The 144179-nt window shown below is 38.4% G+C and overlaps 1 protein-coding gene across 2 annotated transcripts; it reads right to left on the bottom strand.

Moving 5' to 3' along the window:
- Nucleotides 1–2502: 2502 nt before the first annotated feature.
- On the bottom strand, nt 2503–109987 carry SLC13A1 (solute carrier family 13 member 1). Of its 2 annotated transcripts, XM_043873281.1 has the most exons (17): nt 109863–109973; nt 86399–86527; nt 83064–83200; nt 80684–80871; nt 80036–80093; nt 79910–79958; nt 63884–63928; nt 62511–62668; nt 48952–49071; nt 44049–44147; nt 43561–43662; nt 40351–40457; nt 37827–37936; nt 34052–34213; nt 32212–32349; nt 30392–30548; nt 2503–2879 (listed from the first exon to the last, which is right to left on the bottom strand). In XM_043873281.1, exons 1-16 carry the CDS (start codon nt 109959–109961, stop codon nt 30411–30413), a joined length of 1839 nt encoding a protein of 612 aa, XP_043729216.1. In that variant the 5' UTR covers nt 109962–109973; the 3' UTR covers nt 2503–2879; nt 30392–30410. The 2 variants fall into 2 exon arrangements, with proteins under 2 accessions (XP_043729216.1, XP_043729217.1); XM_043873282.1 differs by lacking the exon at nt 63884–63928 and having other exon boundaries at nt 109863–109987.
- Between the last annotated feature and the right edge of the window lie 34192 nt (nt 109988–144179).

The raw sequence follows: 144179 nt of genomic DNA on the forward strand, positions 1-144179 counted from the left end.
TGTCCTCCAATACTCTTCCATAATCTCACCTCATTGCTTAAAAACTCTCCTGCCCAGAGCACCAGCCCCGAGTACTTGTCTCATGCATTGAGGGATGGGATGGGGAGGGATGTGGGAGGGGGATTCAGGATGTGGAACACATGTAAATCCATGGCTGATTCATGTCAATGTATGGCAAAAACCACTACAATATTGTAAAGTAATTAGCCTCCAACTAATAAAAATAAATGGAAAACAAAAGCAAAAACAAACAAAAAAACCTCTCCTGCCTTTTGTTTCAGTAGCAGTGAATTCAGACTCAGGTCTGGCCTTGTGCAACTGTTTTAAGAGCTTTGAATAAAATCTTCCTTACGTGTTTAACTTTGACTGGCAGAATTTCTGCTTTGATGACCAAATGTGAATGTCCGTGTGGGCATGAAATCCTCTGTTGTTCCTATAAGCTGCCTCATAGAAGTAGTGTGGTTAACAGGTGTTTTCCTGGAGGATGGGGATAGGGTGAGTGAAGAGAAACTTGGGATGGAAATTTTCAAGACAATGTAGCTTCTCTGAGAGGAGAAGGTGAAAATCGCTCAGTCAAGTCCGACTCTTTGCAACCCCATGGACTACAGAGTCCATAGAATTCTCCAGGCCAGAATACTGGAGTGGGTAGCCTTTTACTTCTCCAGGGGTTTTTCCCAACCCAGGGATCAAACCCAGGTCTCCTCCATTGCAGACGAGTTCTTCACCAACTGAGCTATCATGGAAGCCTCTCTGAGAGGTGAGTGTGATACAAGGTTGAGGTTTATAGGCATCCTTCCTCTGGCTTCTCTCAAACTGCTTCTGAGTCATTACTTTTAAAAAGACCAACCTTCATCTTCCTAGTGCAGACACTCCATCTCCATCTCGAAGTTCAAATATGATGTTAACATGCATATCAAGGGATAGGCGGGGTGAGGCATGGGGCCCCTGTTGCTTAGGCTGCTACAGAAGGGAATTCCCCAACTTTTGAGTAATTCACTAAATGCTTACATGCTCCATAAGAATTCTTCTATGTTGATAACCTATTAGTGTTTAGAATCATATCTAACAAACATTAAAAATATTGTTTTCAAAACTATCTATTGATAATACCTTATATCTCTATAATACCTAATCAATTAGAAAATATTTTATATAAACATTATTTCAATCTTATTTCATAACTACTACCCACCCATATGTTTTTGTATTTATTCCATAAACATGTAATTTTGTGTAATTATTAAGTGCCAGATGAAACCATATAACTACATACTTATTAATGTATTTTTAGATTGAGGAAAATGAAAGTAAGGGAGACTAAATGACTAGTTCAGCACCACAAAATAAGAATTTTTAGATCTAGGGCTTGCACCCAGGGAGTAAAATGAATCCAGCACCCTTCTCGCTCCTTTTAGGTTTGGAAAGGTGTTTTATTCCAGCAGTGCAAATGACCAAGACCTTTTTTAGTTTGAGTTATAAAGTGTGAGGTTTTTCCCCCCTGAAAAATAAATCTCTGTCTTGTAGGTGGGAAGGCTAACTCAGGAACCAGAGAAATATTGTGATATCTGTGTTTTATCATTGCCAGAAGGAGAGGAAGTAGAAGAAAGAACTAAGTCAGTTTGTATATAATGTCAATTTGTATCACCTTATGATACATATATGTGTCTAAAATGATGTAACCACCACTTCCTTGTGCCTTGGAAGATCAGCTTCAGCTAAAACTTATGCTGTTATTTATTAAGTGCTTTCTTCTGAGAAGCTTACACTATCCAAAAACTAGTTAATTTTCTAATTTGTATACCATTGTGCTGCAAGGAGAGCCAACCAGTCCATCCTAAAGGAGATTCATTCTCCTAAGGTGTTTAGAACACCTAAAGGACTGATGCTGAAGCTGAAACTCCAATACTTTGGCCACCTCATGTGAAAAGTTGACTCATTGGAAAAGTCCCTGATGCTGGGAGGAATTGGGGGCAGGAGGAGAAGGGGACGACAGAGGATGAGATGGCTGGATGGCATCACCAAATCAATGGGCATGAGTTTGAGTAAACTCCAGGAGTTGGTGATAGACAGGGAGGCCTGGCATGCTGCGATTCATGGGGTCGCAAACAGTCAGACATGACTGAGCAACTGAACTGAACTGAAATGATGTTGTGAAAATAGTGGCACAGGGAATTAAAATTATTTGGACAATGTCAGAAAAAGTGTGAGACAGAAGAGATGTGTCTATACACAGAAACTAATTTAAATACATTTGAACTCAATTGTCAAGACAGCAAATAACAGTGGTAATATTAATATTAAAACTTACTATGTTAATTATTTATTATATTAATTATGTATTCAACTTGTTCTTTTAGAGAATCTTATCATGTTTCATTAGGATATAGTTGCAATTGAATTTCCTTGCAGTATTTATATAGTGTGAGCAAGGAAGCACTGGCAAACATGTTAGTCAGGATAAGGTAGGTTATACTGTGGTAAACCATTAGCCATGAACTCCAGTGGTTTAATACAATAAAAGTTTATTTCTGTACCATGTCACATGTTCAAAGCTGGACAGAGGCAGGCTCTGCTCCACAAAGTCACAACAAATCTCTGTTATGAGGGGCATTGAAATTTCAACATGAGGTTTCAGAGTTTGTTGCAGGAGAGGAAGAGGGAGACTGGAGAATTGCACAGAGAGGTTTTCACTCCTTCATCTTGCACATGACACAGTCCTTTCCACGCACATCTCTTTGGTCAAGACTAGTAATCTGATGCCCCTAACTGCAAGAACTCCTAGGAAGTTTAGTTTCCCATGTGTCCAGGAAGGAAGGAGAGCTGAGTATGTAGTATTTATCTCAGCATGTTTGTGAAACTCACAGCACATATGATGGGATCTGAAAATAGAGAAGATGGAAAAAGTGTGTAAAATAATAGTTTGAATAAAAGAAACCACAACTGGCTGCTCACCTCTGTGTCTAATTCTGCTTAGATCAAAGTATATGTTTATCCATCTATCTTTCTACATACTGCTTATACATCATAAATCACTTCTTTACATATTGTATTTTTCAGGGTTCTCCAGAGAAACAAAATAAATAGGATGTGTATATAACTTAGGAAGAAATTTATTTTAAGGAATTGGCTCATGTGTTTACTGAAGTTGGCAAATCTAAAATCCACAGGTGGGCTGGCAGGCCGGAGACCGAGAGAAGAGCTGATGCAGCAGGTCAGATGAACAAGTCATCTGCTGTAGAATTTTCTCTTGCTCAAAAGAGGTAAGTCTTTTATTCTATTTAGAACACACCTGATTGGATGAGGCCCACCCATACATTAGAAAGTGATCTTCTTTATTCAAAATTCCAATTTAAATGTTACTCTCATCCAAAAACACTCTTATAGGCATATCCAGAAAAAATATTTATCCACAGATTGGGACTCCATGGTCCAGCCAAGCTGACACATAAAATTAACTATGACCCATTCTCAAGTATACCTCCACCCACCAGCTATGAGAACAAGGATGATGGACTTGCCTTTACAACCAGTAACCTCAGCATGAAATTTTCTTTTATAGCCACATTCAGATATATGGTTCCTTAAGAATCATCAAACACTTTCATAATAATCCCTTCAGAATTCCTGCAAAATGTTTTGCTTTCAAACATCAAGTTTTGAAATGAAGTCTAGTGAAATCTAAAACCTAGTGGCATTGTTTTATCTTGATTAGTAAATTCCTTTACAATATCTACTTTCCTGGAGGATTCTAATTACTAAACTATTACAGTTTTTTATAAAAATTTTTCCTTAGAGTTTTACTGAAGCATGAAAATATTTCTACCCATCAAAATAAAAATTTAAAATGTGTGTTAAAACTAGATTCCTTTCTGTACTAAGAATTAGGGTCTTGGAATTCAATAGCATGCTGAAAAGTAGGAAGAAAAATTTTGCCTGAAAAACAGTCATCCAACTTTTATAAGCTGAAGAAAGGAAGAAAAGATCAACTACCACATAGAAAACTTCATGAGATACAGTTTTTCAATACTTTTTCTTTTGTAATGAATACTGGTAAAGCTCACTGAGTTAATAAAAGAAGCATAATCAAGTTATCACCTATTTCTAGAGCACTGGATCAGGATTAACAAAATAATGTTGGTAAATTGCTTTCAGAATCTCAGGGAAAGGGCATTGAGTAAGAAAGTAGTTGGCTAAGTACTGATTAAAATACATTCACACACATACACACACAACATACACAAACACTGATATGTATGTGTGTGTCATAATGGGTGCTACACGTCCTTATGTTATCTGAAATAAAGGTTCACAACCTTGGCAGTATTGACATTTTAGGTCAAACAGAGTGGTGTGGAGGCTGCTCTGTGCATTGTGGAAAGTTTACCAGCATCCCAGATCTCTATCCAATAGATTACAGGGACAATATTTACTCTAGTTGTGACAACCAAAACTGTCTCCAGACTTTGCCAAATGTCCCCTGGAGGGCAAAATCACCTCTAATCTAGAACCACTGACTTAGAGGCCAAGACAGAACTAACGTGAAGGAATTTCAATATGACACAATTCCTAAATCTGACTAAAAGGAAACTTTCACATTTAAAGGAGAATAAAATCATTGATTTTTAAAGTGATAGTTTAAAGAAGACTTCTTTTTTTTTTTAAACTCTGTAAGTTGGCTCCAAAAAAAAAAAAAAAGAGAGATACAAGAATGAGATAATTTCCAACAAAATTGGTGGAGGAATTGGTGTTTTGATTAGCTGTCATTTTGCTTAAGCCAGTGTGCTGTTAGAACAGGAGCAGACAAATAGACCAATGAAATAGGGTAGAAAGCCTAGAAACACACATGGACACAGAACATCCCTAACATTGGTGGGGCCTGAGACAAGGTTGCAAATGGAAGCCCATGCTGGTTATCTACCCACCAGATTGGTTTATTGGCTTATAGGCTTATAGGAAAGCTGTAAGTATTAACTGTTGCAAAGAATGAGAGGGAAATTATCAGTAATTTTGGTAGGAGTTGAAACTGATGTAACTACTTTCAAGGATCCTTGGCAACATGTAGTAAAGATGAAGGTGGTCATATAGCACTAAACATCTACAGAAAAGAAATTCTCACACAAGTGCACAAACATTGCAAATGTTCTCGATGTTGATCAGTGGAGGAAATACAAATACTTCATGGTATGGTCATACAAAGAAACCTACATTCATGAAAATGAATGAAATGCGTGTAACATCAGGTTATGCTTTGAATATATACATAATATTAAGGAAATATGTAAATTGAAGAAAAGTATATAATCATGAAAAAATGATGAGCCAATTTCAAATCATGTTTTTCTAGGCTTTAAAATTGATTTCTGAAACTTTGAGGTGGCAGATTTTTATTAGTTTGAATAACACTAGGAAATGAGAAAAGACTTATTAAATAATTTAAAAAAACTAAATAACAGCTTTTCCTTTGCTCAGTAAAATTAGTGAAATTTTACTGTTTATGGACACCTGCAAGGTACATAGCAGCTTGGCAAAAACTGAGAAATTGACAAAATGTAGAATTAAACTTTTATTCAATACTATGCTTACATTCTTTAAATTTATGAAGATTATATCTTTAGAAAAGCTACCTTTGAGAACAGCAGTTACTTGAAAAAAAGGACTGTTTTGCTTCATTTTCCTTGCTGGAATCTCTGTCCTCCACACAGTTTCTAGGGCAGGGGAATCACTCCACAGCTGCTGTGGGAAAGAATGAGCAGTGTGGGCTTCCTTGACGGCTCACTGGCAAAGAATCCGCTTGCCAGTGCAGGAGACACAGGTTCTATTCCTGATCCAGGAAGATCCCACATGCTGCAGAGCAGCTGAACCCACATGCCACAATTATTGAGCCTGTGCCCTAGAGGTTGGGAGCCACAACTACTGAGCCCACAGGCCCTCGAGCCCATGCCCTACAAGAGAAGTCACTGTAATGAGAATCCCGTGCACTGCGACTGGAGAGCAGCCCTTGTTCTCCACAACTAGAGCAAAGCCCCTGCAGCAAAAAAGACCCAGCACAACCAGTAAATAAATAAATAAAATCATTAAAAAAAAGAATGAGCAGTGTATTTCAGTTACTATTATACAAATGCCTAACAACTAGCTGTTATACCCACGTGGCTATAACGCAATGTTCTTTGTCATAAATTATTTTACCTTTTTGTCAGTATGATCAGTTAAAAATATTCTATTTGCTTTAAAGATAAAATTTCAAATCATATTTTGTTATAACAGCCACTCTGATTTCTGTAATTATTTATCTTCTATGCTACAGTCCATGGGGTGGCGAAAGAGTTGGACACGACTTAGCAACTAAACAACAACAAAATTAGGTTAATATTGTCTATAACTGCAATTACATGTATACATAATTAAATATATGGCAGCGGTTCTTAGCTGGGGGTAATTTTGCCTGTGTAGGGGCATTTCACAAAGTTCAGAGATATTTTTGGTTGCCACAAATGGAGGGCATTAGCTTCTGGGATCTAGAGGGTAGATCTAGAGGGTATGCCAGGCATACCACAACACACAGGACGGCTCCTCACTCACATGCACAAAACACTTAGCTGAACTAAAATGTCAACCGTGTAGTTTTTGAGAACCCTGATTTGAAGCTCTATACAGCCAGCAAAAACAAGACTGGGAATTGACTGTGGCTCAGATCATGAACTCCTTACTGCCAAATTCAGACTTAAATTGAAGAAAGGAGGAAAAATCACTAGATCATTCAGGTATGACCTAAATCAAATTCCTTACAGTTATACAGTGGAAGTGAGAAATAGATTCAAAGGATTAAATCTTATGGACAGAGTGCCTGAAGAACTACGGATGGAGGTTTGTGACATTGGAGAGGAGGCAGGGATCAACACCATCCCCAAGAAAAAGAAATGCACAAAGGCAAAATGGTTGTCTGAGGAGGCCTTACAAATAGCTGTGAAAAGAAGAGAAGTGAAAGGCAAAGGAAAAAAGGAAAGATGTACCTATTTGAATGCAGAGTTCCAAAGAAGAGCAAGGACAGATAAGAAAGCCTTCCTCAGTGATCAGTGCAAAGAAATAGAGGGAAAAAATAGAATGGAAAAGACTAGAGATCTCTTCAAGAAATTTAGAGATACCAAGGGAATGTTTCATGCAAAGATGGGCAGAAATGGTATGGACCTAACAAAATCAGAAGATATTAAAAAGAGGTGGCAAGAATACACAGAAGAACTATACAAAGAAGATCTTTACGACCAAGATAATCATGATGGTGTGATCACTCACCTAGAGCCAGAAATCCTGGAATGTAAAGTCAAGTGGGCCTTAGGAAGCATCACTACGAACAAAGCTAGTGGAGGTGATTCCAGTTGAGGTATCTCAAACCCAAAAGATGATGCTGTGAAAGTGTTGCACTCAATATGTCAGCAAATTTGAAAAAGTCAGCAGTGGCCACAGGACTGGAAAAGGTCAGTTTTCATTCCAATCCCAAAGAAAGGCAATGCCAAAGAATGCTCAAACTACTGCACAATTGCACTTATCTCACACACTACCAAAGTAATGCTCAAAATTCTCCAAGTTAGACTTCAACAGTACATGAACCAAGAACTTCCAGATGTTCAAGCTGCATTTAGAAAATGAAGAGGAACCAGAGATCAAACTGTCAACACCCATTAAATCATTGAAAATTCAAGAGAGTTCCAGAAAAACATCTATTTCTGCTTTATTGACTATGCCAAAGCCGTTGACTGTGTGGGTCACAATAAACTGTGGAAAATACTTAAAGAGAAGGGGATAACAGAGCACCTGAACTGCCTCTTGAGAAATCTGTATACAGTTCAAAAAGCAACAGTTAAAACTGGACATGGAACAATAGACTGGTTCCAAATCAGGAAAGGAGTATGTCAAGGCTGTATATTGTCACCCTGCTTATTTAACTTATATGCAGAGTACATCATGAGAAATGCTGGGCTGGATGAAGCACAAGCTGGAATCAAGTTTGCTGGGAGAAATATCAATAACCTCAGATATGCAGATTACACCACCCTTATGGCAGGAAGCAAAGAACTAAAGAGCCTCTTGATGAGAGTGAAAGAAGAGAGTGGAAAAGTTGACTTAAAACTCAACATTCAGAAAACTAAGATCATGGCATCTGGCCCCATCACTTCATGGCAAATAGATTGGGAAACAGTGGAAACAGTGACAGACTTTATTTTGGGGGGCTCCAAAATCACTGCAGATGGTGACTGCAACCATGAAATTAAAAGACACTTGCTCCTTGGAGAAGACTCTTGAGAGTTCCTTGGACTGCAAGGAGATCCAACCAGTCCATTCTAAAGGAGACCAGTCCTAGGTGTTCATTGGAAGGACTGATGTTGAAGCTGAAACTCCAATACTTTGGCCACCTGATACGAAGAGCTGACTCATTGGAAAAGACCTTGATGCTGGGAAAGATTGAGGGCAGGAGGAGAAGGGGATGACAGAGGATGAGATGGTTTGATGGCATCACTGACTCAATGGACATGGATTTGGGTAGACTGTGTGAGTTGGTGATGGACAGGGAGGCCTGGCATGCTGTGGTTCATGGGGTCACAAAGAGTCAGACACAACTGAGTGACTGAACTGCTGCTCCTTGGAAGAAAAGTTATGACCAACCTAGGGGCATATTAAAAAGCAGAGACATTACTTTGTCAACAAAGGTCAGTCTAATCAAAGCTATTGTTTTTCCAGTAGTCATGTATGGATGTGAGAGTTGGATTATAAAGAAAGCTGAGCACCAAAGAATTGATGCTTTTGGACTGTGGTGTTGGAGAAGACTCTTGGAAGTCCCTTGGACTCCAAGGAGATCCAACCAGTGCATTCTGAAGGAAATCAGTTCCTAATATTCCTTGGAAGGACTGATGCTGAAGCTGAAACTCCAATACTTTGGTCACCTGATGCAAAGAACTGACTTATTAGAAAAGACCCTGATGCTGGGAAAGATTGAAGGGTGGGAGGAGAAGGGGAAAACAGAGGATGAGATGGTTGGATGGCATCACCGACTCAATGGACATGAGTTTGAGTAAACTCTGGGAGTTGGTGATGCACAGGAAGGTCTGGCATGCTGCAGTCCATGGGGTCGCAAAGAGTCGGACACAACTTAACGACTGAACTGAACTGAACTGATTTATACTGAAGGGAGAGGAAGGCCATTCAAAGAGGATTTAGTAAACTAATTCTTCAAAGTGAGCAGATGTGTAACAAAGAACAGGGTCTCCTCAGAAAAGAAATTCTAAAGCATGTCACTGGCTGCATGTTTTATTTTACTTCTTTTCTTCATTAATGGTTGGTGGAGGGGCCCGTGCATCTTCACGAAGCTGTACAAGACCGGATGTGGGACAGATTCTGGCTGAAAGCAAACATTTATCTTTTCTTGCCCACAATAAAGAAGACGAAGAGTAAGCTGGAAAAATTGGACTCACCCTTCACTGTTCATGTGAAACTGTCACAACGTTGTTGAAAAGCTATACCCCAACACAAAATTAAAAGTTCAAAAGTACTAAAAAAGAAGAGAATTTGACTCAAAAGAGAGTTAAGGGACTTCCCTGGTGGTCTAGTGGTTAAGGCTTTGCCATCTCAAGTAGGGGATGTGGGTTCCATCCCTGGTTGGGGAACTAAGATCTCACATGCCTCATGGCCAAAAAAAAGCAAAATGTAAAACAGAAGCAATATTATAACAAATTTAATAAAGACTTTAAAAATGGCCCACATGAGGGGAAAAAAAGGGTTAAAACCCTGGACTTGGTGGTTCTGCAACTAATAGATACATCATGCAGTTTAAAAAGGAAAGGCAAGTACATGGTTACCACCATTAGGAAACAATCCCCAAATGGAGATCTCAGTTTTCAGGAAAGCACAATAAAGCCAGATCCTGTCTCCACAGAATGTATGAGGACTATGTACATAATTTGCTCTCATCTATTTGAACATGAACAAAAGCCATTAAGTAAGCACACAAAGGCAGTGGATATAGCATTAGTAAACAGCATCAAATGAATATAGAAGAAAATAATAAAAAATATCATGAGGACTATTTATAATCTTCTATAGTCAATAGGACAAGACTTTAAGTATATTAAAGGCCAAATAATTAAATTGTGCTTTATTGACTTTGAATTTTTTCATAGTCTATGCAAATAATAACTGAAACTATGTTAATCTAATACACTGTAGCGATCTTAACTTAATCTTAACCAAAAGGGCAAGAGGAAAATGATGAAAACTTTTTTATAACTAGCCCTGTGGACATTGAATCTGAACTAAATTAAATTTTCTACTTTTAACAAATTGGGAAGACAAACATCAGATGTGTCTCACCGTAGGGAGAAAGTGAAGTGTTGTTATGATTTATTGTGAAATAAAATATCCACATCTCATATATATGAGCAAGTATGAATATGTGTAAATCCCCTAGAAGCATGCCTGCTACACAATAAACACTCAGTAAGTATGAGATACTGTTTTTATTAATGCTAAATCCCAATCCGGCTTTAAATCTAATAAGTATTTTGTGACTAACCAAATAAAAAAAGCATAAGTGCAGTCTTCCCAGTCCAGAAGTATTCATGTTGTCAATTCTAAACATTAGGGGAAAATAAATATCTGGGGGAAAACCTATTTACCTATAAGAGGACTATGTTTTTCTGAGATACCAGTAAGAGCAATACACTACGGTTATTCTTCATGTCCAGCAAATGCTCTTCAAGCAACCTCTTTTTAGTCAGAAGAAGCATAGTCAATCTGAATATGAACAGAAATCTGAGTAAGAAAAATCAATGATACATGTCATCTCCCAGCAAGAACAGATGGAATGACGGTTTTTAGCCATGTTGAGATGAGCAAAGGGAGGTGTGTACTGGTTATGGTGAACTGGTGGAATGTTGTATGGAATTCCACAGAAAGAGTAGCTCAGCTGAAAAGTGTTTGTTCTGCTGATAATGACATCAATAACATAAAACCAGCATGGAACCTATAAGAATAAAACTATAGAGGCTGATTAAAGTGCATAAAATGAGATCTGAACAAATGTAGTACAAAAGAAAATGCATATTGAATATAATCACAGATCAGATGGGAGCAATAAATGCTGAGAGCATAAACCTGTTTCTGGCAAGTAACATATAAAACATATATAACACACACAACCACATAATATGCAATTGAAGTTGCATTAAAATTTATTAGAAGTGTTTTTAAAATTTCTAAATATGGAGTTATTTTGAATTACCTCTTTGTTGTTAGCTACTTATTTTATGGGCTTGTGGTTAGAATACATTGTCTAAAATTAATTTTTTGTAATTTGTTGAAACTTGTTTTGTGAACTAGCTTATGATCAATCAATTCATAAAAACAAAAAAGAGAGACAGGGCATAGGTACAAATACCATAGACAAAATAACAAGGATAATGTTAAAAACTTCATTCCAATAATTTTGAAAACTAAAGCAAAAGTCACTCATAACAAATTTTTAAAAAATTTTATTTGATTTATAACATTAAAGCAGAATCAGCATTTAAAATCAACTTACTAACTGGAAATCTTATTGGACAGGAGGGTGAACAGACATATGTGGTAAAGCAAGTAGACTAAAACATTAATGGTAGAATCTAGGTGGTAGGTACAGGGATGTTCACTAAAACTCCTTCAGCTTTGCTGTTTATTTGACAATTTTCATAATAAATTTTTGGGAGAAAATTCTAAATAGTAGTAATTTTTTCTCATTCTTAAAAGAATGACACTCTATGTCTAACATAAATGATTCCAGAGAATTGAAAAAGTAGAAAAGACACTCAACTCATGTAATAAGAGTAATATAACCTAATAAAATTGGACAAAGATAAAAAGAAAAAATTTATACACTAATTTTATGTTGCTTATGTGAGAATTCCTGCAAAAACATAACAGAGTAGCTCTATGGCATTGTGGGCAGGGACGTTTTTCTTAAGGAAGTTGCATAGAGTATATCCATAAGGATCAAAAAAGGCGAAAAAGCACCACTGCTGAAGGAAAAAGCACATTTTACTATATTAAAATTGACAATTTCATTCAGAGATAATACACCATGAAAAGCTTTCTAAAAGTTGCCAACCAGAAAGATTATTATTTAAATAATTATTAGAAATGCTAAAAAGAAATAGTAGGAAATTAAGGAAAATATAGCTACAGACAATTCAAAGAACACGAAATCCCAAGGGCTAAAAAGTATAAGAAAAAATGCTCAGTCTCACAACACATTAGGGAAATGTTAACGTAACATCAAGATAAAATTTCTATGTGAATGGCAAGCATTGAAATGTCTAACAATAAATGTTGACAAGGATGTGAGCGAATAGAAAATTTCATCCATGGCTGTTGGGAGAATAAATGACTATAGCCACTTCTGAAAGCAACTGGGTGATATCTAGTAAAACTGGACATGTTTACACTCTCAATTCAGTTCAGTTGCTCAGTCATGTCCGACTCTTTGCGACCCCATGAACCGCAGCACGCCAGGCCTCCCTGTCCATCACCAACTCCCGGAGTCCACCCAAACCCATGTCCATTGAGTCGGTGATGCCATCCAATCATCTCATCCTCTGTCGTCCCCTTCTCCTCCTGCCCTCAATCCTTCCCAGCATCAGGGTCTTTTCCAATGAGTCAGCTCTTTGCATCAGTATTGGAGTTTCCGGTTCAACATCAGTCCTTCCAATGACCACCCAGGACTGATCTCCTTTAGGATGGACTGGCTGGATCTCCTTACAGGCCAAGGGACTCCCAAGAGTCTTCTCCAACACCACAGTTCAAAAGCATCAACTCTTACACTCTGCTACTGCTGCTGCCAAGTCACTTCAGTTGTGTCTGACTCTGTGCGACCCCATAGACGGCAGCCCACCAGGCTCCCCCGTCCCTGGGATTCTCCAGGCAAGAACACTGGAGTGGGTTGCCATTTCCTTCTCCAGCGCATGAAAGTGAAAAGTGAAAGTGAAGTCGCTCTGTCGTGTCCGACTCTTAGCGACCTCATGGACTGCAGCCCACCAGGCTCCTCTGTCCGTGGGATTTTCCAGGCAAGAGTACTGGAGTGGGGTGCCATTGCCTTCTCCCTCTTACACTCTAGAACCGAGCAATTTCAATTATAGTGATCGTCTCTAGAAAAACGCATCTATGTGTACAACAAACCACATGAAAGGTTATTACTAGGAAAAAAAAATTGTCCATCATCAGAAGAATTGATAAAATTTTCCTTTAAAATAAAACCTAATGCTGTAGAAAATTCAAAAGAATAAACTAGAAAATAAGCTATTAATACAGTTACTAAAAATATATTGTATACCCAGAAAATAATTTTATAAAACTTTAAAAATTCTAAACACAATATTATAAATTGCTACATACATGTTGTTATTTAGTTACTAAGTCGTGTCTGACCTTTTGCAGCCCTATCAACTATAGCCTGCCAGGGGTTTTCTGTTCATGTGATTTCCCAGACAAGAATACTGGAGTGGATTGCTATTTCCTTCTCCAGGGGACCTTCCTGATCCAGGGATCAAACTTGCATCTCCTGCATTGGTGGGATGATTCTTTACTGCTGAGCAACCAGGGAAGGCTATCTATCTATCTATCTATATGTATTTATGTATATATATATGTATTTATGTATATATATACACACACATACAGATGTAGAGAAAGTCTGAAATCATACATAGATGGGGTGATACATATAAAATTGAGGTTAGTGATTACCTCTGGTGACAGTAATGAGTTAGGGGGCTTTATTTTCTAAGGCAGGTACCGTTCTTTAATTGAAGGATAATAGCTTAGCAATATTGTGTTGGTTTCTGCCATACATCAACATGAATCAGCCATAGTACATGTCCCTTCCTCTTGAACCTGCCTCCTCCCATCCCACCCCTCTAGGTTGTTACAGAGCCCCAGTTTGTGTTCCCTGGGTCATAACAGCAAATTCCCATTTGGCTATCTATTTTGCATATGGTAGTGCATATGTTTCCATATTACTCTCTCCATTCATCCCACTCTCTCCTTCCTCCCCCCACCTCCGTGTCCATAAGTCTGAGTGCTCTGCAAATAAGTTCATCAGTACAGTCTTTCTAGATTCCATATATATGCATTAATATATGATATTTGTTTTCTTCTTTCTGACTTACTTCACTCTGTATAATAGGCTCCAGGTTCATCCACTTCAGAACTGACTCAAATGAGTTCCTTTTTATGGCTGAGTGATAGTCCATTGTATATGTGCACCACAACTTCTTTATCCGTTCATCTGTGGATGGACATTTAGGTTGCTTCCATGTCCTAGTTATTATGAATAATGCTGCAATGAACATTGGGGCACATGTGTCTTTTTCACTTTTGGTTCCCTCAGGGTATATACTGAGTAGTGGGATTGCTGGGTCATGTGGTAGTTTTATTCCTAGTTTTTAAGGAATCTTCATACTGGCTTCCATAATGGCTATATCAGTTTATATTCCCACCAACAGAGAAGAGGATTCCCTTTTCTCCATACCCTCTCCAGCATTTATTGTTTGTAGATTTTTTGATGATAGCTATTCTGGAAAGTGGGAGGTAATATCTCATTGTAGATTTGATTTGCATTTCTCTATTAATGAGCGATGTAGTTAGGAGGCTTTAGTTGCTTATTTTTTTGGGAAAAAATATATGGAACAAATATTTAAAACAACCCAATTATTAATTAATTTGTTAAGTTCTTAAGCTTTAAAATTTGCACAATGGGTCCATGGGATGGTGGATACACTGTTGTTGTTAATAGTACTTTTCTATATGTTTGGAGTATTTCATAATTAAAAATTTTAAATAGATAAAATTGATATATATGGAATGTATAACACTACCATGAACATAAGGGTGCATATATCTTTTAGAATTTTGTTCTTTACTTTCCTAACCTTAAATTGGATAATCATACTAAGTACAGGAAAGCCTGGCATGCTGCAGTCCATGGGGTTGCAAAGAGTCGGACACTACTGAGGGACAGAATAACAACAACCTTGGCAATTAAAGCAAATGTAAAGAATTTTGATAATATTTAGATAAAACTGTGCAAAAATCTTACTGCACTTTTTACATAAGTCTCTCTTAATCTTACTTCCTCACCCAGGCTTCTACAACTCTACTCATATGATTATACCTGGTAATATCTTCAATAAAGTTAACTGATCAATGAATGAACTTTTCATATCAAAGATTTCCATGAGCTCATATTTTTCCCAAAAGTGAAAATGCAGACTAAATGGTCTTTTCCAGAATATCATTGTTAATTTTTAACATTTTTCCCTAAGAAAGACAGTAATATATATTACAGTGAGGCATTTTCATGAAGAAATCCTAGAACCTATCACAAGGTCTTGCTCTGGGTTTATGTTAAATGGGTTAAATCATCCCACAGCTAATTCCAACCTCTGAGAAACAGGAAACAACTAAGTAAAGGTCCACATAATCAAAGCTATGGTTTTTCCAGTAGTCATGTCCGGATGTGAGAGTTGGACCATAAAGAAATCTGCGCATTGAAGAATTGATGCTTTTGAACTGTGGTTGTTGAGAAGACTTGAGAGTCCCTTCGACAGCAGCGAGATCAAGCCAGTCAATGCAATAAGAAATCCACCCTGAATATTCATTGGAAAGACTGATGCTGAAGTTGAAGCTCCAATAGTTTGGCCACCTGATGAGAAGAGCTGGCTCATTGGAAAAGAACCTGATGCCGGGAAAGATTGAGAGTAGGAGGAGAAGGGGGCAACAGAGGACGAGTTGGTTGGATCTTGTTTGGACATAAGTTTGAGCAAACTCTAGGAGACAGTGAAGGACAGGGAAGCCTGGTGTGCTGCTGTCCATGAGGTCGGAACGAGTCATACATTACTGAGTGACTGAACAACAACAAAAGGGAAATAGCTGGTTTTCCAACTCTTCTGAGAATTTTTATACTTACCTTGCAGGAATTCAGAACAATACTTGGAGAGACAGAGGGTGTGATTAAATTGTCATTTATTATATATTTTTTTAAGGGAGCTGAAAAAAGGGATTATAAATTGTCAACAAGAAAGTATTGAATCTCCTGACTCACAAGCTGACATTTCTTCATGGTGAAGACTTAGAAGATATACTGGTGATGACTGCTTTGATAATTCTGATATTGTGGCTTTGTCTCTTAGGGGACACTTAATCAGACTCTAATAAAAGTTAATAATATGATATCCCTTGAGAACATGCAATTATAGTGTGATGCATCTTTCAATTCACACACTGACATTCTGAGTGCTTTAAAAGGGTACTCCATCAGCCATTCAGATAGTAGAAATGAAAAACAGATGGGTTGTAAAGAATAAAAACAGGAAGAGAAAAATGAGGCTCAGTATCACTCCTGCGTTTGCAGAGCGCTGCTTGCATCTCTTCAGTTCACCAAAGCTCAGGTGTAGATGGAAAGTGATGTCTGTACCTCTAGAAACAATCTGTCAACAGCACCTGCCATCCCAATCTCCATCTCCACATTTTTCGTGTTTTTTTTTAAACCATAATTTACTCTTATTAGAGAGAAGCTTTCAGAACACTGTAAGAAATATTTACAACTACTCCACAAAACTCTTAACACTTAGTTAATGCAAAACATCACCAATGCTGAAAGTGAAAGTGAAGTTGCTCAGTCGTGTCCAACTCTTTGCGACCCCCTGGACTGTAGCCCACCAGGCTCCTCCATCCATGGGATTCTCCAGGCAAGAATACTGGAGTGGGTTGCCATTTCCTTCTCCAGGGGATCTTCCCAAACCAGGGATCAAACCCAGGTCTCCCGCCTTGCAGGCAGACGCTTTAACCTCTGAGCCACCAGGGAAGGCCACCAGTGCTGAAGAGTTCCTCAAATTACACCTGACCAACTTGTGTTACTAGAGACACTAAGAATCCTACTGGAACTAAGATCTTTCTTCAAAAAATTGAGATATACCTTACTTAAAGTTTCCTTTGTTGTACAATAGCTTTTAAGTTTAATTAGGTCCCATTTGTTTATTTTTGGTTTTATTTCCAATATTCTGGGAGGTGGGTCATAGAGAATCTTGCTGTGATTTGCACAACAAAGGAAACTATAAGCAAGGTGAAAAGACAGCCTTCAGAATGGGAGAAAATAATAGCAAATGAAGAAAAAGAGAAAGGATTAATCTCAAAAATAGACAAGCAACTCCTGCAGCTCAATTCCAGAAAAATAAATGACCCAATAAAAAAATGGGCCAAAAATCGAAACAGACATTTCTCAAAAGAAGACATACAGATGGCTAACAAACATATGAAAAGATGCTCAACATCACTCATTATCAGAGAAATGCAAATCAAAACCACAATGAGGTACCATTACATGCCAGTCAGAATGGCTGCTATCCAAAAGTCAGTCTACAAGCAATAGATGCTGGAGAGGGTGTGGAGAAAAGGGAACCCTCTTACACTGTTGGTGGGAATGCAAACTAGTACAGCCACTATGGAGAACAGTGTGGAGATTCCTTAAAAAACTGGAAATAGAACTGCCATATGACCCAGCAATCCCACTCCTGGGCATATACACTGAGGAAACCAGATCTGAAAGAGACACGTGCACCCCAATGTTCATCGCAGCACTGTTTATAACAGCCAGGACATGGAAGCAACCTAGATGCCCATCAGCAGATGAATGGATAAGGAAGCTGTGGTACATATACACCATGGAATATTACTCAGCCATTAAAAAGAATTCATTTGAATCAGTTCTAATGAGATGGATGAAACTGGAGCCCATTATACAGAGTGAAGTAAGCCAGAAAGATAAAGACCAATACAGTATACTAACCCATATATATGGAATTTAGAAAGATGGTAATGATAACCCTATATGCAAAACAGAAAAAGAGACACAGATGTACAGAACAGAATTTTGGACTCTGTGGGAGAAGGCGAGGGTGGGATGTTCTGAGAGAACAGCATTGAAACAAGTATACTATCAAGGGTGAAACAGATCACCAGCCCAGGTTGGATGCATGAGACAAGTGCTCGGGGCTGGTGCACTGGGAAGACCCAAAGGGATGGGATGGGGAGGGAGGCGGGAGAGGGGATCGGGATGGGGAACACATGTAAATTCATGACTGATTCATGTCAATGTATGGCAAGACCCATTACAATATTGTAAAGTAATTAGCCTCCAATTAATAAAAATAAATGGAAAAAAATTGAGATATAATGCGTTTGGAACTGAGATATTAAAAGAACCCAGCTCAGGGAAATAAAGGATGGAAGGCTGTACTTTGTAATTAACAATTAATTAACAAGGCTGATCATCCAGGAAAACTTCTGCAAACCTTGAAACGTTCTACAGTCATCATTATGTTTTCTCCATTGATGTAGGCAAAGGACAGGGGTACACTAAATATTTGCAGCCTGAGTTGAGGAGGAGATTTTACAGACACTAGGCACCCTACTGTCTATGGATGTAACACTTTAAATACTCTTAATAGGTATGAGCTTTTCCTTTCTGTCTTGACTTTCAAAAATATATATTTTTATTATGTTTAAAAAGCATTCTCACCACACACATACACAACGGGCACACATACATGCACAAGCAAAGTTAACTACATGAGGTGATAAATGTGCTAATTATCTTGATCTTGGTAATCATTCCACAAAGTATATGAAAATCAAATCATCACATTCTACACTTTAAAAATGTATCTTTTTAAGTTAAGCTTTCTTACTTTGACATAATTACTTTGTCTATATAATGTGTCAAATTGGATAAACTATGCTGGCTCTGTCTTGTCACTAAAAAACATCTAAATTTGAAGTCTACTTTAAACTTCTTTGAATACTCTTCCTGTATCCACAGAACCACCTAATTTCAGATTCAGTATCCATGTTTGGCAAATAGATTTAGAGGAGACTTGCACAAGATGGAATACCATATTATACCAACCAGTACTTGATTGTTTAGTTATCATGCCTGCTTTCCATACATGTTCTTTTCAGAAGAAACATGAAGGATTGCTAGTTTAAAATACTCTTTCTTTAAAACTTGCTTTACATTTTGTAGAATACTATCAGATTTTAAAAGGTAAGCTACTAGAAATGCTCAGAAGTGTTTTAGGGAATTGTATAGAGTTTTTTTTTCCTTTGTTTAAATTATTTAGTCAAGTGAATATATGAAGATTAAAAAAAAAAAAACAGATAGGAGATAGAATGTAAATCATGGCCAATGAGATGTCTCTTCCTGTGGGAAGACCGAGGTTCTTTACAACCTCACAGTTCTGGCTTAAAAAAAAAAATAAATGGGGAAGGAAATATAAGTAACAGTAGCCTTCAGGAATATATTAACTGTAAAGCTGGCTTTAACATGAAGTATAAATTATCTAGCACGTTAAATCTCAAATACAGCCTCAACCACAGTCGCAGTAATAGAGACTGTCAAATTCCAGTTCTGAGGATGAATTCTGACCCTTTTCAAATTCTAAGGAGGACCCATGAGTAGGTTCTGTATGAAGGAAGTCTAGGGCATCCCAAAGCAACTTCCCAGATACCTGAGGACAGAGCTATTCATACCCAGTAGACCCCCAGCTCTGGAAAACAGCCAGTATATCCCAACTCTGACCGGAAGCAATTACTTTCCCAGTTGAGATGGAGAATAAAAGTTTATGGAGAGGAATGTCAAGGACTGTAGTAAAAATGACTTCCCCAAACCCTGAGGAATAACCTGCCATTATTTATTATTCATTTAACATTTGTTAGATGAACCACAAAAAGCCTTGTTACTGAGAAGATCAAGTATTCCTGTCAGACCATAGCTTCTGTCAGAGACTTGCCTCCTCAGGTTGAACAAACTTTGAGGTTGACTAATTTTTCTAAACAATTTTCCCAAGATTTAAATCTCTACATCCCCTAATTCTTTTTACATAAAACAAGAAACTATATTTGTCCTGAGGTGCTTTCAAATATGGCTGTGAAGTCTTGTGTTCTAAATTAAAATAAGAATTTAAAATTATATCATTCGTTCATCTGTCAATGGACATGTAGCTTGCTTGCATGTATCAACTATCATAAATAGCACTGCGATGAACATTGGGTTGTGTGTATCTTTTCAAATTATGATTTTCTCCAAATGGATAAAGAAGATGTGGTATATTTATACAATGGAATATTACTCAGACATAAAAAAGAATGCAAAGATACCATTTGCAGCAGCATCCATGGACCTACAGAATATCATACCAAGTGAAGTAAAACAAAGACAAGTATTATATATATCTTGTATATGGAATTTTTAAAAAATGATACAAATAAACTTACTTACAAAACAGAAATAGATTCATAGACATAGAAAACAATCTTATGGTTACCAGAGGAGAACAGTGGGGGAGAGATAAATTAGGATTTGGGGATTACCATGTACACTCTACTGGGGCTTCCCAGATGGCTCAGTGGTAAAGAATCTGCCTGCCAAATGCAGGAGATATGAGTTTGATTCCTGGGTTGGGAAAATTCCCTGGAGGAGGAAATGGCAACCCATTCCAGTATTCTTGCCTGGAAAATTCCATGGACAAAGGAATCTGATGAGCTACAGCCTATGTGATTGCAGAGCATGCATGCATATACACTACTATATATAAAATAGATAAACAAGGACCTACTATGTTTAAGCACTCCCTTAGCCTTAGAGCTTTGTCATACTTTAAACTCTGAGCCTTTACACAAGGCAAAATAATAACAGTTTAGTTATTAAACAGAATCAAGGACCGTTAGTTAGTCCTGAAGGACTATAGGTAGTATTCTGAGCCATACTCTGTGAGCTGTTTTGCAGATACTGAAGCCCCTTCCAGGTGGAGAAAGATGACTACATTGTAGCTATGACAGAAGCTTTTCTGTTTCATATAATTCTGAGAACTGGCCTCAAAAAATGGGAATTAATCCTAGAACTGAAGATTAACTGTACTTGAAACAGTCAAGGTGACACTGATCAGGCCACCATATTACTGATTTCGAGATGATTCTCAGAGCTGACTGTGCTTCTCTGCCCCCTCCCTCTGCCAATACACCCCTGAAGTTCCCCTTTAAAAGCTCTCGCCCTTGAGGTGGCACTAGTGGTAAAGAATCCATCTGCCAATGAAGGAGATGCAACAGATGCAGGTTTGATCCCTGGGTTGGGCAGATACCCTGGGAAGAGGAAATGGCAACCTACTCGAGTATTCTTGCCAGGAGAAACTCATGGACAGAGGAACCTGGGAGGCCACAGTCCAGGGTGTCACAAAGAGTCGGACATGACTAAACGTCTGAGCACACACATGCTGCCTGAGTGGCAATTGGGAGTTGGTTTTTGGACATGAGTCCACCTTATTCCTTGGTTGCTGGCCTCCAAAATAAAGTAACTTTTCCTTTCTAACACTTATCTCTCAAGTATTGGCTTTTGAGCAGTGAGCAGCTGGACCTGGGTTTAGTAATAGTATTGCACAGGGAACTATACTCAATATTTTGTAATAACGTATAAGGGAAAAGAATCTGAAAAAGACACATATGCATATATAACTGAATCACTTTGCTGTCTACCTGAAACTAACATTTTGTGAATCAAATACACTTCAGTTAAGATAAATATCAACAATTTAAGATATAAATATTAGGTAGCTATCATAGTATTGAAGTCAAAGAAAAAAGTTTCTTACATGTTGTTTTTGTATGTTCTAGACTCACTTCATCTTATAGAAACATTGATTTTAAGCTAAAAATAAAGGTCTGACCATAGTTCTCAGCTTCACATTTGGACTATTCGAGTGTGTTTAGTCAGTTTTTCTTGACTCTCTCATAAGTGCTGAATAAATCTCAAACTCAACAAATTCAAAATTGCACTCACAGAAGAACCTTTTCTACCTCCAAATACCACTATAGAGGCTCCTTATAGAGTAGTATTTACTCTCTTATTTAAGATTGCACTGTACACCAGTGATTAAAATTGGAGATTTCAGAACCAGCCAATTCACTTAGCTTGTCCTGATTCCAAGTTTACTGGGGGGAAAGGGATTATCATTTAAATTTGGCTCTTCTAGAGACCTCCACTCTTATCAAGATGCAACATTAGGAAAAGGATTTATTCTCCTGCCCAAAACAACTAAGAAAAAGAAAATTTTTATGAAATAACAGTTTTCAGACATTGGATATCAGGCAAAACAGGACAGTGATCTCTGAAAGGAAGGAAATAGTTGAGCCCTATAATTGCTTCAACTTATAGCACAGGGAGAGTTTCCAGGCAGCAGCTTAAAGAAGGGGGAATCCAGCCAGAACCTGGTGATAAGCTGAGTTAAATAGATGGAGTTGGGAGTCTGGGGAGGACAGGAGGCTATAGTGTGCAGAGCAGAGTATCAGAGAGGAGAGACGTGCAAAGACGGAAAGATCTCCAGAAATCCTGTCCACTATTCTGCTGAATACTAATCAAAGCATATTTGTCAGGAAACTACCTGAAGGTAGAGAAATAATCACTTAAAGTTATTAGATGAGGTGATCACGAGAGCTCACACAGTGCTGGGAATAATTCATGCTCCAACCAGAGTGTGTGTGTGTGTTAGTTGCTCAGTTGTGTCTGATGATTTGCTACCTCATGGATTGTAGCCCACCAGGCTCCTCTGTCCATGGAATTCTCCAGGCAAGAATACTGGAGTGGGTTGCCATTCCCTTCTCCAGGAGATCTTCCCAACCCAGGGACAGAACCCAGTTCTCCCATATTGCAGGCAAATTCTTTACTATCTGAGCTGCCAGGGAAGCCCTCCAATCAGAGTGGAAAACCTCAAAGGTAACAGAGCATCAAGTAAAACATTGAGAAAGATGTTGCCTCAGTAGTGAGGGAAAGGCAGTCCCAGTACCGGTTATCTTGAACTTACCCAATAAATCTTAAGAGCAAATTGTTTCCAAATGACTGTGCCCCAGAATAACACTCAATATTTATAGAACTAAAAATATACCTTAAATATACCTAGTATTTAGCAAAGTAAAATCAACAAGGTCTGGCTCTCAACTGAAAACAAAACAAAACAAAAACAGTACCAGGAAGAAAGAGAACAAAACTATGGCTCTTAAATGAGAGGAAAATCAAGCAATAAGAAGCAGCAAAAATGACAGAAATGACAAAATTAGTAGGCAAGAACAGCAAAAGTTATGAAACCTATATTACATATGCTCAAACTCACCTCATCCAGGGTGAGTTTAACATGTAAGTTTCACAGAATTTAGATAAAAACTGCAAGAAGAAAGGAATAAGATATGGGATCTAGTAAACAAAAACCTAAGTTGACTAAATTAAAAGCTGAAATAGAAAAAAAAAGAAAACCACTGAAATTACTAAATTGACTTGGATTTAGTTAAAGTAAGTGTTCTGCTCTAAAGAAAAAAATGGAAGGTTGAGAGCTATGTTAGAATACTTTGTCTTTGAACTTGCATTTTTTATGCTTTTTCAGTAATGCTTTCTAGCTTTTTTCTTAACCCATACATTTACCAATTTGGTTACTCACCATTTCTTATTGTGTCACACACCTTCAGTGTTGAATTATTTTTCTTTTCCCTTTGATATATGGCTTAGAAGTATCTTCATGACCCTTGCATGTGGTAAGCCCCCTCAGTTTTTGTTGGTTTGGAAATTTCTTAGTTGTTTTTCATTCTTGAAACATAGATATTTCTAGATATACCATTCTAGGTTGATAGCTCTTTGTTTTGGCACTTGGAGATTCTTAATTGTTTCCAATTGTTTGAGGATGTAGCCTTGGTTTAATTGTCTAATTATAGTTCCTTGGGTGTATTCTGTCTTCTTTCTCTCTTTATCATCTTTTCTTTCTTTTGGCTGTGCTGTGTGGCATATGGGATCTTAGTTACATTTGGGATCCTAGTTCCCGGATGAGGGATTGAACCTGCTCCCCTGCAGTGGAAGCATGAGTCTTAACCACTGGACCACCAAGGAAGTCCTTCTTTTCTCCCTTTTGTTGCTGTTGTTGTTCAGTCTCTAAGTCATGTCTGACTCTTTGTAACCCCATTTATTGCAGCACGCCAGGCTTCCCTGTCCTTCACTATCTCCTGGAGTTTGCTCAAAGTCAGACACTCTTTCTTTTGAGTGTTCTACTATTTCACTATCATGTAGGTGAGGGCATATTTCCTTTCTGAAAATCCTGCTTTGGATTCATTATGCTTTCTAAAAAAAAACCTGATTGGTTTCTTTCATTAATATTGGAAAATTGTCACCCACTGTGTCTTCAGTGACAGCATTTCTCATATTCTTTTTATTATCTACTCTTGGTGAAAGTGAAGTCGCTTAGTTGTGTCTGACTCTTTGTGATGGCATGGACTGTAGCCTACCAGGATCCTCCATCCATAGGATTTTCCAGGAAAGAGTACTGAAGTGGGTTGCTGTTTCCTTCTCCAGGGTATCTTCCCAACCCAGGGATCGAGCCCAGGTCTCCTGTATTGCAGGCAGATGCATTACCATCTGAGATCTACTCTTGGAATTATGATTAAATATATTTTACATTTCTCATTCTAGCTTGCATTTTTTAACTTCCCTTCAGAGTTCTGTATATCTCTGTGTTGCATTCTAAATAATTAAAAAAAAATATGTCTTCAATTCAATACTTCCTTTTCTGGTTTGTATAGTGCTATTTAACCTATTCATTAAGTTGTTAATTTAAATTGTTATACTTTTTCTGTCTAAAATTTCTATTTGACAACTTTTCATATCTATCTGGTTACTTTTCGCAGCCTCTTGTTCCTTATTGTATTTGTCTTTTATTGCTGCCAAAACAAACTACCACAATGTAGTGACTTAAAAAAATACTCATTATTATCTCAGTGCTCTATAGATTAGCAGATTTTTCCAATACAAGTCTCATTGGACTAAATCAAGGTGTTTGCGGGGCTGTGACCCTTACTGGAGGCTCTTAAAAGCAATTTATTTCCAAGCTTATCATGTTGGCTGAATTCAGTTCCATGCAACTGTAGGACAGAGGCTTCTGTTTCCTTGCTCTGTTTTAAACAAGGGTCATTCACAGTTTCTGAAGGCTACATGCATTCTCTGGCTTGTGACCCTTTTCATCATCAAAGCCAGCAACAGTGGGGGTGGGGGGAGGTGTCCAATTTTCATGTTTCAAATCTCTCTGACTTCCCATTCTGTCTCAACTTACCATCTGACTCTTCTGCCTTCCTTTTCTGTTTTTAGGAGGCTCATATAATCACACTGAGTCCTCCTGAATAAGATTAGGTGGAATGAGATGGTTGGATGGCTGACGGCATCACTGATTCAGTGTACATGAACTTGGGCAAACTCTGGGAGATGTTGAGGGACAGAAAAGCCCTGAGTGCTGCAGTCCTTGGGGTCACAAAGAATTGGACACAACTTGGTGACTGAACAACAACAATCTAAGATAATCTCCCTATTTTAAGGTCATCTGATTAATAAACTTAACTACATCTGCAAATGGCTCAGTGGTAAAGAATCTGCCTGACGAAGATGCAGGTTCCATTGCTGGGTTGGGAAGATCCCCTGGAGAAGGAAATGTCTACCCACTCCAATATTCTTGTCTAGAAATCCCATGGACAGAGGAACCTGGCAGGCTACAGTCTATGGGATCAGAAAGAGTCGGACACAATTTAGCGACTAAACCACCACCAACCACATCTGCAAAATCTCTTTATAGTAGTTCAGTTCAGTTCAGTTCAGTCATTCAGTCATGTCTGGCTCTTTACGACCCCATGAACCGCAGCACGCCAGGCCTCCCTGTCTATCACCAACTGCCGGAGTCCACCCAAACCCATGTCCATTGAGTTGGTGATGCCATCCAACTATCTCATCCTCTGTCGTCCCCTTCTCCTCCTGCCCTCAATCTTTCCCAGCATCAGGGTCTTTTCCAATGAGTCAGCTCTTCGCATCAGATGGCCAAAGTATTAGAGTTTCAGCTTCAACATCAGTCCTTCCAATGAACACCCAGGACTGATCTCCTTTAGGATGGACTGGTTGGATTTATAGTAGTACATAGATTAATATTTGACTGAATAATTAGGAGACAGAAATCTTAAGAGGACATTTTTAGAATTCTGCTTACCATACTTATAATATATATCCAAGACCCTCTTTTATATTTTCAAACATTATGTGTCTTCACTTTATATTCTTTATTTGGTAGAATATCTGCTGTCTTTGCACTTTGGATTCTATTTCTTTTGTTTATGTTGTTTATTGCACAAAACACTTTATGTCTTGGCAGAATTTATGAGTTTTGATGATAAACCAAAAAGTTCTTTGAGCCTCAAGTTGAAAAAAGTGTTCCTTTTAGTTTTTTTTGCCAGGTACCTGGGAATACTACCAACCTAGAATTGCTTTAAAATCCAATTTCAGATTGAAGTCTCCTATACAACACTGATACTGAGACTTTAGGCCCCTAACCGGTGCGGTTATACATTTTCAAAGAGATTTACTCCTCCCCACGAACAGGCCAAGACATTAAAATTTCCTTATGCTTCCCTCTATAAAGAAGGTTTTTTTCCTCATTTTCACTGAGATGATATCTTATCTCCATGAAATTTTCCATTTAACCCCTAACTTGCTTGGGTCTTAGTTTGGTCTCCCATCCCTTGTACCCTGTATACTTATCAAAGAAAATTTCAAGATCTCTAGGGATTAGCAGTTTCTGTCTTCAGTCCTAGCTTAAGTCTCTGGATTCTTGCTGGTTCCTTAAATCAAACTTTTCTCTTAAGGACTTCTATTATTATTTTGCTGACACAGTAATGCATATTATAAAATATTTACTATTATTTGCCCTTAAGAAGATCTTCCCCACCTTTGACCTCCAATATCCATACCACCATACTGTCACTAAGAAAAGTCCTTTTCTTTCTTTCTTTGTATAAAACCCCATGTCTTTTTCTTTCTAGACAAATGAAGGTCCTCATATTTGGAAAAAACGTTCAATCTCTACTTTATTTTTGTGCTGTTTTTAGTGTTTATTCCTGGACTGGTCTGATCTTGCTCTGTACTGGGGACCTTCATTTTTGACATTTGCATTCTTTAAAATTTACCTCGTATATTATTACTTTGCCTAAAGTACTTCATTTGGGAATAAGATAGCTGATGCTGCCCTGGGGTAACAATTTAAACTATTTTTATTTGTATATTATGTTACAGCAATAAAACTGACCATTTGTTTGAGTTTACTTTTTCATTGCTAGTACAATCCTCTCCCTTATAAAAATAAAAACACTTAACTGGGAAAAATCCACACATAAATAAAGATAATAGTCATGCATTAACTAAATCAAAAAAACTTTGGAGCAAAACTGTCATCACAAAGAATCATATACACAATGGAATATTATTTAACCATAAAAAAGAATGAATTTGAGTCAGTTCTAATGAAGCGGATAAAACTGGAGCCTATTATACAGAGTGAAGTAAGTCAGCAAGGAAAACACCAACACAGTATATTAACGCATATATATGGAATTTAGAAAGGTGGTAATGATGACCCTATATGCAAGACAGCGAGAGACACAGATGTAAAGAACAGACTTTTGAACTCTGTGGGAGAAGGTGAGGGTGGGCTGATTAGAGAGAATAGCATTGAAACATGTGTATTACCATTGTGAAATAGATGATTAGTCCAAGTTCAATGCATGAAACAGGGCACTCAAAGCCGGTGCACTGGGACATCCCAGAGGGATGGGATGGGGAGGGAAGAGGGTGGGGGGTTTGGGATGGGGGGACACATGTACACCCACGGCTGATTCATGTCACTGTATGGAAAAAACCACCACAATATTGTAAAGTAATTAGCCTCCAATTAAAATAAATAAATAAATTTTAAAACCTTATTAAATATTTAGCTATGGCAAAGATATAATAAAATATCTAATAATAATCTTTGATATGTAATAATATGTAGTACACATGTCCGGACACAATTAGTGTGCCATGATATTGTTTTATCAAGTTTTGCCAATAAATTCAGTTCATTATACTGGTTAAAAGTTACCTTCCCACCTCCTAGGCCCAAAAAGAAGATAACCAAGACTTGGAGACCTGGTAGGGTGGAAACAGTGCACACACTTGAAAGGAAGGAAATCTGAATTCTGAGTGCTGACATGTTACAGCGGCAGTTGAGGTAAGCAAAGGAAACTCGTGTGCCTGGGAGCCCTCCAAGCACCGGCAGAAGCAGACAGTAAATAGGCATTTAGTGAAATTGCCCCTATTATCTAGACAAGATCCAAACCCTGAGCAAGATACAGAGATTTAAAGTGACAAAGATTTCCAGTTAACCTCTAAGTAGAGCTCAAGATAATAACAAAAACGATATCTATTTTAGTGTGGGAGGACAAAGATTTGTTTGATCGTCTGTTTGGGCTGTCTGTTGGAAACTTTCAAAGACAGTGCATACCTCTCAAACTAAAAGAGTTTGAGAGCTTTGATGTAAATGGGGCAAATGTGAAATGGATGAGTTAAGTCATTTCTGATATATCAGCTAGACATAAAGATGTAACAAGAGAACCATATGGCTCACTTAAACAAATTTTGACTAAGTATCATTTTTCTTGTATTCAGCTGGCAGCTGTTGGAAGCAATTCATTAAAATGATTCAAGCTGAAATGTTTATATTATTTTCTTGAAAGCAAAATGTACTCATTATAATTTGAAAAGTCATTTCATTTTTTCATAATGAAAATATATTCGTCATATAATTCAACAGTGATAAATTGAATGACTAGAAAAAGGCAGAAGAGTGATAAATACTGTGGATCATAAATGTGCAACATATGATAGATGAGGGAACAAATAAATAAGGTGAACAGAGATGATCACACAAAGCATAATATTATATTGTAATGATTAAATGGACACATTTTTTATTGAAAAAATGATAAATTTTGCATTGACTAATAAATAATGAACATGAATTTTGAATTTTATATATGTATAAAATTACTTATAATTTTTAAAAAATGTATAACTTAAAAGATCCTATTTATCATATTTAATTTTCAAGAATAACTTTATAAATAATGTTATTTACACACAAAAAAACAAACCATCCCTGAGGACTTCTGTGAAAATTAAAGAAGCTATTAAAGGTGTGTTTTAACCTTGTCTTCTATTTTATTTTTAACATGAAAATTGCTCTGTTTTAATTTTTCCATGTTTTCCTAACTGTACACATTTCTTTTGCCTTTGTGAATTTTTTCCCTTTAGTTTAATTTTAGAATGCCAATAGACCTTGATCTTTCATATCCCGAATATTAGGAGACTATTTTCTTCTTACTTTTGTTTAAATGTTCAGTTCTTTTTCCTTTTAGGTTTCCCACAGATAACTTATTTTTCTCTTTTGTGAATATATCAACAGTTTCACCTTTTATTCTTTAATTTTCCTCTAGTATTTCTTTTCAATATTGATGTAATGGAGTTATATGACTTTTTTCTATAGTTGTATAAACAGTGATAATTCATGTAAATTTCTGAATCTTTTGTTTTTACGTATAGGGCAGACAGACTGAAACCCACAATCACAGAAAACTGTGAAATGAAATAAATGCTTAAGCAAAACTGCTACACAAATAGACAAATGTGTTAATAGTTTTATGCTGTGTAGCTTTCTTTTCTAATTATACTGTGCTAATGGTGGAAATCATAGCAAGCCTTAGCCATAGAGCAACAAAATGCATTTCTCAGTGCACTGAGATCATACAAGTATAAACCATAAGATCAAGTGGAAATTCTTATCTGTCTTCTGTTATTTAGTGGGTTCAGTTGTACATATATATATTTACTTTCAATTGTTATACTACATGGCTATATCAAGAGTAATCTGATTGGAATATTTTTTAGATGATGGGATGTACACCTTATTTAGATTGAACTTTTCTTTTGTACCACCAGATGACCACAGTTTTGATATTTTTCAGAAAATTCCCTTGGACAGCACTATAGAACACTACAGACATGATTTATACAAGTACCTAATTAACTTGCATATTTTATTTCCTATTTCTAGCTTCATGGAAAGGTTTTGAAATAATAAATGGACATCTGAAATGTTACACTGAACCCAAAGTGTAAGATGAAGCAAAGGACCTCATCTCTTTGAAGGTCAAGTTATAAATTATTCTTGTGATGAAGTAGGATACATATGGTCCTTAAGCAAAATCTCAACTGAGGGCTTCTTGATGAAGGCACATAGATACTCTTGGTTGTATTTTAAAACAGGTTTTTGGGTGTTCACTGGAACTACAGCAACTACACCAGGACTGATTTAAGAATCATCAATTTTCTAGAGCCAAAGTTTGCAGTGAAGGCTTTATAGTGGCTTCTGAAACTCACCACAGAATAGTCATGCTTGTCATGGCGTTGTCTCATTACTAATTGGAGGAGCCCAGGAAGGGTAAGTGTAGAGGTCAAACATAGGTACAATCCAGGTAAACATGCCAAGCATCACCACAGCGACACCCACAATATTAACGCCAAGTCCAGCTTTAACCTTGAATATGAAAGAGCTTGAATGTTAGTCTCAAACAAAACAAAATGAAACAAAACAAAAAAACCCAAATTGGGAGAATTGGAATACTGTTGCAGAAGGCATATGCAGATTTACATGCATCTTAAGTGATTGGTATCAATTATTTGTTTCATAAGACAAGTCCTTCCATTTATGCCAAAAAAGAATCTGTTCCCAACCAAATGTCATTTAGTTGGAGAGCATCAGAGAAGTTTCTCTTAGGAAAGTACTGAAGTCATTACAATTAGAGAAAAATCCCTTAAAAAATCTGCCAATTCAGGTCAAATCAAGTTTTGTGGTTTGGTATTTCAGTGAATATGTTTCAGGTCACTATATGAAAACTGAATCCTTCATATTCATTTCAGTATTCTCTTACCAGAGATCTAATATCTCTTCTACTCATCTTTCTCAAAGTTCCCATCCTTCTAGCTCTGATGTTATTATTCTGGTAGCCACTAAACCATCTCAGATTGCAGGGATTAGCCAACTCCTACCCATAAACTGCTTTGTAAACCAAGTTTTCCAGGATCACAATTTTGCCCGTTTGTGTACATATTTTTGTTGGCTACTTTTATGATGCAGTAGTTGTTACAGAGACCCCCTATGGCCCAGAGTCTCAGATATTTACTCTCTGGATCTTTACAGAGAAAGCTTGCCTATCTCAGCATTCTCTGTGTTAAAACATGAAGCCCCGAGGCAAAATGGGATGCCAAAGCAATGAATATTGTAGAGTTTCTGTCCATGCAAGCCACTCATTTATTTTAGAACCTTGTGGTTTTTTTTTTTTAAATTCACAAACCTAGCACATTGTTTATATTCTATATTATGCACATTTTTAAACCCAAAGTGAATTATGTGACTTCTTCATAGAGGCATTTACAGAATTTTTATGTTACAGGGGCTTAGGAACAGCAATCTGTGTAGAAGGAAGGAACTGGGGCTTAACTTGGAACTGCATTTGCACAGCAGGCTCACTGAATAGCCTGTAGTTATATTCTTGCTTGGTTTGGTTCAGAAGTGGGTGATCAAGGTTGAGAGAAGACCAGGATATTCTCAAACTAGTTCTTCACTACCACAACTTTTGTATTTGGCAAAATGTGCACATTTTGTCACTTACATTTTCTATTATTCCTTGCTGTGCTAATTTCACTTCATTTTATTTCAGGTGTCACCATTAGAATCAGAAAAAGAAAGCTGACTTTCCATCAGTCAGGCACTGAGCCCAACATCTTATTCAGAGCAAATGTCAGTTGTGTAAATACTTGTGATAGAAAACCACAGTGCTTGATTGCTAAATTTCATTAACCCTACTTCTTCTATCAGGCTAGGTCAAGTTGGATCCTGATCTTGACAAGCCCCAAGCTTAAACCATTGTGTTGAGTATATTCTCTGCTCTCTTCCTCTTTCTATGTACTACTGAGGCATTCAATATCTCTGTATTTGTGACTGTAAATATTAATGGCACATTTGCTCTAGGTTATCACTCTTAAAAACAATCCTAGGGCCAGTCACATGCACTCACATTCAAAGCAGGACTCAAACTATACATTTCCTAGCATTTGATTAGTTTATAAAAGGATAGAAAACCCAAGACATCACAAAATAATGTCCACTGGACCTGATCGCATTCTTTCAGTTCACTCACCATGTCCATAACTTTTAGATGGCCATATGAAAAAACAATAGCATTGGGTGGGTTTGCTACTGGTAGGAGGAATGCAAATGAGGTACACAGAGTAGACGGTAACAAAATATAAAGAGGGTTGACGTGAATGGCTTCAGCCTGTTGGAAAAGATAAAAAGGAGTCTAAGTAAAATTTTGAGATAGGCATCAAAATGAGCAAAATTATTATAACAAACTTCCCAGAAGCAGGTTGAAATATAAAGACAAAATTATACACATAAATAGTTTTTAAGATTTTTTAGAAAACATTATCTTCTTCTTTTGGTTGTTTGGATATTGGTGATTGGTATCCATTTAAGCATTATAACTCAGTTCATTCAGAAAGTAAAGTATCATTTATTTCAGAAACAAAATGAAAACAGCAACTGTTTATCTAGTGCTAAGTACCATGCTAAGTGTTTACATACATGTTACTATGTAATATGTAAGTATTTATACATGAAAGTGAAAGTTGTTCAGTCATATCCAACTGTTCATGACCCTCCATGAAATTCTGCAGGCCAGAATACCAGAATACTGGAGTGGGTAGCCTATCCCTTCTCCAGGGTATCTTCCCAACCCAGGAATTGAACAGGGGTCTCCTGCATTGTAGGCAGATTCTTCACCAACTGAGCTACCAGGGAATCTCAAATATATATATATATATATATATATATATAAAGTTATATTATATATTTTTATATGCATATAAAGTTTAACAGTATATAATGTATAGCATAATAGAATAACTTCATATGTTTGTATATACAACTTAATTTTCACTATGGCCTTAAGAGATGGTAATTATAGCCCCAAATAGCAGATGAAGAACCTGAGGTCCATAGAGGCTAAAGTAACTGATCCAAAAACATAGCTGGCAAGCAGTTAGAGCTTCGGAGGCTCTCAGGTTCCTTCGGCTCCAAAGCTTCTCATCATTCCATTAACTTACTGCCTCTGTGAGTTATATAATTTAAAATTTCCTTAGGGATCATCACAGAAGAGTTACTACCATTCTTAATTATTTAACTGCTCCCTGTTGAGAGATAAACCCCAGAAAAATTCCAAATTGTATTTCACTAATATCCACTTGCCTACATTTCTTTTCTAATTTGAAGCCACTCAAGAATGCTAACGTCTGCACCTTGAACTGGTAGCAGAACAATTCCAGAAGGGCAATCTTTCTGCATCTAAAGTGTTTTCCTTTCACCAAAATCATCTTCCCCGGGGAAGAAAAACATTTTACTTGAAGCTATTTCTCGTAATTGCCATCTAGTTGTGGAGAAGAGAGACAGTTTTCCCCTCTCTATCTTTGCAGATCTGCTTCTTACTTATCTTTTAAAATTCTTCTTAAACTGTACAGAGCTGTGTTGGAGACATTGAAGCTTGAAGCCCGAGGTGTAAACCTGGCTTTTTATTACCTTGCAAATCACTTATATGAAGTGCTTCTCAAAACATCAAGACATCTTCTAGAGGGAGAAGTTAGAGATCTAAATATGAAAGTTGTCAGGAAGCACTGAATCCCAAAATCTTCTAGAGCTGGAAAGGGTCTGAGTTGACCCTCCCATTTATCTGTAAAGGAAAACTATGGGCAGAAAGAAGGTAGATGGTTCTCTTAAGATCCTGCTGCTTGAACACGGAAGAAAAGAGTTCTCCTGTGTTGAGGTCTCCTAAGAAAATATGAATGCAAATAAGGACCACCTTGTAAGTTACCTACAGGGACCCATTCAAGCCCCAAATGATTCTACACCACAATATGAGAACACGCAAAGTAGAACACTATTCTTTCAATGAAGAGAATAAATAGGATAAATGAAATACTCACCAATGGAGATAGTATTGGAAGAAGGAGGGTAATGGTAGCTGGATTGCTGGCTACCTCTGTTAAAGACGTGACGAGCAGAGAAGATATCAGAATTATTAGCCAGACTGGTAATGAACCTAGAGGAGATAATTTATTTCCTATCCACTTAGATAGTCCTGACTCCTAAAAAACAAATTTGCAATATGTGTTATTCATTAATAATTCATTTAATCAGACAATTTAAATATATTAAAAAGCATTATTTGACCTAAGGACTCAGTTTCTAAATTAACATTTTAATCTCTCACATTTTTCTGTGGTTTGTTAGATCTAGGTGATTATGACATTGTGAAGTTCTTAGTTATTCTTATTTTAACACCACTAAAATGCTTTCGGAAGTTTGAATTGTCTTCCCCCATTTTTTCAGTTAAATATTAATTACATCTAATTACTATATATGGGTATAAAAAACCATGTAGTACTACAGGGCTTTAAGAAAGGGAGTATTCTTTCTGGTCTTCCTCTTCCCACATTTAAGCTGTGTTCCTCAGAGGCAACAATTTTATTCACATTAGCTATTTATTCCCACGTTTATGTTTGTGATAGCTATTTTACAAAATTCTACTTTTTCATATTTCTAAATTTTCAATTTTAGACATTATTTGGAACAAGCGTGCTTGCTCAGTTGTGTTTGACTCTTTGCAACTGGCTTGGACTATAGCCTGACAGGCTCCTCTGTCTGTGGAATTTTCCAGACAAGAATACTACAGCAGGTTGCCATTTCCTACTCCAAGGGATCTTCTTGACCCAGGGATGGAACACTGATGTTCTAATATGTACATGAAAATTCACTTTTCTAAAACCTTCCATCATACATATATTTCCCGCCCCTGCTCCCCATTCCCTTAAATTCATATATCAACATTTTAGGTTAAATCAGTATTTAAAGTTTGCCATTATGATCATATGAATACTTTTCACAACTGAGCCACTTAGTGTACTGTGATTGCTTTAGCTGTTTTGTTTTAGTTTTTGTTTGTTTTTCCAAGAAGTGATTTCCCTATTCTTTTGCTTGCTTAGTTTTTTAAGCAATCACTAATCCTCCAGTACACTTTCCAGTAAAAGAAGAAAGCTCCTCACAAGTAAATAGACATTTCAGGAAATTGTTCTTTTTCATTTTCCCTGATGGAGATGTTGATTTTGGAGTATATCCTCCTCTTGCTACACTGGGACTAGTTGCTCTTTAGATCTACTTTACTGTTATTCACTAGATTACTTATGGGTCCCCTTCACCTCTTTCTGCTGTGGGAATCCTGTCTTGTTAACTCCTTTGTGTTGATGGCCCACAGGACCACATCTTCTGTAACTTCCTGATAATTGGTGCCTGGAAAGTAAATTTCTTTAGTCTCTGCATGTCTGAAAACCTCTTTCTTTTCTTTTCACATTACTTTGATATATCATCCTTTTTAGAATTCTGAATGTACAAATAATTATTGCTCCATTTCCTGTGGCTTCCAGTGGGTTCTTTAGAAGCCTGATGTTCAGATCTTGGATACGCTGTACATAATACAGGAAAATCAATCACACTCAGATGAACAGATATGTTATTCTGTTTTTCTCCTACAAATGGAAGGGACAATCCTCCATTTGTGAGATTTCACTGAGCTCCTGCGTGTGTGAATTTGTACACACATGTTAAAGTAGTATGGACATCAGAAAGGCTCTAATGACAAGATCGGAAGCTGGCAAAAACATCCCCAGATCTGATAACTAGATGTTATGTATATTATTTCTAGTTTTGACATTTTTGTTTGGGGTTTTGATTTTTTCAATGAAAAAGACTGTTTACCATTTAAATCATATTAGCACAGATTCCTCTTTAAATATGTCAATATTTAAAGAATGGATTTTACCTATGTATTGGGTAAAATTAGACTACCTAATCTTATTAGGTAAGATTAGATGCAGTTGGAAAAGATTACATCACATACAGTCCTTCACCTCAGGAAGCCACTGAGATCATATCATCCTGCTCATGGCTTCAAGCTGACCACTCAGAGGTAGGGTGATTTTGGGCATCCCATAGAAATCTGAGGCTTTGTGCTAGGATTTCCACAGCCAAGTAGAACCCCTCCAAGGTTTTCCTACTTCTTCCAGAGAGAGAGTCTAGTGAATCAGACTAAGTCCACACCTTATCATTTCCTTCGATTCTGCAATTCTAGGGTCTGGCCAATGCTTTCAAAACCACTTTGAGTGACAGATATTCTGGGAAAGAGAGATGAACATATTGACATCAATACTAGAGTTGCTGATTCTGATTTCCTCACAATTCAAATTAACCAATACAGGAATGGAAGTTATTTATTCTGAGAAACCAGATCTCATTACTACTGAACTAGTAGAAAAGTGTCTTTGTCTTCTATTATCATCATTTGTACTTGAACAGTCTATGAAGCAAGTCAAATCTAGACTTGAAACAATATCATAAGTGGCACTCAGAGTTGAGACAATTTTTAAGACTTTCACGTGTTACCAAATTGCTGGAAGCTCAGTATCGAAATCTCATACAGAAAAACTGACAATAAAGTCAGAAGCAAAACACAGTCTTTCCTTAGACTGTCAAGAATAGAACAGAACGGGTAGTTATTTGTCTTGAAAAACAGAAAAATTTAACTTTTGGGAAACTGAAGGGCTAGACATGATATTTTTCTCACCATTGCTTTTACTTTGAAGGCTGAACAAGGAAATGGAATGTTCATGAGTTTTGAGTGTTTCACAGAAGGCTACTAAGTCCAGAATAAAACAGCAGAGAATTTTCATGGAATTTTGGGGGAAGATACTCTTCTTGTAGCAACCCTATAACCAGGGCAATTTCAAGGGACAAAGGTTTCCCCAGACTTTTACTTTATATCAGCTGCATAGATGATGGACCAAAGAAATAGCCAACTTTATTTCTCATGGTGATTTCATTTCTTTCTAAAATTATACTATACAGTCCATGGAATTCTTGAGGCCAGGATACTGGAGTAGGTAACCATTCCCTTCTCCAGGGGATCATCCCAACCCAGGGATCGAACCCAGGTCTCCTACACTGCAGGCGGATTCTTTACCAGCTGAGCCACCAGGGAAGCCCTCCTAAAATTAGACATAATAAATATTAAACATGGCTACATGAAATTCTTTCTGGACTTCATTGAATACTCATGTATGAAATAATTTTAATGTATTTAATATGTAACAAGTAATGTAATACAGTTCTATTGTTTCTCATTCTACTTTGGAAATATTAGGACCATGATATACATCAGTATTCTTGCCTAGAGAATCCCATGGACAGAGGAACCTGGCAGGCTACAGTCCATAGGGTCGCAAAAAGTCATGACTGAAGCAACTTAGCATAGTACATAATTGCAGAGAAATCTGACAGCTACTTAAATTCATCATGAGATAAGGGTATAAACAAAAAAAAATGTTTAACAAGCAGTCTTTGTATAAATGACTTTTATATGTTATTTTTCTTATTAAGCTTCTCTTTTAATCCTATTTCATGGATTAAGAATTCTATTTATTTTTCTTTTGATATGTTGGGACACCATAAAAATGATGACTTATGCTCACAGAAATTCTTGAACTCTGGACTCACCTCATCTGTGTGGTATAGTTACTGCTTGGCTACTGAAATCTGCATCATTACAATGATAGAATGAAGTTGAGCATTCCAAAAGCTTGACTGTCCTTGTGTCCTTCTTTTGAACAGCTTAGTTAACTGCTAAGTATCTTAGACACAGAGTATTACCTCACAGCCATCTGCCAAGGCAAACCCTCCACCAACAAGAATGGCTATATCCCAGGGCATGAATGACTGGAATTCTTTCCAAGTAATCAGTGGAGAGTAATCAAAAGCAACTGAAAAACAAAAGTCCTACAGTTAAACATTGCTTAAATATTACAATAGGACATGTCTTATTATCATAAATAGCCATCTCACATAAAGTTTTCAATATTTCTGTATTATTCTTATATAGGGAACTTGATCTGGACTTTATTTCCACCTGGCCTAGGTAGAACATTATATTATAAGAAAAGAAAAATGCCATAACTTGGAAAACTCCTTTGCATTTTATTAGAGAAAAAAATTAGATAAATGATAACATCATATATAATACCATTCATTCATTCATTACACTAACATCTTTGCCTACTATGAGTAACAAGTGCATTGGGCTATCTGCAATCCACCATTGATACAACAGCATCTGTGGAACATTATAATTATCATTCACTCATATTTATTTGAATATTTTTTTTTTTTTCAAATCATGAGGAGGGTCATGATAGAGTCACCAGAATTTCAGTTTAAAATAATTCAAAGTTCAGATTAAATAACTTTCTTATTATTCAGGAAACCCTTAAAATGCTCATAAAGCAATAATCACAAGGATTTCTCTTGATATTTGGGTTCTGATAACTCCACTGATTTGCTTAGAAATAATGTCATCCATGAACATGGGTTTTCTGCCCATTTAACTTTTGTGTATATCAGGCAACTTTCTACATGGTAAGCTTTTAAGATTACTAAGAAGTCCTCTTCCTGTTTCCTTCCCACAAACTTAATCCAAACCAACTCTCACTGTTGATGGAAACTTTGGTATTTCCTGCTTGAATTAAGACCATATATCCTGTTAAACACTAACATCTCTGACTGTTCCTCTCATGTAAAACTGAATGCTTTATGTCTTCTTGTTCTTTAGTTGCTAAGTCATGTCCAACTCTTTTGTGACCCTGTGGATTGGAGCCCACAAGGCTCCTCTGTCCATGGGATTTCCCTGGCAAGAATACTGGAGTGGATTGACATTTCCTCCTCCAGGGGATCTTCCTGTGTCTCCTGCACTGGGAGGTGGATTCTTTAGGCTGAGCCACCTGGGAAGTCTGTTTTATGTCTTATCTTGCATTTTTCAATCTGATGTGAATCAGTTTATCAGGGAGAAGAGAAGTTAAAGAATGAGGAGAGGATGTTGGAGAGGAGGAATCAGAAGCAGGGGTCAGAGAAGTTAAGCCATGCAGAACACTCTACTAGGCCTTAGGGCTTTGATTGCAATGGTCAGAGACCTTGGCATCTCATAGGAATCTCTGCTCTATATTATACAACCTTCTTATAACACATTTGAGATATGCTAGTCTCAAGTGGCGGAGAAGGCAATGGCACCCCACTCCAGTCCTCTTGCCTGGAAAATCCCATGGACGGAGGAGCCTGGGCTGCAGTCCATGGGATCGTGAAGAGTTGGACCTGACTGAGCGACTTCACTTTCACTTTTCACTTTTATGCATTGGAGAAGGAAACGGCAACCCACTCCAGTGTTCTTGCCTGGAGAATCCCAGGGACGGGGTCGCACAGAGTCGGACACGACTGACGTGACTTAGCAGCAGTAGCAGTCTCAAGTGAAGAACAAAGGCATTTATTTCTACGCTATACTGTTTACATATATCATGTCCTAGAAATCTGACTCAGCAGTCACTCATCTATTCTGACTCAATCAAATGGGCCAATCCAACAGCTTGGCAACCAGTTCCATCCCACCAGATAAATCAATCAATAATGAAGGAATAAACAACAAAACCCCACAATTCTACCAGCCTATTTCCAAACAATTTTACACCATCTTCCCATATTGACAACACTGGAATTTGACCACCCAAAACGTGCTGTGTTAGTATAAAGCGTAGGCATGGATGAGAAGTGTGTGTGTATTTATACTCAAATAAGCAGACACATTTTCTTGTCCATGTGTTGTGAAGACAATGAAATCTTCCATTGAATATGGTTTCTTTCTTCTGTGATACCAGGTTATGGCTAAGTGTGGGGTTTATTTGCATTTTCTCCAAGGCTACTATGAGGCTGTAAATACTCTTCCCTTGAAATTCCTCACATTTTTAGATCCTCAGCATTTATTACCAAAGGCTCATCTTAAAGTATAACTTCCAAGTTCTTGTTCCTGTATTTGTCAATAGTAAGATTAATTCTGATTATGACCAGGACAATGAACTTATGATAGACCAAATAGTGTCACCCATAGTAGAATTCTAACTAACCATGGTGTGTAAAGAAATCTACTTCTCGCTTCTACAAAGTAAGATGGTCTTTTGTATGAGGAGAGGAAGTGTGAAGTCTGAACAGGGGTTGCAGTGTATAAACAGGAGATGTAAACCAGCAGCTGTGTTCATGTCCATTCCTTCTGCTCTACTGTGTTAACTGAAACCAGGGGAATTTTGTACTTTTGCTCTTCTGTCAAATTCATTCAGAATTATAAATAATACTCAACCAGTTTCTCCTGTAGGTGTAGTTTTGGTCAATCTCTTAGCTGGGATAAGAAAGAACAGGAGTCCTATAAGTAAAGCAACAGTTGAATCTGTAGCAAAACCGGGATACCTAAAAGAGATAAGTGTGTGCATTAAAAAATGCCATCAAGGATTTGTATGAACTAAGCACCAATTGATTATGCTAACAGCATAGAAGTAGGAGTGGTGGTATTGGTTATTTATTCTGGATAATCTGCTCTAAAATCTATGGATTCACAACTAAAAATGAAACTTAGTGAAGATGAAAATCTCAGACCACATCCCCATTATTTTCACAGGTCTCCTTATTTTTAAAAATCAGGTTTACACATGCTGATATGCTAGGCCAAAAGTTCCCTTTCAGGTAAAGCTGACAGATCTGGTAAATAATTTCTTCTCTGGATTATTTCTTTTAATCATATTGACAAAGTATTGAGGTTGAAACAATAGGACAAGTCCTACATAATTGTCTATAAAAGGCTAATATTGAATTGTGGCAAGGCATGGATGTTTACAGAGTCTTTTAAAACTCTTCTGTAAATTGTGAAAAGGAATTGATCTGTTTTTCTAAGACAGAACATCTGCTTCTGTGTTTATAGGCCCTGGCGATATCATACCAATGAAACTGACTTATTTGAAGCTTTGTACCCTATGAAACTCAATCAAGAATATTAATTATCAGAATGGCTTTGAGATGCTCATAGATGATCACTATACAAATTAAGAGTTATTCAGGAACAGATGGGTCTTAGAAATACCAGGCCATTCCTGCAAGTAAGACAGGTTTCCAGAATCCCCAACAGTTAAGAAGCACCTGGAGACCAGATATGAATGAAACAGGAAGAAATAATTAAAAACCAGTTCTAAAAGTCAGCATATTAATTAGTGAATCTTTGAGTCTGAAAAGCAGAGTGTGTACCCTAAGATTATTCTACTACCTTGTAACTCAGCAGTGCACACATAGTAAAGAGGCTCTTTATTCCTGTAATTTACTTGAACAATCTAGATAATCAAAGAAATCCATTATTTTATTCAGTCTGACAATTTTATAAAGCAGTCTTTCCCCTTAAATATAGATTTTCTTTCATTGTGGAGTGAAATGCTGCCTTGGTATAATTTATTTTAAAAATGTAACCAATATTTATTATTTTATAGTTCCTTATTTCTTGTATTTCAGTTATAATTTTTGTTGGATTTTTGCCAAATTAGGTCAGGCATCATGTAATCTGATTTTGTTTTATATGAAAAGACATATTGAAATCTTTCCAGGTTCAAACAGATGGAATGAAAACATGAGGTGGTAGCAATAAATCTTGATTTATCATGCTAGCTTTGGAAACTCTAAATGTCTAAAATGTCTACACTACAAATATATTCTAGAGTATACATACTTCATATAAAATCAAACCATAAATACAGAAATAACTGCTCTTTAAAAGACTTTTTAAGCTATTATCAGTTTATATTTAGTTTATTATGAACTAAGGTTGTCTCAATATTACAAAATATTAAGCTTAGGTAAATTTTATTTGCTCTGGCAATTTAAAAACATAATTGCCAATTAGATGTATATATGCAAATTTCTTCCTCTTTCAAAGCTTTTTTTCTTTTCTTATTGTTTTCTCTCAGAATTTGAGACAACATGGGTGCCTCCTCAAAGCAAATACACTTTGTTTTCCTGCTACAGACAAAACATCTGAGTTACATTTTCCTCGCATAAGGAGGAGAATTAGAAGCTGATTATATTGAATTTCCTATTGGGGTTTCTGCCTGGTTTTTATTAGCCGTTGTCTGATTTCATTTGGTTTTTACACATTGGTGTTTAGGACTCTCCCCACCTAGAATGATGGGAGTGGCATTTTTAAAAGGGGAAAGAATTATTTTTCTGTTGGTCTAGGTCTTATTACAAAACCAAAAAGTTTAATCAAACTATTAAACAAGAGTTTGCTACGAACAGCTTGCTATAAGTGATTGGACTTTTGTTTACACTTCTTGAAATGAGAAGTTTTCATCCTAATGGAAAGAAAAAGCCTATGAAGCTGCAGCTGATCCTTGAAAACATGCGCCACGCTGCACTGGTGCACTTGTGTGCTCACCAGGAATTGGCAAGCACACTTGGCAGCTCTAAAAAGTGTTGGCAATACCTATGTAACCAGAAGGCTCTGATGCAAGAATTTCTTCAATCCAGTGTGGGCAGAATAGATTTGACTCAAACGTTTTTAGTTTCTACCCCCACTACATGGATTTTTGTGGGGGGATGTTGAGACAGGAAGTTCAAATCAGAGATCTGCTGAATTTAGGCTACAGAGGACTTCAGTGAAACACACATTTAGAAACGTGAATCTCAAACCAAGGTATTTATATGGACATGTAGGATGGTCCTCAATTTAGCAAATTATTCTACAATCTTCCCCCTCACTTCACATGACTCAGCAGTGTCTGCTGGGATATAAATCACTGACAGATAAACTTAACTCTGACCCAGCTTCTAACAGTAGCTTGTAAAGTCAGTCTTCTTGCTTATTCAGGAATTCCTTATTTATAAAATAGGGGCAGGGATAGATTTATAGGGAAATAATACAAAAACGGACATCAACAGAGGAAAAGACAAAATCTAAACTAAATAAATAACCCTTCATAGAAATAAAAACAGGTTGGCAAAAATCACAGAATATGAACTCATATCAGGTTATTAAGAGGCCCTGAGTGGTATTCAGTGCACATAATAGACACTTATTGCACTTCTTGTGGGAAGAATACAGCTCTATTCTAAGTGCTATTATTAGCCCCGGCTTACAGATGGAGAAACTGAGAGGTAAGCGACTTGCCCAAAGTAAGTGGAAGAGCCAAGAATAGAACCGAAGCAGTGTGACTCCAAGGTCTATACTCCTGACCATCTTAAAACATGGCTTTCCTGCAAATTATCCTTCTAATTTTGTAAGGAAGAAAATAGTCTTGTCTGAAGAAGCCTTATCTTTAGTTACAGGGCAGTCTGGTTCCTGGGCTTATTGCCTTACCCTAAATTTCATTCTTTATCACTGTTTTTTTTTCCTGAAAAGATTATAATTTTAAAAACCTTTTCAATGGAAAGGAAGAAAAGCAAATCTCATACAGTCTTTCAGAGTCATAGGAACCACTTAGGAGAAAAGCAGAGTGTAAAACAGGAGGTGACAAATATAACACGTAATGCTTACTCTGAAAAAAGTGCAGACCAACCAGAGACAAATCCAGGATCTCGGCTGAACCATAGCAGGGCCATTACAATGAAGAGGACTAAGGTCACAATTTCTTGATATCTGTGGGAAAATTCCAATCCTTTCATTTATTTTCTCAGTCGGAACATTTGTAGAAACTCCCTAAACTGTTGCCAGGGAGAACGCAAACACTGTAAAAACCGGATGTATCAATTATTTAAGAGAATCTGCAGTTCTAACTTCTAAGGGGGCTTTACTCCTCCGTGGGCCTTTCAGCTTCTTGTCCTTCTATCTGGTAAGTTTTAGTTAGACATGGTCTGTATTTTATCACGTGGAGTTATATTTATAAAGGTTAGAACACTTGGGGCCCTTGTCAAGTGTAATAAATGCACAATAGACAATTATGCACATATTTGTCTTTAAACAAATACTTGCAGTATAAGCTGCATCCCTTGGTGTGTTTGTGTCTACAGACATGTGTATCTTACCTTATTGGCCCAAGTTTTTGATATTCTTGTTTAATAAATGCAGCACAGGCTTTTTGTTTCGCTGTTGGGGGTTTGCCACATTGGAACATCTCCTTAAAGCTAAAAAGAAGAGTGTGGAATTATTTGAGAGAATAGCGTTGAAACGTATATATATTACCATGTGTAAAACAGATGACCAGTGCCAGTTTGCTGCATGAAGCAGGGTACCCAAAGCCAATGCTCTGGGACAATTCAGAGGGATATGGTGTGGAGGGAGGTGGAAAAAGGATTCAGGATTGGGGGCGCACATGGACACCTATGGCTGATTCATGTTGATGTATGGCAAAAACCATCACAATATTGTAAGGTCATTATCCTCCAATTAAAATAAATTAATTAATTTAAAAAGGATAATTAAGCTTGTTAAGCAAAGAATTTTCCCTTTATAGAAGATATGTGTGTGAAAGTGTCAGAAAATATCAAGCTCCCCACTAATAACAAAAACCTGTGCTTTTTGCCTATACCTCTGCCTCTTGCTCTGAATTTCCTCCCCTCTCTTTTCTGTTTTTTCCTGGTTTGTTTAATTTTTGATGCCTAACTGTCATTCCATACCTTCCATGACATCATCTGCTAAGCTCTTCCTTTTCCAAGTTCTTTTGCATCACTGGAGTTTTCCTACGTGCCACTCATCTCTAATTTAATACTTTATTACGTACCTGACTGGTTAAATATTTTAATATATTTCTTAAGTGTGATTGTTAATTTTCATACAAAAGTTTTATCTCACTAGTGAGAATTATTAGACAGTGGGGGGCTGTAGCATGTATTTTTTGGGGGACAGTAATTCTAAACACTGGCATACACAGTAAACACTTGACTCATTAACTGTATAGTAGCTTTTTGTCAGGCTTACGAGATGGTTGTTAGATCCATCAATTTTCACACAATATGCTAAACTCCAGTTATACTTTAGGCACACAAGTCACATATACTGATCATGAACAGAGTCCAAACTAGGTCTGTTTTCAGAAATAAAACCAATTCTATTACATTTTCCTTTGCATTTCTTTACTCCTTATGTCCTAATGGCATCAACCAGATCATCTTCTAATTTACTTCCAACAGTAACTGCCAGTCCCTATTTCTTTTAGCTGCTCACTTTTAGTGACCCTTTCTCCCGTGACTAATTCTTCTGTCCTGAAATCCAGGGTCTTCAAAACCTTGAACAGCATTTTGTGAAGTGTTGCTCTAAATCTTGATTTAAAAATATCCCTCCAGAGGAAGAAACAAATGGAAAACTGGCCAGATTCTTGTGGATTATCTTTTGGAATGTATGAGTAGCTCAGTTAGATTGTGTTATATGTAGGTATGGAAAGCATTTCTGGGTAAATATCCAAAGGGAACTGACATCTACATTTTTAAGAAATATCTGCATTCATATGTTCATTGCAGCATTATTCACAACAGCCAAGATATTTAAACAACTCAAATGTCCTTGGATGGACAAATGGATAAGAAAAAAGAATAAAAACTAGTCCACACATATATAGTGGAATATTATTTAGCTATGAAAAGGAATGAAGCACCGATACATGCTACAATATGGGTGGACCTGGAGAACATTATGCTAAATGAAATGTCAGACACAGAAAAGCAAATACTGCATGACTTTCCTTATATGTGGAATCTAAAATAGTTAAACACATAGAAGTAGAGAGTAAAATGGTGCATTCCAAGGGTTAGGATAAGAGGAAAATGAGGAGATGTTGGCTAAAGGGTACGAAGTTTCAGTTATGCAGAATAAGTAAGCTCTGGATGCCTCTGTGCTAAGTTGCTTCAGTAGTGTCCAACTCTTTGCAACCCTATGGACCATAGCCCTCCAAGTTCTTCTGTCCATGGGGTTCTCCAGGCAAGAATACTGGAGTGGGTTGCCATGCCCTCCTCCAAGCTCTGGATATCTCTGCACAAATAGAGACTACGATGAACAATAAGGCCTTATATACTTAAAATTTTGCTAAGAAGATTGATCTTACGTGAAGAGCTTTTATTACAAAAGGAGGGGGAAAAAAGCAAAAGGGGTAGGGAGAAACTTTTGGGAGTGATGGATAAGTTTATGGCATTGATAATGATGATGGGTTCATGGGTGTATGCCTATCTCCAAACACAGTAAGTTTGGTATACATTTAGTAGCTACGGTTTTTTTGTATATCAAGCATACCTCAATAAAGCAGTTTTTAAAAAAAGAAAGGAAGCAAGGACATATTCTTCTGTAAAATTGCTGAGGGTAAGCTTGGCTATTTATGAAAGAGTAGATGAGATGAGGACTGTGGTAGGAGGGCAGTTATCACATGAAGAGACGTTATATTTATTTTTCTGCAGTTCTGTTACTCAGATATGTTTGGACTGTTATTACCTTTGTAGGGGCAGAAATTCCTCAATTCTTAAGTCATCCATCCTACATATTCATTACCACCCACATGTACACCCCCCCCACCCAGTGAACATGATTAGATGATTATTGTTGCATTTAAGATCAAAAAAGTAATATTTAATTTTTATAGCCACATTAAATGATTGACTAATGCCAGTCTTGAAATTTTTCCTCTTGTCAGAATATAAATTCTACCATTAAAAGAAACTAATCTGTGGACCGCCTTGAGAGCCATCAATAGAATTAAAAAAAAAAAAGTAGAGTTAAAGAAAAGATGAGTCTCCTTAGAAACTGTTTTCTACCCAGTAGACTGCCTGTGTACTTTGTCACTTTGCTTGGGGACGATCAATAGTTAAGTCAAAATCCAAAGTGTCTTTGCTACAAATGAAGGTTAATGCCTTCGCAGTGCAACTGATGAAACATATGACAATGTATCAACCTCTCCATTGAAATAAATCCCGTGGCACTGACAGATGAGCTTCACTTCCCAAATAGGTTGGGGTCATTTATAATGGGTGAGTTAACTGTGTTAACACCCAACGTGCTCATCAGAATGTCTGGTGGCCTGCCAGGGGAGGGGCTGATCATTTCTGTTTGTTGATCTAAAACCTCTGGAGGTGAATACCAGACCTGTGGAGGTCTCTGGCAGACCGAAAAGGACATTGAAAAATTAGCTGGAGCATAAATCTGTGCCATGTGTAACCAACACTGGACAGCAAGGGGACCGTTTCAACATGCCACTGATCATGATTTATGGATTTGGCTAATATATGCACTTCACAGGATGTTTTTCCTCCCGGAGAAACACTTTCAGTGCCTCTGCCCATTATCTTCTTAATTTCTCCTTTTTAAGTGGTGGGCCACTTCAAAATGATGATAAGTTCGCCTACATATTTTATAAAGTCATTATATGTAGCAAAAAAAGAACGAAACAGCTGTGGGTCTGAGACCAGATGCTTTCTCCTTTGGTTTGGAATTCGAGTCCCCTGCATCCTGTGTTGTTACCTGCGCAATTGAATAGACCCCCAAAGGCTTGGATTTCCAGGAAGGGGCATTTAGTATGCAGCTGGCCTCTTCCCTCTGATGCCCACCTGCCGTAGGCAGTGACATTTCACACATTGGCTCCAGCGGGAGCGCGGCCTCACACTGCTCCCGCAATCTGGACAAATAGATTGTTCAAAAAACCATCAGTACTTTCTCCCCACTACTAACAAAACTAGCAGTTCTGGAGAAAAACCAGGAAGAGGAATGGAGAGGGAAGAATATGAGTCCTTACATGATGAAGCTTGGGAAATGTGGGCACGGGTATGGAACACGACTCCACAGAAGTGTTTGGCTATTCAGAGGAAGTACAGAAAGCTGACTTCAGATTCCCCTGCAGTGAATAACATGCTGTTTCATTCATAAGTCCTTGAAGTTATTTAAAGAAAACCTTATAAAGTTGAGTGACTTCCCTGGAGGTCCAGTGGTTAAGATTCCGCACGTCCACTGAAGGGAGTGTGGGTTCCATCCCTGGTTGCGGAAATGCCTCTCAGGGTAGCCAAAAAAAAAAAAAAATGAAGTTGAATTGGTTTATTTTTCCATGAAAAAATTCCTGAAGGTTTGATAAACAGTCCTTTCCCCTTTCTTTATGGGTATTATTATATGTGTTGACTCTCTGAAGCAGCATTTAAGATCTAGCTGTAGAATCCTGCATAATTTTAAATGCTGCCAGGCATTTGAGTCATGTAACTCATTGGTACTTATGAACCACTAATTTCAGTTGCAGTTAAGGTAACATCTGCAAATTCTCAGGCTCTTGATTGATCAGTGTTTCCTACTTTGACTTCTCTATATTCAACTAGGGCCCATCCATATTAGAATTACAGCATTGCAAGTGAGCTTGCCGATCTTCCAGTTAAATTCTACTGACTTAGTTGAAGATATTGAGACTGAGAAGGGGTCAAGTCTTGCAAAGATCACTAATCTGTCTTGTGAGAAGCCACAACTTTGTCCCTGGTCTCCTGATTCTCAATCCAATGTTCTTTCCACGGAGCATGCTCTCAGATTTTTGTTTTAGTTTTTCAAGGGCATGTCAATGTTAGTACAATGTTAGGATGAAACAGGAAGCTCTGAATGCTACAGTTTAAAGTTACTTGATAGCTTGAGGAAATCCACACATTAAACCAAAGATAAGAGCAAAATTTCTTAAAATTCTGCTTTAACAGGTGGGCTAAGTCCTCACCATAATGAGCTTCATATGTCCTTCTGGCTTATTAATGGTTTAGGATCAGAGGAGACCAAGATAGAGTTTCTGTCTACAAACTCTCTTCCATAGATGATATTCTAGAGTATCCATAATGCATGTGTTCACATGTATCAGTTTTGTGGGAAAGAGAAACGCAGAAATGCAGCATGCATGAAATAGGTGTAAAAGCCCTGGATGAGGGGCTGAGAACATGGAACCCAGACACCAATAAATAAAGATCTGATTAACATGGAATATGTACTCACTTGAATCCTAGGAAAAGCCACTGAAGCCAGATCCAAGACAAGAGGAGAATAATAATGGCAGCTGGGAAGGACATTACAAACCATGATCCAAAGTTGATGCAATCGCAGTCAGGATAGCGCCTGTGTGAGAATACAGAAAAGTGTTCACGGGAGGAGTACAAGTGGAATCGTTTCTGACGGTCTAGGAGAAGCAGCACTTCCCATCTTTCCTACGATAGCAGCCAGGAAAGAAGAAGTGTGTGTGGGGCGGGGGGCGGGGGGAGGGGGATTCCCTACTAAGTACAGGAGTTAGCTTTGCTTTTCATCTCTTGATTCTGTCACTGCATTGTTATTCATGCTTCTCACAAAAACGAGAGCAGATATGTTATGACTTTTGCTCCCTTTATTCGATCTTTAAGAAAGTGTTTACCCAAGAACCTAGCACAGTAACTGATACTCATGGAATTGCACAAGAAATGGGTATACATGGGTGTGTGTGTTTTGTTATTTGTATTCAAATCATCAGTACATGAGTGAAGAAAGACAAACAAGCAGACCTGGGAACAGGTGAAAATTAACTTACGAGAACAGCATGTGTCCATTACCATTTCACCTTGGGAGCTGACAACCCAGACTCTGAAGGGACTCTGATCCGACCCACACTGTCCCTCAAAGCTGTTTTCCCCTCTTGTTTCTTCTGCCCCAAAGCAACTACAACCATCTTATCAGACATATTCTAGACCTTTCTTCCTAGAATTAGACAGTACTTTGGGGCTCAAATGGAATAAATCAGGACCAGATAAAAATAATTAAAAGCCCTGTGAAAAATATCAACTTTTCCATTAACTCTTTTTGTTATTTTCAGCTTTCTAGCTCACATAATAAAACAGTAGCAACAAAAAACATCAGGTACAAGCACAGTTTCTTTGGTAACCTCACATTCATTGTTTTGAAATGTAGTCTAAATTCTCATATAGTTATCTATTTTATGACTGTGGGGAAAAGGAAATCTGAGAAATAGTTATCTTTAATTTTTCTTCTTGAAGCAGTAACACAGAGTCAGAAATGAGAAAAGTACAGAAAATAATACAGAATTAATAAAAAAACACCATTCACATATTTTTATTATGTTTGAAGTAACAAAATAGAATGTAATAGAAATGCTAGATTTTCAGTATTTTTTTCTACTTAGATCACATTTTGTATTTTGCCACTTAAAAAAGATCATGTAAATAAATGAGATGTTTCATGCTATACACATCAACATAAGCCAAATTTATTTATTTTAGAACACTGCTATTTTAGCCTGGTTCCTAAGAAATGCAACGCTGTTTAAAAAAAAAAAAAGCAAAATTAAGCTTTCAAAACTGCAGATTTCTCTTGTTGTCTGCAGTTTCTATGAGCTGATGTCCCTGGGTCCTAGAATTAGCACTGGCAACTTGAGGATGATTTTATCTACCTTGAAGAGATCCTATGATTAGCTTATATAGTTATGCCATTGTTACTGCTGTTGTTTAGTCACTAAGTCATGTCCACCTCTTAGCGACCCCATGGACTGGAGCCTGCCAGGTTCCTCTGTCCATGGGATTTCTCAGGCAAGAATACTAGAGCGAGTGGCCATTTCCTACTCTAGGGTATCTTATTCATCCGGGGATCGAACCCACGTCTCCTGAGTCTCCTGTATTGGCAGGTGGATTCTTTACCACTGAGTCACCTGGGAAGCTCAGTTGTGCCATTTGAAAGTGGCAAATGACAAGTAAAAATTGATAAAGAATGCATAAAATTGATGAATGTAAAAAAAAATGCTTTACCAACTCTATGAGGCTCTATAGAGAATTGTCTGCTTAAAAAAAAACAGTGTTTTCAGTTGGAAAATAAGTGAGAAAAGGCTTAAGCTTATCTTCCATCAATTTATTAGACTTGGATTACAGGTCAGTGGCCTGTGTTATTTTGTTCAGCCTAAAGACAATGAGAAATGCTGCATGGATTAGGCTCAAAACAATGCCCCAAACCCAGTTTCATTTTTCACCATCTGTAGCTCATACTTGGAAATTAGGGTGCACTGTTCTCCCCATCCATTGCAGAAAGTTCTGTGAGATTTGAGGGAAGTGGGGCTTTTCAGAATTTTTGCCTGGAGGGATAGGCCATTTAGAAAAATGAAAGTTTAAAAAAGCTAAACTCTGGGCTTTTTTTTTCTTTTTTCTTCCCTTTTTTGTTCAGTAGTAAGAAAGTAAACACTACGAGGTGTAAATATTTTGAATGAAAATGGAATGAGTGGCATCCTAGAAGGGATTAGCTTCACAGTGGCTGTTCTTTTCCCACTTCCTTCATATTCCGTAACGGGCTTCCCTGGTGGCTCAGAGGTAAAGAATCTGCCTGTTAATGCAGGAGATGCAGGAGATGCGGATTCAATCCCTGGATTAGGAAGATTCCCCTAGAGAATGAAATGGCAACCCACTCCTGTAACTTTGCTGGGAAATCCCACGGACAGAGGAGCCTGGAGGGCTCTAGTCTGTAGGGTAACAAGAGCTGAACATGACTGCACGACTGAGCATGCATGCATGTCTAGTCTGTAAATGAAGGGACTGCAAGTATCTGCCTAAAGCAAATAGAGATTTCCTCTATCATAAACCATGCTAACTACATTTAATTCTGATGGAATCCTTTTCTTTCACCTGACACTATGTTTTGTGTCTACCATGTGCTGGGTACTCTTGCAGCTACTGGGGATATAGCTGTGAATTAGATGGACATAGTTCAAGCTCTCACAGTTTACATTAAATGAAGAACACAGGCAGAAAAACAGGTAAGCATATAATGAATAGGAAAATAAAACAGAATAGTGTGACAAAAAGAGATTAGGTGGAGGCAGAAATTTTACACAGCATGACCAAGGAAAATGAAATTTGAGATGAGATCTAAATGGCAAGAAGGAGCCAGTCATGTAAATAACTGGGAAATAGTATTCCAGACAGAGGAAATATCAAGTGCAAAGGCCCTGGGATAGGAATGATTTTAGGATGTTTGAGGATTAGACAGAAGACCATTGTGGCTGTGTGTGGTGAGCTAAGTTCACAGTCACATGAAATAAAGTCCAAGAAGTAGCCACCAGGGGTCAGTTCATATATAGCCATGGAGGCCATCAGAAGGAATTTGGATTTTGATACTAAGGCAATTGGTCTTCCCTGGTGGCTCAGATGGTAAACAGACAGAACTTGTAAAGACGGTGATATTTTATTCCTGAGGCTAAGTTCTTTAATGGGTAGAGTGAAGAGAATTTGCAGAGGTTCCCATCAATGGACTGACTCTGAGTTAATCAAAAGAGAGATTATCTTGGGAGGGCCTGACTTACTCAAGGGAACCCTTAAAAGAGAGTTGTTCCTGCTGGCTTCCAGATGCCAAAGGAAGAGGGGCATCTAGCAAGGATCCTGGGGTATCCTCTAGTTACTGAGAGTGACCTTATGCCAACAGACTGCAATAACATGGGCACCTCAGTGATTCAAACACAATGAATTGAATTCCGTCAACAACCTGGATGACCCCGGACTAGGACTCTGAGCTTTTGTGGAGATTGCAGACCCCGTTGGCACCCTGACTTAGCTGAGAAAAGGACCTGGCTGAACTGTGCCTAGATGCCTGACCTACAGAAGTGATGAGGTCATAAATTCCTGCTGTTTTAAGTTGCTAAGTTTATGGTAATCTAACATAGCAATAGGAGACATACACACGGAATCTGTTAGAAGATCAAGGCAGGTTTGCAGAGGAGTAGGGAGATGAGTAGATTTTAGCTTCATTTAGATTGGTAGCAGCATAGATGAAGAGAAGGCAGTGGATTTTACAAATATTTTGCATACAGTGTAGGAAAAGGTGCTATTCACTGACATGAATCTGAGGGAAGAGCAGGCTGGCGGATTGAATGCCGCTGTGAGGGTGTTCATGTGAGGTGATCTTTAGCTTCCCTGGTGGCTGTGGGGGATAGTCAGTTAGATAGATAAGTCTGGAATTGAGAGAGCAGTTAGAGATGTGAAATTGATGGTTACCCACATACAGGTAGCTTTAGAAACCATGGAAATGGGTGTGTCAGTTTCAGGAATCAGTGGAGATGAGTGGAAAAGGAAATACACCCAGGGCACCTTAAGTCTTAGAGGTCAGGCAGAGGGGCAGGAATGAGTTAAGCACATTTAATTCTAACAAAATTCCTGCAGGCATGTATTATATTTTTATTTTACACAGAAAACGCAAAGTCTCAGAAGGTTAAGTGGATTGCTCAAGATCACAGAGTGTACAGTCAAGCTGGATATTTAAACTCAGGAGGACTGTTGAAAACACAACCCCTCTTCTTTAAAGCCCAGTGTCCTCAATGTCCTCCCAGGTGAAAAGAGAAGATTCCATATATATTTCAAAATATCCATAAACTAGGGTACAGACTTGATGTTTTAAGGACATTTTAGAATCCCACAGGAAAGACGGTATAGGAGAGACATGCTTTGACCTGAAGGACACAAATGTGTCAGTGTTGAAGTTTAGGAAGACAGTGCTATAGATGCAGTTCTTAAGTCCAAGTACAAAATCACAAATAATGCTAATTAAAGACACAGCACTGATCTCAAAAGAATGTGTGTGAGTGTGGATATTTATTGCCTTGAAACGGATATTGGCCACTAAGGGCAAGATCAGCTGATACCCACACTGATTATAGTCCTTTTGATTAATGACTATTTTGATTATTTCTGAGTCAAAGCCACTTTTCAGATTTGCATTTATGTACTTCCAGATGTTTCTTTTCAAATATTAATTAAACTTTTTACTCATGAACCAGATTTAGATTTCTAACAGGAAGAGCAAAAGTTGAAGCAGCAATGATAATGGCTAGAGTTATTGACGATTTCCTACCTGCCAGGCTCTCTGCTAAGAGCCATGAATGCAGTATGCCATTTTATCTTCATAATAATGTAAGTCCTAGTTTTGCCTCCATTTTACAGATGGAAGAAACTTACATTTGTAGAAGTTAAGCTAATATATGGCAAGGTTGAATCTGAACCAACGTCTAAGTCTAAACTTTGCAATATCCAAATTTCTTCTGTACTATTTGCCAGAGAAATTCTTTCTTAGAAACACATATTACACTTTTCTGCAGGAGAAAATCATGGTGAGCTTTGAAAGAGGCTATTGCTAGGTCGCTGGTTTACCTTCTTATGTAATTAGCTAAGCAGAGAGGTTAGGGAGGTGGGCTTTGAATTTAGAGCGCCTATAAACACTTTTCTTGGTTTGTGAAGCAACAATAGTTATTATTTAACATATAATTAGCAACAGTGACTGTGCTAATCATTGGTAATTCAACTTCCTTCCAAGCTGCTTTGTATACCCACACATTTCACAGCTGACACCCACAAGCTGAATAATATACTTTGATAATCAGCAAGCTGTGAAATTTTACTTGTGATAATCTTCTATTCTTAATATGATAGATTGGCTTTTTGTGTTTAACTAATAGCTGGTGTATTTGTTAAGTGATATCGATGCAGCAAAACTCCTCTGTTATGAAAGCAATAACTGCCCCTAATAATATTTCCCTTAATAACTTTATTTTAATATCAAAAGATTATTCAGTTACTTAGATGATTCCCAGGAACAATCAGCATTTCATTCATGTCTTGGTTCAGTTCATCTTAACTGTTTATTGATCACCTACCTGTGCTTCTTGGGGGCTAAAAGAAGAAGATAATAATTCAATAATTATTATAATTCAATAATTCATGAAACCTTTTACAAGCTTGCAATCAGTTGTGGTGGTTATGGATGTGCGTGGATAAGAATTTATAGAAATGTGAATATAGCTTTGATAAGAAGAGATGGGAATGGAATGTAAGTTTTGGAGTAACTGAACAGAGTTTCAAATCATACAGCATCCACACAAGTAGAGAAAAGCTGGCAGAGTTGAAGGTCTTTAAAGAACCAGAGTAGGAAGAAATGGGTTAATTACAGAGTGATATTTATTAACAATGGTGTTAGGAAAGGAGGAGATTGGATGATGACTGGAAGAGTGCATCAGTGGAGCAGAAGGGTCAGGTAGAGAACATCGAGCAAGCAGGATTTCTTTAATGAGGAGTCAATAAAAATCCAAAGAATCTATAAGATTGTAACAGTAGGTACAGAAAACAAAGAATATTTCCATAACGCCTTATTCCAAGATGAGTCAAAAACTAATGGTGAATTAATCACAAGGGAGTCAGAATCTAGGTGCCACAGGTACTAGATTCAAAGATTAAGAATGCAAGAAATTTCATACCTTGTGGTTGAGTTAGATAACTGGCTCAGTCTTATTAGTATTGTTCTGAAAACCACCTACTAGGCTATATATTAACTTATGATGACAAGGGCTTCCCTGGTTCCTCAGTCAGTAAAGAATCTGCCTGCAATGCGGGAGACCTGGGTTCGATCCCTGGGTTGGGAAGATGCCCTGGAGAAGGGCATGGCAACCCACTCCAGTATTTTTGCCTGGAGAATCCCATGGACAGAAGAGCCTGGTGGGCTACAGTCCATGGGGTCACAAAGAGTCAGACACAACTGAGCAACTTAGCGCACAGAACAACAAAGGGATGGTTTGGTCAAAGTAGCCGTGTTTTCAGCATTGCAACTCTTTCAAATAATTCTCATGTGTGCATGTTTATCTTTTATAAAAATAAAATGCAATACTTGAACGCAAATACCAATGCAGTCTTCACTTGTCACTGGCAGCAAACTTGATTTTTAAAAATTTTGCCAACATGGCCCCCTCCCAGATGGTGGGAGAGGCAATGAGGCCGCAGAGCAAAAAGGGTACCAGGATTTAAGCCACCTGCCTTCACCTCCCAGTGCCTCCACTGACTGCTGATCATCGTTTAAACTCTTGGAGCCTTGGTTTCTTCATCTGTGAAACAAGGGTGTGTATATACGTGATTTGAAATATCTCTGTCTTCACTTGTCCCCTCTCATTATCACTCAGGGGCACACATCTTTCTTTTCCAAGACTGACATTTCTACTCTTGTTTCTATCCCATTCCACCTGACTGTTAGCCAATTAATAATTTTTCTCTATCTTTTTTTTCCCCCCAAACCTCACATCGCTGTTTTTACTGTCTCCTTTGCCTGAGTGTAAAACCAAACTGATACCTCCCTTATTCTAAAGGAATACTCTGCCTCTGGTTATACCATGCTCTTTCTTTTTTGCTTTCTTTATTTTTTCTTTTCTTTGTTAAACTTGAAACAATCATTTAAACTGGCTGCCTTGTTCTCTCACTATGTGCTCACTCCTTCACTCTCTTTAGTCTGAATTCTGCCCCAGTCCCCATTGTTCCCCTGCATCTGCCCTCCTGGAGGTCACTGATAAAAACCAAAAGCCTCTTTTCAGCCATCATCTTACCTGACCCTTCCACCACACTGCGTGCTCCTGACTCATTCTCTGCTTGGAAAATGGTCTTCCTCTCTATCTGTCAAAATTCCACATGCTCCTGGTTTTCCACCTACCTTGATTAACTTTTCATATCTTCCTTTTTACCAGTATTTCCTAAGAATCTTTCCATGTTTCAATTCTCTTACCTTTTTTCTCCTTATATTTCCCTTGCTACACTCAAGATTTTAATTTCTATTTGTGTATATATATATATATCTTCCCCAAAAGTTTAGCAGGTAAAGAATCTGCCTGCAATGCTGGAGACACAGGAGATGCAGGCTCGATCCCTGGGTCTGGAAGCTTCCCTGGAGAAGGAAATGGCAACCCACTCCAGTATTCTTGCCTGAAAAATCCCATAGACAGAGTAGCCTGGAAGGCTACAATCCAAAGTGTCACAAAGAGTCAGACGCAACTGAGCAACTCAGCACACACGTACATATATATAGTCCCAAATTTATAACTAATTGAAACAATGAATTTGTTAATGCCTGCTGAAAATCTCCTTATGGATAGATTCTGAGCAGGTCACTTCACTATATCCAAAATAAAATTTATTTATTTCTCTAATGAATGTGCCTAGTCTTCTCTAGAACTTCATGAAATCACCATCTATTGACATATAGCCCTAGTGTCAAAACTTCCTAGAGTTGCCTTAACCCTTCCTTACCCTTATAAATCCTCAGGCCTGGTTCCTCACCACCTTCTGACCGTGTGGCGCCCTGAGTCTAAATCCACCCATCACTTCATGACTCACCTGGTCCTGCCTCTCATCATTTGTCAACAAGTTGGTCATAGACTCCTGGTTGGTCTCCTGTCCCCAGACTCTTAGAATGCCAATCAGTCTGCACTCGGCTCTTCTCACTGTGCAGACATGCACAGGCTATTCTACTACTTCCAGGAAAAACTGATTATAGAATTTACGTACTTTGATTTTATGGATTATTTACATTCATTTTCTCCATAAGCATGGTGTTTACTGTTTACCTTGTTTAGGATTGAGCCAGGTTATGCAGACAAGTTTTCTCTAGTGATTAGAGGTACTGCACACAACTAGAGTCCTCTTTAAAGACGCATGTTCAAAAGTTTCTGGGGAGGTAATATTTTAGGAAAACAGACTTTGGGGTATGACTGATCTTGATTTGGTCTGCAAGTTCAGTTCAGTTCAGTCACTCAGTCTTGTCCGACTCTTTGCGACCCCATGAACCACAGCACACCAGGCCTCCCTGTCCATCACCAACTCCCGGAGTCCACCCAAACCCATGTCCATTGAGTTGGTGATGCCATCCAACCATCTCATCCTCTGTTGTCCTCTTCTCCTCCTACCCTCAATCGTTCCCAACATTAGGGTCTTTTCAAATGAGTCAGCTCTTTGCATCAGGTGGCCAAAGTAATGGAGTTTCAGCTTCAACATCAGTACTTCCAATGAACACCCAGGACTGATCTCCTTTAGGATGGACTGGTTGGGTCTCCTTGCAGTCCAAGGGACTCTCAAGAGTCTTCTCCAACACCACAGTTCAGAAGCATCAATCCTTTGGTGCTCAGCTTTCTTTATAGTCCAACTATCACATCCATACATGACCACTGGGAAAACCACAGCCTTGACTAGATGAACCTTTGTTGACAAAGTAATATTTCTGCTTTTTAATATGCTGCCTAGGTTAGTCATAACTTTCCTTCCAAGGAGTAAGCATCTTTTAATTTCATGGTTGCAATCACCATCTGCAGTGATTTTGGAGCCCCCCAAAATAAAGTCTGACATTGTTTCCACTGTTTCCCCATCTATTCACCATGAAGTGATGGGACCAGATGCCATGATCTTAGTTTTCTGAGTGTTGAGCTTTAAGCCAACTTTTTCACTCTCCTCTTTCACTTTCATCAAGAGACTCTTTAGTTCCTCTTTACTTTCTGCCATAAGGGTGGTGTCATCTGCATATCTGAGGTTATTGATATTTCTCCTGGCAATCTTGATTCCAGCTTGTGCTTCTTCCAGCCCTGTGTTTCTCATGATGTATTCTGCATATAAGTTAAATAAGCAGGGTGACAATATACAGCCTTGACATACTCCTTTTCCTGTTTGGAACCAGTCTGTTGTTCCATGTCCAGTTCTAACTGTTGCTTCCTGACCTGCATACAGGTTTCTCAAGAGGCAGGTTAGGTGGTCTGGTATTCCCATCTCTTTCAGAATTTTCCACAGTCTATTGTGAGCCATACAGTCAAAGACTTTGGCATAGTCAGTAAAGCAGAAATAGACGTTTTTCTGGAACTCTCTTGCTTTTTCAATGTTGGCAATTTGATCTCTGGTTCCTCTGCCTTTTCTGAATGCAGCTTGAACATCTGGACATTCATGATTTACATATTGCTGAAGCATGACTTGGAGAATTTTAAGCATTACCTCACTAGCATGTGAGATGAGTGCAAGTGTGCAGTAGTTTGAGCATTCTTTGGCATTGCCTTTCTTTGGGATTGGAATGAAAACTGACCTTTTCCAGTCCTGTGGCCACTGCTGAGTTTTCCAAATTTGCTGGCATATTAAGCGCAGCACTTTCACAGCATCATCTTTTAGGATTTGAAATAGCTCAACTGGAATTCCATCACCTCCACTAGCTTTGTTCATAGTGATACTTCCTAAGGCCTACTTGACTTCACATTCTAGGATGTCTGCCTATAGGTGAGTGATCATACCATTGTGATTATCTTGGTCATGAAGATCTTTTTTGTACAGTTCTTCTGTGTATTCTTGCCATCTCTTCTTAATATCTTCTGCATCTGTTAGGTCCCTACCATTTCGGTCCTTTATTGAGCCAATCTGCAAACTGCCAAGCTAAATAGCAAAATTTTCAACTCTACTAATAGTAGCTAACATTTATGCAGCATATGCTTTATGTTATGCACCATTCTAAGTGGTATTTATTTTATGTAAAACTTGAAACTATGAAAGAAAGAGAGAGATATTATTATCCTTATTTTTTTTTCTGGTAAAATAACAGGCTTAAAGACATTAAGTAATTTGTCCAAGAGCTGGTATTTGAATATAGACATTTGAATCTCAGAGCTAATCACCACTGTGTACCATTTCCACAACAAGAATATAAGGGTTCGTGTGCACTATAATATGTGCAATTCATCTGGCAAGGGCTCAATCCTTGTCATTTGTCACTTTACCTTCTTCTCTGTATGTCAAAAAACAAAAGTTATCCTGTTTTAAAATTGTTAATGGTTTCTGTATATGTATGTTTTGCCTATGCAATGAGCTAGAATCTTCTTTCTGGTAGGTTTTATTTTTTGTGTTCAGAGAACATAAAAGAGTTCAAAACCATGCCTTGCACATTGTCAATTCTTAACACATGTTTGTTGATTGACTGAGTGAATGAAGATCTGTTTTTATTTGCACAGGATAAAATTTAGATTTCTCAGAATTCATTGTTCTTATTTTCCATATGTAAAGAAGAAAACAAAAGAGTACATGCATAAAACATAAATATATTTCATATTTAAGTAAATAGATAAACAGTTAGATAGATAAAGCTTTGAAATGTATTATCCAGTTGCTTCCTCTCTTAGATTACTTGTAAGACAGCACCTTTTTCTAAGTGTCAAAGGCAGGAAATCATTGACTCTTGGGCTAATGTACCCTTCAGAGTTTGTCAAGACCCAAAATGAACTTGTACAAAATGATCATTGGTATTGCTCAAAAAGATGGCAGGAAGTGTCAGGAGAAAAGGTGAGATTATTGTAGTGGCTTTGGAAATAAAGGATGTTACTCTCTGGCTCCAAACATCTGAACATAGAACATAAACCTTTTTTTACTTCATGTAGTTTTAAGTTTCTGAAACTTTTCCCAATGAAATTGAATGCATTTTATTCCAATGTTGCTTTGGATTACTGTTGTATTTTTAGGGTCAATATTTAAGAAAACATTCTTTAAATACTTAGTCTGTTTATTTACTATTTACTTTTTATTATACAAATTGCTATATACTTTTAAAGCTATTTACTTTTTATTGTTCAAATTCACAAGGTAAGTGATTGAAAAGTAGAATTTTTAACTCAAGTGCCCTGACTGTATCCCAGTTTCCCCATTTTCTTCACTGAAGGAATATCACAGCACTAACTTATATTCAGATTTATACATCTGCCCTCAGTTACACATAAGGTTGTTTTGCCCCTTCTCTTTCAATATTTTCTATCAAGAAGGGATATTTTGAGTTTTCCAGTTTTCACATAACTCTTAATGCTAAAGAGAACTTGAAGGAAAAAAAATCACTAAATTTCTAATTCTATTTTAAGCATTTTCTAAAAAGAATGTTTTGGCCAAATTCCCATGATTAGGAGAACTACTAGATTAGACAATTAGGGAAAATAGTTACTGAAACATTTTGCTCCAAGTGCTACAATGCTCTCAATCTGTCATTGAAAAATGGATGAATGCATTCAAAGAGTCCAGGGAACAGTTAAATAAAAGAAAGAAAATTTTGTTGATGCATTGGGTAAGAACACAAAGACCAAGGGCAAACTCAGTATGGTTATTTTGACGACATCAAGTAATTTCTCAGGAATGGTGGAAACCAGCAGTTCTCTAACACCAACAAAGTAAAAAAAACAAACAAAAAAACAAAAAGTAACTTGGTCTAAATTTTAGGAAAAGATTTACTGAGAGGACTGAGATGTAGAATCTCTTTCTTTGGGGGATTCATGAGAAAGGATAGAAGTCTAGCTTTCAGAAAGGGATTAAGTACATTTCCTGCCTTAAATTAGGTGATGCATTGAATAAATCCTTTCTGGCACTGGGAATTTCAGTCTCTCACTTATAAAGCAAATGTCTTTATAAGATTCTTTTCTAAGTCAGCCATCGGAGTACACATGATGGATGTATACTCATAGAAACAGTAAATGCACACAGTGGTCTGTAAGGTCCCTAGATTGCTTTGTTAGGGTTCTTTTTGTACATAAGTTCTCATTCTTTCCAGAATGGAGGGTGACATTTTTTGAATCTTGAATTTCTTGGAACATCTTGCAAATAATTCAGAAAGTTCACAGAGTTTGTGACTCTGCTACCTAGAGTGTGGTTTTCCCTGAATTTTTCTTTGAAAAGGACTTAAATCTTGTTCCAAGGCATTGTCAACACTGCCCACCTTCCAGAAACTCTGACTATTATCTGTCCTTAGTTTTTGAAATTATACCTTGGGTGTAGAATCAGATTGAACTCTCATAAAACACTGTGGACTTTCAAACTATTGTTTCAATAATTCTTACATAGTACCAAGTATTTTTACATAGTTTACTTCATTTAATTCTTACAATATTCATATGAACTGTGATGATTTTAGATATGAGAAAATTAAGTCTTGGAAGAACTACTTATTATTGTGACTGAAAAGTGGATTTTTTAACTCAAGTGCCCTGTGTCCAAGATTTCCAATTTTCTGTGCTGAAGTAACATCATAGCACTCATATTCAGATTCATATATCTGTCCTTAGAATACTTTATTACTGCTATTTTTTGTAATTGCCCAATTCTTCAAATATTTTTCAATCCCAACACCAAATCTTCTGTAATGAACAATTCTGTTTACCACTCATCATTTAAGTTTAAATGGCAATTGACAAACCCTACACAAATTGTCCCATGAAAACAATCCCTTTCACTTTAGGTAACTACCATTTACAATATTATTTATAATAAAAAGTGTCTTCCGTGTTTGGAGACACAGGAGAGGTGGGCTCGATCCCTGGGTTGGGAAAATCCCCTGGAGGAAGAAATGGCAAACCACTCCATATTGTTGCCTGAAAAATCCAATGGAGAGAGGAGCCTGCTGGGCTATAGTCCATGGAGTCGTGAGGTGGACATGACTGAGCAACTGAAAACCCATGCATGTGTTTGGTGAGAGTGATTACCCAGGAGTTATTTTATCCAAGCTGACCTTGGAATCTACAGACACCTGTTAATTCACTATGTCCTACATATCTAACTCTATGGGAAGGAGCAGAAGGGAGGTTTCTAGACCTACAGCAGTCCTGATGGGGAACAAAGGAGGATTAACTCAATATAGCTTGCTCTCTCTCTGGATTCCCTGAAACAGGTAAGAATAATTCTTATAATTTGTGTGCTGTTCATTTATCAAATCATCAACCCAATCCTTCTACTTACGTATTGAAATGCTCAGCGAAGATCAAGTTGGTAGAGGTACCAGTGATTGTTGTCAGTCCACCAATGGTAGAAGAATAAGCAATGCACAAGCACATAAGTTTACACATCATGTGATCCTTCTTTGTTCGATATTTGCTTCCAGAATTTGTGCCTGAATTCTGTTCAACAATAAAATGTACCATGAGAAGAGCTCTATTTGTGGTCATAAGAAGCAGTCACAGCATTTGTTATGGACTAAATATTTATGTCCATCCCACCCCCAAATTCATATGTTGAAGCCCTCACCCCTAATATGAAGGCATTTGGAGATTGGGACTTTGGAAAGTAATGGGGTTAGAGGAGATGATGGGGCCCTGGCCTGATAGGATTGGTGTTCTTACAAGAGGAGACACCAGAGAGCTTGATTTCTCTCTTTCTTTCTGCCATGTGAGACCACAGAGAGAAGACAGCTGTCTGCAACCTAAGGAGACAGCTCTCATCAGACGCTAATCCTGCTGGTTCCTTGATCTTGGATTTTCAGGTTCTAGAACTGGGAGAAACAAATTCCTGTTGTTTAAGTCACCCAGTCTATGGTATTTTGTCAGAGCAGTCCAATAATACAGCATTTATCTTTCCATCAGCAGAAATGTTAACAATAAAAAATACATAACCACTGAAATACCTTTACATAGTTTCATTCACTTATCCTTCTTTCTTATTCCTAAGCCAGCTCTTACCTGCTTTCCTCCCTTCTCACCAGTCCTCCCAAATCTTTCCAGGGTTTTCCCTCTGAACTGGTGGTACATGGTCACTGAATTCCTAAATCTCTTTTTGGAGTGTTTCTCTGCTTTGGCACCTTAACTGGTCCTCTCCAGAGGATACCACTTCTGAAACACTTCATGTTTTCAACCCCTTATACTTCAGCATTGAGAGACGGAGTCAGTGTCCTCCTTGTTCCCCACCCTCTTCCAGAACATTAATTCCCTACTGACATGAGAGTAAATCAATTTTTCTTTAAGCTCATGTCATTTGGCTATCTCTTTCCTTGGCCATTCTTTTGAATAGGATGTTCTGATCTCCCAATCACCCACTGCTATCAATTAAGATGACCTTCCCATCTGGCCCACAGCACTCCTCCATCCTGCAAATCCTGTCAAGCATCTGGATAACAGGACCATCTTTATGAAGACCCCTCAGAGATCCCGGCCTTACAGATTTTTTTTTAAAGTCTCATTTCCAGAGACCTTCAATATGCTCTTCCTCAGAGCACCTGGGCAACACTACATCTTCCAGTGGCTCCATCTGAAAAAAAATCACTATTTCTCATTTTTTTTTTTTTTAAGGATAGAACTTCTTAAGGTGCAAGACAAAAGCAACTTCATTCCTTCTCTCACCTGTGGCCCATTTAACACACCCTCTTGGTCTGATTGTTGCCATCCCTAGAATGAAACGTGGAATAGAATCTATAACTTTTTGGGTCACTTCATTTAGTCAAGAGTTTTCAGTCAAGTTTAGCAAAAAAATAAAAAAAGCAACCTCATTTCATTAGCTGGAATGAAGAATCCTCTATTTAATTACAGAAGTCCATTTTCACTGTCAAACTACACAAAAGAATTGCCTGTATTCACCTACTCCATTTCTTTAACCTTTCTAATCTGGCTTCTTTCTCTTCAGTCAACTCAACGTGCACTTGCTATGATTTTTTATAACCTCCGTATTACTAAACTCAGTAGCTATTGTTCAGTGTCAGGTTTGTAGACTTCTGTGCATTCACGCTAAGTTGCTTCAGTCATGTCTGACTCTGCAACACCGTGGACTGTAGCCCACAAAGACCCTCTGTTTGTGGGATTCTCCAGGCAAGAATACTGGAATGGGTTGCCATTTTCTTCTCCAGGGGATCTTCCAGACCCAGGGATCGAACCTGTGTCTCTTACGTCTCCTGCATTGGCAGGCGGGTTCTTTACTCCTAGCGCCACCTGGAAAGTCCCTGGAGACTTCTCAGCTGCACCTAAAAGAATTGATGACTCCTCCTCTCTCTGGAGAACTCTTCTCTGGGCTCTGTGATAGTTCAGTCTTCTGGTTTTTCTTCTCCATCTCTGCCTGGTCCTCTGTCTCCCTTGCCTGTTAATTCTCCTTGATCCGTCCTTAAAACTGGGCTTCCCTGCTGGCTCAGTGGTAAGGAATCTGCCCACCAATGGAGGAGACTGGAGTTCAATCCCTGATCCAGGAGGATCCCACATGCTGCGGGGCAACTCAGCCCACTGGCCACAACTACTGAGCCTGTGCTCTAGAGCCTGGGAACCCCAACCATGGAGCCCATGTGCAGCAACTACTGAAGCTCGGTGCCCTCGGGCCTGTGCTCCGCAATAGAAGAAGCCACTGCAATAAGAATCCTGTGCAATGCAATGAGGAGGAGCCCTCACCTGCTGCAACTAGAGAAAGGCCCTCCCAGCAACAAAGACGCAGCACAGCCAAAAACAAACAAACAAAACCTGGAGTTTCCTGAAACCTTATCACAGGTACTTGCTCGTCTATTCTCATGGTGATATTTCTCCTTAGGGATTTTCATACATTTCACTGGCTTAATGAAAGAGAAAATCATACCACCTAACTAGTTTTCAGCCAAGCTTCTCCTTTTACCTATGAATCCAACAGACTGTCCAACATAATTTGAATGTCTCAGATAAAACTCCAATTCCCAAATGTTCAAAACCAAACTCATTCTTTCCTTCCTCAAATCCTGTTCTTCAGGATCATCTACAGAAGATAATAGCATTACCGTCCCCATGATTACAAACACTTAGAGTGTGCTGAGTATATAAAAGTACGGCTTTAAGTTTAAATCAAATAAATGCTTTAATTCACATTTTTTTTCACAACATAATGAGAGCAGTACTGCCATTATCCAACTTTACACATGAAGATGTGAAGCACAGAGAGGCTGAGTGGCTTGCTCATGATCACAGAGCCTAGAAATGACAGACTTAAGTTTGGAGACCATACAGCGCTCATAGCCTCACACTCTCAGCCGCTATATTACATTGCTTGTCCTTAAAATTCTCCTCATTCTCATCCCACTAAATTCTATCAATCGTATCTACTGAAAAATATCTGCACTCTCTTGGTTTTTCCCATCTGCACTATCACTTCCTCTAAGTCATCATTATCTCTGATTTGGGTTATTGTAAGAGGAACCAGAGATCAAATTGCCAACATCCCTTGAATCATTGAAAGAGCAAGATAATACCAGAAAAACATCTACTTCTGCCTTATTGACTATGCCAAAGCCTTTGACAGTGTGGATCACAATAAACTGTGGAAAATTCTTAAAGAGAAGGGAATACCAGACCACCTGACCTGCCTCCTGAGAAATCTGTATGCAGAAATCTGTAAGAAGCAACAGTTAGAACTGGACATGGAACAACAGACTGGTTCCAAATCGGGAAAGGAGTACGTCAAGGCTGTATATTGTCACCCTGCTTATTTAACTTATATGCAGAATACATCATGAGAAATGCTGGGCTGGATGAAGTACAAGCTGGAATCAAGATTGCCAGGAGAAATATCAATAACCTCAGATACACAGATGACACCACCCTTAGGACAGAAAGCGAAGAACTAAAGAGCCTCTTGATGAAAGTGAAAGAAGAGAGTGAAAAAGCAGGCTTAAAATTTAACATTCAGAAAACTAAGATCATGGCATCTGGTCCCATCACTTCATGGCAAATAAATGGGGAAACAATGGAAACTGTGACAGATTTTTGGGGGCTCCAAAATCACTGCAGATGGTGACTGCAGCCATGAAATTAAGACACTTGCTCCTTGGAAGAAAATCTATGACCAAACTAGACAGCATATTAAAGAGCAGAGCCATTACTTTGCCAACAAAGGTCTATCTAGTCATAGGCATGGTTTTTCCAGTAGTCATATATGGATGTGAGATTTGGACTATAAAGAAAGCTGAGTGCTGAAGAATTGATGCTTTTGAACTGTGGTGTTGGAGAAGACTCTTGAGAGTTCCTTGGACTGCAAGGAGATCCAATCAGTCCATCCTCAAGGAAATCGATCCTGAATATTCATTGGAAGGACTGATGCTGAAACTGAAACTCCAATATTTTGGCCACCTGATGCGAGGAACTGACTCACTGGAAAAGACCCTGAAGCCTGAAAGATTTAAGGTGGGAGGAAAAGCTTGAAAAGATGATACTGTAGTAAGTAGTAGAGGGCAATAGGCAGGAAACTAGAGCTCTTAAGAAAGTCTGAGATAAGCCACTAATTAAGACAACGATTGGTACAGAAACTCTAAAAAATAGTGGGAGAGTCCTTAGCAAATTGATCTGCTTAAGACAGTAGTTTCAAGAGTGTTTGACCCTAATTTTAGAGTGTTTGACCCTAATCTTAAAATGCTGTTGGAACAAGTCACTCAGGGTAGACAGTAAGATTCAGACTCTGAGAGTACATGTTTGCAGATTTATCTGAACTAATCACTACATGTATCTATGAGTGGAGCAGGAATTTATGTGTGTGTGAGTTATCTTTTCTTTGAATTTTGGAGAGGAAAAAAAAATCCAAAGCAAAGAAGGGAGAAGCAAAGCATCTAGGGGTGAGGCTGGAGACATTCAGGGATGAGGTGGGCAAAGGAAACCTCTCACACTGGTGACAAAGGACAGAGACAAGGATATATTGTGAGCAGGAAAGAGCTTACTTTACGTTTCTTGATGAGAGATGTACATGAAATTAAATGTATAGAATGATGTAATTTTTAAAAAATAAAAAATTTATCCACATATACACCTGTGCCAAGAAACTAGACTGAAATGAAGTATATCAAGATATGAGAGTGCCTGCTACTTTCTTGATACTTTTTTTTGTATCTTCCACAATAATAAAAGAATTTTTTAATATATAAAAGAATCATAGAGTACAGATATTTAGAGATAATCTGGTACAAAGACATACATTTTCAGAAGAGCAAAATAAGTTTCAATGTGACATAATGGTCAAGGCAGAAATGAAGCAGATTTCTGTGTATCTGAGTTCCCTTTCAGTGATTTCCCTTGTGTCATCTTGCCTTCCAGAACACACTTTTTATTTATGTGAGTTTTTTAACCTATGCCCAAAACTTTACCTCTAATTACTTTTCATATTGCTTTCACAACAGCAACTGCAACCTAATGTGTTTTTATTCAATCCCATTTCTGTCATCATACATTTGTATTTCCCACAATCTATGACATCTAAGACCAACCTTGTGAGTATGTCTTCTACAACTTCTTTCAAGTGACTGAAAACATTTTGTCCAGGACATAACCAAATTCAGAATCCTAAGACTCCGCGAAATGGGGAGTACTTGAGGGACATTTCAGAACAGAAATCCTGCAGGTGCAGATATAACTCACTATTGCCACCTGGTGGCAATAATTGTGGATTCCAGGGGCACATTATGCACCGACCCCAGGTGCTATTATAATAATGCATAAGGGAATCACTATGGACTATACCAGTCTCCACTGCTCTGTACAAAATAATTCAACTGAGTGAGTGTGGTATAAAAACATTATCAGTTATATTTATATTCAAATGTTTATGCAAGGCTAATTGCACAAAATATTAGTTCCTGCTAATCATTTTCTGCTTGCGAAAGTTTAAAATCTTCCAGCTCTTTTTGAACATTATTTTGCACTTTAATACTGTTCCTATGATACCATTTCTTAACTTCTCAGTTGAAGGTATTACAGTTAAAATTCCACTGTGTTACATGATGAGAATTAAGCTTTCTTTCACAGCCTCCTTTAATGAACACACTTAAGACTTCTCAAGTCTCCATTGCCCTCCTATTATGGCTATCACATAATTTTGCTTAGAGCAGAGTTCAGCATTCAGAATGTTATATAGAGATCTACTAACAACTGAGAAATCAGATATATATTACTTTTCCTGTTTTGTGTCCCCTGCTTACTTGATTAGTTTTCTAAGTGGATACCACTAAATCAGCCCAGAATATTCCCTAGTTATTTAAATGTTCTCTCCAAAAAAATAAAATGATGCAACACCTAAGCTACAATAAAGTGAGGTGAAAGTCGCTCAGTCGTGTCTGACTCTTTGGGACTGTACAGTCCATGGAATTCTCTAGGCCAGAATAGTGAAGTGGGTAGCCTTTCCCTTCTCCAAGAGATCTTCCCAACCCAGGGATTGAACCCAGGTCTCCGGCATTGAAGGAAGATATTTACTCTACAACAATATTCTACCAATTCCATCGTCTTAGAGACGTCTCTTCCAGGGCTTTCCTGTCTGTCCTACATCTAGTCATTTTCTTCCTCTAGACCTGTAAGGAGCTCTCTAGACTTCAGTTTACCCTCTTCCTTCATTGATAGTTTGACTGGGTATTGATTTCTAGGTTGAAAACAGTGTTACTTAGATTTTTGAAGGCATTCTCCCCTGATTGCCTGTGAGTTTCCAGGGTTGCTCTAAAGAAGTCTTCTGTTATTTTTTTATCCAAAGGAATTGGTTTTTCTCTCTTTCTGGAAACTGTTAGGGTCTTCGCCTCATTCACTGCATTCTGAACTCTCAATGTCCTTCCCTATGTGTATCTGTTCCATCCATCTTGCTGGTACCCAGTGGGAGCTTGTCATAAAAATTATATTTTTCCATCATGGAAGTTTTCTTGAATTTTGATAGAATCTTCTCAGTTTACTCCTTTTCTGAAACTCCTATTATTTTCTCATCTTGTTTATTCCTTTTATACTAAAGTTTCTACTTACATTTCATATCTTTACATTGTATTTAGTATTTTATAAATTTATTTCCTATTTTATTTATATATGTTCTGCTTCTTGTTCCTCTGGTATAGAATCTCCTTCATATTTCATGAATGCAGATTCTTTGTTTCCCTCTCTGGATATATTAAGGATAGCTTCTTTTCTTGTGGTTTCATCTTTTTGCACAGTCTGTTTCCTGCAAGGTTCTGTTTTCCTTTTCTTTGTTTAAGACTCTCTCTTCCATGCCTAAGGCTGTCTTCAGATATCCAGGAACTTTGGTGCTTTGCTCATATTTAAAGCAGTGAAAAGCTGGTTGGAATCCTAGTGCATGTGCTTTGGGATTTGTTGGTGAATGTGGGCTCATATCTAGTATTATCTGACTCGGGGGATTTTTGGGAGAAAACCAATGCTATATATTTTCATCTTTTCTCTTATGCTGGCTGCATTACCCAAAGAAAAGCACCCTGGTCTCTTGCCTACTGACACGAGCAGGCAATAGATCTGGTTATTGGGGCTAGCAGGGTGGAAGGCAGGGATTCTCACCATTCAGAATCCTAATGGTAACGTTGTCACCATTCAACATATAAATGGTCAGTCGGTATCTCTGTTTTCATCATGAAATCCATCCCCAATTCTGAACTGCATCGAGTTCTCCTCACCCTCTGTGTCGCCTGTCTAAAGATTACACTTCTGTTTGGTGGAGGAGGAACTGCTGTATCCATGGAGACTTGGGGGGAGAAACTTGTGTATTTAGCTGTTTCCTAAACAATTTTTTAAATACTCTCACTTTTCAACATTTTAAAAACTTTGAGGGTTACTGGTAAGTAAATTAGATTGCTTATTTTCTTTCCTCACTGTTGACTAGAACTCCACTTTCATTGACTAATTGAGGCATTTCCCACCTATTCTTTAACTTTCCAGGTTCCAAAGTGATTTTGCTGTCATCTTCTCACTTGACATTTTTATAATTGTGACTTTACTTTTAAAAGTTTATTCTTTTTTTAAATGAAGATTCAGGATAGAGTGAAGGTAAATGGACCTATTTAATCTGCCATCTTATTGGAAGATGCAATATTTCTCTTTTAACTTTAAAATGCAAGTAAACACATGATTCTTGACTAATAATTCTTGCACAGGTTGACCTTAGTGCCTCCATGGCATCCACACTGGGGGATGAGGGAGGAAACAGGGAAAGGAGAGGAAAGCTCTAGGGTGCATAGAGAGAGTGACCATAGGGCCATGAAGCCTTGTTCACTCTTGACATGTTGAGTTTATATGGTCTTGGTTAAGAGGATAACAAATTATCCTTTCTAGCTTTAATTCAACCAGTCCTTCCACAATGTGCTTCTGGCTTTAAATGACTTCTACAGGGAGTTACTTAAAAAAACCCTAGAATGAAGACAACACAAGAAAATGTAAGAGGACATCCTTCTCCTACTCTTGGTGTAAACTGTTCATGAAGATCTGGTGAGGATCTAATCAGCAACAACCTGAATGACTCAGGAGAGCTGGTAACAAATTTGAGGTTATCAGTAAGATTCCTTGAATTAGGATTTCTATCCACTATAGTTAATAAAGAATTATGATGCATAGTGTGAATCAGGATATTAGTTTATACATTAATAGTAATAGTACAATGAATGGGTATTTAAAATTTAGCACAAAAAACAGGACTTTTCATAAAAATTCTGTTTTCATCAATGTTGAAAATCAATTAAATCCAGTATTATTTTACAAAATGTTATATCCTGCTAAGTATTTAGAAGCCCTATTTGTAATTTCTTAGTGAAAAACAAAAAATCAAAATATACATGCTATTGAAAAAAAAATTCTGATTTTTTATAGTGGTAAAAATGGCTGAAATAATATATAAATAACATAACAGCATAGGAAATCAGTATGTGTGTGTGTGTGTCTGTGTCTGTGTAGGATTATATATTAAAAAAACAAAGAACAAAAAGATAACAACTGCAAAAGAATGCAGGAAAGAGAGATGGAAAGAATAATTACTTGAAAAAAATAGAAATCTGGCACTAAAAATTACTCTAAACTTATGAAGTCACAGAAAGTTCAAGTGGATCAACCTTCTCAGGCAAAAATTTCTAACCCGAATAAAAATGTAAAAGCCAACAATATGCTTTTTATAAGAGAAACATCTAAAATATAAGGACATAGAACTATTAAAACTGAAAGGACAGAAGTAATGCCAAGTAAACACTAGCTTAAAGAAAACTAGTATTGCTATTAAGTTTTCATCAGACAAACGCTAAGATTCCAAAATACTACCATTGATTAAAAGGGACAGGCAAAATGGTAAAAGCATTACTTAGCCAGGAATATATAAATACCCTAAACTGATAGGGATGTAATAACATAATATAAATAATCTAAAATTATACAGAAAGCAAAACTGACAGATCAGGAGACATAGACATATTCACATCATAGAGGGAGATGTTAACAAAACAGTTGCATTAATTGCTGGCTAACCAGACAAAAATTGTTAGGTCACAGACAACTTGAAAATCACAACTGGCAAACTTGATCTAAAAGGCTTAGAAAATACTGCACCCAATAAGCTGAAAATATGCAGTTCTTTTTAAGTAAAATGAAATATTTATCACAGTTGGCTATGGCTAGTCCACAAATCTGCCTCAGCAAGTTTAGAAGAACTGATGTCATACAGACAAGCTTTTAACCACAGGGAATTTATGTTAGAAATAAAAAACAAAATAAGAAGTAGCTGCAAAAGTTCCATTTATTTCAAAATTTAAAACATACATCTAAGAAGCCCATGGATCAAAGACTAATATAATTGAAATCAGAAAACACAAAAAACTGAAAAATATAGAATATAACTAAGGTGGAAAAAATGGAAGAAAATTTGTTTCCTCAGATTTTTACTTTGGAAGAGAAGAAAAAGTCAAAACAAATAATGTAAATTTATATTTTAAAAGTACAGAAACTAAATGAAAAGATAAAGTAGACAGAAAAACGTAATAAAAAGAAGACACTAATAATGTAGAACATGAAACAGGATCAAAAGAGCCAAAAGTTGGTTCTTTGGCAAGACTTATAAAACTTATAAAATGTATACTTTTGGAAAAAAATATTCCAATATTAGGAATGAAAAGATATATAACTAAAAATACTATAGAAATTAAATAGGTAATAAGAGAATATTAAAAACAACATGCAACTAAATTTGAGATGGAATGCATAAGTTCCTAGAAAAATACAACTAAAACTCAAGGAGAAATTAGAAATGTGAATAATTCTAAACCCAGGAAAGTAATGGAAGAATTGCTAAGTATATCTCTGTTACGCCTTTTGCGTTCTCCTTTCTGTGTCCTGCTAGCTGGGACAGAGAATGGATAGAGGGCAATGAGGCAGCCATCTTGAACCCTGAGGTAGCCATCAAGTGCTGATGATGGCAGAGCAGGCATAGAAACAGCCAAGGTCATCATGATTGTGGAACCATCACACCAGCCTAATTCTATCTTATTAAAACTATCACTATTTTGGGTGTTTGTTGAGATGAAGAAGTAATCAGTAGAAGTGGTAATACTGAAAAGAAAAGAAGAAAATGATTAACTTGAAATTCTGGAGTGTGGCTACCTCCATAAGGGGTTGGATATGATTGTGTGTGACTTCACTTTCACTTTTCACTTTCACACATTGGAGAAGGAAATGGCAACCCACTCCAGTGTTCTTGCCTGGAGAATCCCAGGAATGGGGGAGCCTGGTGGGCTGCCGTCTATGGGGTCACACAGAGTCGGACACAACTGAAGTGACTTAGCAGCAGCAGCAGCATGATTGTGTGAGGAAAGGAGACGGAATCAGAGTAGAGCTCATGCGGATTTTTAGAAATTGTTATGTTCTTTTTCATAAGCTGGGGTGGTATAAGATAAATTGGTATAAACCATTTATCATCTTTAAATTTGTATATATTAAAATATTTCACAATCAAGATACATGAAAAACAATTTGGGAACAAAATAAATATATCCTTTTGTTAGGAAATATCATTGGACTGTGAAAAGAAAAATACTGTTGAGAATTTTAGGAGACAAAACAAACACAGTATTAGAATAAATTCTATGGGAGGTTTATTTTACAGAGGTTTACTCTACAGTTAAGGGAAAGTACAGTTGCTCCCAACATGGCTAAGCTCATGTTACTTGCTAGATAATATTTCCACAATATAAAAGGTGAAGAACCACATTTTTGTGGTTCAAAAATAAAAGATATATAGAAGAGAATGCATTATCAATAGTCAATTATTTCTTTAATAACAAAACATCTTGTGGAAACCCAGCTAAGTAAACCAATGGAGCCCAGCTAGGGTTTTGACTACAATAAGTGTTAAAATCTTGAGTGAGGTTGTGTTCACAGGCTGCTGCTATGATTCTTCTTTTTTTATGAATGTCAAAATAAATTATTTATTCAGAAGTGAATTTGCCTCACCACCTGTTGTTTGTTGTTGTTATTTAGTCTCTCAGTTGTATCTGACTCTTCTGTGACCCCATGGACTATAGGCCATCAGGCCCCTCTGTTCATGGGATTTCCCAGGCAAGAATATTGGAGTGGGTTGCCATTTCCTCCTCCAGGGGATCTTCTGGACCCAGGGATTGAGCCTATATCTTCGAGTCTCCTGCATTGTAGGTAGATTCTTTACCACTGAGCCACCAGGAAAGCACCACTTGCATGGTGAATCCCAGCACCTGAATCAACACCACCTGAATCCCAGTATATGTCAGAAATATCATCCCTTGTTCCGATTTAATACCACTGATAATGAGGCTTCCAAATTCTCAATTGAATGGCATGAGTTCTCATAAATTGGATTAGTGAGTAGAAAAGTTATAATTTATTTTAAAACTTCAACTTCATCTTGTGTTCCCAGAGGTGCAGAAAACTGCCAAGTTAAAAAAAAAAAAAAAAAACAAGTAAAATGTACAAGCTTTCAGCTATAAGTAAGGACTGAGAAGCCACTGACTAGACATGGTGACTAGAGCTGACATCCTCCACAATCCTCCTGACATACACTCCACAATTGAAATTTGCCAAGAGTAGAACTTAAATGTTCTCAAAAAAAAAAAAAAAAAGAAAGATAAATATTTGAGGCAATCAATATGCCAATCAACCATATAGGGGAAACCATTTCACCATGAATACTTCTTCAAATCACCAATGCATACTTTAAATATCCTATGATCTTTTTCAACTTTATTGAGGCATAACTGACAAATAAAATCATAAGATATTTAAAGTGTACATCATGGTGATCTGATCTACATATGCATTATGAAAAGATTATTCCCACCCAGCCCTTCAATACTTCAGTTACAGCATGTGTCCCTCCCTTCCTTTCTCTCTCTTTCATTGGTGACACATTCAAATATCAGTCCCCTAGTCAATCTCAACCATACAGTAGTATTATCACCTCTAGTCTCCATGTTTTATATTAGGTCCTCTGACCTTATTTATCTTATAGCCAAATGCTTGTACCCTATTGCTAATCTCTCCCTATTTACCCACTCCCACCCCCTGGCTCCTGGGAACCAATTTTCTATTCTTTGTTTCTACGAGTTTTACTTTTATTCTCAAGATTCCATATATAAATGAAACCATGCAATATTTGTCCTTCTATGTCTGACTTATTTTACTTAGCATATGCACTCAAGGTTCACCCATGTAATTGGAATGGCAGAATTGCCTTTTTTTTCTCATGGCTTAATAATATATCATGGTATATGCATATCACATCTTCTGAATCCATTCATTCATTTTTTCCATATTTTGGCTATTGTGAATAATGCTACAGTGTGAGTGCATATATCTCTTCAAGATCCTGTTTTCATTTCCTTTGCATATATACCCTGTAGTGGGATTGCTAGATCCTGTTTTAATATTTTGAGAAACCTTTCCATTGTTTTCTATAGTGGTTGCGCCAATTTACATTCCCACCAACAAACCATAGGGGTTCCCTTTTCTTCAACAACACTTGTTATCTCTTGCCTTTTGGTGATGCTGTGATTCCTAAAGGGTATGTGATAGTCTTTCTCTCTCTCTCTTTCTGCTCACATCTTTATAACCTGCAGAATTTGGCTGGATGGGTAAAGGAAACCCATAGTAGGTTGTGTCAAGTGAGGTCTCAGCAGTGCTAAAAACTGGCCTTGCTGCCCAACTAACTTTGCCTGGTCTAGGAAAAGGGGAAAGCAATTTAGAACTTTTGTTTGTAGCACCTACCTGATCTAATTAAAAATGCCATTTCCGCATTTGATCTAGGGACCAGATATTCTGGTCCCTGCCTACTTGGCAGAAATAACACCCCTAGCCCATGATATTATGAACCATGCTTATTACTATTATTGGGTTCTTAGAATTCTTGGAGAATATTAGACAGTGCTGTTTTATAGAATTCTACTTTGAATAATAAGGATTTCACTACCAAACTAAACAACATCTAATTAAAAGCAAGATTCAATTTGTTCAAGGAAATTTTCCTTTGAACTTTTCCTTTTGGGGAAACTACAAATTATATAAGATGAATGGAAAACAATTATTTTAGACCTTTCATTAAAAACATACAGAATTTCCAATTCCTTTCACTCAAAGATGCCTGGAGGTTTAGAAATTGAGCTAGTGTAAAAATCTGAGATATTTCTTTGATTAATACCAGTGCTTGAAACAAGGAAAAAACATAGCAAGTTGATTCTTCTTTTGGTATATAAAAATTGATTTCCGGACACCTGAAATTCATTTCTTATGGAAATAATATGAGTGATGATTGGTCTCCCAACTGCTCCACTGGAACCTGACAAATTATTCCCTCATATATGTCAGTGTCTTTTGGGATCTTCCTTTCTTCTTGTTCCTTTTCTTCTCTAAAAATATTTCAGCTACTTTTGGAGTAATAAAGAATTTATGGGCTAAATACCTACCTACCATTTTTATTCTGGGCATTAGTAGGGAGCTCTGCTAATGTTTGGGCCTTTGCCTATGGTGAAAAGGGAACACTGTGAGTCTTTTTCATGTATGCAGCTTAGGAATGAGACTCAGATAAGAGTGCTCCTGAATCATTTCTGGAATCTGAGGAACTGGTGAATATCTATCAGCTTCAAAACCGATGTATAATCACCATTGGCTGCTGCAGCAGCAGCAAAAGGAAAATTACCATCAAATTATCATTATCATCTATATCAATACTTTGCAATTCTAGTAACAAGAATTTTAGGACTGATAATGTTTACAAAGAACTCATACAACTCACTAGCAAAAACAACCAACCAATCGAACAAGCAAACAAAATAACCTCCCAGACGATCCAACTGAAAAACAGGCAGAGGAACTGAAAAGACGGGTTCACAAAGAAGACACCCAAATGGTCAACAGGTACATGAAAAGTGCTTAACATCACTAATCATCAGAGGAATACAAATCAAAAACACAATGAGTTATCATCTCACACCCATTGAAATGGCAATCATTATACTAGCTTTATGCTAAGTGAAGTAAGTCAGACAGGGAAAGACAAATACTGCATGGTATCACTTTTACAGGGGCTTTCCCGGTGGCTCAGTGATAAAGAATCTGCCTGCCAACGCAGGAGATATGGGTTCGATCGCTGGGTTGGGAAGATCCCCTGGAGAAGGAAATGGCAACCCACTCCAATATTCTTGCCTGGGAAATCCCATGGACAGAGGAGCCTGGTGGGACAAAGTCCATGAGGTAGAAAAGTGTCAGACAGGACTTAGTGACTAAGCAACAACAATCATTGATGTGGGAAATCCATAAAAGCTGAACACACAGAATGGAGAGTAGAGTGTTACTTACCAGGGGTTAGAGGGAAGAGCAGGGGGGGATGGGGAGATAAAGGTTAAAGGGTACCTGCTTCCAGTTTTAAGATGAATAAGTTCCAGGTATCAAATGCAAGATTATTATAATTAATAATATTATATACAGTAGTTGAAAGTTGCTAAGAGAGTAAATTTTGAATGTTCACACTGCAATAAATGGTAATGATATAATATGATGGAGGTGTTAAATAAAACTATGGTGGTAATCATTTTTCAATATATAGGTGTATCAAATCAATACATTGGTGATTCGAATGTGTAAAAAAATGGCAAAATGGTGTGAATTACCAAAAAACTCTATGCCTTTTTGTTTCTTCTTTTCCTTCTTTGAAATTTATTTTAAACCATCCTCTCTCAAAAAGAGTAATATTTGGATCTTTTTTGACTTGCAGTTCACATTCAAAGCCAAACCACAGAGGATTTAATTTAATTCAATAAAATGTCTTATCTACTTGATGAAAAAAGGCAGAAGACTGAAACATTATGAATATAAATATTTCTTCCATTTTATAGCTAGATTAAGTGCATACAGATTCTCCCACATAATCAGTTAATCTTAAATTATCCAGTTTAAATCTGGCAAAGAACAGGTGCAATTTACTATAATTATAACATGTTATAATTATCTACTATGTTTATATCTGAGATTTGTAATTGTCAAAAATAAAAATCTATCTTAAATATACAGTATGTGAAAAATACTTTCATGTGACCCCCTATAAATAGCACTTTATTAGAGCAAAAAGTTATCCCATAATTTTTCTTTTACACCAAGCTAAAATTTTATGTATGAAGTTATAGAATGACCATAGAATCATTATTCAAAGGCCTAGCTCTTCTCTACCAAACCCAGAACTTAATCTTTACTGCCTAAAATAGACCCCAGTTATCTCACATTTCCCTTTTGAAAACTTCTTCCTCCCTCAGCGGCATCACAACCTTCTTTTATCTAGCTTTCTGTAGCAGAGGCATCTTCCATGCTTTTATCAGTCTCATCCATGAAGTAATACTAATCAGAAAGTCCAGTTAAGCCATACCCTCTGTCCTTCACATTGTTACCACAGTAAGCTTCTCAAAGGGCAGGATTTACCATACTGCCTCCTAGCTTCAAAGCTCTCCATTTCCCTTAAGATAAACTAGGATCCTTTGCATGGCACAAACTACTATTTTTCATCTGGCCCAACTCTCCAAACATTTCACTTTCCACAGCTCATCCCTGGCACCTGCACTGGACGTGCTTCCTGCAAAATCCCCCCTCTCTACATTTTGGGGTCTTTGAATTTTATGTATTCTCTGATTACGTTACCTCTTCCTTTTTCTTTTCTTCATTAATTAGCCAAGATAATTATGTATTGAATACTTACTCTCTGTCAAGCAGTGGAATGTGGTAGGGTATTAAATGGGGAACCAAGTAGGCCTGGTCCCCGCACATATGGAGGGTGCATATCTCTGACTGTGAGTGCCATCTTGCCTCCAGACTCAGATTTCTTGACCTCATATTCCCTCTTGGCAATATTCCCAGACTGAGCTAGTTGTTTCAGCTTCTGGGAGATCTGGTCTCTGTGTGTACCTTTGGTGTGGTATTTATGTCCCAGTTTTTTTTTTAAAGTCCACCTTCCCCATTACACCCTGAGTTGCTCATGGTAAAGAGGAGGTCTTTGCATCCATAGACTTTCATACCATGCCTGGGACAGTGCTGGATAACCAATCCATTGGAAGAGTCTTGATCTCAAATTTAAGCATGACACCAGAAAACTGGGTTTCTAAAGATGACCACAAGAGAGTTACCAAGTGAGTGCAAGTATACCCAACAGTGTTTAAAGCTCATTTCTGATGCATTTTTCTGTAATACGTCTGGCAGACTGCTGATTTTCTATGTCCTAAAGGAATTCTTTCCCTCCCTAAAGATGATAATATTTTCATAAATATGTATTCAATTCTCATCTTAAAAACCCTTAATGTACACTATAGCTAGTGGTTTAAGACTTATCACTACATTGGTTTTCTCTTTACTTAAAAATCACTCTTTCCTTAAAGATTTCTGTAAATAACAAGATGGTTTTCTTTTTCCTATTCAGTTGCATGCTAATGCATTATAGCCTGAGGAAGGAACATATGCCCCTCTCTCATATTCCTAATGCCATGGTTACCGTAGGACTATTTCTATGCAGGTTTATTTTTCAGTGGTCTCGAGATATATTTCTCCCGATAAAACCTAGTATAGTATTTTTATATTGATTTATTCTGGGAAAATGAATTCTACGGGATAGTTTACAAAAGTCTTCTTCCTTCCTTTAATAGCCAGAATGGCTACAAACAGCCCCTCTATCTTCATTTGACAGCAGCAGCTTATGAATTCTACTAGAATTTACTGGCAAGGAGGACACTAAAGATAACTGGATTGTAATTAAACAAATAGGAGTTGCTGTAAGTTCATAACCTGAAAGTAACAGAATGTGCTTAATAAAAAGGCAGCAAGATTTTGATAAGAAAATGAAACAATATTCTGAGGCTAGCATTATATTTCTTTAAATTACATATGCTAACTGCCATCACTATGGCATCTGTTTAAAGGAGAAAATGATGCTGATTTCAGAGCCTAAAACTTTTTCTATGAGGATTTTGATTTCAGTCCATCCATGAAGGCTTATCAAACCATTACACAATGCTTTGACGCAGGCAAGTAAAATAATTCATAGACAAGGAAGCAAGTAACAGATTTTAAAATGCATACATATCTAACTGCAGATCTAATATAATTTCATGTATAATTATTTAGAGAGAATCAAATTTAATGTACCTTTTCCAGCTCCATCTTGCTTGAAATTTTCCCTGCATCATTACTGTATCTGAAAAATAAATTGACCAGTTTATAAGTTCATTAAAATATAATTTTGAAAATCCTAATCAAAATAATATTCTTTACCCTGGAACTGGTTTTGTTTTCTCTTTTCTCTCATTTGCTTCTTGTCCGTTAATACTTTCTGCAAAACATTAAATAGAAAAAAAATTAAAATGAAGGATTATCAGTGTATGTGTGTGTGTGTGAAGGTGGAAGCATTATGACAGTCTGAAAATAAACAAATTCACTTTGTACTGACATAACCTTCACCATAATAAAGTGTTCTACAAACACCAGTATCTTCCCAACATTTTTCTCACTGCATCAGAGCAGTTTATCAGAACCGGAAATAACCAAGGTAGAATGTTATGCTGTCTCCAAATAGAATACAGGAATTAAAGGTTCACAAATTATGCAGGAAAGTCATTTCAGGGTAAAAGAGTAATCTGAGTCTACTGATAAAAACATGAAAGAGAGTTTTATCAGATTGGTTGAAGTATAGAGAAGTCATTCTTATTCTCCCCCTTTTGTCAGAGAATGTAAATTCAACCATCAATTGAAGGTAAAATATTTGGGTAATATAATTCCTTTGTATAAATACTGGGAAATAGAGGGAGAGTAAGGTTGAACTCATATCATGCCTGTATGGATAATTAATTCAAAATATAATCCTTGAGTTTATCCCACTGCCCAAATAGCCAGAGCCCACCATGGCCAAAGCAAACGTGATACCATCTATTTCCAGTGCCTGGTTGGTAGATCCACTGAAATAGCTCATCTGAGTAGCCTCCACCTCTGCTTCCGCACTGATGACCTGCTGGGCCACAGCCTCCACGATGGGCATCACCATGGCGGCAGTAGAGGTGTTGCTAAGCCACATCGACAGGAAGGCGGTACTGCTCATGAACCCCAAGGACAGCCTGAAACAAGAGGGCCTTCAGTGTGAACTGTGCTCTCTAGCTTCACCAGCTCCACAGTACTTTCCTGTAAAGGATGTTGTTTGTGAGCTGAGAATTCATTTCTTCAAAACATAAAGACAGTTAAGGTTTCACCCAGATAAAGAACTCTGAGAACAGGATAGCCAGGTAGAAATCCAAATGGCACATGTAAGACAGGACTTATTACGAGGTTTGTCTCCCTGGAAACTATAAGAGTCTTCTCTCCAAAACCAGAAAAAATGATAAAACTTATAATCAAACTGCAAGTTGGTAGATGGTGTAACAGCTTGTAATATTACACCAATATTCAAATGCCCTTTACAGATGGCCCATCTTCAAATACTTATAAAATAAGGTGCAATTGGCATTCGCATTTAGGATCCCTTATTCTTTCTTTTATATTTGGGTCATATCTCTGTCTATTTGTATATGTGCCAAGGAAGAACAAGGGCAAGGAGGGAGGTTAATATTTATAAGTCTGCTTTTTACTTGTTTATTACTCTGGTTCAGTATATGGTGGGTGGAGAAAATGGTTAAAATCACTAGCTAAAATGAGGTTTCAGAATTTTCTGTAGATTCAATTATTCATGCTCTCCTGAATCTGACTTTCCTGCCTGTTGTCAAGAGCTGGATGTATTACATTGTCTCCTCATACAAATAGAGTAATCCTTCTCCCTTAAAAAATAACATACCAAAGATTATAGGATTTTGAACCATGTCTATAAGCTTTCAAAATCACAACTGGGGGTAAAAAACATGATCTCTTTTGAGTAGGAGGTCCAAGAATATCATTCAGAAGCATGTCTTTCCATATAGAACCATTTATGAAATTCTCTTTCTTTTGAAATAGATCTATAAGAAAAATTCCACATTCTACATTCCAACTACAGATAAGGTGGATATTTTCTATGTGAAAAATGAAACAAAACTTTTAAGAAAACTGTTTAAACAATAAACTATTCTAATTAAAAAATAGGAACAATTTCAACTTAAAGCATTGGCAAAACAATCTCTCAGTACAAATCTCTTGGTACGAAAAGATTGGGAACTGGTAAAACTCTTGTGTGGTAAAAATGCCTTAACTTGAAAAACCACTTAGTGGTATAATGGACAGGACCCTGTCCCACTGTGCAGTGTGTGACTCCTCCCTCTGGGGCCAGTGAGCAGATGGCCAAGAAAAAGAGACACATTTCCTATAGCCCTTCAAGAGGCATGGAACACCATTTCATTTTAAGAGTGAAACGTCCTTAATACATACATGTTCTAAAAATTTTAAGTTACAAATGTTTGTACAAAATAGACTTCATCTGAGTTATTGAATGCTTTTTCTATTTACAAAAGAGTATGCTCCATAAATGATAAACACAGACATTGTTATACCCTGACACGAATTATGCAGCATAATTCAATAAATTTTCTTATGTTTAAAGCAAGATGAGATGGGAAGAATCACCTAAGGTTTTAAAGCATAATGCCGTTATGTAAATGATTATGATGCTGGATTTTTTTTTTTCCAGTTCCCATCTATGTTCTTAACAAGAGCTAGAATTAAAACCAAAATGGCCAATTAATTTAATGGATTTTGGTGGGCAAAATTTATTTTATTGGGCAAAATCAGTCCAATGAGTGATTTCACATTCTATAGATGAAACTTCTTATTTGATTGTTTTACTTTGGAACAATTAATTTACAAAGAGAAATGTTCACCTCGGAATTTTTCTGCACATATTTGTATTTTGTCAGTAAATGTGTTTGTCGTGGGTTCTTAACATCCTTCCTGATGATCAAGGCTACTCTTGAACAAGTCTTGAATGTGTAATCAGCCCAATAAACAAGGTAGTAGTGAAATCTACCCAGAAGTCTATCAATCTTGTTTGCTGAGGTTCAGGCTTCTCTCAGCTTTGACTCCTACAGAGCATAAAAGGTGAAAGAGTTGTGTGCACTTATTCCAATCTCCCTGTAATTAGACTTGCAGTGAAATGAAAGTTTTTTTTCACCTCTAATTCAAGTACCCTTTATATCACTTTCATTTTTGCAGAGAAAAAAAAAAAACAACATGAATTACACTGCCATACAAACGATTGGCTGGATGTGCATTACTTATCCGGTTATTCGCTCTGTACAAAAATGGTCTGTATGGAATGTAAGCCTGGAGCAGTGAACACAGCACTTACCATGCCGGGTTCACACCCACCATCATCACCATTCTCAGAGCGATCCTTTTGTGCAGGTTCCATTTTTCTATGGATGTTGCTAAACAGATGACTCCAATCAGCAGTAGGTGAAAATCTTTGAAATAAGCAGATGCCACCTGAAATTACAATTAAACCCGTGAGTATTTATGCTGAAAAACGACAGTGCACCAGAAAGGCATTATTTTGCTGCTCCTAACTTTGACCTTCAACTACATAATCTTTCCATTTTGTTGAAAGGAATGCAAATGTGTCTGAATACAAATTTAAATCAGTTCCACATCCTTATCCAGAAAAAGTAGTATTAAGAAAAAATATATATATAGAGAGAGTACCCATATACTGAGTTTTTAAAGACCTGAGTAACATCAGGCAAGTGCCTTCTATTCCTTAATTTCTCCATCTGTAAACTGGGGCTAATTAGTTTGCAGTCTTATAGCAGACTGGCCATGACTGTGATGAGGAAAAGTCTCAAGTCAAACTCTGGCTCACCAATATCTTCATTATCACCATTATGCCCAGACGGCAGTTATTCTTTTGTATTTTGAATGGCGATTAGTAGAGCGTACAGACACTTGGGCAACAATTTGCAGCAGGATTTACAAAAGAATTCTGAGAGGTACACAATATTTTTCTTTTTTAAAAAAAGTTTCTGTGGTCAAATAAGTTTAGAAAACAGAATTTCTTAAGATTCTAGAATTTTATTTCTTGTAGGCCTTCTCAAAACCTTTAAACACCAGTGTAAACTATCACTCTCAAAGAGTGGGATACCCTATGCCACATATTTTTCAAACTTATCTAATCATAGAAACCTTATTTTAAAATACCTCATGGTGATATTCAAGAGTCCTGACTTTACGAAATACTTGGCTTAAATTGAATCACAAGGCTGTGTTGAAATCCTCTCCCACAGGGGGAAAAAAAAACAAACTGTATTGTGGGTTATATTTCAACTATGAAAAAAAAAAAAAAAAAGACCTGTGTCATGGATTAGTTTTTTATAGAAGTCTCCACCCACAATATTGGGCAGATGAACTTCATTATAGCAGTACTGTACCCAAGCAGAAGATAGAAATCCAGGTGATAAATTGCATGCCTGGCATTTTGAATGTGCCATCTTTCCTGAGAATGTTTCAGCTGAGGTCTAGGTAGTTATGTGCTGAGTGGCTGAGAGTTGCGTGGAGACAGATATTCTAGCTTCAATGCATTTCATGCTTTTAATGGGAAACTGAATCCATTTTCTTCAGATGGGTACCCTTAGATTGTATAAAGGTAAGAAACACCTCTCGGCATGAATAAACTCCTCTCAGTAAGAACAAAAAGGAAACACACATGCAAGTTAATTTGGCTTTATCTTCTGAAATGGCAGGTTTCTGGAAAAGAAAACAGGGAAGCTTTTTCTTCATTAAAAAAAAATTTACTTTTCCAACACTGTGTGAGACCGAATTTTGTTGACTAGAAAAAGCTGATGCAGGATGTGAAAGAACTGGCCCTTTGGCTAGGAGGGAGGCACCGGGCGTAGATGAGAGCCTGGAAAGATCAGACATGCATTTCTTCTACTGCCATTCACAGCTCAAGTAACCACGGACTGTTTTTTGCTTTTGTACACCTGAAGGTGGACACACATGCAGAATTCTAGGGGCAAGACATAGCTGGATGTCTGGAGGACTTACGTGGAAGCCTTACCAACAGGATGTTTTTGTTATTCAGTCACTTAGTTGTGTCTGACTCTTTGCAACCCCATGGACTGCAGCATGCCAGGCTTCCCTGTCCATCACTATCTCCCTGAGTTTGCTCAAACTCATGTCCACTGAGTCGATGATGCCATTCAACAATCTCATTCTCTGTCGCCCTCTTCTCCTCCTGCCCTCATTCTTTCCCAACATCAAGGTCTTTTCCAATGAGTCAGTTCTTCTCATCAGGTGGCCAAAGTATTGGAGCTTCTGCTTCAGCTTCAGTCCTTCTAATGAATATTCAGGTTGATTTCCTTTAGGATTGAGTGGTTTGATCTCCAGGATTACTGCTCCTTTTAAATACAACTTTCTCACTGGACCTTTGTTGGCAAAGTAATGTGTCTGCTTTTTAATATACTGTCTAGGTTGGTCATAACTTTCCTTCCAAGGAGTAAGTGTCTTTTAATTTCATGACTGCAGTCACCATCTGCAGTGATTTTGGAGCCCCCCAAAATAAAGTCAGCCACTGTTTCCACTGTTTCCCCATCTATTTGCCATGAAGTGATGGGACCGGATGCCATGATCTTAGTTTTCTGAATGTTGAGCTTTAAGCCAACTTTTTCACTCTCCTCTTTCACTTTCATCAAGAGGCTCTTTAGTTCCTCTTTACTTTCTGCCATAAGGGTGGTGTCCTCTGTATACCCGAGGTTATTGGTATTTCTCCCGGCAATCTTGATTCCAGCTTGTGCTTCCTCCAGCCCAGTGTTTCTCATGATGTACTCTGCATATAAGTTAAGTAAGTAGGGTGACAATACACAGCCTTAACGTACTCCTTTTCCTATTTGGAACCAGTCTGTTGTTCCATGTCCAGTTCTAACTGTTGCTTCCTGACCTGCATACAGATTTCTCAAGAGGCAGGTCAGGTAGTCTGGTATTCCCATCTCTGGAAGAATTTTCCACAGCTTGTTGTGATCCACACAGTCAAAGGCTTTGGCATAGTCAATAAAGCAGAAATAGACATTTTTCTGGAACTCTCTTGCTTTTTCAATGATCCATTATCCATGGATGGATTCATGTTCCATTTCGATGATCGATGACATTACTTTGCCAACAAAGGTCCGTCTAGTCAAGGCTGTGGTTTTTCCAGTGGTCATGTATGGATGTGAGAGTTGGACTGTGAAGAAAGCTGAGTGCTGAAAAATTGATGCCTTTGAACTGTGGTGTTGGAGAAGACTCTTGAGAGTCCCTTGGACTGCAAGGAGATCCAACCAGTCCATCCGAAAGGAGATCAGTCCTGAGTGTTCATTGGAAGGTGTGATGTTGAAACTGAAACTCCAATACTTTGGCCACCTGATGCGAAGAGCTGACTCATTTGAAAAGACCCTGATGCTGGGAGGGACTGGAGGCAGGAGGAGAAGGGGACGACAGAGGATGAGATGGTTGGATGGCATCACCAACTCAATGGACATGGTTTGGGTGGACTCCGGGAGTTGGTGGTGGACAGGGAGGCCTGGCATGCTGCGGTTCATGGGGTCGCAAAGAGTCGGACACGACTGAGCGACTGAACTAAACTGTACTTCTAACTGGAAGTATCAGCACAAAATAGGGAATCTAATTAAGTCAAACATTCACAGGAAAACTTACTTCTTTGGAAGGCATGATCCCAAACATCGGGAACATTAAGCCAGGCAGCAATGCTGTTACTGACAAAGGCAAAGCTTCTGTCAGCCAGAATATGGCGACGACAAAGAGGATGTAGGCACATTCTGCTTCCTGGATAGAACAAAGGCAAGATGTCAGGTGAAATAACAAGGCTGAGAAATATTTGTTCAAATCGCAGTCACACTTGCTGAATAGAGAAACTAAGAAGAAACTATGCAGGTCTCTGCACCTTAGAATCGGGCAGCAAATGGTTATTTCTGAGGGTCTCTAAGAGTCAAAATTTAGTACACATAAAAAGACAATGACATAAAAACATCCTCATTTGTTATAATTTCTTCACATTTCCTTCAAACTAAGTAACAGCATGTGGTCAATTTTCTGTGCTCATGTCAATGTTTATGGGTGTTTGCCCTTACCTTCCTGTGGCCTGTAAAATTCACACCCTTCCTTTTAACTGCAATTCTTGGTTTCTAGTTGGGTGGGACCTATGCACACCAAGCTTCCTCTCTCTCTACTAAAAAGGGAAGTCAACCCAGAAGAAAAATTCTGGTGTACTTTTTTGCAGAGAAAGAAAGATACTGCCTAGTTATGTGCATGGATAAAACTGAATTTGCTTCTAAGTGATGCAGACCTGGAAGTGAAAAGCCTTCTGTTTGGCTTTGTTAGGAAGACAGTTGAGCTTCTATGGAGACACAGGGGACTAAACAGGATAGAGACTCTTAATGTAATTTTTTGCTTTGCCGGGTATAAAACTGTGGGTTTCTGGCTTAGGGCATTGTTAAGAAATGGTTGAAATTTATCTTCATATTGAACTTCTCTGTGGCTCAGATGATACAGAAGCTGCCTGCAATGTGAGAGACCCGGGTTCAATCCCTGGGTCAGGAAGATCCCCTGGAGAAGGGCATGGCTACCCACTCCAGTAATCTTAACTGGAGAATTCCATGGATAGAGGAGACTGGCATGCTACAGTCCATGGGTCACAAAGAGTTAGACATGACTGAGTGACTAATACTTTTACTTTGGCTTATATAAATAATTTTTATATGATATCACTATGTAATAAATGATCAATAAAGGGCAGCATATTTTACACGGCTTGGTTTTGCTCTCACACTGCTTAATCTCTGTAAATTCTGAGCTGCATTTGAAAAATTTACGAATTTAAGAAACTCAAACTGCTGTCTGAGTTTAACGAGGTCTTTTATTTAAGGTTTTCCCAAAGCAGTAGCATTTCTAGTTTTGTTGCCCTCTGATTCACCTACCTCATGGTAAGTCCTCTAGGCCTGGTCCTTAACTCACCGAGCATTCCTGCACTTTCAGTGAGTTTCTAAGACATTCTTAATAAGACACGATTGTGTCATATCTTTATTGTGCTGTCTTTTTCAAGGAGAAAGAATAAAGGTGTTTTGATGTTGACAATTTTATACAAAGTCTGCCTCTATAATCTTGACAAACAATAAAACAGTGGAACAAAGCTGAGCCTTGACTAAATCTTTCTGACTTGTTCTGGAGAGGATCTGTGAATACGTGCTTAATTTAAAATGCCAGTGTTGGCGAAAGACCAGGCCTGCTTTTTCTCTTAGTTAGAACATATGTGTGTGTGCTCAGTCTCTCAGCCATGTCTCTGACTCTGTGACCTTATGGACTATAACCCGCCAGGCTCCTCTTCTATGGAAATTCCCAGGCAAGAACATTGGGATGGCTTACCATTTCCTACTCCAGAGGACCTTCCCAGCCCATGGATTGCACCTGCATCTCTTGCATCTCCTGCATTGGCAGACAGTTTCTATACCACTGTGCCACCTGGGAAGCCCATTAAAACACATGGATAATCCTCAAACTTCATTGTGACTCTATGTTTTCTATCATACTTACAAGGACCTAGATTTCAAAGATAAAATGGACCTTTTGCTATCTTGCCTTTTAATCACAGCCAAGCCACAGTCTCTTGGGCTTTCTGGTGGTTCAGATGGTATAGAATCCGCCTGCAATTCAGGAGAGCCAGGTTTGATCCCTGAGTCATGAAGATCCCCTGGAGAAGGAAATGGCTACCCACTCCAGCATTCTTGCCTGGAGAATTCCATGGACAGAGGAGCCTGGCGGGCTACAGTCCATGGAGTCGCAAAAGAGTTGGACACAACTGAACAACTAACATTTTCACTTTCAGCCAGTCTCTTGATCTTATCTATCCCACTGTCATTTTACCTCTCGATTCTGCCCTTCAGCCTCCATTCCAATTCCTCCACTATAGGCAAAGTTGTTCCAAAACCAGGTGATTTTCCAAAAATTTACTTCATTTTTGTCATTCCCTTGCATGAGGCTGGATTGGGACTAGCTACCCTGACAACTGTCTGGAGCACCCTTCTACAAGGAACTGCTGAAACATCAGAAAAATAAAAAGAATATGATGCCAGCAAAGTTTGTTTACCACACAAAATCCCTGCCATAGTGTTGTAATCTCATTTCCACACGGGTCTACTTCAGCTAGACACTGATAGTCTGCTCAGATGTGGCAACTTTGGGGGCAAAATTTCAAGTGTTAAATTATTAGCTTGCCAAGACAACTTTCATATTTTGACTGGCCCATACATAATTTAAAATGGTCACATCAGTAATTTTTGAATTGTTTACTGAAAAGACTCCAAAGCTTGCATTGAAGGCCACCTTCACTTTAACTATGAGATGACTCAATCCAGTACTTCCTAAAATATTTCTAAAGAGTCTTATCTACATTCCTTCTTCATATATGAATTCTGATCCCTGCTCCTGATACACTGGTTTTCTAAACTCTAATCCTTAATAGGTAGTCATCCCAGTAAGCCTCCAGCACTCAAGTGATAACTTCTACCTGCCTGGGACCATATTCTGGAACAGACGGTTTAAACCTAGTTTGATTATGTAGACTAAACAGTTGCAAACTGATGGCCATATCTAAGAAGAAAATACAGTTTGTTTGACTTACAATGGTGTGGGGGGGGGGGAGGGGGGGGGGGGGTGTGCATTTGAGTCGAGATTTGCAAACCAGCAGATTTCATAGTAGAAACAAAACCGAAATTTCTGGTATCTCTTGAAAAACTGAGGAACTTGGTAACATTGGGATCATATTCTTCCAGGCCAACAATTCTCCAGACTTGAGGACTCCAATAATTCCCCTTTAGAGACTGACTTGTGCTTTTCAGTTTTTCCTGGTACCTCTGCACCATCTCATGAATTCTCTTACCTGTTTGGCCTTAGATGGCATTTGAGTAAAACCTCTTGGTAATAAAAATGCTGCCTACCTGCTCTTCCTTGCAAATCTTACTTTACCCTTCCAGAATCAACCCTTGGATTGCTCATTTGGGTTTCCCTGTCTACAGCTGTGTGGTCCATGGCCCAGCAGCATCATCATGATCTGGGAGCCTGTGAGAAATGCAGCATCTCAGATTCTTCCTCAGACATACTGAATCAGGTTCCCCGTGTTCCCCAGGTGATTCTGACATAAGTTAAACTTTGAGAAGCCCTGGGGTACCTACCTCTTTCAGACCTTCCCTTTTGTCATTTTTTTAAATGTAATTTTATTTATTTATTTTATGGCTATGCTGGGTCTTCACTGCCGTGCAGGCTTTTCTCTGGTTGTGGAGAGCGGGGTCGAACCCGTGAGTTGTGGTGCATGGGCTTCTCAGTTCAGTGGCTTCTTTTGTTGGGGAGTGCATGGGCTCTAGGGTACATGGGCTTCAGTAGTTTCAGCTCCCGGGCTCTAGAGCTCAGGCTCCATAGCTGTGGCCCACGGGCTTAGATGCTCTGCGGCATGTGGGATTTTCCCAGGTCAACGATCAAACCCATGTCTCCTGCATTGCCAGGTGGATTGTTTACCACTGAGCCACCAGGGAAACCTCTCCTGTTCTCTTTATTGCTGGGTCTGACTTGCAAACCAGAAATGTGCTTCCAGTTAGTGTCTTTTTGCCCAAGCTCTATCCCTAGACTCACAATCTATTTTGAAAACTTGTCCGTTCTTCAGGGTGAGGTTCAAATTTACATCTTGTCTATGGAGCTTCCCACAAACACTTCTGTACATTTCATATTTTTGCATATGCATCCCAGGAGATTACAATTGCATCTGGCTAAGTCACATACCTGTTGTCCCTGATACCTTCCCATAATTTGTAGGAAATGCCTCTTTTTCTTAAGGAAGCTCAAAGTCTAGAAAAGGAGACAAACAGATTTGTGTGCCTCTGAATAGGTAGGATGGCCATTGGCCCCAGTTTCCTTGGGATAGATTTGGGTTTCACCTGTTGTGCAGTTGTCCCTTTTGATTAGCTACCACTTTCATTCTTAAAAGTGTCCCTCTTTGGCTGACAAATTACTCAGTGATTCCATTGATGGATCCACCCTGGGAATACTTCTTTCTTTCAATTCCTGTTTTCCATTATGTGATCTTTCTTGGTTAGTCCTGGACCAGAAAGTGTCCTTTCTCATCAGGTATTCAACAACACAAGGTTGGTTAATCCAGGCACAATGTCAAGTATTCTATTTTAAAAATCTTATATGAAATATAGATAGTTTTTTTAAAATCAAAGATCTGTGGGTATTTTTGTTAAAAAGAAGAAAGGAACAAAAGATAGAGAAAACATTTCATTTATTTATCTATACTCAAAAAAACTAAAATGAGAGTGAATAATTTTTGCTGAACAAGTTCTTCTGAGGAAGGAGAAAATGGAGAAGTTGTTTCAGTTTCCAGCAGCTCAAAAGTCATCCTGAAAGTTTGATTTGTAGAACCATCTCTGAGGTAGAGGGGAAAATTACTTCATTTTATCACTGGAAATTCTGAGTGATTTGTTATCTATAGCTCTACCATCTTTGTCTCTTTAATTTTTTCCCTCTTCTATCTCTTTGTCCACCTTGTCAAGCCCCCAACTCCTAAAACAGAAGGACTCCACCATTACCATCATTATACACTACAATCACTCCTCCTACTACAAGCAAACAACAATCCAAGGAAACAATGTCAATCTAAACAACAATGTCAAGGAAGTTAGACTGTGGATGAATTATTTTCCCTTCTCAGTTCCTCTCAAGTCTAGTGAAAATTGCGAGTACATCTGATGTCTTTATTAAAATTAATCCTGCAACCATAACAAGGAAAAACTTGAATCAAATTCTGTTCTAGAGATAGCAAAGCAATTTAGTATTATAAATTCTTTGAATGTAGTAACAGCAACACAAGTAATGTCTACTTTCATTTTGTTTATTGTGAAGGAAAATTTAGGAAGGAAAAAAGATTGAATATTATGAGTAAGACTGAACTTACAAAAATACTTTAAAATCATAACTTCTCAAAATACTATATGAAACAAAGAGGGGAAAAGTTCAGAGAACATCCTCAAAAATAAAATCACCCAATTTTCTATATACCCCCTACTGTTTCCAAAAGTTATATCAAGAAGTATGGCAAAAAAACACATCCACAAATCAGAGGCAACTGTGCAGAATACAGATGTCAATTTCATTAGATAGTATCAGGAGTAATGTCACTTGACAGTAGTTTGCTGTGTGTGTGTATGTTGTACTTTTCTGGCTGATTTGGAGTCTTCTCTACCTTTCCTAGGCTTCCCTGGGGGCTCAGATGGTAAAAAAAAAATGCCCGCAATGCAGGAGACCCAGGTTTGATCCCTGTGTTGGGAAGATTCCCTGGAGAAGGAAATGGCAACCCACTCCAGTATTTTTGCCTGGAGAATCCCATGGACAGTGGACCCTGGCATTTACAGTCCATAGGGTTGCAAAGAGTCAGACACGACTGAACAACTAACACGTTCACTTTCACTTTCTACCTTTCCTATTAAAAGAAGTTTCTCTCAAACCACCAGAGAGATAAAGTGAAATGTGCAGATGATTACCAACCAATATGGATAAGATATTCCTATTCCCTACTGACAGACACACATTACTGTATATAAATAATAACTAAGATAACTAATAAGGACCTATTGTATAGCACAGGGAATGCTACTCAATACTCTGTAGAGAACTATTTTGGAAAAAAATCTAAAAAAGTCTGAATTTATATGTATTTATAGATTCACTTTTCTGTGCAGCAGAAGCTAACACAACGTTGTTAATCAACTGTGCTCTAATACAAGTTTAAAAAGAAATCCCTGTTCTCTGATATTTTTAAAAAAAAATGAAGCATAAGAAATCTTCTAGCAGTATATTTTAAAAAGCATTTTAAAAATTATGAAATATTAAGAACATATGGAAAATTATATAGTAAACACATTTGTACACATATCTTTAGATGCAGATATTTTGCCACATTTGCTTGAATTTTATAAAGTAAATAAAACATTTAAGATTTACATATATCACTCCACTTCTTTCTCTTCTGAAATCCTGAAAGTCAACCACTATCTAGAATATGGTTTATATCCTTTCTATCCATGCTTTCATGATTTTATTACATGTAGACATTACTACATTAATAAACAACATATGGTTTTGAGATTAAATAAGATTTTCGCTGCGTATGACATGAGATGCGGGTTCAACCCCTGGGTTGGGATGATCCCGTGGAGGAGGACATGGCAACCCACTCCAGTATTATTGCCTGGAAAATACCATGTGTTGGGTTGCAGAGTCAGACATGACTGAAGTGATCTAGCATACATACATACTTAAAAACATTTTATTGGAATATTGTGTGAGTTTCTACTGTATAGCAAAGTGAATCAGCTATACATATACATATATCGCTCTTTTTAAAGTTTCCTTTCCATTAGGTCACCACAGAGCATTGAATAAACTTCCCTGTGCTATACAGTAGGCTATAATTAGTTTTCTATTTTATACATGGCATCAGTAGTGTTACATGTCAATCCCAATCTCTCAATTCATCCAACCTCCCCTTCTCCCCTTGGTAGCCATACATTTGTTCTCTACAACTGCATCTATTTTTCTTTGTAGGTCAGATTATCTATACCAGTTTTTCATATTTCACATATATGTGTTAATATTTGATATTTATTTTTCTCCTTCTGACTTATTTCACTCTGACTTTTCAACTTGCTTTTTCACTCAATGTTTTATTGATTTCAAATGTGTTCATGTTGATACATATAGACTTACTGTTAATTTTTTTTAAATGGATATAGCATTTCTTTTTATAAATATCTTACAGTTCATTTGTCCATTTTTTCTATTGATGGCTGTTGAGGGCTCTTTCCCTCAATTTTTCATTATTATAATGCTATGGACATCTTCATACCTAGTTCCATGTGAATATAAGAAAGAGATTTTCTAAGCTATTATATGAAAGTAATTATCAAAATTTCTGAGTGGAAAGGAGGTGTTGGAGCCTTACCGGTATTGCCCAAATGCTATGCAAGATGGTTGCATCAGTTTATACAGTATTAGCACCAACAATGTGAGAAAGTTCTGTTTCACCAGCCACTGGTATATTGGAGTAATTTATTTATTTTACAATCTGATGGTATGGAAAGTTCTTCTTAATTTAATTTGCATTTGCTTGAATACCATTGAAGCATTTTTTCATGGTTGTTGAACATAATTGTTCCTCTCCTGAAAATTACCTTGTTTATAGTCTTTTCCCGTGTTTCTGTTGTGAGGTTATTTTTAGATTCTTAATATTTCTTTATACATGTATATTTATAAATATTATTCTTAGCCTTTGACTTATCTATGAAATTTGATTTATTGTGTTTCTGGGTAATAAGGTTTTAATTTTGATTCAGTTATTTTAAAACCCTTTCTGTTATGTTTTGTGTTTTTACTATCTTGTATGAGAAATTCTTTCTATACATATTGTATTCCCATATTTTTTTTCTAAAATAAAAAAAAAATTTTTTTTCAAATGTAGGGCCTAAATTAATTTGTATAGGAGGCTGATGCCTTTTTTCTAAATGGGTAATCAAAATGTCCTGGTTTCTTTTTAATTAGATGGTCCATCTTTGCCCACTAACTCTTGCTACTACATATTTCCTGTGGCAAATTTCTACAAATGCAACACATGCATTTATGGACTCTCTATCTCGGTCACTTACATTCCCACCACCTTTCAAAAACTGGTGAACTTGCTGATTCATGTCAATGTATGACAAAACCCACTGGGGGAAAAAAAAAAACTGGTGAACTTCAGAATTATTAAACTCTTTTAACTACTGCAGCTTTTCAATCAGTAATTCAAGTCTTTTATTTTATATTTTTTCAAAGTTGTCTTGATAGTTTTAGGCTTTTACTTTTTGAATGTTAGATTTTTATTCAAATCACATGAAATTTATAAAATAAGAAATGGCTTTCAAATATTCTCATCTATGAACCCTTCCTTCATTTAGGTATTCATTAAACTCTTTTTATAATATTTTGTAGTTTTCTCCATAAGGGTCTTGTATTCTCCAAGCCAGCTTCAACAATATATGAACTGTGAACTTCCAGATATTCAAGCTGGTTTTAGAAAAGGCAGAGGAACCAGAGATCAAATTGCCAACATCAGCTGGATCATCAAAAACAACAGGAGAGTTCCAGAAAAATATCTATTTCTGCTTTATTGGCTATGCCAAAGCCTTTGACTGTGAGGATCACAACAAACTGTGGAAAATTCTGAAAGAGATGGGAATACCAGACCACCTGACCTGCCTCTTAAGAAATCTGTATGTCCAGTTAGAACTGGACATGGAACAACATACTGGTTCCAAATAGGAAAAGGAGTGTGTCAAGGCTGTATATTGTCATCCTACTTATTTAACTTATATGCAGAATACAGCATGAGAAATGCTGGGCTGGAGGAAGCACAAGCTGGAATCAAGATTGCCGGGAGAAATACCAATAATCTCAGATATGCAGATGACACCACCCATATGACAGAAAGTGAAGAAGAACTAAAGAGCCTCTTGATGAAAGTGAAAGAGGAAAGTGAAAAAGTTGGATTAAAGCTCAACATTCAGAAAACTAATATCATGGCCTCCGGTCCCATCACTTCATGGCAAATAGATGGGAAAACAGTGGCAGACTATTTTTTGGGGGCTCCAAAATCACTGCAGATGGTGACTGCAGCCATTAAATTAAAAGATGCTTTCTCCTTGGAGGGGAAGTTATGACCAACCTAGACAGCATATTAAAAAGCAGAGACATTACTTTGCCAACAAAGGTCCATCTAGTCAAGGCTATGGATGTGAGAGTTGGACTATAAAGAAGCTGAGCACCAAAGAATTGATGCTTTTTGAGCTGTGGTATTGGAAGGATTGATGTTGAAGCTGAAACTCTAATACTTTGGCCACCTGATGCAAAGAACTGACTCATTGGAAAAGACCCTGATGCTGGGAGGGATTGGGGGCAGGAGGAGAAGAGGGCGACAGAGGATGAGATGGTTGGATGGAATCACCGACTCAATGGACATGAGTTTGAGTAAACTCCGAGAGTTGGTGATGGACAGGGAGGCCTGGCGTGCTGCAGTCCATGGAGTCTCAAAGAGTCAGACACAACTGACCAACTGAACTGAATTGAACTGAATCCTTACTAGATATCTTCATTACTGTTGAAAAAAATAAGAGATTAATCTAATTATCATCCTTTTGTATACATTTTTTCTCTTTATAGTTTGGTAACTTTAAAATTTTCTCCTTCAATGGTTTTCTCCTTCAAAGTTTCATTTATGATGTATCTAAACATGGACTAATATTTAATTAAATTATGTTGTACTTAGAAATGCATATTCTGTTTGAGGATTCATATCTTTTTTAATTCTGAAAAATTTAGCCATTATTACTTTGAATATAATCTCTCTTCTAGTCTCTCTTTTTCAGGAATACCTTTCACATGTGTGTTGGGAATTCTGAATCTACCTTCAAACCATTATTTCACGTAAAACATATTTACTTATGTGTGATTTTTAGGTGAATTCCTAGTATTCTTTCTTAGTTCACTGAGTTTGTCTTCAGGTGTATTCAGTTTAAAGTTTATAGTTTCATCTTAAGTTTTTAAATTTTGAATTCTTTTTAATTTCAGAGACTTTTTCATTTCCAAGATTTCTAACTAGCTATCTTTTTATATTCGCCTGTTCTTGCTTTATATTTCTTTTAAAAATGAGGATTAATTGACACACAAAATACTGCACATGTATATTATATACGATTTGTTGAGTTTTGGACATATGTAGATACTTGTGCAACTATCACCACAATCAAGGTAATGGAACATATCCATCATGTCCAAAAGTTTCCTCAGGCCCCATTTTGGGTTTTGTTTGTTTCTGCATGTGTGTTAAAGACACATAATATGAGACCTACATTCTTAAAAATTCTAAGTGTATAGTACAGTGTTAACTATGGATACCGTGTTTTTCAGCAGATTTCTAAAACTTACTCATCTTGCATAACTGAAACTTTCCCCTTTGAACAACTCCCCTTTCCCCCATCCATTCAACTTTTGGCAACCACCATTCTACTCTCTATTTTTATGAGCTTGTCTATTTCATATGCCTCATAAAATTGGAATCATGCAGTATTTTTTCCATCACTGATTTATTTCTCAGCATAATATCCTCCCAGTTCATCCATGTAGCTGCAGATGACAGGATTGCCTCTTTAAGGCTGAATAATATTCTGTTGTCTATACATACCACATTTTCTTTATCCATTCATCAGCCCATGGACATTTAGGTTATTCCCATGTTATGGATATTGTGAATAATGCTGCAATGAACATGGAAGAACCAATACTTCTTCAATATCCTGATTTCATTTCTTTTGGCTATATATCTATAAGTGAGATTGTTGGATCATACATGTGGTAACTATTTTTAATTTTTTGAGACGCCTCCATACTGTTTTCTATAGTGATAGCATCATTTTTCATTTTCATTAGCAGTATACAAAGGTACCAATTTTTCCACATCATCACCAACACTTATCTTTTTTTTAAAAAAAGTAAAAGCCATCCTAACAGATGTGAGGTGATAACTTGCTGTGGCTTTGATTTGCATTTCCCTCATGATCAATGATATTGAGTACCTTTTCATTTGTCTGTTGTTCGTTTGTATATTATCTTTGGAGGATGTGCATTCAAGTCCCCTGTCTATTGTATAATCTTGGTACTCTTGTCAAAGATCAATTGACCATATATTTCTGAGCTCTCTATTCTGTTTCATTGGTCTAAGCATCTGTCTTTATTCCAGTATGATACTGTTTATTTACTGTAGTGTAGTCATGTATTTTGAAATCAGAAAGTGTGGGTGCCACAAGCTTTATTCTCTTTGCTCAGATACCTTTGGCTATTCAAGGTTTTGTGGTTACATATGAATTTTAAGGGTGTTTTATCTATTTCTGTAAAAAAAAAAGTCTGCAATTTTGATGTGGATGGCACTGAATTTGTAGATTGCATTGGGTAGATGGACATATTTTAACATATTAAATCTTCTAATCCATGAAATGAGATGTCTTTCTATTTATGCATATCTCCATTAATTTCTTTCATCAGTGTTTTACAGTTTTCAGTGTAGAAGTTTAAACTCCTTGGTTAAGTTTACTACTAAGTATTTTATTATTTTTGATGCTATTTTAAATGGGATTGTTTTCTTAACTTTCTTTTCTGATAGTTGTTAATATGTAGAAAACAACTGATTTTAACATTGAGTTTATACCCTGCAATTTTACTAAATTAGTTTATTAGTTCTAACAGTTTTTTGTAGAGTATTTACGGTTTTCTACACATAAGATCATTTACGTCTTTCCAATTTGATGGCTTTTATTTTCTTTCTTGCCTGATTGCTCTAGTTAGGGCTTCTAGTACTGTAATAAATAGAAGTGGTAAGAGTGGGCATCCTTGTCTTACTTCTAATCTTATGGAAAAGCTTTCAGTTTTTGACCACTGAGGATTGTGTTACATGTGGGCTTGTTATATATATCCCTTATTATGCCGAGGTTCATTCCTTGCACACTTGATTTGTTGAGAGTTTTTTTTTTTTAATCATAAAAGGATGTTGAATTTTATTAATAATTTTCATCTATTGGGATGATCATGTGATAATTATTTTTACTTAAAAAACCCCATGTATTTGGAAAGCAAATGTCTACTTTAAATGATGGGTGTATCTAAAAAGCCATAACTAGGAAAATTAGAAAATATTTGTAGTAGAATAAAAATAAAGAGAATTTACCAGAATTGGTTGCATGCAGCTGGAGATGATTATGTAATTTTTTAAATAAATCCTTCATTCTGTTAATGTGATACATCACATTAACTGATTTGTGTGTATTGAATCATCCTGGTATCCCAGGTATAAATCCCACTTGGTCATGTTGTATGATCCTTTTAATGTGCTAATGAGTTTGATCAGCTAGTATTTGTTGAGGATTTTTATATGCATGTTTATAGGGATATGAACCTGTGATTTTCTTTCATTATATTAACTCTTTGCCTGACTCTGGTATCAGGATGTTGACCTCATAAAATCAGTTTGGAAGTGTTCACTCCTCTTTAATTTTTTAGAAGAGTTTGGAAAGGATTGGCATTAATTCTTTCAAAAATTATTTGGTAGAATTTACCATTGAAGCTCTGAGCCTGGGCTTTTCTTCATTAGGAAGTTTTTGATTATGATTCAAGCACCTCACACTCTTTATTGGTCTGTTCAAGATTTTCTGTTTATGACTCCGTCTTCATGGGTTGTATGTTTCTGGAAACTTATCCATTTATAGATTATTCAATTTGTTGGTGTAATTGGTATATTTCCATTTTAAAACAATTTGTTACTTATTGTGGATCCTTTCGCCCATTTCTCATCTACTGATTTCCCTATTACCTTTATCCTATTTGGAGTGTTTCCATTTCTGCGTTGATTTCATTGTCAGACCTTCTTGATTGTCTTACTGCATTTTGAAATTTTATTTTCAGATTTACCCTGCCTAGTAGTTGCTTTGTTTCTGGGTTGTTTCCTTCTGGACTCATTATTCACCATCTAAAAGTTTTAGAGTTGCCTGCAGCCAGTCCCCAGCTTGCAGTCCAGTATGTGCTCTATCTTGTCAGCCTGAGGTTCCTTCCTGCCAGAACAATGCAAATCCAGTCATCTCGCTGCATCAGGAAGCTTGGGTCAGTCCTGGCTGGGGGCTGGGCAGAAACTGCTTCCTCTGAATGCTTCCACAGACAGCGGTCAGCCTAGCTTTTTTGTTTGGCCATTCATAACTGCCAAGAAAATCACTCTGTAGCACTTAGTTTGTGGCACTGAAATTAATTCTGACCCCAGAGTGACATGGGGGCGCTTTAGACCACAGGTTCTCACGTTTTCTCTGCTTGCTTGCTTTTCAGACCCATTTTGGTTTACAGAAATGTTTATCAGTGTTGTGTTTATGGCGGAGAATAGGGTGGAGGGGACTTCATTGTACAAATTTCATCCAGACTGCTGACCGTAGGCTTTATAGATAGGAAACCTTATTTCAAAGGTGAAAATATTTGCCGAGTAAAGAGACAAATCTGTTCTTCTGACTTGATTAAGAGGAGAGGACAATAACATTTATGAATGCCTGTGACATACCAGGTATAATATTTGTTTTATGTAGTCTTTCCCCAAATTCTATAAAATAGGTATTTTAATTCCATGTTGAATTAAGGATCAACAATCACATTGCTAATAATATGTAGTAGAGTTCAACCCAAGTATATTCATGACAGCACATCTTATTTCATTTACTACCCTGTTCCAAGCACTTAAAACAGTGGTTGGCATATAGTAAGTGCCCAGTAATATCTATTAAATGATTGAAGCTTTTTTCCTCTGTGTCTTTTCTACCACTGTTCTTATTCAGTTATCTGATCCCTGGGCTTTTTCAGTGACTCAGTGGTAAAGAACCCAACTGTCAATGCAGGAGATGAGGGTTCAATCCCTAGGTTGGGAAGATGCTCTGGAGAAGGAAATGGTAACCCACTCCAGTATACTTGCCTGGGAAATCCCATGGACAGAGGAGCCTGACAGGCTACAGTCCAAGGGGTCACAAAGAGTTGGACACTATTGAGTGACTAAACAACAAAGCTTGATCCCTAGATAGAAGATCCCTATATTACTAGGCATAAATTACTTAGTCTAGGAATCTCTTTTCTTTGCCTTGTTCTCTTGTCTATTTTCTACTTGCCTGGCACTGGATATTTTGATGCCCATCATGGTGGGTAAATCATCTCTATAGTTCTCCTGAGGTTTTCATCTCTTTTGCTAATAAGCTTGAATTAGAACTAAACCTTTTACCTGCCTGGGTCACTTCCACATTTCACAATATCATCGTCGTATCTAGTGTTATCCACCCCAAGTTAAGTGCAGCCAAGAACTTGCTACAGAGGCAGAAAAGGCAAATGCTGCTATGACAAGGCAACGTGGATAATGACTCCCCTCTGACTAAAGTTCTGAGTGTCAAATTATCTTGGGAAATGTGGTGGATTATATTTAAAAATCACCTCTGTTCTCTTTTAAATTATAGTTCCAGAAAGAATTGAAATATAAATTAGCCTTTAAAATACAGTTTTTTTTTTAATGACACACGGACTGATATTAGGGAGTAATTTGGCTGACGAATTAGTACATATGTGGGTACGGTCTCTCAGCACAGCTTGAGAAAAGTAGGACCGATCACAAGCTTCAGTCACTGCATTTGATTTTCAAAAAGAACGCACAGCAATTAAGATGGGAGAAAAATCATGCATTATGAATCTGTGTGCTACAAGAAAAACACTATTATTATATGACAGAGCCCGTAAAGGGCTTTGCATGGTTCCTGACACACCTACCCCTACTGTGGCAGGAATTTCTCAAGACTCAATCCATATTAACTGAAAACCTTAAAGTGACTCCAACTGGCCTCAGATTGGAAGATGGAGAGTAAGAAGCTCAACTACAAAGTTAAGGAAAAATAATTAGCATTTCTTATTCATTTTCAGCCCAAAATGGGTAGCAAGGGAAGGCAATTAGTGGCTCCACTATGTCAATTACAAGGGAATTTTTATTTCCTTTTCATTTAACTTCCGAAACCAATTAGCAATGGAGATGTTCTGTGTTCACATTCCACGCACACAGTGGAACTGCAAACAGCCAGAGTTCACCTTGTTCTCCAACCTGACAACACGGCTAGGGTGTGATTAAAAATGCTGGCCATGGGTTAACTGCTTCAGCCTCACGATGCGTCTTAACCGTGCAGCATTCTGGACTTCATACCCACAAGTACCCCAGGTGACCTTGGGGCAGCCAATTCACAGACAATGTTCAAAACTCTTGTAAGAGGCTTATTCAATTTACAGATGAGGGTATGGACCAGGGGGCAGTGTGACAGAACCAGTTAGGGAGTTTTTCAGAATATGCTAGATAAGTTGGGACAGCCTAGGTTAAATCTCAGCAGCTTGAAACAACCAATGTTTATTTCTTGTTCACATGATCTGTTTACCCTGTGTCATGGTTGCTCTGCCATCCAGGCAGCGGGAGATCTCATCTCAATATGTGTTCTAGTAATTACAAATGCAAGAACAGCAGTACACAAGCTTTTAAAAATCGGATGTAAATCCCAGTAAGGAAGCAATAGCATCAATGGGTTTGGGAGTCAGACAACTTGTCTGTAAATCCTCATTCCCCTTAAGGACTATGTGACTTTGGGCAAATTGCTTAACCTCTTGGAGTATCTGTTTGCTCATCTGTAAAATGGGGATAATATTGACTACTCTAATGGTTGTTGGAGGCTGATAGTAGACATTCACTTACATTATCATTACCAAACAGAGTATCAAAATGTATCATGAAGAGAAGAGCTTCATGGAAGAGACACATCCCCATTCCCCTGATACACCTACCTACATTCTTGTTCTGACCCTTAGTGGCTCTTACACTCTATTTGAAGTTCCTTCCTTTCATCATCTCCTTTCTCCTGTATCCTCTGCTTCCTACATGATCTAGCTCAGGTATCCACATCCTTCTGCCATGAGAGATCTTTAACCCATTCGTTCAGCACAGTTATCAACCATCTACTGTAGGTCAGGCATTGTGCTTGGCCAGAGAAAACAAGTACACCACGTGTTCTGTGCTCTTGAGGTATCTGCGGGGCAGAGCGGGGAGTGAAGATAAAGGCAAAATGGAATACACACCACGGTGGAGGCTGATGTCTCCACAATCATGCAAGAAGAGCATGGGGAATGATTCTGCTTGTATCACAGCCTGAGCTGCCTTTCCTAGCAAGCACAGGGTGAGAGGAGTGGGCATGTCAGGAGGAGGACACCGCACATGAAAGACAGAAAGGCAAGAACAGTCCTGGGTACTCCAGGTGCATAGACAGTGAAATGTGAATGAAGGAGTTAGATCCTGGGGGCTTTGGGGAGGGCTATTAGGACAAAGAAATGGCAAAATCCCAAGATCCATCATATCTACAAGTTCTGTTAGATATTTCCCTCTGTCAGCCAAAAGGAGCCATAGAAGAAGTAGTACCAGTGCATGTTCAGTCCGTCAATTGTGTCTGACTCTTTGTGGCCCTACGGACTGTATCCCATCAGGCTCCTCTCTCCATGGGATTCTCCAGGCAGGAATACTGGAGTGGGTTTCCATGTGCCCCTCCAGGGGAATCTTCCCAACCCAGGGATCAAACCCACATCTCCCTGTGTTTTTACCCACTGAGCCACCTGGGAAGCCCATGGAAGAATTAAGACCAGTGGTAAATGCAATAGGATGAGGCTGACATGTAAAAAATAGTCCTCTGGCAAGAGACTTTGGGGGGAAACAGTGTAAAATGGTCTGTGAAAGAGAGAGATGAAGACAGCCTAGTGGAGAACAGTGCCAGCAGGAACTGAAATGAAGATTCAGATGGGAGGCAGGTGGATTCAGGAGGTAAAGCAACATTGACTGAGTGATGTGGGCTTAGGAAGAGCTGAGGGATCTGACATGACATGCAGATTGCAGACCTGGATAAGTGGTAGCCAATTCTCTGAGATAAAGAACATAGAAGGAGTGGCACATTGTAGGCAAGTGGGACAGTGCAGGGTAGGGGAATGGAGGGGATGGTGAATGTTGTTTCCCTAGATACATTCACCCTTAAACTACATGCCGATAACATAAATTATTTGTTTCCATCACTGGCATGGATTTATATACAACCTTATTTTGTGATGAATGCTGCCATGGTATATATTAACTTTTCAGCAACCTTGCAAGCTACTTGAAATCAGAAACATTCATTTAAACTGCGTAAGATGCTACCATTCACTGAGCACCATACTTTGGGCCTTGAAAGTTCTCATCAAATATTCATGAAATAAATATATATTGCATTTGGATTTCCTGGTTTTGTTCATCTCCTACCACATTACTATCAGCATGATTCTATGTTTTCTTTTTCTCTTGTCCATCATTCTGATGCTCTTTTGTATCTAAAATGTTCACTTTCTTAGCATTCATAGCATTTACCCCTTTATTTTGGGCTTCCCAGGTGGCACCAGTGGCAAAGAACCCGCTTGCTAATGCAGGAGACGTAAGAGATGTGAGTTCCCTCCTTGGGTCCGGAAGATCCCCTGGAGGAGGGCATGGCAACCCACTCTAGTATTCTTGCCTGTAGCATTCCATGGACAGAGGAGCCTGGTGGGCTACAGTCCATGGGGTTGCAAAGAGTCAGAGGCGATTGAAATGACTTAGCACGCACACACCCCATTATTTTAAATCCCTACAATATTTTAGACCAACATTGAAAACAATATCCAGTTTCATTTTCCCCTTTAGAAGTTCCTTATGTATTCTCTAGAGTTCCTCTCCTCCCTCTTCTCTCACTTGTGGTCTTTTTAAATCCTCTCCCACTCATTTTCCTTTCCTTTGTCAGGCTTCTCAACCTACCTCTTCCCCTCTTCCATCAGAGCCTTTATCCCTTTAAGGTTTACAGTTCTTTACAAGTGCTGTATTTTTCCCATCTGTTTAGTTTTTCTAGATGGAGCATCTAAGTCTCTCCTTAAGTATTATTTCTTTTGCTTATCATAATTTCTATTATAACTTTGAGATTCACGATGCATCAGAGGCATAGACTGTGGAGGAAACAGAAGCAGCCCACGACAGCCACAGACACAGAGGCGGCCCTCCCAGCCGTGTTTCTTCCGTCGCTGACCGGGGCTGGTACAGCGTGTTAAGGCTCTGTTCAGCTGACTCTCTTCCTCTCATCAACTTTCTCTTGGCATAAAATGTTTTCCCGAGAAATCCTGAAGTATCTGACAGAAACCTGAAGTCTGGTCTTGGATTTACAACCAATCAACTAGGGAATGCTGCTCAACATCTCTGGGACCGTCTTCCTGAAAAAAAGCGGGGTCCATAGTGAACACATAAACCAGATGGACTGACTTACCAGTAAGAGATGCACTCTACAAACAGAAAATATTATTGTTCAATTTTCTTCTCTTACAACTCGTCAGACAAACCTGGCCCTCTTTTTATCATGTTGTTCCACCACAAGAAATACAAAGAAGAGCCAAGAACTAGAAAAATAAGCAAAGAAATAGCACAGAGTTCTGAGAAGAATAACATTAACAAGCTGCTAAAAATAGTTGTAAAAGAATAATGTTGCACGGGGAATATCACTGGAACTAAGGCATGTAGCCTAGGCCAATTTTAACAAGCTTTTATCTGGAAATATTTAAGTTAGTTCCTCTCCAAAGGGAGAAAAATTCAGTTACAATGATTAATTTTACTCATTTACATAAACATCAATTACATTACAGGCTTCTTTCACTGACCACTAACTACTATTTGGGAGCTTCCCAGGTGGCTCAGTGGTAAAGAAGCTGCCTACCAATGCAGGAAACACAAGAAATGGGTTTGATCCCTGGGTCAGGAAGATTCCCTGGAGGAAAAAATGGCAACCCATTCCAATATTTTTGCCTACAAAATCCCACGGATAGAGGAGCCTGGAGGGCTACAGTCCAGGGGCTTGCAAAGAGCCAGAACAACGGGGCAGCTGAGCGCATGGCACACGGCTACTAATTGGGGAAGGACTGGGACTGCCTTTACACTTATGTGGTGATTAAAAAGACTATTTCTGATGTTTCAGTGGAAAGCTATTGCTTTTGAAGAAGATAAACTTCCTTCAGTAAAGTGACATTTATACCAATGTATCAGGAGTATCTTATTCCCCTTGGAAGACATAGGACACAGGTATTGAGCTGAGGTTGAGATCATGGCTCTGGAGTCAGACAGACGTTGGCTGGACATCTGTATAGCCACGTATTGGTAAGCTATTGACTTGTTTCTATCTCTAATTCTAATCTTCAAAATCTGACCAATTATAATACCTAATTCATAAGGACACAATTTAAACTTCTGTCTGACTGAGACCCATAGGCTTCTGGGGTGATGCATAATTTTTTTTGCTATAAAATATTATTTCCATGAAAACATGGAAACACACAGTTGCAAAATCTCTTCCATCTAAAAATTTTAAGATGCCAACTTAATGCCATGACTCATGGTAAACATCCAGTGTCATGGGAAGGGGAATCACATCCTGACAAGTTGATTGCACCAGCTTGTAGAGCTGGGACTCTGGGACACTCAGCAGATGACATACATGAGACCCTTACTCCAGTTCTCCTAGGTCCATCCCCAGGGTTTAGAATTACTGCACTTGTCTACCTTCAAGAAGTTGAGTTGCCTTGGGTCAATTAAGGAAATGGCCAATATACGCCTCTTCTCTAAAGCATTATGGTGAGGAGTTATGCCTGAGTTGTTGATAAATGAGTATCAAGCCACAAATTTTGTGACTATTTAAAATAGAAGGCACATCTTCAAAAATACAAAATATAGAAAAGGGTAAAACAAAACCACTGTTAAAGCATGAATTATGAGTTCTGACAGAACCTGAGTTCAAATCCCATTTCAACACCATCCCTGTGGCCTTTGCTGGTTCACATGTCTTTGAACATCAGTTTCTGCAAATGTAAAATGAGAATGCTAGGACATTTATGATTGTCTTCTTGGTTTGTAATGAAGGTTAAATAAGATAACTTGGATAAAGCAGCAGGTAGAATGCCTGGAACAGAAGCAAGCTCTGTAAAGCAAAGCCCTTCCCCTCCTTTTTGAACATTACATGGTAAAGCCACTTACGGGCTCTCATCTTTGAAGCTACATTTTTGAATTAAGGTTAAATTAAGCTAAGGGTTAAGGCTGGTCTATAGAAACAACTCAAAATTCAGCAGGGAAATGAAAAAAAAAAATCAGTCAATAACTTATTGTTTACTAGTTCCACCATCGTGCAGATTTATTGTGTTTTTATAAAGCAAAATTGACTTTTTGTTTGCTTGTACTCTTTAGTTGTTCTGTTATTATACGTTTAGAAGTATAAGCTTCACAGTTTGGTAGCCTGAAAGTTACAATACAATGATTTCAATCCACATCAAATTAGCCTCTACTTAAATTTTATACCTTCTAAAGTCCTAAGTTCTCTGAAAGAAAGTTCTGCTTTCATTGTAAGCAACAGTTAAAATGGGTTTAATTAGCAGTTGATTGAATGGTTAAATATGCATTTGAAATAGCAAAAAAATGAAATTATGTTATTGTACTTAGAAAAATCCTCCCAATAATGTTAGCTGAGTTTTAACAAATGAGTTGATTAGAAGGAAAGGAAAGAGGGACAGAGTTCATCAAATGCAACTTGATGCCAGTTTTCCCAATAAACCTAATGTACTCTTGACATAGCACTTTGGAAAAAAAAAAATCAATGACTACATTGCTTAGCAAGAGTACACTTTTTCTGGTTAATGAATCATGCACAGAGAACATTGCTTTTTATTTATTTACTTGTCTTTCCCTTACAAAGAGTTTATATTCATTTTCTCTGAAAATTATGTTAAGATAAGCAAAGTATCAAGCATGTATATGTCAAAGGAGCAGCACAGATGATATGCAGTCATGGACAAAGTTTGTCTTGACTGGTTTAACTTACTTTCTCAGTCATAAGTAAGGACTTTATGCTGAGAGTAACTAGAAATATTAAAATATAGCAGGGGTCCAGGTAATGAATCAGGAGGTACTCATGGTAAGGGTCAACCAGGTCTGGCGGACATGTAGGACCAGGGGAGTTGGAAAAAGAAGGCCATCATGAACATGAAATGGAGTAATGAGTCTTTGAAGGGGGTGGAGGAGGAGGCATTCAGATGAAAGACTTGTGTCTGTGCTTCACATTTGTCATCTAGTGACTGCCAGAGACACAGAGGAGTCCTCAGAGCTAGCTGGGATAGGAGGGGCAGGGGGAAGAGGGGAGGATGAATCACATGGAATTTGAAAACAAAACCCACCAAACCAAGGCCAGTGGAGGCTGCCTGCTGTTTTCACTAGAAATTCTTTAAGAATCTGGGGGTTCAGAACAATGTCTGATAAAAAGTGGGGGAGGGGAGTTCTTCCCTCCCACCTCAGGGTGCGGTGAGACCTCAGTGCTGAGAGAGACCCAGCCTGAGAGGCTGTAACCCCTCATTCTTTCTTCCACACCCCGCCCCCGACCAGGTGACACCTTGAAGGCAGCCAAGGCTAGGCCCCCACCAGCTTTGCTGGTAAAGAAACTTGGCAGAGCTAAAAAGGACTTTTCATTATCTCATCTCACTTTCCTTCACTGTGAATGAAAAAGGCTTAGAAGGAAAGCTGATAAACCTAATCAGCTTATTAAAAAGCAGAGACACCAGTTTGCCAACAAAGGTCTGTATAGTCAAAGCTATGGTTTTCCCAGTAGTCATGTACACAGGTGGGAGGTGGACCATAAAGAAGGCTGAGCACTGAAGAACTGATGCCTTTGAACTGTGGTGCTGGAGAAGACTCTAGAGTCCCTTGGACTGCAAGGAGATCAAACCAGTCAATCCTAAAGGAAATCAACCCTGAATATTCACTGGGAAGGATTGATGCTGAAGCTGAAGCTCCAATCCTTTGGCCACCTGAGGCAAAGAGCCCACTCACTAGAAAAGACCCTGATGCTGGGAAAGAGTGAGGGCAGGAGGAGAAGGAGGGGACATAGGATGAGATGGTTGGATGGCATCACTGACTCAATGGGTGTGAATCTGAGTAAACTCTAGAAGATAGTGAAGGACAGAGAAGCCTGGAATACTGCAATCCATGTGGTTGCAAAGAGTCTGACACAACTTAGTGACTGAACAACAATTTTCCTTCAGACCAGTGGCAGACTGCTGAGCTAGGCTGGAGTATTACAATTACTGTGATTCTATTTTTACCCAGACTCATATAACCTTGGTTAATGCTTGTTAGAGAAGAACATCAAGGAGGTTTTCTTCTACTCAGAGAAAAGGCATCATGGGGTGGTGGGAACTGCACCATTGTAGGGTTAACAGATTTGGGGAGATTCTCACTAACCCACTTACTGTGTGCCAGCCACAGCTCCAAGTAAGTTCTTGATGAGTGCTCATTCACTTAATCCTTAAAACAAGTGCAATACAATCCCACATTTACATAGGCGAAAATAGAAGCCCAGAAATGTCAATTAATTTGTCCAGGTCACACCGCTTCTAAGTGGAAACCTGAGACCTAAAGCAGGGAGCCTGGCTCTGGTGACGTTTTCTTGCCACCAAGAGAACCTTGTCACACCTGGCACAAATAAGGCACTCACTAAATGTTTGCAGATACAAATCATTTTAATAAGGTAATAAAAATGCATTGCGTTTATATTTCTACACTTAATAGATTGACCATACTTAAAGGAAACAGAAAAATCCCTACAAGAACACCAAAGGAAATAAAATCTCAAATGATCAGAACACGTAAAATAATGTGTAAGATTTTCTGATTAAACAAGGAAAATTACTTCTTGCTTTCAGTGTCTTCTTCTCTCATGTTCCTGTGTTGTTCATTTGCTAAGTGGTATCCAACTCTTTGTGACCCCAAGGGCTGCAGCACTTCCAGGGGGTTCCATGGCTTACACCAAAATGTGGAACTGCCAAGTAAATTAATCTGCGCTAGATCACCTTTCCTGGAGAATCCCATGGACGGAGGAGCCTGGTGGGCTACAGTCCATAGGGTTGCAGAGTTGGACACGACTAAAGAGGCTAAGCACATAGCACAGATCATCCCTAGGAATTCCAATTGTCCTTTGAGCTCTTTCACCCAGTGTCACATTGCTGCCTAATCTCAGGGCAAGGGACTGTGTTAACCTGGGATGCTCCCTGGAGAGTGATAACTAGACCAACAGGATCTCAAGGGTCATGATTCTTTTGTTCTTCTCTTCATCTGGCTGCCAAGCAGAGAACAATTCTGATTGAATATACTATTTAATTATTCTAGTTAGTCACACTGAGAATCAACAGCATTAATCATTAAGAGGGAGAAAAATGGACAAAATACAATGTATAACCATCCTGATTTCAAGCCCAAGGTGTCACCACTCTTTCAGCTCCGAGACAGATAATTACATAGCAACAATAAAGGACAATTAGATACCTCAGAAAACCCACCAGCCTGCTCTCCGGGTTCACCTACCTTTGAGCGGAGGATGAGTGGCAGTGGTAATAAAATCAGCAGAGTGAAAACTACGAGGAGAAACCGGCGATAAACTAAAATGTAACTGAAGAATTTCATTGTCTTGCACAGGTGCCTTCAATAGTGTTCTCCTCAAATAAAGGGCAGGCATTAAATAACCAACCTGGATTAATATTTCTCTAGCTCATCATCTTCATTTACTGCCCCAGAGTCACCAACATGAGTTAAAATTAAATCTCAATTTTTATTGTTTTACTGTCACAATTCACATGGAGAGATAAGCCCTAGAGTGTGAGAAATCAAAGCATTTTCTGCTAGGGTTTCAGAAAGGCAAAACTGTCCTTATTTAGTTTGTGTATTGTAACTGGACTAGAAACTGTCTAGGTCTAGGAGGCAAAACCATGAGGTGGGCTGAGTCTGCCCACAAGGAGGTCCCTCCCCACCTTCTGATGTCCCCTGATTTTGAGGCTCCACCCTTGGGTGGCACCTTGAGCAAGTCTTCACTGGGTGCCTCCAGTATCCTTTCCAACGAAGCACATTTTCAGTTTGTGAATTGAAATAGCCACCCCAGGAGTAGGAATTCCAGTGTGAAAGGCAAGTTTTGGGTACAGATGGGTTTTCCTGGGCCTGCTCAGATAAGATACTGAAAGTCCACTGCCTTTGTGGAGTTTGGCTCCGAGGAGAGCTCCTGACTTCTCTCATTCAGAACTTCTCTGTTTTCATTCAAAAGATAAATACCGATGCCTCTGATAGCTAGTAGTATTTTTCTCCCCAATATCACACCTGTGTGCACATACCATGTGGAAGCTTCAGTCATGCCTGACTCTTTGTGACCCTATGGACTGTATCCCACCAGGCTCCTCTCTCCATGGGATTCTCCAGGCAAGAATACTGGAGTGGATTGTCATGTTCTTCTCCCAGGGATGTTCCCAATCCAGGGATCGAAGCTGTGTCTCCTGTGTTTCCTGCATTGGCAGGCAAGTTCTTTACCACTAGCATCACCTGGGAAGCCCCAATACCACACCCAGGTACACAATAATTTGTTCACTGTTTACATGCACAGTTCTGTGTATTTCTTGGACTCTATGGCCTCTTTGGATAGGAAACCAAGTTATCATAAAGTCTTACAGCCCTCACCTGTAAGACTTTTCCAGGATTGAGTTGATACTATTGTGCTGATACTGGCTGGATTGACTAGATAATTATCAGGGAATTTGTACAGAGATGAGTCATTAGGGTCATCCAAGGAGAGTGTGTGTGTGTGTGTGTGTGTGTAGATGGGAACTGTTCTGACAGCAGTATCAAGGACATGTTTTGAAACACCTCAGGGCTAGGGAGTCATTGATTAGTTTCTCATTGTCTGGTAAATTAATCATCCAATGAACCTCAAACTAAACAACTAGCCCTGAATATAAACAAAACACATTTCCTTCTATGTGTATTGTATGCTCAGTTGCTCAGTTATGTCTGACTGTCTGTGACCCCATGGACTGTAGCTCACCAGGCTCCTCTGTGCATGGGATTCTCCAGGCAAGAATACTAGAGTGGGGTGCCGTTTCTTACTTCAGGGTATCTTCCTCACCCAGGGATCAAACCCACATCTCCTGCGTCTCTTGCATTGGCAGGTGGATTCTTTACCACTGCACCATCCTATATTCAATTTCTCTTGTGACAAATAACTTTACTTTTATGCAGTTTATGATTAACATGTAGAACTTATTTCTAATTCCCCACTAATGTAACTCTGCTTTTTTCCCCCCATCAAGAAAGAGAATTCTTTCAACAAAACTCACCTCACTGTACTGCTAATGTAGATGGGAAAACACCTTTTCCCTCTACAAGTCTAAATTTCTAAAGATATATCATCTATAGTGATTCAGGAAAATCAGAATAGTAAACAGAAAAAAAAGTCTGCAAACCAGAAAGGCACATTACATCTTGAGTTTCTCAGGTGAAAAAAAAGGAGGGTAATTATAGATAATAGTAATAAATAGTGAGCAGTGGTGAAGAAGCAGTCATCATAGTGTTAAAAAACACATGAAAGGAATGAGTTACTTCAAACACCTTTGATACTTTTTTTCCCTATATCATACTCTGTGCAGTTCATTGCATGCTTTTTTAATATATATGTTTTGGAGAAATCATTTCGGTTCTCAGATTTCCTTTGGCCACCTGGTGAGACCATTTGAGCCTGACTTTCTCATCTTAGAAGATTTTGCTCTGTGAGATGATACCAAAAAGGAAAAGGCATTTGTGTGATATTTAATGGAAATGAAGACGTGTGCTTGCAGGGAATGGTAGTCCTCCTGCTAGAAGGAGGCTACAGGAAAAACACTTGACGTTTCATCAGGGCCTACATTCTATGGGCCATTTTCTCTATTCTGGCTCCCATTTCTCACCAGACCAGTTTTTGCAGGATCTCCCCTCTGATGGCCTGAGGATCTAGCCAGCTTCATCTTCTGTGGCTGCTCCTTATTACAGAATGGTTCTATCTTTTCTTTACATCCTTTTCTCTCCACTGTCATTAAGTTTAAAGATTTGACCAAACAATTCACACTAACCACGAATGACTAGTATGCCTGGATACCTCTGTGAGCGCCAGCAAGGAGTGAAGCTCGAATGGGAGACTTTGGGCCCTTTAGAAACATACCTTAAGGTGTATTTCACAACACATCACATTGCTAAACAGTTACACAGTTGTCAGATTTCACCTCTTATTTGCACAGAAAAACATAAATCTCTCTTGAAAATGAAAGTGAAGTGAAAGTGTTCGTCTCTCAGTCGTGTTCAGTTCTTTGTGACCTGGTGGACTGTTGCCCGTCAGGCTCCTCTGTCCATGGGATTCTCTAGGCAAGAATACTGGAGTGGATTGCCATTCCCTTCTCTAGGGGATCTTCCCAACCCAGGGATGGAACCTGGGTCTTCTGCATTGCAGGCAGATTTTTTGCCATCTGAGCCTCCAGGGAAGCCCTTTATCACAGTTGTGGTGTTTTCTCTATCTGCCCTAAAACAAATCATATCATTGTGTAACCATGGATTAATCTGCTTAAAACATCTTTATAAATAGAAAATATTACAAATATCATTCATTCATTCACTGCCAGCTACTTTGTGTCAGATTTACCATCTCATTTAGTCTTCAAAATCTAATACAAGGTATAGGAACTGTATGTGCTTTTATAATTATTTCTCTTCAACAGATTTGGAAACTAAAATTCCAAAGAGGCCAAATTTAATGTCCTTGGTAGTAAGTGGTGACAATGATTTAAATTCAGTTATTTCTGGCACCTAAGATGTGTTTTTTTTTGGCAGGGTACTATGCCATTTACCTGCCATAATGACTATTAATTTGACACTAAATCCATCAAATCTAGTGTTTGTCTATAGGTACATGGTTCAGTTGGCTTAGCAATTGTAGCTCTAGGGCTTCCTTTCTTAATGCCCATCAAGCCTTATAATTGGACATAACACATGAAAATCAGGCTTCCCTGGTGGCTCAGATGGTAAAGAATCCGCTTGCAATGCAGGAGAACTGGCTTCGATCCCTGGGTCAGGAAGATCCTCTGGAGAAGGGAATGGCTACCCACTCCAGTAGTCTGCCTGGAGAATTCCATGGACAGAGGAGCCTTGCAGGCTACAGTCCAATGGGTCACAAAGAGTTAGACATGACAAAGCGATTAAGCATATATATGAAAATCAGGTTCAGGCATAAAGAGAAAGAAAGATTCCTTCTGTATATATTCTGGTTATGTTCATGAAGACGTTAGATACCTGAGTAGTATAGATAATTGATGTGAGGGGCGTGGAAACCAGCTTTTACGTGCCAACTTTCATACTTCTCTCAGGCTTGTTTTCTGGTTGCCCCTTTACTAGGCCACATTTACTCTCAAATTTGTGCTCTTCTTCAGGCCTTTTCCTCTTCTAAGAAAATACTTTCCTCTCTGTCTTTAAATCCCACCATCCTTGAAATTTGACCTAGTATACTCATCTCAAATCTGCTGCTTTCTATAAATCCATCCTGACAACTTCTGAGTCTTCGTGGACTCACCTGGGAAGTTCCTCCGGCCAACTGTATTCAAATAACCTAGAGTGCTTGACAAGAGTGCAGAGTCCCTGCCCTATTGGGTCATGTTTTGCTGGCTCCCTGCATACTAAAATTTGAGAATCATTAACATAGTATCTGTAAGATGCATTTTAGCCTGTGAGTAGAAACTCTGACATTAATTACTATTTCAATAATGCATATCAATCTCAAATCCTCAATAAACTTGCTAACTCTGTGAATAAACGGGGATATTAATTTACTTCCCTTGTGTCCCTAGCAAAGTGACAAGCAAAGGGACTTTTGCTTGACTCAGTGAAAAATTTCTCTATATTGGCCTATAAATACAGATAAATAGGAACCAATTAACCTCATTGCTTACCTAGTATGGATTACAGGAGCAGTTCTTCAGTTAAGTATTTAGATTTTCAAAGAAAAATACACACGGTGTGTTCAACAGGGGAATATTTCCCCATTGCAAATGTACCCATAAATACTTAGATAAAAAGTGTGTATGCTTAGTGTATGCTTTGACTAAGGAAAAAGAATCAACATGCTTTAATTGTTGGTGAAAGAAGTCAGGCATATTTGTATATAAAAAGATTGCATTTCCTTCAATTATGAGTGCCTGTTTTCATTCTTAGAATTTGTTGAGTTCAAAGTGCATGCCAGTTTTACTTGATTGCTCTTTCTTAGACTATCGAGGCAGGTATGCAAGTATTTTCTCTTCACAGTCATTTGCTTCTATGCCTTGACTAGTTCCTCTTTCGGAAACTCACTTATCATGCATCCCATTTATATATTCTAGTTATTATCATAAATTCTATCATTTCCAGACACTGCACTGTAAAGTGTCTACTCCCTGAGTTCCGTATGTGAGCTGTGCCCTAAAACCTTTTTAGATACTGTGAAAACTAAGATAATTTTTCCCTTCCTAATTGGCATCCAGTAGTCATTTACTTTGGCATTTTTTTGCATTTTTTATTTGTTCATGTTTACTTTTCTGTTCTTTAAGGCGATGAATTGTCTTGATGGAAGTGAAATTTCCAGGTCCACATCAATTAACTGTATCAGTTTTGCTTTTCATTTTCTAAAGTAAAGGATAAAGGCATTACCCAGGGTAGGGTAATCTACCCTAGAGACTCCAGGTTCATGAACCACTCCCTGGACTCCTAAAATGGTATCATTCATTATTAACCACAACCTCAATAATCATTCCTCTAATACCATGAAGTAAATGACTGACTGAACAGATGAAGATTGAACTGTGTCCTATGAGGTGGTGACCTGAACTCCCATGAACTGAGAAGCAAAGCAAATTCCACAAGAGGAGGATCTATTTTTGGCAAGAACAGCAGCTTCTTGAACACTTTAGTCCTCCTGCTTAGACAGAACCAGTCACACCCTCCACTGGGGTGGATGGGATGTTTTTTCCTCTTGACCAAGCTTGACTATATCTTTATCTTGAGTCCTCTGGGGGATGAGAGGGGAAAATTCAGGGATGGAGGGAGGAGGCGGGGGATGCTGGGAAGAGGGGAAGAGAAAAGACATACCAGAATACTTAGCCCATTGTTAGAAAAGAAAACTGAATCAAGCTACTCAAAAATGTCTAGAACTCTGAGTCCTCCTGTTCCCTGCTTGTCCCTCACCACCCTGCCTCGTTACATTATGTAATAATCACATAGGAGACAGTGTGGGACTTCTTATAAGAACTTCCAGGGAATTCAGAGGTGAACCAGGACTCCCAGTTGTAGCCTTTCTTGTCAGTCCCTGAGTGGAAGGCAGATCAGAGTTTGAGGTGCTCTGAGAGGATTACTATAACTCTAGGGCTCCAAAAAATGGAAGCTGAGGATACACAGATATACATCACATAGAACCACGCTATGACCCTGGCTGATCCAAGTGTTCGACCCTTTTGTGAAGTCATAACGATTTCATAGGGTTCAAGTAGGCAATCAGAAACTGCTTTTGGGTAAAGCCAGAGAGACCAATTTAAAGCAACTAGAAAGGTCAAATTTTCCCCCTAGGAATCTCAGTGCTGCTATGAATTCACCATTTTGTTGCTCATAGACAAATGGGTCCATTTTTCTCCCTTGGGAAAAACATTGGTATTTCTCCCTTCATTTTTGCCACCAAATATATTGTCCATTTGAGCTTGATACATCTCCTGGCCTTGATGACAATGAAAAGATAAAGTTTCTAACAGCAATTTCATTTTAAGTCTAGTGAGTGGCATTGACACAATCCAGCTTACTGTCAAGCTGACCCATCTTCTTTGGAAATTAATTTTTACCTAAGTGTGGAATATTTCACAATATGTCATTAACATAAAGACAGAAAGTCAGCCAGGGTGCCCTTCTGCATTAATTTTCTGTTGGCATAGCTACAGCAGTCACTGCTCTTCACCACTTGACTTCTCTGTTACTGTTTGAGTTTGGTGGCTTTTGGTCCAAATAGTTGCTTATAGAGGAAACCCATTGCTTAGGAGAAGGAAGTATGTGCCCTGTGACTACTTACAGCCTTATGAAGAAACATACCAATGTTTATTCTGATAAGTTATTTCAGTTCAGTTCAGTCACTCAGTCGTGTCTGACTCTTTGCGACCCCATGGACTGCAGTACGCTAGGCCTCCCTGTCCATCACCAACTCCTGGAGTTTACTCAAACTCATGTCCATTGAGCCGATGATGCCATCCAACCATCTCATCCTCTGTCAACCCCTTCTCTTCCTGCCTTCAATCTTTCAGGCATCAGGATCTTTTCCAATCAGTCAGTTCTTTGCCTCAGGTAGCCAAAGGATTGGAGTTTCAGCTTCAACATCAGTCCTTCCAATGAATATTCAGGACTGATCTCCTTTAGGATGGACTGGTTGGATCTCCTTGCAGTACAAGGGACTCTCAAGAGTCTTCTCCAACACCACAGTTCAAAAGCATCAATTCTTTGGTGCTCAGCTTTCTTTATAGTCCAACTCTCACATCCATACATGACTACTGGAAAAACCATAGCCTTGACTAGACAGACATTTGCTGGTAAAGTAACATCTCTGTTTTTTAATATGCTGTCTAGGTTGGTCATAACTTTCCTTCCAAGGAGTAAGCGTCTTTCAATTTTATGGCTGCAGTCATCATCTGCAGTGATTTTTCAGTGATATACCCATTTGAATGCACAGTTCCAAAGAATAAGAAAGCCTTCCTCAGTGATCAGTGCAAAGAAATAGAAGATAAGTTATTTAGGCTTTCATTTTTGTCCATTTTTCAAAGACTCATAGAGGAACATTTTCAGAACAACATTCTCTTCTTCATTTGTAGGATTGTAGAGTTAAACCACATTAGAAGACAAACCATGAAGGTTCAGCTTAATTTACACTTTTGACCTGGATAAACATGATATAAAATAATAGGGGTTGAATTTTAGGAGGTTTTAAAAGAAATGGGGCTGATAAAATGGACTCTTGTAGTGAGTACATTGATGTGAATGAGAGACTGTGTTTTCTTCACAAGGGACCTGCTATCCAATGGGGAAGGCAGTGTGTACATAGCCACGAACTCCTGGTGGCTTCGTAGAGCATAAGACAAGTGCTGTGGGAGGCCCATTAATGCTGAGTGCTCTGTTGTCTTTCATAATAATCTCCAGTTTCATAGTCCCTAAAATAACTAATTATAACATTTCACAGCAAGAGTCTTGATCAAATGTGTTTTCCTCTACTTTTAGAGAACTGTAGCATCTCTGGTTGGGAAAATTCTTCTAGTTCCACAGGAAATATTAGTGCCCCAAAAACCCACAACCATTCTTTCCCAGCCCATTCTTGAATGCCTCTAATGATGGATGATTCACCCCTCATTCCATATTTAAATAGTCCCACTCTTCTCCTTAGATTTCTCCCCTTAGACATTGAGCCAAAATTTGCCTACCTGTAGCTTCCATTTACTGTTCGAATTCTGCTTTGAGGGGCCACTGGGGGGAAAATCAAGCTACTCCTCCATATGACAGCCTTTAAATATTTGAACTCTTCCCTTACCCATTTTCTTGAACACTGTCTTATGTCTCAGATTTTACTTTTCTTTGCTATCCTGGGAGTTCATCTTAAATTAAGGACATGGACTTTTTTTTTTCTGTAGCCCTGGCTAGTACATGGGTTTCATGCTCTATAGCACATGCTGCTGGGCACACAGAAGCAGAACTGGAATATCACCTCCTCGGTTCTAGATGTGATTCCTAGAGCAATGCCAGCTACATTTGCCCCATTACATTGCTGCAATATTTTGAACTTGCTATCCCATAAATTTGGGTATGTGCTGTAGCTAAGCAATCTCTAGCTTGTCATCTTAATAAATATGGCAAATTTTCCCTGCTGATTTCCGTCTTGTTAGATTTTTACACATATTTTAAATTGCCATGACTTGGGCCATATATCATATGCATGCTATAAACATATTTAATGATAGTGTCCTCCACGTATTTATTCAAAATAATTGATAATGTATTCAACAGGTTCCCTTCTCCAAGTACCTTCCTTCAAGTTGACACCCTTGCACTAAAGTAGCTTTTGGATACTGTCATGAACTCAGGCCTACTCAACTGTCTCCCTTTCTAGAATGCCTCCATGCTAGATTCCGGTTCAATATTGACATCTCACTTACTGATATACAGTTAATAGCAATGACTTTTGCCTTGTTGACAATCAGGATGGCATTTTCCTTATGTCTTTGAGCATAAAATCATATTTCTTATAAAATTGTTGAAACTGTCCTTCACAGATATTTAGATTGCACATATGAATATGTCTACTTTTCTCCTTCTTGGCTGCATAAATGGTAAAAAGGACATAAATTGTGTATTCTAGGGTGTAAGTTACTTTCAACTTCACAAATCAGTTCTTCTGTACTTCAAAATATGCATTTGTCTGGATAATGAGCATTAGTTATTATTGTGTCACTGATTTCTCCAAAGAAAAAAGGATTATTCATCAATCATTACTTAAGAATTAGAAATGCTTATGTTTTCTAGAAAGGAAATGTTATCAATATTAAACATGCGTGAATGCCTGTGTGTGACTCTATAAATAGACATCCAGAAAATCACATGTGGAGTCAGTGTGAACCTAATAGTACTGAAAACGCCTAACATATTTCCTCCAGGCTTTTCATTCTTTTCTTTAGTCCTGTAGGGATGTTACCTCTTGGGCAGATTCAACATCAGCCACTCAGTGATTTCAGCAGAGTCTGCTGGGAAAATAGAGAAACTTGACCAGGAAGTACCAAGGCTGACAGTGTGAATTGAACCTCAGACTCTCCTCAGGGGAAGGGGACATCATCTGAAATTATAAAGACCAAGGAAAAAGAAATCAAATTACTGATGGCTGGTATTTTGTATTTTGTCATGCCTTTGATTTCCAACAATAGTCTCATTGTTACAGATGAGGCTCCAGAAGGTTAAGTAAATTGCTTGAGGTCGCTCCTATGAAGTTCAGATCCAGATCTGTGTGATTCCAGAGCTGGTGCTTCCCCCGCCCCCAGGTCACCACTAGTCTGCCCTCCCACAGACAGCATAATTGGGTACCGTAATTGGGCAGAGGTAAAGAATACATGTGCCGATGCAGGAGACGCGGGTTCGGTCCTTGGTTGGGAAGATCCCCTGAAGGAGGATTGGCAACCCCCTCCAGTATCTTGCCTGGACAATCCCATGGGCAGAGGAGCCTGGCAGGCTATAATCCATGGGGTCACAGAGAGTCGGACATGACCGAGAAACTGAGCACCCACATACACAGTGAGGAAGGTACAGAGCGCAGGGCTCCAAAACTGAGGCTCCCAAAAGACACAGGGGCCAGAGTCACTTCTGAGTATCCTGTCTTGTTTCCTATTGGGAATGTGGGGAACAGGGTGCAGCCACCGAAAGGAGGGTCTACAGAGCACCCTGGCCAACTCGTCCATGAGTCGAGGCAGCTCTCCTGCCCAGATGAGTAATCCATTCCTGGATCAGGAACCGTGAGTGTGATACAAATACGTTAATTTAGAAAACTTGGCAGAGATTGAGGGCAGAGTGGCAGTTTAGTGGCCATGAAGATGTCTGTGTGGTGACCTGAGGGGCCAGCGTATCAGGCTCATAACTAAGGTGACAAATGGTACCAGTTTTCCCAGGACGGAGAGTCTTCTGTGACATGAGACTTTCAGTACTAAAACTAGGAGAGTCCCAAACAAACTAGAATATACGGTCACTTTGTCATGGCATCAAGAAGGCTCCCAGTCCCCATTAACCAGGGATCTGGACATTATGTCAATTCTGTCCTCTCATCCCTACTCCCCACTTGGTCCATCATGGAGCCTCTTCTCTTTATCCCTGCAATGCTCCCAAATCTCATGTCTTCCTCATCTCTGTGACCACTGCTCTTTGTTCAGACTCGCCGTTCCCTACTATTACTGGCCTCATAACTGGTCTATGTCTCCATTCCTAACACCTTCTCCAAAGATACAGCCTCCACAATGACACCAAAGAGCTCTTCCCAAAGGAATCTGACCACATTTTTCTCCTGTTCGGACATAGCAGTGCCTCTTCACTATGGAAAAAAATGTCCAATATCCATACATAATTTGAAAGGCCTTTCAGAATAGGATGCCAGTCTGTGTTTTCAGCCTCATCTTTTTGCACTGGCCTGTTTCATCTTTGATGTTTTTCTGTAAAGCAATTTCCCAACAAATTATCTGCAGTCTCTTCTCCCCCCATAAAACCCATATTTCCCTTTCTTTTTTCAATTAACTTATCTATTTTAATTGGAAGATAATTATCTTACAATATTGTGATGGTTTTTGCCATACATTGACATGAATCAGCCATGGGTGCACAGTGTTCCCCCATCCTGAACCCCCCTCCCACCTCCCTCCTTACCCCATCCCTCTGGGTTGTCCCAGAGCATGGGCTTTGGTTGCCCTGCTTCATGCATCAAACTTGCATTGGTCATCTATTTTACATATGGTAATGTACATATTTTAATGCTATTCTCTCAAATCGTCCCACCCTCACCTTCTCCCACTGAGTCCAAAAGTCCATTCTTTACACCTGTATCTCCTTTGCTGCCCTGCATGCAGGATCATTGTTATTGTCTTTCTAAATTCCATAAATATGTGTTAAGATACAGTATTTGTCTTTCTTTTTCTGACCTACATCTCTGGGTATAATAGGTTCCAGTTTCATCCAACTCATTACACCTGGATCAAATGCATTCCGTTTTATAGCTGAGTAATATTCTATTGCCAGGAGAAATATCAATTACCTCAGATATGCAGATGACACCACCCTTATGGCAGAAAGTGAAGATGAACTAAAAAGCCTCTTGATGAAAGTGAAAGAGGAGAGTGAAAAAGTTGGCTTAAAGCTCAACATTCAGAAAACTGAGATCATGGCATCTGGTCCTGTCACTTCATGGGAAATAGATGGGGAGACAGTGGAAACAGTGTCAGACTTTATTTTCTGGGGCTCCAAAATCACTGCAGATGGTGATTGCAGCCATGAAATTAAAAGACGCTTACTCCTTGGAAGGACAGTTATGACCAACCTAGACAGCATATTAAAAAGCAGAGACAAAAAAAATAAATAAATAAAATAAAATAAATAAAAATAAAAAGCAGAGACATTACTTTGCCAACAAAGGTCTGTCTGGTCAAGGCTATGGTTTTTCCAGTGGTCATGTATGGATGTGAGAGTTGAACTGTGAGGAAAGCTGACCACTGAAGAATTGATGCTTTTGAATTGTGGTGTTGGAGAAGACTCTTGAGAGTCCATTGGACTGCAAGGAGATCCAACCAGTCCATCCTAAAGGAGATCAGTCCTGGGTGTTCATTGGAAGGACTGGTGCTGAAGCTGAAACGCCAATACTTTGGCCACCTCATGCGAAGAGTTGACTCACTGGAAAAGACCCTGATGCTGGGAGGGATGGCAGGAGGAGAAGGGGACGACAGAGGATGAGACTCCTGGATGGCATCACTGACTTGATGGACATGAGTTTGAGTAAACTCCAGGATTTGGTGATGGACGGGGAGGCCTGGCGTGCTGCAATTCATGGGGTCGCAAAGAGTCGGACAAGACTGAGTGACTGAACTGAACTGAACTGAATATTCTATTGTGTATATGTACCACAACTTCCTTATCCATTCATCTGCTGATGGACACCTAGGTTGCTTCCATGTCCTAGCTATTGTAAATAGTGCTACAATGAATTTTGGGGTATGTGTGTCTCTTTCAATTCTGGTTTCCTTGGGGTATATGCCCAGCAGTGGGATTGCTGGGTCAATGAAAAGATGTTCAACATCACTCATTATTCAAGAAATGTAAATCAAAACCACAATAAGGTGTCATCTCTTGCCTGTCAGAATGGCCATCATCAAAAAGCCTACAAACAATAAATTCTGGAGAGGGTGTGGAGAAAAGGGAACCCTCTTACACTGTTGGTGGCAATGCAAACTGGTACAGCCACTATGGAGAACATTGTGGAGATTCCTTTAAAAACTGAGAATAGAACCCATGGTCTCTTACACTTTCAAGTCTCTGCATCTGATTTTCATGCTACTTGGAGCATCATTCTAAACTTTGGATGTAAATAAATTTTGTCTTTTAATGGTCAATTTAATCTCTTTCAATGTCAAGCTTTGCTCCATATCTAAAGGATCCAAGGCAGCCACCTGCCAGTCCCCTATCCATGCTTTTATAAAAAACTAGTCCTTGATTTTCATCTCTTGTAGTAACACTCTCTTGGTCTGACAGCTTCATGGTAACTCTTTACATCTTACCTTTGCTCTTTAAATTTTTCCTGTTGGCTTAGTTAATATATCATTGAGACAGCTGATGGGTCAACTTTTTCATATTGAGAGAAGCACTCCAGTTGCTTACTAAATATGTATTGTACCTGCGTAGTTACTACAAGTTTGAAAGTTCCTTCTATTTTTCACCTCTTTCGTGACTGTGGCTGTGTGTGAATGCTCAGTCGTGTCTCACTCTCAGTGATCCAATGGATTGCAGCCCTCAAGGCTGCTCTGTCCCTGGGATTCCCCAGGCAAGAATATTGGAGTGGGTTGCCATTTCCTCCTTCAGGAGATCTTCCTGACCCAGGGATCGAACCTGAGTCTCTTGTGACTCCTACATTGGCAGGTGGATTATTTACCACTTGAGCCACATGGGAAGCCCCAGATGACTGTGGCTAGAGCCTCTCATCCTTCCTCATTGCCTAACGAATTCCCTGTGGGCAACCTCCAAATAGTAAACTTAGCCTTGTAGCCTTCATTATTCACCCTTTAAAAATCAAAGATTTATATTACATGATCTCATATCTCGTCCAGCTATTACATTCTATATCTCCATTCTATTATCTTCAGTCCTGATTTAGAATTTCTTTTCAGAATACATGTTAACTTTTTCCTTTGAAAAAATGTTGAAGCCTCAGAAATTTCTAGAAAAATCTAGAGATTTCTAATCTTTGAGGCTATGCTTCTCCTAAAAACAAAACAAAAAATACTATCAAAAAATAAAAAAAACTATCTAAAGTCAACTCAAATAAGTAGTCATGAGATTTGCTACCTAAAATAGGTATTAGCACAATCTATTGTTATCAAGAAATCCAGTCTAAATAATATAAAGGAAACTTAAAGATAATTTTACACAGAATCATTAATCTTCTCATATATTCAAGCACTTGCTGTGAACACTCATCTGGAAGATGTTTTCATAGACATTGAGAGAACTGTTTCTCAGGATTGACTTCTGTGTCATATGTTTTCACTAATTATATAGCAGCCCATGCTTAGTCTGGGAATGTGCACTTTGAACTTGGTAAAAGAAACAATTAGTCAAGACTAACTTAGAAGCAAGAAAAAAATCAGGCAAAAGTAAACCTACTCTCTAAAAATAGAACTACCATATGACCCAGCAATTTGACTCCTGTGTGTATATCTGAAAAAACAAAAACACTAATTCAGAAAGACACATGTACCCCAATGCTCATAGCAGCATTATTTATAATACCAAGTTATGAAAACAACCTGTGTCCATCAACAGAGGAACAGATAAAGCAGATATGGCATATAAAAACAATAGAATATTCAGTTCAGTTCAGTTCAGTTCAGTCACTCAATTGTGTCTGACTCTTTGCAACCTCACGGACTGCAGCATGCCAGGTCTTCCTGTCCATAACCAACTCCTGGAATTTACTAAAACTCATGTCCATTGAGTTGGTGATGCCATCCAACCATCTCATCCTCTGTCGTCCCCTTCTCCTCCCGCCTTCAATCTTTCCCAGAATCAGGGTCTTTTCAAATGAGTTAGTTCTTCGTTTCAGGTGGCCAAAGTGTTGGGAATTTCAGCTTCAGCATCAGTCCTTCCAATGAATATTCAGGACTGATTTACTTACTAAGATAGACTGGTTGCATCTCCTTGCTGTCCAAGAGACTCTCAAGAGTCATCTCCAACACCACAGTTCAAAAGCATCAATTCTTTGCCGCTCAGCTTTCTTTGTAGTCCAACTCTCACATCCATACATGACTACTGGAAAAACTATAGTTTTGACTAGGTGGACCTTTGTTGGCAAAATAATGTCTCTGCTTTTTAATATGCTGTCTAGGTTGGTCATAGCTTTTCTTCCAGGGGCAAGTATCTTTTAATTTCATGGCTGCAGTCACCCTCTGCAGTGATTTTGGAGCCCAGAAAAATAAAGTCTGTCACTGTTTCCATTGTTTCCCCATCTGTTTGCCATGAAGTGATAGGACCAGATGCCATAATCTTATTTTTCTGAATGTTGAGCTTTAAGCCAACTTTTTCACTCTCCTCTTTCACTTTCATCAAGAGGCTCAAAGTTCTTCTTTGCTTTCTGCCATAAGGCAGAAAGTTCTTCTTTGCTTTCTGTGGTGTCATCCGCATATCTGAGGTTATTGATATTTCTCCCAGCTATCTTGATTCCAGCTTGTGCTTCATCCAGTCCAGCATCTCTTATGATGTACTCTGCATTTAAGTTAAATATGCAAGGTGACAATATACAGCCTTGATGTGCTCCTTTCCCGATTTGGAACCAGTCTGTTGTTTCATGTCCTGTTCTAACTGATGCTTCTTGACCTGCATACAGATTTCTCAGGAGGCAAGTCAGGTGGTCTGGTATTCCCATCTCTTGAAGAATTTTCCACAGTTTGTTGTGATCCACACAGTCAAAGACTTTGGCATAGTCAATAAGGCAGAAGTAGATGCTTTTCTGGAACTCTCTTGCTTTTTTGATGATCCAACCGATGGCGGTAATTTGATCTCTAGATCCTCTGCCTTTTCTAAATCCAGCTTGAACATCTGGAAGTTTTCGATTCACGTACTATTAAAGCCTAGCTTGGAGAATTTTGAGCATTACTTTGCTAGTGTGTGAGATGAGTGCAATTGTGCAGTAGTTTGAACATTCTTTGACATTGCCTTTCTTTGGAGTTGAAATGAAAGCTGGCTTTTTCCAGTCCTGTGGCCACTGTTGAGTTTTCCAAATTTGCTGGTATATTGAGTGCAGCACTTTCACAGCATCATCTTTTGCGATTTGAAATAACTCAGTTGGAATTCCATCACCTCCACTAGCTTTGTTCATAGTGATGCTTCCTAACGCTTTGCACTCCAGGATTTCTGGCTCTAGGTGAGTGATCACACTATCGTGGTTATCTGGGTCATTAAGCTCTTTTTTGTATAGCTTTTCTGTGTATTCTTATTCTTGCCCATTATATTTGATGTTGATAAAAAGAAATCTTTCTACTCAAAGAATCTGCTATGTAATAAGAAAATTGTAATTGCTAAACACTAGAACATGGGCTCTTGTTATGATTGTCACAAACACAGGTATCACTATGGACTGAGGTTGCCAGGGGTAGGACTCAAACATGGACACTTTTGAGAACAATAGAAATGCTGTTAATAATTCCTCTGGGATTGTCACAGACAAATTGAATCATGTTATTCCCTTAGCCAGGGCAGAAGCTGAGAATTAAACTGAGTCTTAAAGGAAAGATTCTGAATATTTAGAGGGCCTGAGGAGACTGTCCTGCTTGGAGGGATGACACGGCCAAAAGAGTGGAGGCTAACATGGGTGGATTAGCTCACAGTAGAGAGGACTTTAGAAATCCTGAGAGCCCACAGAATCTTAAGATGAAGAATTTCACTAATTATTTTAATCATTTGAAGTACTCTATTTTCTGAGTGTCAAAAATTAGTTGAGTTACAGGAATGTCTTTGATAGAGACAGATACTCTCGCCAAACCTAATAGACTTACTCATTCACAACCATAGGGCTTAATCCCATTAAGAGTATAAAATGCATTTCTGGTGAAAATAACTGGGAAATCTGTGCCTCTTCCATCAGAAAGGACCACTGGATGGAAGTAATTTAATTAAGGCCAATATCTTTCCATGTTTAATAAATAAAACAGCCTGTAAGCAGGGATTGCAAACCCAAATCCTTTCCAATACCAGACAGTTAGATATGAAAGGGAAGGGCAGGCTGGGGACCTCAGTATAAGTGAAAGTAGCTGGTCCTCTGAAGGAGGCAGCCATCCTCAGACCCAGCTGGCATGAGACATGATGGATCTTAAGCTTTCTGATTTTTTTTTAGATCTTTCAAAAAAAAAATCAGATACATATTCTTTTATGTGAAATGTCTTGGTATTTAAATATTTGCAGCAGACTCAATATACTAATAGAATTAAAGGCATGCATGTGATCCTGCTTGTGATTCTTCCAATCAAAATTCTGTCCTGTAACCCATAGCATAGGATCAGTCTAAACCTAGCCAGCTACATATCACTGGAAGCACAGATGCCTCAAGCCTCCCTGGGGCTTAGTGTTAAAGAAACCGTCTGCCAGTGAAGGAGATGCAGGAGACACAAGTTCGATCCCTGGGTTGGGAAGATACCCTGAAGAAGGAAACGGCAACCCACTCTAGTATTCTTGCCTGGACAATTCCAAGGACAGAGGCTACAGTCCAAGAGATCACAAAGAGTTGGACATGACTCTGTGACTAAACAACAACAAAAAACAAGGATGTCTTACAGCACAAATCTGCACCATTAATTAAAAAAAAAAAAAAATCAAAGGCATATCTAATTGAGGGTCAAAGCATCCTCGTATCCCAAGAGGAGCACTGTTTATTTATTTTTTTTTTTACTTTTTTTTTTTTAAAGTTTCAGTGAGATTTTATTTTATTTTTTTTTTAATTTTTTTTCCTTTATTTATTTATTTACTTTTTCAGTGGGTTTTGTCATACATTGATATGAATCAGCCATAGATTTACACGTATTCCCCATCCCGATCTCCCCTCCCACCTCCCTCTCCACCCAATTCCTCTGGGTCTTCCCAGTGCACCAGGCCCGAGCACTTGTCTCATGCATCCCACCTGGGCTGGTGATCTGTTTCACCATAGATAATATACATGTTGTTCTTTTGAAACATCCCACCCTCACCTTCTCCCACAGAGTTCAAAAGTCTGTTCTGTACTTCTGTGTCTCTTTTTCTGTTTTGCATATAGGGTTGTCGTTACCATCTTTCTAAATTCCATATATATGTGTTAGTATGCTGTAATGTTCTTTATCTTTCTGGCTTACTTCACTCTGTATAAGGGGCTCCAGTTTCATCCATCTCATTAGAACTGGTTCAAATGAATTCTTTCTAACGGCTGAGTAATATTCCATGGTGTATATGTGCCACAGCTTCCTTATCCATTCATCTGCTGATGGGCATCTAGGTTGCTTCCATGTCCTGGCTATTATAAACAGGAGGAGCACTGTTTATTGTACACTGTAGCTAAGCAATCTCTGGAATATGAAATGAATCTCCCAAGAGCAAGGCTTGAAGGACATACTTAAAGATTCATTTATTATTGCAGCATTAAGGTGTTTTAACTACATGTTTTAGAAACCAAATTGAAGTTGGACACTTGAATCTTCTAATTCAAATCCTGGTATCAGAGATGAGCCACTGAACTTCCATGGATGAAAGCTAAATTAAGCTATAGACACCCTAAGACAGTGCTTTTCTTACCTCTGCATTCCACTGTAGCATAGCATCCCACTGTTATGTAAAACACAGACAGAATAATCTACTTTTTGTAGCAAAAGAAAACTTCTGCAACACTGACTTTGTCCCAAGATTGCCATTCTGATCATTTCTCCCAAATGATCTAGGACCTGGAACACAATGTTCTTTCTTGAGGATCAGTATTTATCACAGCATCAGTAGGATGCAGCTACTTCAGGGAGGTAGACAGACTCAGATGGCCAGTGAATGTGATTGTCAACTAGGGTCAGTGCTTTGAAACTAGTCTCAATAGGAGAATCTGAATGAGGTGATCTATGAAATCCCTGTGCCACCAGCAGTTTAGAGAGGAAACTGAGTGCCCATGTCACTCAACTTAAAAGGAACAGGGAATGAAAAGGAGAAAACAGACTGAAATCCCAATGGTAGAATCATTCAACTCAAATAATTTCAGACTGAAATCTTTGCAGATGCTCAAATGAACTCTTTGGGAGCTCTCTTTAGAATTCTGTAAAAATACCACTGTAGAAATTGAAAACACAACAAGCCCTGCATGGGTGGTTTGCTGCAAGGCCCTCAGACCTGTATCCCTATGTGCAGCCGGGCTTGGGGCACCTGGGCAGTGAGTCCTGGCAGGATACTGACAGGATACTGGATGATGCCTGGGACCCTGGAGAGGTGAAGAAATGGGCTCAAGAGTACTTTGAAGAATGACACTCTGCATCACACACAAAACTGGCTCCCCAGGAGATGACCACATGAGTTGCTGCTGCCACTGAAAGACACAGATTTTTTGGCCACAATATCTACTAGAGAAATGGAATTCTCACAGAGTCTCTTCCTCCATCTCCTGCTTTGGAATCCAAGTATTGCACGGGTGAGCCTAATTCACAGAGCCCAGGGCTCATGCCTGTGCCCTTGCTACCAAACACCAGAAAGGTTGATTTTGGACTTCTACCTTAAGAAGGTGGATTCTGTAATGTTGGAAATTCACCAAGCATAGTAAGCCTGGCCTCAGGTGCTGGATTGTCATTGGAAGATGGCACCTCATCTGGCAATAGAGTTAATGTTGAGTTGGAAGCAGACAACCCTGTAAAGAGTTCAAAACACTTTGCAATAATTCAGGGGATATGTAAACTCTGACACCAAGAGTGGGAAGGGAAAATAGGAATCAAAACTAGATACGTGAACTTTGAGGAGGTGGAATCTATCAAACCAGAAGACAGATGGGATAAAGGGTCTAAGAAACAGAGAGCCGTGGGGAGTCTGCCTTGAGGCACAGGGTAAAAAGAAGGAGAAATATACAAAGGATGGTAAATGTGAAAATAGGGGAATATATATTTTAACATTTCAAGTTTTTGCTTTTAGTGACCTAGAAATTCACTTTTTTGAATATTTTGTTTCCTAATGATACTGACCTAATGAGATAATCATGAATTTATAAAAACCTTGAATGTATTCAAGCAATTGAAAGGCTCACCCAAATTCAAACAATCTGGCTTCTATTCTCTGAAATATGTATGTATTATATTATTGTAAATTCAGGATACAGATTGAGAGATATATGAAATAATTGACATTTCTAGCAAGTCATCAGATGTTACATTTCCTGGCATTTAGTTCTAACTAGTTAGTGGTTTGCTTATTTAAATACATAGTTTGTGTCCCAAGTTCCTATCAATAGGGAACATTTCTCTCTGAATCATTTTGTGGTGATAGCTGCTTTAGTCTATCCAGTCTGGAGGAAAAGTGCCAAAAGGGATAACTTGCCATATGTCTCTTCTCTACCATGAATCTTTTCCACTCAGGCAGGTACTCTGTAGATTCCTGGGGGTGTCACTGGAGGGAAGTGGTCCCACCAGCAAAATGGTGGTCAGTTAGCATGCTCTGCATGTGGAGGCAACTTTAGCAGACACAGCTTTCTTCCTGGCTGGATACACGAAGCGTGAGGGCTTTGAGCAGGGCAAAGAACTCCCGGATATGTTGGCTGCTTTCTCTGAGTTCCCACAGGTTCCTTGGAACTTCTGTTTGACACACAAGAGCTCTTTTTTTCACATCAGTAGAATGCGGGTAGTGAGAAGCCTCTCTTTTCTTCACATTTCATCCTAGAGACTGTAGGTTTCATTTACTCTTGGACGCATTTATTGAGTAAATAATGTCCCTCTGGTTCTAAACAAAGATCTATCTTCATAGTTTCCTGTCATCTAGACAGTTCTCCCTAGCTACCGCTGAGTGGCCTGAAAAGTCTGCCCTTCCATCTTTTGATTTTCTTATTCTTACAAAAACAAATAACAAACCACCTAGTGCTCCTGACATCTTTGTACTGTCATAAAACTTAGACAAGTGATTCTAGACATATCAGCACAATCTTAGCTGCATAAAACACAACATCTCATAAAATATTTTCTGTGATGTGATGGAAGGGGGCTCAGGTTTGGAGTCACCAGCCTTGGGTTCTCAACTTAGCTCTTCAGATTGATTTTAAATGATGCAAACTTGGACAAGTCAGTTAGCATCTCTGGACATTAATGAAGAGACAGGACTTCTTCAGGACTTTGAGATCCTTTGTGTAGACGTTTTGATAATCTCCAAAAGATACAAACCAGTGGGTTGCTGATGGTGTACAGGAATAGAAAGGGTGTGATGCACTAAGGAGCATGGTCCGCAAAGTTCTGGGTGGTCTGACCACATGGAGGAAATCTTCTTCTTCTTCACAGTCCCCAATCACTCTCCCCTAACTCACTGTGTTTGACCACTCAATGACCCTGCGTTTATATCAGGGCTTTTCACAGCTATTCTGCCAGCAGATTTTTTTGCATTGAATTCTTACTTCTGCTGACTATATCTTGCTCATCCTTCAAATTTCAGCCTAAATAACAATTCTTCAGGTAAACCTTCCTGGCTTCTCCAGAGTGAGTGGGGCCTACCTTCATAGTTCCTGCTTTACAGTATTTCTCAGAATTATAATTTAACAATCATTTCTACAATTAATAGTATGATGTTAATATTTCTATCACTGTTTATTGTTGTTTAGTCACTAAATTGTGTCCAACTCTTTGAGATCCCATGGACTGCAGCACACCAGGCTGCCCTGTCCTTCACCATCTCCTGGAATTCGCTCAGACGCTTGTCCACTGAGTCAATTCCATCATACTATATTTTACAAGTGCTGGGGTGATTTCTCTGGTTACTATGACCTAGCTCTTGGGGCCTTTGGATAGTGTCTGCTCTAAGAAAGGTGCTCAGTAAGTATTTGGTGAGTGAAGAAATAAATAAACCCATCCTGTACCCTCCGACTTTCATGTCTTTGCAGGTTACTGATGTATCTGTTTGGGACAGGCTTCTCCCTATTTCAATTAGATATTCCTTTTTCACCAAGTGAATCAATTCAGACATACCATTGAGGTCCTATATAATCCCTAAATATTTCCACAGTACTCTGTACTTTTCTCATCACAGATGCTATTACATTTACCTGGGTGCTGTTAAAAAATGCTGTTGTCCTGGCACTATCTCAGAACAATTAAACCAGTATCTCTTGGTCAGAGACCAGAATCATCATTTCTGGGGAGGTCTCTCTGGGGATCCTATTATGAAGTCAGGGTTGAGGACCACTGATTATTATACCACATCTTTAATCTATTGACATGTCTATCTCTGCCAAATGACTCAGGCCTTTGAAACAAGACTTTTAACTAAGACTTTGTTTTATTCATCTTACCAATTCTCTAGATCTAGCATAGAACTGAGTATTTTGCTGAGTACTCAAAAAATATCTTTGAATGGGTTAGATGAATACATACCATAGGAACAGAAGTAAGCTCACATCATTATCAGACCACTTTTGCAGAAGATATGAGTGTTAAGGGAATGTTTTAATAAAGACAATGACTTCTAAGTATTGCACCAAGGCATTCTCTGCTAAGTGAGAAAAATCTATAGTAACCTGCTGTTGACAAAATTCAAGATGTGTTTTTCCCCTCTTGGATAATAAAACAGTATTTCAGTCTCACATTGAGAGTCTTCCAAATGTATTTGGTTGCAAGAAAGAAACTGGATGAACTACCGTGAATTGATGCTGTCACATGTACAAATTTCAGACAAAAAAGGCAAACATATGGCTGTAGAACAATCACTGTGCTTTCTTTTTAGCAGTAAGTGTAGAGCAACTGAATAGGATAGTGTTTGGAAAAAATAAAAAAGAATCAAGTTCAGTTTTTCTGAAACATGATTATTAAGAACTATACTGATTTACTTAGTGAAGGCTTCTGGCCAAAGTACAAACAAATAAGTTAGTGGGTGGGCTGTTCTTACTTGTTTGCAAAGCTTGGTGCTTTCCATAATTGATTTTTAAATTTTAAATGAGTAGTGAAAGTCACTCAGTCCTGTCTGACTCTTTGTGATCCCATGGACTACACAGCCCATGGAATTCTCCAGGCCAGAATACTGGAGTGGGAAGCCTTTCCCTTCTTCAGGGGATCTTCCCAACTCAGGGATCGAGCCCAGGTCTTCCCACAAGGGAAGCCCAAGAATACCGGAGTGGGTAGCTTATCCCTTCTCCAGCAGATCTTCCCGACCCAGGAATTGAACCAGGGTCTCTGCCATTTCAGGCAGATTCTTTACCAACTGAGCTATGAGGGAAGCATTTATTTATTTGACTGCACCAGGTCTTACTTGTGGCACACAAGACTTCTTGTTTTTTAGTTGCAGCATGTGGGATCTAGTTCCCTGACCAGGGTTTGAACCCGGGCTCCCTGCATTGGGAACACATAGTCTTAGCCAATGGATCACCAGAGAAGTCCCTTTCCATAATTGAGGGTAAGGATCTGTGAACTTCTTGAATTCATGTCTATGGATATCTATGAGTTTCCCTAGGAAGACAGAACGTAACTTTCATCATATTCTTGAAAGTTCATCATCTGAAAAAGGTCACTCTCAGAGGGAGTTCAGAGTCCTACTAACTACTTGTGGCAAAACCCTGAGTGTGCCGAGAAACCTGATCAGCTCTTCTGATCCAACCTGGGCAGACCTGAGAATCTATGGCCTTGTCCACAGTCTTGTTCAGTCACACAGGGACCCTGCAAATTAGCCTGCTTTCCAAGTCTCTATTCAGTTTAAATCTACTTTATTTCATTAAAAGGTCTCAGGACTGTCACCATTCCAGCACGGCCCTCTCTTCATCATCTCTTCATTAGTGTTTATTTCCTGACCATTTCAGTCTCTTCTTCAAGCTTGCTTCATTTCAATTATGCTCATAATATATGCAAAATGTTCCAGATTGCAGCTACAACAGGACTCCTGGGACACTGGCTTTTGTTGAGAAGACGGGACAAGAGCATGTGGAAGAGATGGAGGTGGATCCATCAGAAAGACTGGAGAATAAGCTTAGAGAGAGAATGGGGTCAAGGCCAGAGTGAGATACAAGAGGATTAGTCCTTGAATGTGTCCTTGAATGGAGGTCATGACTGACCTCACATGAGAACAATTTCCTGGGGATGTTGAGCATGGAAATCAAATTGCAGTAGGTTGAAGAATGGGTGGAAGATGAGCCAGTGAGATGGTTTTCTCTGAAAAGGAGAAAAGGAGAGCACACAGCTTTAGATGACTTATTTATTTGGATAGAAGGCCTTTATATGCTGAAGGAGGAGAATATTTAGAGGCAAGAAGGGATATTTGATGGAACAATATCTCAACATGAGAAAAAAGTCCATTTTGGTGTTTGTTTGTATTTCATTGTATAATCTCTTTAAAGATGATTTGTTATATATGGAATTTAGAAAGATGGTAATGATAACCCTATATGCAAAACAGAAAAAGAGACACAGATGTACAGAACAGAATTTTGGACTCTGTGGGAGAAGGCGAGGGTGGGATGTTTCAAGACAACAGCATCAAAACATGTATATTATCTAGGGTGAAACAGATCACCAGCCCAGGTTGGATGCATGTGACAAGTGCTCGGGCCTGGTGCACTGGGAAGACCCAGAGGGATCGGGTAGAGAGGGAGGTGGGAGGGGGGATCAGGATGGGGAATACATGTAAATCCATGGCTGATTCATGTCAATGTGTGACAAGAACCACTGCAATGTTGTAAAGTAATTAGCCTCCAACTAATAAAAATTAAAAAAAATAAAAATAAAAGATGATTTGTTTATTGTTCCTAGTAGAGTGATATGTAGCAAAGCACAGTGTCCATGAAGCATAGTTTTGGGAAATCAATAGTAGAAATATATCTAGAAGATAAAGATTCCTGATTTTTCACTTCAAAAATGTGTATCTTCATCTGTACTCCTCCCCTTTGATGTTAGTGGGAGACACATCTGTTCTTTCCAGAGAAAATGCTTTCACCACTGGTCTTTGGTCACAGGGATCAGTCCCCTTTTTTCCTAGCCTTTTCCTTATCTAGTTATAAATGTGTTTAATTTACTCCTGCATCTCTCAAACCTTAAGCTAATTTAAAAAATCAACATTCTATTGTACCCAACCCTTTTATCTCTGAAGTCCTGAAGAGAGTAATATTTGCTGTTTTTCTGCATTTCTATTCATTCGTTCCCCCTTTACCTCTGATCTGGTCTTGGTCCTCACTAGTCACTCGCCCTTGCATGGCTCCTCACTTCCAGGAGGAGAAGGAAGCTTTTTCTCCCACACTGCCTGCAGTTTCCAGACTCTGGAGCCAAGCCTCACTGCTTTTGCCCCATGGAATTCCTCCTCTGTTTTCCACTATCATTGTTCCCGAGTTCGGCTGTTGCACACAGCTTGTATTCATAGCTGTATAAGCCATGGTGCAGAGGTGAAGAGTGTCATGGAGGCACAGAGTTACGATGGTGTGCTGTAGCAGTGAACAAAAAGTCCTGGGATGCTATGATTTTTTATAAGAAATATATATTTGGTCTCCCTTCCTGTTTCTGGCACAGAGTTCCTAAAATCCTTGGGATTTCCTAATTGAGAACAGTGACAAATATCCTTTGTTATGTTAATGAGATGATTTTTGAAAGTTCCTGAGGAAGGGGCTACTTCCCAGGAGAACCTCAATTTCAACTCATTTCCTCAGGGAGGCATGCTCTGACCTTACACTTGTCTGTGAGGTCATCTTATTAAAGTCTATCCTTTATCCATATCTAAGTTTAACAATTAGGGTTAGGAGATCCAACCAGTCCATCCTAAAGGAGATCAGTTCTGAGTGTTCATTTGAAAGACTGATGTTGAAGCTGAAACTCCAATACTTTGGCCACCTGATTCGAAGAGCTGACTCATTTGAAAAGACCCTGATGCTGGGAGGGATTGAAGGTGGGAGAAGGGGACAACGGAGGATGAGATGGTTGAATGGCATCACTGACTCAATGGACATGAATTTGGGTAAATTCTGGGAGTTGGTGATGGACAGGGAGGCCTGGCATGCTGCAGCCCATGGGGTCGCAAAGAGTTGGACACAACTAAGTGACTGAACTGAGCTGAAGTTTAATGAGAACTCTATATTTTCCCCAACATGTAGTATGAGGTGTGTGCTCAGAAATAGTTATTAAATCAATTAATGAATAAATTATGCCTCTGATTGAGCCGTCAGTCCACTCGGAATGTGTTAGTCTTCCTTCAAAGTTCTTTTTCCACCTGGGACTTCCTTGGTGGTTCAGTGGTTAAGAATCTGCCTTCCAATGCAGGGGACACAGGTTGAATCCCTGGTCAGGAAAGTATTAAGATCCCAAATGGAATCAGGCAACTAAGCCCGAGTACTGCAATGAAGAGCGCTTGAGCCAGAACAGAAGATCCCACACTCCCCAACCAGGATCCTGTGTGTCACAACTAAGACCCAATGCAGCCAAATAAATAAACATTTCTATTAAAAAAAAGAATTTCTCCCATTCCATTTTCTCTGGATTCTTATACACTTTAACAACTCCAGCTCAAGACACCCCTGTTTAGACTGCAAGCTGCTTCAGGGAAAAAAGCCTGCCTTTATCATCTCCTTAATTTCCACAGTACCTTATGTAATGTTTTGAATGTTGTGGGTACAACCCTGTGGGTGAATGAAGGGAGAGTGTGAATGAATGCATGACCTACTCTATCTATTCTTATTCTGTTACTCTGATTCTTGTGGACCTGAGCCTCTTGGTCACATAATTTGACATAAAGTTTTTGCTATCTAATATTATTCTATTTTCTTAATAGTACCACATGTCTTCTATCTGACTCAACTTCAATCTCCACACCTTGGTTTGTGCAGACTCCCAGCATAGCGCTAGGCAAAGCAGATCCACTCAGCCTTCACAATCCTTTATGCCACCAACTTTCTGCTCTGGACATGCTCTCTTCCACTGTTCCTTACAGACCTCATGCTCCTTCTTGTGTTTAGATAGGTGTGTATGTTATTCTTCCTGTTGAAATGCCCTCCCTCATTCTCCGCTGCCCTTTGGAATCTACATATATTTTTTTAAGACTGACTTCATGGACTTCCTCCTTCTACAAAGAATGGCAGTACATATTGTGCTAATATGTATACTGGTTTGGGGTCAGACAAATTTGCAGTCTAGCATGAATTCTGGCATTGTTAACTCTGTGACCATGGTTGAATTTATATAACCATTTTAAGATTCAGTATCTGCATGTACAAAATGTGAATAATAAGAGTATGTTGTTTTCTCCTTTAAGTGGGAATAATTAAAAGGGCTGTTGTGAGGATTAAATCAGAGACGGCACACAGAGTACTTTGCACAGTACCTGGCATATGGTGAGCACTTAATGCTCAATAAAAGCTGGCCATGGCTGCTATAATGATAGTCATTGATAATAATAATTTGAAAACCTTTGGCCCACACTGATCTCTCCTCGTTCTGAGTTTCTACTGCACTGAGAGTCAGCTCCACCCAGTTTGGCCTTTGTTGCTCCCTTATTATTTTGTATGTGTAGGTTTTGGGTTTTCAATTCAACTGTGGGCGCTTGCAGAGCACCTAACACAAAGCCAACTGCATAGTAGGGATGCTGTATCAACTTGCTGATTGGTTGATGGGTTTCGCCTCCAGGCTGCTGACATAAAATCCAATAACGTCACCAAGGGAAGCAATTCAGACCAGGCGTGGGCCCTTTCTGAACCCTCCGCAATCTAATTAAGGGAAGAAGGGCTGTGCTGCTGCACCAGACACAAGGCAAGAGAACAATTAATGCTCCTGTTGAAATCAAAATGGAAAACATTTCTCATATCATATGTCCTAAATCTGGCCTGCAGAAATGACATGCACTGTTCCCCCTATAAATTTGAGAGCAATACCTTTGAAATATCTATTCTGCTTTTGTAAACATTCATTTGTCTTCAGACTGGAACTTCCTTTTCTGAAGCCACAGATTTGTCTGCCGTCAACACCTGTGATATGAAACTCTTTCATCATTCTGACGACGACAATTAAGAACATTCTCCATGTCTCATGGCAAACAGAGTGGAGAATGATCACAAAACATCCACAAAACAATGAGGAATATAAATGCGCAATGAAATACAAACGTACAAAAATGTCTTCATTTATTTATTCTTTGAACTTATTATAAACACTCCCACCATTTACCTTTTAGTATATATGATTCAACAGGCATAAAATTTGGCTGTAAAAGGATGAATGCATTACCTAAAGCAGTTATGGAAAAGTGAATTGCAGCAAGAGCAGAAAAGAAGGAAGCAACCCTCCCAAGGATTTTTGTGAGTGCTTTGGAAAACTTTATTCTACTTTTCAAGCAACATTTGAATTTTCCTTTCCCAGTCACTATGACTACCACCATCTACTATTTCCTGCTTGTTCTGCTAGACTCACTTTTGTCTTCTAGATGTCCTCAACTACTTATTTATGTTTTTCTTCTTTATCTTCAAACTTAGTTTTGCATCTCCAAATCCCATGATGATTTAACACCCTAATATCAACATGTCACATTCCTCAGTAGCATTTGTTGAACAACCACTCAATAAGCATTTACTGCGTGCTTATACCCTTAAAGGGTCTTCCCTGTAGCTCAAACGGTAAAGAATCTGCCTGTAATGCAGGAGACCTGGGTTTGATCCCTGGGTCAGGAAGATCCTCTGGAGAAGGGAATGGCACTCCAGTATTCTTGCCTAGAGAATCCCATGGACAGAGGAGTCTGGCAGGCTATAGTCAGTGGGATTGCAAAGAGTCAGACATGACTGAGTGACTAACACTGTTACTAATACCCTTAGTACAGGCAGATTCTTTATCATCTGAGCCACCAGGGAAGCCCATTTACATGCAGAACTTCACTTAATACCCCAATATATCTCTGAAGTAATCATTCTGGCTTCTTCTACACAGATGCAGTTGTTTATCTCCATGCCACATTAGCCACTTGACACCCCGAGCTAAGCATTGGATCTAAGCAGCTTGAGCTGTTGTAACAAAATACCATAGACTGGGTAGCTTAAAATAATATTCATTTATATCTCCGAGTTCTGAAGCCTGGGAAGTCTGAGATCAGGGTGCCAGCACAGTGGGGTTCCTAGTTGTCAGATGGCCCCTTTCTTGTAGCATTCTCGCATGGTGGAGAGAAGCATCATCTCTGTCATGCCTCTTATAATAAGGGCACTAATTCTATTTACAAGGGCTCCACCCTCACGACCTCTCAAATGCTCCATCTTCAAATACCATCACATTATAGGCTGTGGTTTCAACATATTAATTTGTGTAGGAGGGCACAAACATTCAGTTCATAGTACCCCGCATCTTGAATTTGATGCTTCTCCAACTTGAGTTGCCTTTAACTTACTAATTTTTTCTTAAATTGGTACTCTCTATGTTTACCTTTCAAACCCCTTCTTCTATCTTTTCCTCTTTATTGATTCCATTGGTTCAGGTTGGAAGACACATTATTCCATGGCTGAATCCTCCAGTGCTGTTATCACCAGCCTCTCACATAGTCTACTCTTGATGTTCTGCATTCCAAGCCTGGTGCTACTAAAACCATATATCAGCTGGACGGGATTACACCCCCAAATAGAATAATATATACATTTGTTCAGCTCTCACCAGCCTCACCTGGGCCTTTGAGGCTGTTCAGCAAATCCATTTTTCCAGCTTTTATTGATTTCCTAGTATCCTCCTTGCTTCTGGCTACACAGAAACTTGAAATTAGCGGGTTTTAAAGAAATATCGCTTTGGATTGAGAAAAGAAAGTACTTTGAATTCTGTACTGCTTTTAAGATACAACTGATGAATCACAAAAATATAGCAGAAATACATATGAACATATTATCTAGTTTATAGACAATATAAACTGGTTTATATATTTTATATGTCTAGTTTATATATTCTATATACCTTTTTTAAACTGCTTGCAGTAACTCTGAGTTCCACAGATGGAAAAACCACTGGAAAATAGACAATACTATTCATTTTGTCTCATTAATCATCCTGTTATCTAGTTCATAGGCTTGTGTAATACTTCCTAACATAACTATTGCATTAGGAGGCTTCTTAATAACAGGAATGGTTAGGAAAATAGGCTCTCAAATCAAAATGTTTCTGTTGAACATTCTGGTTCAACACATACTATCTATGTGACCTTGGGTAAGCTACTTATCACTCTGTGCTTCTATTTCTTTTTTAAAAAATATCTATATAGAGGCAGTAAGAGTGTTTGTAAGGTTGTTGTAAAAATTAAATGAGTTAATTATGTAAAGTGTCTAGTGTATTACCCAGAACATAGTAATCACAAAATAAATATTACCTGCTAAAATGACTGCCGTTTTTATTATTATCATTACTATCATCATCATCATGGATGAATCTACAATGGTTGCTCAATAAATACAACCCAGGTGGAATGCAAAATTATTCATCTCGCCTCAGATTGGTCTCCTACAGTAGTCATGATGATCCAATATTAGATATAATTTTTTATTCAAGGTGGTATACTGTTGAGAGTTAAAGGGGAATCCATTAATATTTATGTCAGGCCAGCAGTCGTAAACTGATTCTGTTCTCTGAAAACCAGAATGTCTGGTAATTGTTAATAATATCTTTGGAAATGGTTTTCCATAGTTCTACTTAATAGTTCTGTGCCCTCCTTTTCCATAATAATTTTAAAGATATAACAACTTACCAGCAGGCCTGAACTTAACATTGCCTATAATTTTATTATCCAATATCAATTATAATGCCAAATTATTAACTGTAAAATCAGTAATTATTCAGTTATATATTCCTTGGTGTTCTCATCATGGGTAGTTGTTTATGCATGTTTATTTGTAACTGAAAGCCTTGCCAAAGTATCTGAAGAATCAAAAGGTGAACTCCTTAACCAGTACTGGGAGGTCCAGATTTCTGTCATAATCCATATGTGATAATGGCTTCTATGGACTGTCTGGAAACATCCAGGTATATACATCTTATTTTTACATTCCTCTGGTACTTTTTTTTTTTGGTCTTTCTGGCCTTTCCTTTTAGAGTAAATTCTACCTGATTATAAAAGCCAGATCTTGGGGCAAGAAAAAAAAAAAAAAAACCATTGTCAGGTGCTCTGTAGTAAGAATAAAGCACTGATGTGTTGATACCATATCGAGTCTTTTTAGGTCTATGTCTTTATTCCAATATCCTTCCTTTCCATTCCTGTCCAGTTACTTTAAGCACAAGACACAATGAGGACTTAATAAATATTTGTTAACAGACACCATCATCCTGTCATCGGAAAAACATTTAGGTTAGGAGCAACAAGAAATACAATCCAACTCCGACTGCCTCGTTTTCTGGAGAATCATTTTCATTCCTGTCACATTGAATGAACAGAGCAATGGATTCTGTGAGTCTGCCTCCATGTACAACTTTCCTAAAGAGATATTCATTTGCAATGCCAAAAGTGGAAGCAAAACAAATGATTTTTTTTTCTCGTACAATGGCACACTTCAGAGAGTGCCAAAAGACCATTTCAGCTTAACTAGTAATCTATAAATTTTGAAAAATGCCCTTCCTCTCCACACATCTCCATTTTGTCCCGATTCCAATCTTACCACCATCAAAATAACGAAAAGGGGGAGCCAATGAGTGGTAGCCTTTTTCTGACAGTTCTTGGATTCTTGTCCTTACTTTCACTGTTAACACAGGGGGAAAATGTAATTTTCCTCTGCATAACCAGTGCCTCCGTAGGTTCTACTTAAAGCTTTCTTTGGGGCAAGAGAGAGAGAGAGATTTGCAGGTTCATTACAATGAAGTCAGAGATGGATGACTTGTGCTTTTTTACTTGCTTCTTGCAGAAATAGATCTAGCTTCTGTGACCAGTGTTTAGGAGTGTCATCAAAACTAAAATGCACGTTTCCAGATATTTTTAATAAACAGCAAAATATTTTTCCTTGTTTGTACTGATCAAACTACTAACCCACTACTAACTACTCGTGGATGGAAAGCCTTGATCCTGGGGTCATTTTTACTTGGAGTTGAAATTATGGTCCTCGACCAACAGCCTCTCTTCAGGGCTCTGTTGTGGCCGAATGCAGAGCATCCGAGGATAACGGCTAGTTTTAAGACCACTCTGCACAGAGGCATCTCAGTATTAGAGATACAGCTCATAACTCACTGTACTCGTGGTATAACTTTCAGAACTCGAATGCCGCAACACTGTAATAATTTGTAAAGCACAGAACATCTGAGCAGGTGATACTGAAATTGAATTGACAAGTCCAGGAGAAATAAACACAAACAATCCAGATAGGCACCTATATCCCCTAATTTTCTGTTTTGAGCACTGTAATGTCCTGATCCTGCGCACAATTTCTTGTTGAGAGTGGAATCCCTTTTCTGCACCATTATACAATCAACCCTTCATGTAGACTACAGTATATATTAAGGTGGAGATAGGTGGGTTTCCCAGGTGACACATTGTTAAAGAATCTGCCTGCCATTGCAAGTCATGCAAGAGATGCTGGTTTGATCCCTGGGTCAGGATGACCCCCTGGAGAAGGAAATGGCAGCCCACATCGGTATTCTTGCCTGGAAAATTCCATGGACAGAAGAGCCTAGAGAACTATAGTCCATGGGGTCACAAAGAGGTGGCCATGACTGAACACATACACACACACAGAAAAGTGTATAATGATTTGAAATAAGGCCTCACACCCATTTAGGACATCCCCTAAACAAGATTCCATCCACATTCCCATGCTATTTCTAACCAGTTCCTGTTCATCTTCCCTGCTTGAGCTAAAATGTTGCTTCTTCTGGGATGTCTTCCCTAAGCCCAACCAAGATATCAGTCACTCCATTATGTGCTTCAGTATACTGCCTACTCCTCTTCTTTGTAATTACTTGTGGAACCGCCAGGGCTATTATAGCTCAGGCATCTAAGAAGTATTCAGATCAGGGACCCCAAAAATATAAGTATGACTCTTCTTTACTCACTACCCACTTGATTTTCAGGTTCTCTCCTTTAGACTCCTAGGCACCCTGGTGTATAATTTGAATTTAGGTGATCAGATTATCTAGTAAGAAGACTAAGGAACACGAGCAGAGGAAGATCACGTGGCAGAGATAGTTCAACTTCAATCCAATTATCTAGAATTTTGCAGTCAAAACACCTGATCTTCTGATTCAGCACATGTATAAGTTTGAGTCATTAAAATATTTTGATTAGAATTGCATGAAAGGGATACATCAAAATCTTGTTATTTTGAGGGTCTCTCAACATCTTCATCTGGTCTTCAAGGGGAGGCACATACAGGAGAGCCGGACAGAGGCCCAGACAAGCCTCTGGCAATGGTGGGCACGGCTCCCACTGGCCAGGCTATGGCAAGGCGCTGGTGTAACAGCGTCAGCCAGGGAACTGGCTGGCATAGGTCTTAGGGTAGATCATGGGCCACTGCCTCCTGGGTACAGGTGGAAAAGCCTCTATAAGGCTCCTGGACTCTTGAGTATACTCTTTGTGGAGCTTATTCCCTAAATTCACTCACTCTGTTCTTCTAGAATATTCTTGGGCAATTCCTCAGGAATTTCTCAGGCTTCTACTGAGCATCCTTCCCCGAGTTTGCCCCTTCACCCTCTCGCCTTTGCTCTTTCATTCCTGGCCATGTCTTCTTTATCCTTCCAACCTCCCCACTATCCCTTTGTTCATTTACAACAGACCGCAAACCACAATGACTGTTACATTTTAGGCCCTAAAAAATGTTTTGGAAGAGGTCATTTGGTAGGCATTTTTCTTAGTAAGTAGGAATAAAAACTAAAGGAAGCTTATTGTTCTTCCTCTGAATATTTTTTTTTCTGATGCATCAGAGAAAACACCTTACAGTGTTTTCTAGTCTAACTTCACTGATGAGCTAAGTGAACAGCTACCATGTTATATACAAAATTCATTATTTCAATACTTATTTGAGAAAATTACTTGAAGCCTTTCTTGCTCTCAAGGAACACACAGTCTTGTAAGACGTTTGTGATGTTTGTTCACTATAAACAAGTGAAGAAAAAAACTAATAAATATCATATTAGTTGCAGATAATGATAAAAACTATTATAGCAGGTCTAAATTATAATCAAGTGAGCCTGCAATGTCAGATTAATTTGTTTTCTTCAAACAAAATTAAACCTACCTTTGAATTCCCAACCTATCAGACTGGCAAAAAATTCAATCACAGTCATTTTGAGGGGTCACCCCTTTCTCTTCCTGAGGGTTGCAAAGAAATCCCCAGGGAAGCTCTTCAGTGGTCTGGAATATGGGGAGGAATCTTCATTTTGGGTCGGCATGGCTGGGACTGGTTTGCTTAGGTCACTGTGGTCTCTGAGGCAACAAGGTCCTGGACAGGTAGGCCATCCCCAACCACATCTGAACCCTGAACTCTGAGGCTGCAAGGCCAGTTCCAAGGTATCAACATTTCCAGAGATACAGAAGAACTCTGAACCTTTCCTGAGATACTGCCAGCAAACTGGAGCTGACCCCTGCCGATGGACTCATAGTCTGTTTCTCTTTCCCAAGCTTGGAAATGTTTTCCTCCATCCTCCAGTCCCCAGCTGCCCAGGCATAAGCCTCTCTTCTCTCCCTTCTGGAGTACCTAGCATAATATCCTCTTTGAAATTAGGCAAAAAACCTGGAGAGAAAAATTAAAAACAAGACAAAACCACACTAGATCTTATCATTTTGCTTCTTCTATACCAGCAAAAGGAAAATGCAAGTTAATACAACAGCTCATTCTGATACAAAATTCAAGAAATAAACGTGGTTTCACTGGAAGAAGATTAGGTGGAGTCTATAGTATAAGAAGTCAGACATGGTCTAGCTGGA

The sequence above is a fragment of the Cervus elaphus genome, chromosome 18 (assembly GCF_910594005.1).
Source record: "Cervus elaphus chromosome 18, mCerEla1.1, whole genome shotgun sequence".
Classification (NCBI taxonomy): domain Eukaryota; kingdom Metazoa; phylum Chordata; class Mammalia; order Artiodactyla; family Cervidae; genus Cervus; species Cervus elaphus.

Coding starts and splice junctions, on each gene's coding strand:
- SLC13A1 (XM_043873281.1), bottom strand. CDS start 109,961: ATGAAATTCTTCAGTTACATTTTAGTTTATCGCCGGTTTCTCCTCGTA. Junction 44,148..48,951: donor TGGCTTTTCCTAGGATTCAA/GTGAGTACATAT, acceptor TCTTCTTTTTAG/CTTTAAGGAGATGTTCCAAT. Junction 43,663..44,048: donor CAAAAACTTGGGCCAATAAG/GTAAGATACACA, acceptor ATTTTCCCACAG/ATATCAAGAAATTGTGACCT.